The following is a 113,847-nucleotide window of genomic DNA, read 5'->3' as shown; positions in this document are numbered from 1 at the left end:
ACTCCATGCTTCCACTGCAGGGGACATGTGTTCCGTCCCTGGTCTGAGAACTAAGGTCCCACACATCGCAGGGTGTGGCCTAAACTTAATTTTGGCCGTATCTTTTAAAGCTAATATATGTATGCCCTCTGACCCAACAAGTCTACCACTGTTCCCAACAGGAAAGCATGAATACATCCACCAAAGACTGGAACAAGAATGTTCACAGTAACTGTATGTCAGTCAAAAACTCAGTCAAAAGGATCCAAATATCTATCAACAGAAAATGGATACATAACTCTCTGGTATAACTTTGCAGCAAGGAAAAGAACAAAGTACTAACAGAGAACAAAATAGGTGAAGTACACAGACACAATGTTGAACGTAATAAGCCGAACATAAAAGAGTGTACACAGCATGCTTCTACTGATATGATGCCCAGTTTCATGCAGAATTAATCTATGGCAGGGTCTTCCCTGGCAGTCCAATGGTTGGGGCTCCATGTTTGATCCCTGCTCGAAGAACAAGGATCCTGCATGCTATGAGGTGCCAAAATTAATCTATGATGAAAGATTAACGTGCATGCACAGTTGCTCAGTCATGTCCAACCCTTTGCGACCCCATGGACTGCAGTCCACCAAGCTCCTCTGTTCATGGAATTCTCCAAACAGGAATACTGGAGTGGATTGCCATTTCCTACTCCGGGGGACCTTCCCAACCCAGGGATTGAACCCATGTCTCCTGCCTTGGCAGGCAGATTCTTTTACCACTACACCACCTGGGAAGCCCCAGCTTAAGTAACATCATAGGTTAAACAAGTACACAAGGGAGAACTGAAAACTGGATAAAATAGGTTCTGGCATAACCACACAATGGATTCCTGACCAGCTATTTAAAAAGAACCGTAGTTGGTAAATCATTGCTATGGGAATTGCCCTTCCACCCTAAACAACTAGGGAACTGGACAAAATATATAAAACACTGGTTTTCAGACAGCATACAATAGGCAGTGGAGAGAGGGAGGAAACAAACAGGATGAGCCCCAGAGCTGCCCCAGAATTCTGTCTGTAAGTGATTTCCAGGCTGTAGGTCAGGGAGGGGAAACCCAAACAGAACACAGAGTTTTCATAGTCTGAGGAAACAGAGATGGGAGGTGACAGAGGTCAAGGTGGCTGGAGGGTGGTATGCTGGAGAACAGGGAACTATTTTAAGAAACTGCTCTTAAATTTTCACAGGGGTGCCCTCAGGTCTTTGTTTGAATATCCAGCTATAAGTGCATGTGGTGAAACTTCAGGAGGCCAGGCAAAGAATAAGGCTGGGAAAAGGACAATCCCTGAGAGCTCATCTATAGTGGGACTGCTTGGAGAACCTGCCAGCAAAGGTGGAGAGGGACTTCTCTGGTGGTCTGGTGGCTAAGTCTCCATGTTCCCAATGCAGGGGGCCCAGGTTTGATCCCTGGCCAGGGAACTAGATCCCACATACTGCAACTAAGACCCAGAGCAGTCAAATAAAAATAATTATTATTTTTTTTAAAGGTGCAGTTAGTTCATTGAGTCTGTGAGTCATCCAGTAGGGACCTCAGAAATTTTGTGCTTCATTGTAGAATGAAGTCTATTCTAACTGTTTTGGTCTTTTTTTTTTTGGCCACATAGCATGTGGGATCTTAGTTCCCTGACCAGGGATCAAACTCATCTCCCCTGCGGTGGAAGCGTGGAATCTAAATACTGGACCGCTGGGAAAATCCTGAGATTGATTTTACATCATATTTGAAGTAAAACAATAGTATATGGAGAATGGGAGGTACAAATAGAAATGTAACCTTGTAAGGGTCTTATAAAATGTGCGAAGTAGTATGTTTTAACCCCAGTCAGATCCATAGAAATAGGAAGTAGTTGGTGGGGGCCAGGGGCTAGAGAGTTAGTCTTAAATAGGGCAGAATTTCAGTTTGGGAAGATGAGAAACTTCTGGAGATGGATGGTGGGGGTGGTTGCCCAAGATTGTGAATGTACAACTGTCACTTAAAAATGGTTAAGATGGGGGCTTCCCTGGTGGTAGAGTGGATGGGAATCTGCCTGCCAATGCAGGGGACATAGGTTCGATCCCTGGTCCGGGAAGATTCCACATGCTGCAGAGCAACTAAGTCCGTGCACCACAATTATTGAGCCTGTTCTCTAGAGCCTGGGAGCTTCAACCACTGAGCCCATATGCCATAACTCCTGAGTTCAGTGTGCCCTAGAGCTCATGCTCTGCAAGACAGTAGCCCCTGCTCACCTCCGCTACAGGAAAGCCCACACAGTAACACAGGAACGAAGACACAGTCGAACCAAAATAAATCAACAAATACACTTTTTTAATGACAAAGTTGGTTTCCTTTACTGATTGGCTGGACTGAGTGGTATGTGTTCGACGATTGACTAAACAAACGTGGATATGTAACCAGGTGGGATGTAGAGCTGCCGTTTGTGTGTCACTCACTCAGTCATGTCTGACTCTTTGCATCGCCATGGACTGTAGCCTGCCAGGGCCCTCTATCCATAGAATTCTCCAGGCAAGAATACTGAAGTGGGTTGCCATTTTCTTCTCCAGGAGATCTTCCCGTCCAGGGATGGAACCCAGGTCTTCCTGCATTGCAGGCGATTTCCTTAGGAAGCCCATCAGTTCAGTTCAGTTCAGTTGCTCAGTCGTGTCTGACTCTTTGTGACTCCATGGACTACAGCAAGCCAGGCTTCCCTGTCCATCACCAATGCCTAGGAGTCCATAGGATCCAGCAATCGCACTTCTGGGCATATATCCAGACAAAACTCTAAATCAAAAAGATGCATGCACCCCAGTGTTCATAGCAGCACTGTTCACAATAACCAAGACATGGAAACAATCTAAGTGTTCATTAACAGAGGAATGGATAAAAATATGGTATATACAACATTCAATATAGACATATACATATTGTATATTCATATACAATATGGTATATATACAATGGAATATTAGTTAAAATAAAGAATGAAATAATGTCATTTGCAGCAACATGGATGGACCTAGAGATTATCACATTAAGCAAAGTAAGTCTCCATGGGGTTGCAAAGAGTCAGGCCTGACTGAGCAACTATCACTCACTCAAATTAAGAAAGAGAAAAACAGATACCATATGATATTACTTATATGTGGAATCTAAAACATGACACAAATGAACATACCTATGAAACAGACTCACAGACATAGAGAAGAGACTTGTGGTTGCCAAGGGGGAGGAGGAGCGGGGGAGGGAAGGATTGAGAGTTTGGGATAAGCAGATGCAAATATTATATATAGGATAAACATCAAGGTTCCAATGTACAGTGCAGGGAACTATATTTAATATCCTGTGATAAACCATAATGAAAAATAATGTGAAAAAGAGTTTATGTATAACTGAGTTAATTTGCTGTACAGCTGTGCAGCAAAAATTAATACAATAGTAATTAATACTATTAATATAATAGTAAACCAACTATACTTCAATTAAGGGAAAAAAAAAAAAGCAGCTCACATTTGAGTGGTTGTTTAACCCAGATAAACTCATTCTCACCTCACTGCCCGCCAGGAGGAAATGACCCCACTTTCCAGATGAGGAAACCGAGTCCTCTGAGCTGAGCCTGGCCCGAGCCAGTGGGTAGAGCCTGGATTCCCTTTGATGGTGCCATCCTCCTCCAGCAAGCCCTCCCTGATGGGCCCTGACTCCACAGGGCTGCGATCCTTTAGCTGCTGCAGAGCCCGGGACACAAGAGTTGCTTATAAAGGCGAGGTAACCATGCTTTGTGGGTGCTCTCACCCCCCGCAACCCTCTTTTCCAAGGCTGAGAGACAGAAAGCAACGTTCCCAGGGTCACTGTGGCAGGCCTGGCAATGATTCTATGTTGGTGGGGGTGGGGCCACCCCTCCACCAATGCCTGGCCCTGCTCTGAGGTAGGGGTGTGCTCCCCCCAGGGACCTCAGGCCAGCCCTCCTCCCCCTCCCACAGCAGGCCGAGGAGCTGATTGGCCCACAGCACAGCCTCCAGCCACCTGCTGCTGTCTGTCTGGGGCCACCCTACCCGCGCTCCATGCTGTCCACCAGGCCCAGCGTGGCGACTGTGGGTAAGAGGGGCACAAGGAGGCCTGGGAAGATGTGGGGGGGGGTTCCCCAGGATCTGGGAGGGCACCCCTGAGATCCACGGGGGTGTCCTCGACTCCTGCGGCTGCCCCCACACGCCCCTAGGGGCACTCCCCACCCATAGGTCTCCCCCACCGACTGCTCTGGCCCCAGGGAAGGGTCCCCTTTCTGCCCAGGGATGGGTCACCCTAACACTGGTGCCAGGGACACCGGGGATTCCAAAAAACAGGGCTGTGGGAGCCAACGGATGGGGTTTGGCTCCAGTTCTGCACAACCTCTGGTCCACAGCTCCACCTTCAGCCTGTTTCTTCATCTGCCCTATGGGGATGGCATAGAGGAGGCAGGGACCCCAGGGTTGGGGGTGGGAGGCCCGGAACCCCCTCCCCCTGCCTGTCATGGCCAGAGTCGGGCTGGTCCTGGCTGCTGGGACTTGAGCTCCAACACCCACGGGGTCTGGAAGGAGGCTAGGTGCCAGGAATGAGGGGTAAGGATGACCCAGAGGGAGACCCCAGGGGAACAAGGGCCTAGGAGGGGCTGGGCCCCTAGCTGGCCTGCCCTGCTGGCCTTGGGCACCGGATAAAAATAGTCCCTGGTCTCAGAGAACATGAGCTGACCCTGGGGCCAAGGGTTCCGGTTTAGGCTCTGTGCTCGCTTCTGTGTGACCATGGGCAGGACCCAGCCTGCTCTGGGCCCCAGCGGTCTCTGCTGTGTGCACAGGAATACTGGAGCCCGTAGAGGTTGGCCTATCCGGAGGGGTCCCAAGACAGACCTGGGGGGATGTCAAGGAGAGTGCCTGCTGGAGGGCTGTCGGGCCATGTCCTGTGCAAGTGTGAAGTTACCAGGGAAGGTGGCTCCAGGCAAACGGACAAGCCAGGGTGGTGGTGTGCGGAGGCAAGGAGCTCCCTGCTCCAAGAGGCAAGCCCAGGCCCATAGCAGGGGCTCAGGCTGCCTCTTCCCCGCTCCCCTTAGCCTGACTCTGGGCCTGCTGCTGCTCAGCCATCTCCATGGCAACCAGGGCCATGGAGGAGCTGGATGGAGGCCTGGGCAGCTGTCAAGTGGATGAGGACCTCTCTGTACTGGCTGACCCTTGTCCCGGCCGGCCTCAGGAGGACAGTGTGCGAGGTACCGGAGAAGGTGCCGGGGGAGGAAGCCCACACCCCCATCCTCCTTCTGAGTCAGGTGGCCCACCTTCAGAAACCAGGACTTGGACTTCCACACTGGACTGGCTTAAACCATGCTCCTTGTTTCCAACCTCTGTGCCCATTAGTGTCCTGGGGGATTGGGGGGGGGTTGTAAAGATCCCAGAAAACACAGATGCTGGGCCACACAGGTCAGGGTTTGGATCCTGGCTTGCCGGTGACCTGCTGTGTGCTTTTGTGCAAGGCTGTCTCTGAGTCTGTCTACTTTCTAACCTGTAAACTGGGGGATCTCCTGTCCCCAGCCCCTCACCCAGCAGAACCCAACAGAAAGTGGGATCTGGGGGTCCCCACGACTTTGACTCTCCCCTCTTTTTCCACCAACAGCAACATCCAGGTTGGCTGACTCCAGCAGCCGGTCCCATGTGAGTTAGCGGGGGTGGGGGTGGGGGTCCTCCCTCTGGGTTTCAGCCCAAGGTGCTCCTGGAGTAGGGAGGTGCTGGCTTAAAAGGGTGGGTTTCTGCAGCCCCTGGGAAGGTTCAGTCTCCCTTAGAAGGAACATCCAGGATGACACGTGTCCCCACAGGATTCTCAGGAGCGGGTGACTGAGGGCAGCCCCACAGGCAGTGTGGACACCAAGCCCAAGAAGATGGAAAAGGAGCCTGTGTCCAAAGTGACCTCAGGAGCAGGAAAGGAGAAGCTGAAAGCAGGAGCAAGTGGGTTTGCAGGAGGCAGGGGTGAGGTGGGGGGATGGGTATGGACCAGCATGGGAGGGGAGGGTGGGTCTTTGGATCTGGGAGGATAGCCAGCATGGGGCTCCCGGCTGAGCGGTTTCCCCGCTGAAACTGAAAGGGCTGTGAGTCTCCGCTAATTCATGATAACACCAGCTTAGTTGCCACTAAGCTTCAGCTAATTATCTTCTGGAAAATTCTCTGCATCCCAGTGAAGCTGCCAAGCCGGCAGGGCTTAGTTTCTCAGCCCAGGGCCGCACAGCCGGGCAGAGCAGAGCTGACTTTAGCCGCAGGTCTGCCCCTTGCTGCCCCAGAACCCAGACAGCATTTGCTCCTGCAGCCCCCCGGAGCCCCGCACGGAAGAAGGCACAGACCGCATCGCCCCCGCAGCCGCCGCCGCCGCCGGCCCTGAGCGACGAGCTGCCCTGGGGAGACTTGACGCTCAACAAGTGCCTGGTGCTCGCCTCGCTCGTGGCGCTGCTGGGCTCCGCCTTCCAGCTGTGCCGCGGTGAGCCTCACACTTGGCTACTCCTTCCCGGAAGCACGGACACCCGACAGGGCGGGTCTGTGCGCCCCGACCCTAGGCGGTGCGCAGGCCGCCTGGATCTTGTAAGGGGTTCCTGGCGGCCCCCTGCACTTCTTGCTGGGCAGCGGACCTTGTGCACCCCCATGGTCCCATAGGAGTCCCTCTATCCGGTACCGGTTCTGAGATCCCTCCATCCCCTTCTCCAACAGACCTTACAGGGAACTGCCTTCTCCTCCACCCTAGTAGGGACCTTGATGAACCTGCCTAACCACCCCATACCCTGGGCCTTGCATGCCCAGGAAGTGCCGTGTACACCCCCATTTTACAGTGTGTGGCTTTTCCTGTGTGCTTCAGTGCTCCCATGGCCCTCAGAGAAACTGGAGCATTCTGGCACACCCTGAATGAGGGAGGTTTGAAGAGAAGCAGCAGTGGAGACCCGGAACCCCTTCCCAGGGCTGGAAGGGACCCAGCCTAGCCTCAGTGTACCCCGGTGGAAAGGGCTGGGTCCCCTTGCCTGTCCCCAGGAGGGGGGCTCTAGGGGATGGATGGTGTGCTGTGGTTCTCACTCCCGACTCCTGCCCCAGGCTGACTCGCATCCCCTCCTGTCCCCTCCCAGAGGCTGTGGCTAGGGATGTAGAAGCCCCCGCGCCTGTCCCTGAGTCGTGGGCCTCGTCAAGCTTGTCACCCAAGGGGCCAGCGTCAACCCTGGTAAGCTCTTCCTCAGTGGGCTCCTCACTGGGGGAACGGGCTTAAGCCATGGAATTGTGGCTGATCCCACCACCCTGCGCTTGTCTGCATAACAGCCAAAGCCTGAGGCCTGGGCCCCCTCAGTGAGGCAGCCCGAGCCCCCCTCGAAGTTAGAGGAAAGGGTCCAGATTCCTAGGAGTGAAAAGGCTGCAGAGAAGGACGAATGGGAATCTGAAGAAGCTGCTAATGGGGAGCATGTGCCCCTCGCCGGCCGAGGGCCCAAGGAGAAGCTGAAGAAGGAGAAGCCTCGGAAGGAGAGGCCCGGGAAGGAGAAGCCACAGAAGGAGGAGAGGCCGAGAAAGGAGAAGCCACGGAAAGAGGAGAAGCCACGTGGTGCCAGGGAGCCCCAGGGGGCCCTACCGCGACGCTGGGAGGCCCGCGAAGGGGGCCATCGACCTTGGGGGCGAGACTCTGGAGCCCCAGAGGATAGGAAGAGGCAGGCCTGGGTCTCCCTGCGGCGCCCCGATGAGGAGGACCGGCCTCTGGGCCGCCAGAAGCGCCGTGCCGGCAAAGGCCGGGACTGAGTGAGACCGGGGTCGTGCGCGTGAGTTTCTGAATATCTGCTCTAGGTCCCTGCGGTTCCAGCTAAATAAACCAAGTGCTGCGGCCCCCTCATCGTCTGTTCCTTCTCACCAGGACCCCAGAACCTGCCCGGGGCCTGCGTGACGCGGATAAGGAGCTTTGGGTGGGGGGTGGAGGGAGGACGGAGGCGCAAGGCAACGGGTGAAGACGGCGAGGACTGCGGGAAGGAGGCCCCCGCCTGTCCCCAAACATGCACAGAAACCCCAATCGTGTGCCTTCCCGTGTTTATTGGGGCAATGACGGGGTCCAAATAAATACGGGCCGGGGCAGCACGAGGAGCACGGCGCGAGGTCACCGGCAGCCGCATTCGGTGGCCACCATGTTTGGGACGTGGTGGGCACTGATGCGCTCCTCGGACAGGCTGATGAGGAGCTTGCCGGTGTAGGCTGTGGGCACACAGCAGGGCGGGCGCGCCAGGGTGGCGCCGCGGGCCTGCATCTTTAGCAGCAGCACCACGTGGTTGCCGTAGCGCGGGTTGCGGTCCGACTGAGGCCAGCCGCAGGCCCCCTGGCAGTTGTTGGCCTGGTATGTCTCGGGGATGAGCACCGAGCGCTCGGCCCGCAGGTCTACGCTCAGCTCACGCAGAGCGCAGGGCCCGTCTGCAGCCGCGGCCCCGGCGCTGCGCTGCGCCCGTGCAGAGCCGCTCCGCTCCCGCCCGCGCCACTCAGCGCGCAGGCCCTGCAGCGCTTTGAGCAGCAGCAGCGCGCGCAGCGGGCCGCCGGGGCCGTCTGGGTTTCCCGGGCACAGTGCCAGCAGGCGCGCCAGCAGCGGTGGGGCGGCGGGAGGCAGCCCCGGGAGGGCACGCAGCTCGGCGGCCACCGCCTGAAGCTCGGCAGCCACCCGGCGCGCTAGTCCCGCGGCCCACAGAGGGGACTTGGGACCTTGCGGCGTTGCGGGGACCCCGGTGGTGGCTGCCGTCGGCGGCAGCAGCAGCAGCAGCGGCTCCTCACCGTCCAGCAGGCGCTCCAGGGCCGCGGGGTCCGACAGGTTGACCTGGCCCTGCGGGAAACCAGCCAGTGCGCCCGGGTCCAAGGCCAGCCGTGGTGGCGATGCTCGGGCCGGGGGTCCCCGCAGCGCGCGCACCAGGCGCGTGAGAGTCTCCAGGAAGGGATCAGCGCTGGGCGGTGCCTCCTCTGGCTCCGGGGAAGCCCTGGACAGCAGAGTCGGAGGTCGTGAGGGCGCAAGGCTGCGGTGCCCACACTCCCCGCATCCCCAGGTCTGAGCCTGCGCGCACCTGGGCTGCGGGAAGGGCACCAAGTCCAGCCGACCGTGCGCGGGCATCGGTGCCGAAGACCGGGCCGGTAGCAAGAGTAACAGGGCTGGGGTCTTTCGTGTGAAGCAGCGGGAGTCCGCACCGAACAGCAGCGCCTGCAGCTGGGCAGTGCTCAGGAGCGCACCTGAGAGGGGAGGCGCGTGCGCCGTGGGTTCAGTGGCCGGAGGTGGGGTGGGGTCTGTGGGTCGAGGGCAGCCACCCAGTCGGGTCCCTGTCCAGGCAAAGCCTACCATTTCCACGGCGCCGCAGGGTCAGGGCTAACCCAGGCCGGCGCCAGGCCCCCTCCGGGTGGTCCACGACCAAAGCCAGGAAGTCCGAGTCCGCGGTCAGGCAGAGGCTCTGCGGGCGGACACAGGAGTTCAGCCAGGTTGGGGGGCGGGGACGGATGCCAACCCTGCTCTGCCTGCTGCCCTTAACATCCCTTCAAGGTCCAGCCTGGGCACTTGTGGCCTTTCGTGAGACCAAGTTAAAAACAATACAAACCCAAACCCATAATCCCCCCCTTGCTCTGTGGGGGGTCCTGGGGGGCCTGAGAGAGCCACATTCCACTCCCTGGTACCTGGGTGCCAGGTAGCCCAGCCCCGGTGACAGTGACCTCCAGGCCAGGCCCTGGGTACACCACCAGCAGCGCCAGCTCTGGGGGGCTGGCTCCTCCAGGCGGAGGCTCCTGGAACCTCAGCAAGGGTGTTGGCTCCCACGTCACTGCGGCCGGGACAAGGGAAGAAGGGAGACACCTGAGCCACGGAAGCCCGAGCCCCTCCCCCAAGCCTGTCCCCTCCATAGGAGGGAGACCCCACCCCAACTGAAGCCTGGGGGAACCTGGTGAGAGAGGTTTGACGCTGGTTCCTGGCTTCCCTGGGGCAGGAGTGGCCTACAAGTGATGGATGGGGTGGGCGGTGGGGCTGCCACCTGTGTTTCCTGAGCCCTTGGGGGTTCTAGGCTGGAGAGCTCCTGGGGGACTTCTGGTAGTGGGTCTGAGGACAGTGGCCCCTTGGAACAGGAACCTCTTGCTACCCAGTATGGAAGGAGAGGCACTCCTCTGCTGGACCATCAGGCTGCACTGATCTGCCTCCCTCCTCCACCCCCCACCCTGTAGCTCCCAGGTAGGTGAACAAGGTGTTAGCCCCCACACCCGCCTCCCCCAGGCACTGCATGGGGAGAGGGGTGGCTGGGAGCTGGAGAACTTCTGGCCCCGAACAAGCAAAGATACAGTGACCCACCTCTGGCCATTAGCTTCCACTTCCTGAGACTGGGGAGGGGTCTGGGCTGGGGGCTCTGCAGTCCCCTGGTCTTGGGAGGAGGGCACTAGAGCCTGGCCTCCCACCCCAGCCCCAACACATACCTTCCTCCAGGTGCAGGACCACCAGCCACCGCCCCCCGGGCTCCCCCAGCCATGCCTGCAGCCGCTGCAGGTGGGGCAGCACAGGCTGCCCGTTGCCAGCGGGGCACACTGCGAAGGTGGTCAAGTCACTCAGGCCCCAGTGGGTGCGCCGCACAGCCTCCAGGAAGGCCTGCTCGTAGCTGCTCAGGACCCCCACCACCCGCAGGGGGGCCCTGCTCCCGTTGCCACTCCCATGCAGGGTCACCAGGCACAGGGGGTCCAGAGGGCTGCCTGGCAGCCAGAGACTGGAGAGTGGCCAGTCCCAGGCTTGCTGAAAGATGAGTGCCCCGCTGCCTGTGGCCTGCTCCCTGGGCAAGGCTGAGGTGCTGAAGACCTCTTCCCTGGGGGTCCCTGGCCTCAGCAGAGCCCCCATGGCTGACAGCACCAGGGCCAGAGAGAGAGATGGACCGGGCATCCTGGGAGCTTCCAGGGGCTGGGCTGCCCTACTTTATAAGAGGGAGCAGAGCTGTTTGTGGTGCAGGGCGGTCCCTATCTCCTCCTGGGACATGACCTTGAAGGCTGGTGCCTGCTGTGAGCCTGGGAGGCCTACGGCCTTCTCAAAGCCCCTTCTGTTCCAACGTGCCTGCCTATCTCCTGAGCAGCGATACAGTGTGTGTGGCCTGTGACCCATTTGTCAGACTGTCCTTGACAAATCTTCCCCCTCCCCAGAGCAGGAATGTGAGCAGGAGTGCATGGCCCAGACAGCCAGGCGATCAACAGCCTGGGGGTGTGGGAGGGCGAGGTGTGGAGACCCTGCCCCAGGAGGATTCGGGTGCCAGCCCCAAGGGGGATGACACTTCACACCGGGTAGGCGGGTCTGGCCCCCAGTGACCCCACGTGCTTGCTCACCCTACCTCTGAGGCCCACAGAGACCCCCAAGGAGAGTGAACAGCCTTCTTCACTCTGCTGTTTTCCCAGAGAACCATCCCACACTCTGCTGGCCCACAGGGTCTGTCCTCGCCCAAGGGTCTCCAGGGCACAGAGACACCAGGGGCTACCCACTGTGGTGCAGGTGGGACCCTGACACCCCCTTATGGTAGTGGAAAGCAGCCGCGTGTGTTCACCCACAGCAAGCAGGTGCTGACCGCCCACAGGTTGACACAGCAGTCCAGTTCAGGGTCAGCAGACTCTTTAATGGGGACACCTAGCCCAGTACAAAAAAACTCTACTCTGAGGGCAAAACCCAGGAAAACCAAACCAGACTTGCTAGGATAGGGGTGGCTTTTCAGTTGGTGGGGGGAGGGGGAGGAATGTTCCCAGGGCCTTCGGAGGGTAGTGGGGGCCTCAGCATCGGGGGCATGGGTGTTGGGGGATGCACCCCAGGATTTGAGGGGTGCACCCCAGGTGGCTGGGGATGGACCCCAGGAGCCGGAGGATGGACCCCAGGAGGAGGGGGGTGGACCCCAGGAGGCTGGGGGTGGATCCCAGGGGCTGGTGGGTGGACCCCGGGAGCTGGTGGGTGGACCCCTGGAGCCTGGGGGTGAACTGCAGGAGTTGGGTGCACCCCCGGAGCCTGGGGGTGAACTGCAGGAGCTGGTGGGTGCACCACTGGTGCCTGGGGGTGAACGCCAGCAGATGGGGGAGGATGGACCCCTGGGGCTGGAGGGTGGACTCCCGGAGCAGGAGGGTGGACTCCTGGGGCTGGAGGGTGGACCCCTGGAGCTGGGGGGTGGACCCCAGATGCTGGTGGGTGAACCACTGGTGCTGGGGGGTGGACCCCAGGAGCTGGGGGATGGACCCCAGGAGCAGGGGGATGCACCCCAGAGGCTGGTGGGTGGACCACTGGTGCTGGTGGGTGGACCCCAGGAGCTGGTGGGGGCAGCTGAGGAGGGCCTGGGGGTCCTGAGGGTGCAGGCCCGCTGGGCGGCATCGGTGGCAGGGGCAGGCCTCCTGGTGGGGGCGGGGGCAGCGACTCTGGTAGTGGCGGGCGAGGGGGCAGGCCATTCATCAGTGGGGGTGGGGGCCGTTTCACCCCAGGAGGCCCAGCGGGAAGGCTTGGTGGGGCTGGCGGCTTCTCCATCTTGAAGTGAAACTGGAGGAAAAACTGGACAGACAGGAAGAACTGAGCAGGGTCCTAGAGGCCTTGGGTTGGGAGAAGGATGGGGAACTGCGTGGACATGGAGTGACTCACTTGCTTGGTTTCCCGGTTCCAGTGAGTCCAGAACTTGCCTTCAGCCTTGTCTATTTCCCTGCTTGGCACCTGTGTGGGGTAGAGGGGCAGAGACAGGCCCTCAGGACCATGAGATGGCCTGGCCCAGGAGGCCCTTCTGTGAGGGAACAGGGTCTGATGTGGGGGTGACAGCTGACATTCTTGCTCCACTGCTTAGCAGCCCTGCCACCCAGGAAAGCTGCAATCTACCCTGTCTCGTCAACATTATCTGATGATAGGACGAGGTCACAGAGTCCCAGTACAGCCTGGTAACAGGGCCACCTCACTGCTGGGGCCACGCCAGGGTCTCTGATTCACGGTGGACACCCAACCCCTGCCCTCGCTCTGCATCATCTTCTGACAACCCTCAGGAGGCAAGGGCACAGAGGGGGCACCTGGTGTGGGCCGGGGCCAGCTGCTTGGATGGAGCAGACCCTGCAGGACCCTCCGGGGTCCCAGCGAACTACCTTGAAGGCGATGGTCTCATAGGGCTCAGCAGCCATGAGTAGGTACTGCCAGCGCCGGTCTGGGGGCTCGATCCTCTGCTCGTAGGCAGACATGAAGCGGTGTCGGGGCATGATGCCCTCGGCAATCTCGGGGTAGTCGATCTGCAGGGACATGGCCAGTGACAGCACTGCCTCTCAGGGGCCCCTCCCCTCAGGACAAAGGGTTCCCGGCCTGTGCTCACCTGGAAAAGGAGGCTCTGCTGGCCCATCTCTGTATCCCTCTGCTTGGTTACTGCAATACAGGAAGATGTCAGGTCCAGTAATGGGGTCCTAGGACTGGCCTAATGTCACCCATGAATGGGAGAGCTGGCTTGGCAGGTGGGGGGAAGTCACCCTGCTGGGCAACTAGCAGTTATCGGCCCAAGGGTGGGAGGGCTGTGCCCCAGGTGCCACCTGCCTGATATCACTTGGGTGAGGGCAGAGGCTGGGCTCCCCACTGCCCATCCCCGTTCACCAGACCTTCTGGGAGCAGGTGCCCATCACTTCCTAGCTCTGTGGCTTTGGGCTGCTCTCCACACAGCTCTGGGGCCCTTCATATGCCCCTCAGGCACTTAGTGTCTCCCTGCCACACTCAGGAAGAGGCCAGATGACCCAGACTGACCAAAAGGCCTGTGGTGGCCTCTCTGGGGGTAGTGCCATCCTCGCCCTGGCTCACCAAGCCCTACCACTTGAAGGCCCTCCACTCCAGGGCGTTCCCGAGCCATATCTTGTCTGAAACGCCAGCCATACACAGGGTATGCCCACTTCAGCAAGAACACCTGCAAGGAGGCCTGCCTTCCCCTCCTCCTTAGCAACCTGATCCTCTGCAGCTGCTGGCCCTTTCCCTTACTCTCTCTCCAGGTGAAAAAGCGCCAGCACTCAGTTCTAAGATCAGAGGAGAGGACTACACTAGGGCCTGCAGACCCCTCCCACCCACGCACCCACCTCTGCTAGGAGTATAAAGAGCAGAGAAGATACTATGGCCCCCGCCCTCAGGGCAGGAAGCCTCTAACGGAAGCTGAGGCCACTGGTGAAGCTGGGGGTCGGTGAGGGACTGCCCGCCAAGGCCATCGACAGTTACCTTTGTAGCCCGGGCGGCCGATCTTCACAAACTTCTTCACTTCTACCTTGACCTTCTCCGGTGCTGGCTGGGCGGGGGCCTCCTTGGCCTCCTTGGCCGCTCGCCGGGCCCTGCAGGCGGGACGGACACAGTGTTGAGGCCCCTCCTCACAGGCCATCAAGGCCACAGCCCCAGACGCCAGGAGCGCCCCATCCCCAGCCGACCTTGGAGATGTGAGGTGAGGGGGACAGCAGGCATGGGAAGGGGTGCCAGGTACTTACAAGTTGGTCTGATGTTTCTTCCCCTGGGTGTGCGCGAGGTAACTCCCCTGGAACACGAGAGGAACATGCATGAGGACACGGTGAGTGGGTGGGGCTCGTGTCCCCACCTGGGCCCGCCTCCACCCACAGGGCTCAGCGCTGACAGGGGCCTGATGGCTACTGAACACACGAGCTCTCATGGGTATGCACACAGGGGGACGAGACGCTCAAAAGCCAGAGATGATGAGAGTCTCGGGCGGGGGGACACAGCAGTCTTGTGGCTGCCAGGATGTGGGTAGGGCCAGTGGATACTGCTGCGGAGTGGTGGGGACACATGGAATAAACATGCCCTTTGATTCCACCTCAATGATGTCCCAAGACAAAGACACGTGTATCAGCAGTTTCCAACTGGAGGCTTTTATGACCCCCAGGGACCCTGTGTTCAGGATACTCCCCCACAGAGAAAGGGGAGCCCCAAAACCACAGGGAGATGCTCCCGTATGAGACTATTCAGCTCGGTGCAGCCGTCTGGAGCTGCAAACCAACCGGACAGAAAGTGTGTCCTCCACACACAGAAAAGGACAGGGAGGACCTGCTTATGGCAAAGGGCAGGAACCCAATGCAAGCAAGCATTAGACTGACACTTGCTTAAAGTCTCAAACTAGAAGCCACGCCTTCCAGACCTCCCGCCCTATGTGGACATCCTGGACATCCCCACATTTGCAGATGCATGTCTGTTATATCAGAGCCACTGATGTTACAGGAAACGGAGATGGAGGCAGGGACCCCACGGTGGCTGTCCCAGTGCTGTGCAGGGCGGAGACTGGGCATAGCAGGGCTCTAAAGCCAGTGCCTCCCTGAGGAAGACGCACCTCATTGTTGTGCAGCGTCAGGCACAGCTTGCACTCATAGGAGCCCAGGTGGTTCTTCATGAAGTAGGGGTCCTGCAGAAGAAACACATCCATCAGGCAGTGGGGGAGATGCTCAGGGATGGAGGACAAGCTGGAGCCCCAAGCCAGCACCACCACCCCGGGGATCCCACAGGGTCCACTGCACAGGGCTGGGGCTGGGGCTGACTGCCCGCCTCTGCAGCAAGCCCCAGAGAGGGGTCCCCTGGAAGCCCCCAGCCCCACACTGGCGGCGGCCTGGGGTCTAGGAAGAGGCAGAACTGAAGGTGCACTGCTGATCCTCCATCTCCCCAGCCGGGACACGGCTCCTTGTGCTGCAGCACAAGCTGGACGCGGGCAGAGGAGAGAAGCAGGCGGGCCAACCCCAGGCCTAGGGAGACCGCGGTCTGGAGGGCGCTGAGCTGCTGCTTCAGGGTGGGCAGGTGGGTGCACACCTTATTGATGTCAATGGTTTCTAGAGCCAGCTGTCGCAGACGTTCCCGGCGGTCCCGGTTGCTCTCGGAAGAGGAGGCCACACCCCCGCTCCCGGTCTTGCCCCCGGGGCGATGCTGGAAGTCCATGGTGAGACCCTGGGCACTCTGTCAGACCAGGGGAGAAACCTGCGGAAGCCAAGGGGCAGCTGGTGAGACTATGTGTAAGATCTCACCCTCCTGGCCTGGCCTCACCTCTCCCCACTCTCACCACCCTAGCCCTGGCTTCACCACCTGTCTTCCAATGGCTGAGGGCCCATGCTGGGCCAGGCACATGGGGATGAGGAAGGAGAAACAGGAGAAATGAGGCATCTCCAGGTGACAGTGGGGGTGGACCGGAAAGGAAGGTCTCTTTGAGGAGTGCAAAGGCCCAGGGACCCGAAACAGCAACAGAGAAGAGGAGGCTGAGTTCTCACTAATTAGTCCCATCTCCTCTAAGCAGCCTTCCCAAACTGCCCAGGCCCACATTGCTCAGTCCCTCCTCTGAATCCCTTTTCTGCTCGTCTACACTTCCTTCCCGCAACCTAAACTCTACTGCTCTGATTCAGCAGTACGTTTGCTGGAACAAAGAACACATCCATCTACCTGCCCGCCCCCAACCCCTACTGCCTAACACAAGAGACAGTCACAGCTCGTTTGCAGTGGAAGCAACTCTTCCAGGCCCTTGATTCTCCTCCATACCCATCAAGCTGTCCAACTGCCATTTCCTATTGTCTCCCATACTCCTCCAGGTTCAGTTCAGATTCAACCTCAGGTACCTTCCTCTCATCCTACATTCTCTTCACTGTCAATGCTGGCCCCAGGCCCCTGGTTTAAACCCACAGTATCTTGACTCTGTTAGGGTAAGCTCACAGGGCTGGGGCCCAGGAGTGTGAACCCCCAAGGATGCACCTGTCCAGCTCCCTGGGGTGCTGGACACGTCATCTCATACAGCAGAGGGGACTCTGCAGGTGGGATTAAGTTAGGTCCCTGAGATGGATACGACCCTGGATTCCCCAGGGGGGCCCAGTGTCATCATAGGGTCCTTATAAGAGGAAGGGGGAGGGTCAGAGGCAGACACAGGAGACGCTGCTCTGCTGGCTGTGAGCCAGGGATGCGGTGCCTCTAGAAGCTGGAAAGCACATGTCTTTCAGCAGGAGCTGGTGCTCCCCTGAAGCCTCCAGAGGGAATAAAACCCAGCGAGACTAGTGCTGAGTTTCTGACCACATAGATGCAGCGCAAACTCATGTCATGTAAGCCACTGGTGGTTTCCTGCACCAGCCAGCTGTGCCACTGACTTGCCCTACTACTTGATGAGTTTATGAAAACCTCACGTTGGATAACCAGCAGGGTTGACCTAGCTGGCTGCAGAATCACCACAAGGCCACCCAGAGCCGTCAACTGTAATGGCAAAATACTAACAGAGCCAAGAGTTCCAGTCAGTTTGGGGACAGCCAGTTCCTTCGTAAGCAGCCAGAAGAACATGCCATGGTGTCGTGAAAGCCTGCAAGGAGAATCTGACCAACTAAGGAAACCCAAACGCAGACAGATACTTAATCACTCACCAGCCTACCTGTCAGAGTCTCAGAGAGGCTGGGCTAAGGCCAGGTCTATCGGTCCCTGCCCGTTGAGCAGCAGACTCCATGCCGCACCGCCCCCCCCACAACCTGGCCTGTGTCCAGCAGGCAGGAGACCCAGCTAGAGTCCCCAGCCCAGAGGACAGGGGAGGTCAGGAGTTTTTTCTGGGGAGAGAGCACCAGAGACAGTATTCTCAGACACAAAAAGTTAGGGGCTCTGCATCCCCCAAACCCCAGCACTTTTCCAGGCCCCCTGAGCTCACTACAGAAGCACTGCTCTCCACGCAGAAAAGTGAAGTTGCTCAGTCGTGTCCGACTCTTTGTGACCCCTTGGACTGTAGCCTATCAGGCTCCTCTGTCCATGGGATTTTCCAGGCAAGAATGCTGGAGTGGATTGCCATCTCCTTCTCCAGGGGATCTTCCCGACCCAGGAATCGAATCTAGGTCTCCTGCATTGCAGGCAGATGCTTTACCATCTGAGCCACCAGGGAAGCTCCACGCAGAACTGATGTCTAAACAGACGTGAAGAAATGCATGTATTGGGGAAAAAGGAAACTCAGTGAAAAGCTCAACAGAAGATGATAACATTCTCTTGGACGATGGGCGATGTTCCCACAGCTTGAAACTAGAACAGGATGCCACAGGTTAGCATGGCCAGTTAAACACCAGACAAACCCTTTAAGCAAAGATGCGATGAGCCTAACAACACACTGAATGTGAGCGCCTGAAGATAAGAGTCAAAGCTATCATAAAGAAGAACAGAAAAATAAACAATAGCAAAATAACAAGATAACAGCAGGCAAAGCAAGAACCTAGAAATTTTGGACTGAGAACAAAACATGGCCACACCACTATATTTAATACAGATATAACCTATAGGAACCTACTGTATACAGAACACAGAAAACTCTGCTCAGTGCTCTATAATGACCTGTACAGGGAAACAAAGTGAAAAACAATGGGTCTGTATATACATATAACTGATTCACTTCGCTGTACACCTGAAGCACAACACTGTTAGTCAACTACAGTCCAAATACAAAACAAAAACTAGAAAAGAAAAACAAAAAACATGGAGAGTATTATCAAAGAAACAACCCCCCAAAATAAAAAACTCTCCAATAAATAGACCATGAAGTTTTATGGCACTAAAACTTAAAAAAAGTTTTTAGTAGATAGAAAAGTCAGCAACAAGAGGTCAGAAACCAGGATGAGATGAGAGCCTTCAGAACAGCAGGAACACGTAAGGCAGGGCAAGGCTTTTCCCAGTTCCCTTCAGGGGCTTTCAATCTAGAACTTTACACCCACACTTCTGACTGTGAGGATGGATAAAGCCACTTTCAGCAAACCGAGGGCTCAAACTGAACAAATGAGTCGACTTCTTCAAAACCTACCTGAAGAGCTCTGATGGAAAAAAAGAGGAAGACAGTGAGACTGAAAACAGAAACCAGCCCATGGGAGCCTGGACAGAAGGTTCTAGGACAGCTACTCAGCTGCCGGGTGGAGCTCCAGTCCTGAGTGGAACAGGAGGATGCCAGCGCTGAAAGGGAAGTTTGCAGGCAGGAAAGGAAAAAAAGACGTCCATTGTTTCAACCCGTAGGAAACTACAACTTGGAAAGACTTGTATGCTTGGAAAGACTGACGGTGAAAGAAGGGGGCGGCAGAGGATGGGATGGTTGGAGGGCATCACTGACTCAATGGACATAATTTAAGTGTAGTCGCTCAGCCGTGTTCGACTATTTGCGACCCCATGGACTGTAGCCCACCAGGCTCCTCTGTCCAGGCAAGAATACTGGAGTGGGTTGCCATTTCCTTCTCCAGGGGATCTTCCCGACCCAGGGATCGAACCTGGGTCTTCCGCATCACAGGCAAATGCTTTACCCTCTGAGCCACCAGGGAAGCCCCAATGGACATAAGCTTGAGCAAACTCTGGGAGATGGTGAAGGACAGCGAAGTCTGACGTGCTGCAGCCCATGGGGTCAGTCAGACGCGACTGAAAAACAAGGCGTGTGAAATGACGATGCTTCGAAAGAAAAATTAATAGCCAGAAAAGAAAATGAGACGAATAGGAAAAATGAAGAAATGAAAGAGCTCTGGGGGGAGGGTTAAGAGGAGAATAGTACCCCCAAAAAGTAGCACGGCTCAACACAGTACCTGCCTGAGCAGCGAACGCTATTTTCAGCCCTAGAAAATAAGATTGACGATCTAAAGCTCAGGATAACCACATCCATGGTATGAAGGATGAGGCTGCAGCGGGTGAGGGGGAGGCAGAAATGAGACCTCAGCAGTCACGGTAGGAAGCTGAGAGACCACTTCTTCACCTGACTCAGGCTATTTACAAGCTCGGGTCGGTCGTACTCAGCTGCCAAAGGGCAGAAGGGAGAAGGGGCCGGGCTCCCAGAGTGACAAGGGGAGAAGTCATTTAAACTCTGGGCTTCGCTCGCTAAACGAGCCTAGCTAACGGGTTCTTGGGCCTCGCACCAAGAGCTCCGCCTCTGGACCTTCCTCACTCCTCGGCGGGCCTGGAACCAGGAGCGCCGTCACCTCCACCTATTACAGGAACCAGATAAGCCCCGGACCACAAAGGCAGCAAACTAACGGACTCAGGGAATGCGCCCCGGGTCCGTTGCCACCCAACCCCACCCGACCCAACGGGCCTTTGCAGCCGGAGCTCCCTGCGGGAGGGCGGGGGTGATGGGCCGGCCCAGCGCCCGGCTCCCCTCCAAGGAGTCCTCTGGGGCCGCCGCCCTAGTCTCGCACCATTCCTAATCCTCACCCACGATTTCGTCAAATCCACGGGCTCCTCACACACTGCCTTGGTCTATTCAGGCGCCGCAGCCACCGCGACGACCTCGTCCTGCGCACGCGCGCCGATAGCTGAAAAAGCACTTCCGGGAACAGGATGGGCGGGGCCTCCTGCGTGCGCATGCCCGGCCCGCCCAATGGCGCGGGCGAGACGCTTATAGGCTGAAGGAAAGAGGGTAGAGGAGGCCAAACCGGAAGTCGAAGTGCGCATGCGCGCCGGATTATTTCGTTCTTTCGGTCAGCACGGCTCGCGCAGGGCCAGTGTTCGCGGGGAAGGTAGTTGCGACTCGCCTCCCACCCCTGGCGCCTGTTCGCTTGAGTAAGGGGCACCACCTGTCGTGGGGATGCTTTATTGTTCCCATCCCGGATTCACGTTATTACATGGTCATATATAACACCACCCATTTTGCCTATAGTCCCGTTCGCCCCAGGAAGTTTCCGCTCCGTCTTGACGACCTCCGAGACGCTTCCGCCACACGCCGGTGATTGACAGACTGAGCGGCCCGGGAGCGCGCAGGCGTAGTAGCTCCGGCTGCGCTTCCGGGACGGCGCCGTGGGACTCTTTTGGCGCCGGCATCGACGAGCGCTGGGACGGCGGCCGGGAAGGCGCGGCCGGCGTTCCGCGTTCTGGGTACCGGCGGCGCCATGCGCTATAACGACAAGGAGCTGCAGGCGCTGTCCCGGCAGCCGGCCGAGATGGCAGCCGAGTTGGGCATGCGGGGACCCAAGAAAGGCAGCGGTGAGCGGTCCGGAACGCCGGAGCGGGCGGGCGGGCGGCTGAGGGGGCGGGAATGGGCAGGTGCTGAACCCGCGCGATCCCGCCTTGTGCTCGCAGTGGTGAAGCGGCGGCTGGTGAAGCTGGTGGTCAACTTCCTTTTCTACTTCCGGACGGACGAGGCGGAGGTAGGGTGGTGGGGGGGACCGAAGTAGGGGTTAGGTTCGGAGTCGGGGACGGGGCGGGGTCGAGGTCCGGTTTCGGAGCGGGGCGGACTTGGGACTCGGGGGCGGGGCCCTCCCCCATGCGCCTATTTGCCCGCAGCCCATTGGAGCCCTGCTGCTGGAGCACTGCAGAGTCATCCACGAAGAGCCCAACAGCTTCTCCATCAGTGAGTGCGGCCTGGGACGAGACTGCTTGTCCCCGCCCCGGCGCGGCCCCACCTAAGTTCCTAGAGACTGAGTGCAGTGTCCGAGCAGCCTCAGGCGCTGGTTTTTCCCTTGGGGCCCAGTAACCGAGACGGAAGTGATTCGAACGGCCGCCGTTGTCTTGTTGGGGAGCATTTCTCTCCCGGCGTGCCTCGCTGCAACTGTTCCATTTCTCCTGTGAGCAGGGCTTGTGCTGGGGAACCGGGAGGGTTTTCTCCTCGGTGCTTTTGAGAGGGTGGGGTCTGCAGAGGGAAAGATAGAACTTCTACTAGTTTCCGCGGGAGGCCGCAAGAAAATGCCACAGACTGGGAGGCTTAAATAGGAAAAAATGTATTCCTCCCAGTTCTAGGGGGCGAGAAGTCTGACATCAGAATGTCAGCGCGGCTCCTTCCTTCTGAAGGAGAATCTGCCCAGCTTCTGGAGGGGTCGTTGGCAGAGCTTGTCTTGTAGAAACATCTCCCCATCTTTGCCTTCATTTTCTGGGATCTTCTCTCTTGTGTGGTTGGGTCTAGGTTCGGCTTTTCTTAACAGCAGTTCTATTGGATTAGAGGTTCACTCTCCTGCGGTGTGAGCTGAGCTTAACCAGTTAACTACCTAGGCCTGTAGTGACTCTTATGTCCAGGTAGAGTCCCTGTCCTGGGAAATATGTTTTAAGACGTGAACATATGTTTTTTTGGGGTACACGATTCAACCCACAGCCAGCTGTTAGTAAGGAATGGGCCCAGGCCCAGGCTGTGGGGTTGGGGGGCGGGAGGTGGGAGGGAGCAGGGACACATGGGGCTGCTCCCTTCCCAGGCTTCCTGGAGGACCCAGAGAGGAAGTACCACTTCGAGTGCTGCAGTGAGGAGCAGTGTCAGCAGTGGATGGCTGCTCTGCGTCAAGCCAGGTGGGGTGCCGACAGAACCTAGGGCCAGGCGGAGCCTAGGGCAGTGCGGGGCCCTGGGGGCTCACTCAGCTTTCCTCTCCAGTTATGAGTTCATGCGGAGGAGCCTCATTTTCTACAGGAATGAGATCCAGAAGATGACTGGCAAGGTGTGCATGGGGGTGGGGGCAGGGGGCGGGGGATGGGGGCCTCCTGGGCTCAGGCTTATGCCCCCCCACCCTTGTCGTCCACCCACACAGGACCCCCTGGAACAGTATGGCATATCAGAGGAGGCCAGGTTCCAGCTGAGCGGCCTGAAGGCATGAGGCCTGGTGGGGCTCCCCAGCTGTCCTGTTGCTGGACAAGGCCTCCCTGCCCTCTGGCCCCAGGTTTCTTGACCAACCCTGGATTTGCTGTGGGAAGTGTCTTGGTTTAAAGACTTAAAACGCCCCAGGGTGGGCAGGGGCTGCCTTGTTGCGAGAAACCACCCAGCAAGTGTCCTCTGAACACTGGGAACCACTGGACTGGTTTGGTACGTCGGTGCCACCTGCTGCTGCCAGGGGACCAGTGCCCCCTCCCAGGAGCTGTGCCCTGCCCTTGGGTGTGTTGACCCAGGGCCTGGCAGGCACAATTCTCCTGCGCTGGGCAGGCTGAATGTATAAAGTTAGGTGAAGCTGTGAAGGGTGTGGGGCTGTGCTGGGGCCGCTGTGAATTCTCCTGCTGAAGGGGCAGGCCCTGGCCGGACGCCTCTGGGGCAGAGCTGGAAGGCTTGCCTTTGGGGTGGCCAGTATATTCTGTTCAAATAAAGGTACCTCTTTTCCATACGGGCCAGTGGTGCTGTGACTGCAGAGAGGGAAATTTGTCCTCTGCCGTGCGCCTGTCCTGCATCTACACAGCCGTTCCTGAGGGAAGCGAGGCCCTCCCCAGGTTCAAGGTTGACGTGCCTGGGAGCAACAGAGTGGGGAGGCCTGGAACCCAGAGCCAGGAAGGGCGAGGGGGGGCTGGGACCCAGCCTACAGGGCTTCTGGCGCTCACAGGCCCCCGTCTGAGTGCCAACAGGACCTCAGGGTTTGTTGGTGGCCTTAAGATCGCTAAGTAGTCGGTTTAGGAAGGCTAAAAGGAAGCTGCCCTGGGTGGTCCTGACCTGGTCATAGTTGTCAGCCCTTGAGCAGGGGCTGGGCCTCTGAGACCGGGGTGGGGGAAGTCATCGTAACTTGTCTGTCGTGGCCACAGTGCCTGTCTTGAGGAGCAGGTGGAGCCTCTACTGGAAGCGACCGTCCTCTCTGCTTGGGGACGGTGAGCACTGCCCTGGGCCCTGTGCACTCCAGGATCTTGCCGTGTCATCATCGGGAAGAAACACTGCTGCCAGACTAGGTTCAAGTGAAAACAGGTATTTTATTACAGCGTCTAGAGATGGATATGCAGTGCAGTGGGGTCCCCTTGGGAAGCGAAGGGAGTTAGCACCCCAACTGAAACACAGGCTACCGAAACGACAAAGCAAAGCCCGTCTGCATTACAAACCAAGGTGCGACAGAGCGAGCGTGGATGGATGTGTGAGTGAGAACAAACAGTCCTACAGTGGACGGGCGGGATAAATAATGGGGGGATCTTAAATAGGTCACCATTTGATTTGTAGCTAAATGGAGGGCTGTGTCCCCTGACCAGAGGGTGTCTTCATTGTTAGGGTTTCCTGAGCAAAGCGACCGTAGCCATCGGACTTCTGGAGTGGAGTGGAGCACCGGGTCAACAGCAGCAGCGGGGCTCCTCCCCACGCCCAATACCCTGGTGCCCCCTCCTTCCTGTGGCAGCGGCACCCGGCCAAGGCGAGGGGCTGGGGCCGGATGGTGGGTGTGGAGAGGCCAAACTGGCCCCACTGTGGGGCAGGCCCTGTGCACGTGTCTGTCCCTGTAGCTTGGAGGGCAGACAAGGCACAGTGGGCCACAAGCCATGCAGTGTTTGTGTACAGTGTCATTTGTTCAGATGGGGCTCCTCAGGCAGCCCTGCAGCTTTCTGTTGGGGGTGGGGAGCCTCTTGAAGAGGGGTGGGGGCAGGGGGTAGGACAGCACCATCACACACCCACCAGGAGCACCGACCTGGGGTGGAGGGGACGGGGTAGGGCTGGTGGTCACAGGAGAAGGGCTCCATCTCCAGCTTCAACTGCTGCTCTGAGCAGTGTAGAGGTGGCCAGAGGTGGGACACTGTCCTGCTCTGACACTGTGGCCTCCACCTGCCAGAAAGGCTGGCTCCAGGCCCACCCCAGGAATGAGGTGGCGGGCTGGGGCTCGGCTACCATACTGATCCTCGGGGCAGCAGAGGGTCCCACTCTGCAGGGGTGGGTGGTGTTGGCCAGGCTGGGGAAGGCTCAGGTTAGATCCCTACATGGAGGCCCACCTCCTGCGCTCCTTGGTGGGTGCCACTTGGTGGGGGGTGGTGAGCACCTGAGGACAGGGCTCTGACTGCCCACACCTAGCCTTTGGCTGGGTGTCCACCTTGGGGTCTGGGCCCCCTGCCAGCACCTTTGGCCAACGTTGGCCCTTCCAGGGAGGCACACAGACAACACCGCTGCACCAAGGACCCAGCATAGTCACAGATGCTGTGCGGCCGACGGAGAGCCCCACCCACCACCTCGGAGCCTCAGGGACCAGCCCTCCTGCCCTGCCACCCCACCACATCCCTCCCAAGTGGAGGGATGTGGCTGCAGGGGGCGGGGGGAGAGTGTCACTCCAGCTGTGGGGTGGGGGGTGGGGGGTGGTGGGTGGTGGGTGGGTGGGCCCTGGGCCAGCACCTCTGTGCACTTGAATAAACAGCAAGGTTTCCCCTCACTTTTCTTTCTTCCTTTTTCTCTTTAGTTTACTGTGTATTCATCATACAGTCTAAAAATAAATGAAGTCAAGTCTATGAAATTTATAAATTTTCATCACATCTCTATAAAATACTGTCACCCGTCAGCGTGACTCCCCTGTAGACACACCAGGCACCCACGACTAACCACCCGCGTCCCCAGCCACCACTGGCGCTGACCCTCCCTGGGCAGCCGTGGTGCGGGCCCGGACGAGCAGAGACGTACAAAAGTATAAATGCACTTGTCACACGGCGGGTTCCAGACCCTCCTCGCGAGCACCACTCAAACAGGTCCCCTCCTCCTCGAGGCACCCTGCTGCAGCCTGGCCACACTGCCACCATTCCTATGCCAAAGGCGTGATGCGGACCCAGGGGCCGAGCGAGGCCGTTCACAGTGCGAGGCGGGCGGGCCTCCACTCGGAGCTGGGGCCTTTGGTATAGGAAGAGCGTTAGATAAACAGGGCAGGCACCGGGCCTGGCGTCGGCGTTGGTCAACCCCGAGAGTCAGCACCAAGAGCATGGAGGCCGGCCTGCGACGAGATAGCACCGGGCGGCTGGCGGTCCCTGCGGTGGCCAGTCCTCGGGCGGATGGACGTCTTTTACATAGATCCTTTCACATATAGTATCTACATCTCTCAATAGGTTGCCTTTACGGCTTCGGTGGAATAAAATAAGTCAAAGTTGTTTATACTTTTTAAAAAATGATAAATACTTTATCTAAAACTATGGACAGTACAGGCTGGAGCTGGGCCCCAGCGAGCCGTCTCCGCAGGTCTGCGCGGCGCTGATTCACAGTAGAGCCTGTTCTCCGGCCTCGTCCGTCCTCGCCGTCCCATGGGGGGCCCCGCGCCGCCGGCCCAGCCCACCCTTGCATAGTCTCGCGGTTGAGGTAGAAATCCTAGTTACCTGCGGACACGCGTGGGAAAAAAGGCAGCACAGCGTTAGCCCCTTGCCCACACGGCCCGGCGCTGCCCCAGGTCGGGAGCCAGAGCCACCGACGGACAGACGGACCGACAGACGACGCACATGGTGGCCGTAGGACCCCGAGCCACACCCTAGGCCCGTCCCCAGGTCCCCTGTCGGGCAGCGCTCCCAGAGGCCTGTGAGCAGCCTGGCGATAAGCCTACGCGCCCCTGGGAGAGACTGGCCCAGGCAGCAGGGGAGGCAGTGGCCACCATGGGCCTGACCTGGCCTCCATGTGGCTCATCTGCCCTCTCTAGCTCCTGATGGTCAGTGGCCGCTGCACGCTGAGCAGCCCCACCTGGGTTTTTCCAACCACCAAGGCACAGCCCCGGCCCCAGGCCTAAGTAAGGCTGTCTGCAGACCCTGACCAGGAGGCCGTCGGACTCCCGCGGCTGCCCATTCGTTTCCACTTAAACACACGACACGCAGCTGAAGACACAGGCAGATCCTGAGCCCAGCCCTGATGCCCCTTTTCTGCTCCAGACCTCACCCCAGGGATGTGGGTGCGGCACTGGGAGTGGCCGGGCCTCAGTCATACGACAGAACACTGCCCACCCACCAGGCCTTCCTTCCTGTGGCTGCTGCCACATTCACCCTGCCGCCCCTAGGCCCCCGCAGCAGGCCCTTTAGCTAAGGAGCCCACCAGATGACCATGGTCCGAAGGCCTGTAGTGCACTAGGGGCCTTAAATGCATTGAGTTTTCTTAAAACCCTATGAGGCGCATCCAAGCACCAGGCGACAGGCCCAAGAGCGCACAAAAGGCACTGCTGGGCTTCTCCATGGCTCCCACGAACCCACATGGGAGCTGCCCGGGTCCCCAGCGGCCGCACACCCAAGCCCAGGGTGGCAGCAAGCTCAAGCTGGGCTCAACAGGGAGGACACCAGCTCAGTCCTGCTCCTCCTGGCGCCCTCCCTGGGAGACCTAGGGTGCAGGTCCACAGGCAGTGGGACCAGCCACACCCTGGTTCCCTTGCTGCCCTGGATCTCTGCCTTCACGCCTCCTGGTCATGGGAGCACAGCCTTAGCCCCATGACCTTCCAGGAGCCCCGCTGGCCCACCTGTTCTCTGCAAAGGGAAGCACGGCCACCTAGTCGGGCTCTAGCCTTACCTTACAGAATACGAACTGCTAGCTAAGCAAGGTCTTTATCGCGGCTTAACCCCCGCAAGGCGCGCGGCATACGGAGGCGGCATGCCAAGGGAAACCCACACGGCGGGCGGCCCCGTGGAGCTGGCCTGTGGGTTCACGGGCGCGGCCTGGGCCAGGGCCAGCCCAGGCAGGGGCTGGTGGTGCACCGTCAAGGAGGGCCGGGACACCTTGTGCGGGAGGGAGGCGAGCTTGATGGACAGAGAGGCGTTAGCAGGCGGCAGAGAGGCGGCAGAGGAGGCGGGTAAGAAAGCTTGGTTAGCAGGGAGGGATGCGAGGTTCTGCAGAAGCACGGGCTCAGAGTTAGCTGGGAGCAGCGCAGGGGGAGGAGGCAAGGTGGCGTTAGGATGAGGGGGTGCGTGGAGGGTGGGCTGCCCCGGAGGGGGCCGGCCCAGGTGCGGAGGGGGTGGGGGTGGCCTCGGCTCCGCAGAGGACGGGGCCTGAAAGGAAGAGGCCGGGGTGCTGGCCACCGCCTGCAGCGGGGTTAAGCTCAGCGTGGCGCTGCGACATGCAGCCCCACTGCCGAAACTGGCTCCAAACGGATGGGCGGAGGCGAGAGGCACCGCGTGGTTAAAGACACCTGCAAACAGGAGAGAAAAACTCAGCTTCAACAGGCGGGCACCTCCAGCCAAGAGCAGCACGCGGAAAAGGAAGCGACGGCAGCTGCAGCTCCGCGTGCAGGCACAAGTGCAGCGAAGCGCAGGCAGCAGGAGCGCAGGCGGGCCCACCGCTGGCCCTGGACTCCCACCCTACCCCACCCCACCTCAGTGCCACGCGAGCCGGGAGCCTCTGGCTCCCCGTGCTCTGCTCCACCCTGCATGCACGCGGGCCGCGGGCACCACAGCCCCTCGCTCTGTCCCAGCGCCGGCCGCATCGGACCTTCCGGGTGAGCTCGCGGGAGGAAGGAGAGCCCGGTCATGGCACCAGTCCCTCTAAGAATCAGAGGGCGCAGTCAGACCAGAGAGCCCGGCACAGCCGACTCACGCCCGAGTGCTCTGCCCACACGACCGTCACGGCTGCGTTTCGTGAAAAGGAACGAGGTGGCGGGCGCAAAGTGGACCCAAAGGGACACGCGGGCACAGCCTCTCCCCCCTCAGGGGGCCCTGGAAGGGAACCTGCAAACAGCGGTGGTTAAACCCAACAGTCTGGGTGGGCGGCGGAGACAACGTGCGGCCCCCAGCTCGTCCCTCAGCGGGTCCTGTGGGACCAAGTGGCCAGGAGGGCACTGCCTACCTCCAACTGCGCCGCCGGCCACCCCAGAGGAGAAGCTGCCCATGGCGTGCGAGTTGGTCAATCTGGTGGCGGCGGTCGAGACGTGAACCAGGCCGGCGGCGGGCACGGAACTGAACAGGGACTGCAGCACAGATGGGCCCAGGTTGGCCTGTAGCGACATGGGGCCCAGTGCGAACTGTGGCCCGGGGGCGAAGGCGCCCAGGAAGGGGCGGTGGGTCTGCACGGACGGGGCTGCGCCACCTGCCGAGGATGCCGCTGGGGCAAGACCTGGGCCGCTGAGGAGGCCTGCAGGGGGCGCAGTGGCAGCGGCCATGAACAGGTTGTGGCCGTTCTTGACGTCAGGCTCGCGCTCGCGGCCCTTGCCTGCCTTGCTATGCGCTGTGGAGGCCTTGTCCGGGGGTCCGCATGTGGGAAGGCCCCCCTCGCCTTTTGGGCCCAGTCCGTCCAGCTGCCGCTTGTTCACGAAGGGGCCAGACTCTGCAGCGCCACCCTCTTTGCCCCGTGGGCCGGGGAAGCTCAGGGGGGCACCCAGGCCAGCTGCCTCGGGGGCCTTGTGGGAGAGAGAAGCACCATCACTGAAGCTGTGTAAACTGAGGTCAGCTGCTAGGCCCCCGCCCAGGGCGAAGCCGCTGGCAGGAAGGCTACTGGGGCTCAGCCCGCCCGCCCCTGGCAGGGTGCCCGGGAAGCTCTTCCTGGAGTGGGTGGCCAGCTTGGCATCGGCCGCACTGGGCTCCTCCAGGCCAGGCCGGAAAGCGAACAGAGAGTTGTGGCTCAGAGCAGAGGCAGCCTGCAGCGGGCTGTCGGCCGCCTTGGCCAGGCCCAGGTCGGAGATGGGTGAGAAGGTGGACTTCCACTTGCTGCTGTTGACCGGCTCGCTGGCCAGCGGCGCCTTCCTTCCTGCTAGGCTGCCACCTGCTGGGAGAGGCAGTGGCTGAGGCCTGGGGAAGACGCCGCGGATCCCAGACCACCGCCTACTCAGAGTGCCTCCACAGAGAAGGCCCTCTGGAGAGGAAGAGTGGCCTGGCAAGGGTGGGGCTGCCAGAGAAGCTGAGGGCGGCGGGCTACTCAGCGGGAGGAAAGCTGTGTTGACAGGGAGGACTACACACACCCGAGTGAACCAGGTAGCACCAAGGGCGTCCAGCGCATTGCAGGGAAAGGAGCGGGGGAGGTGTGTACTCAGCACAGCCCAGGACAATTCTGGAAGCCCCGTGGGGTCCTCAGGGGCCAGGCAGCAAGCCTAGCATGGGTGCCAAGGACTCAAACGTTGTGCAGGCTGAACTCACCATTTTCCAAGGTTTTTGGCGGAGACTTGCTTTCTAAGGAGATCGTTGCAATTTTTCTCTCAATTCTATCAGAAAAAGAAAAAGAGGATGAGTGTTTGCCATCCACGCACACCAGAGCGCTGTGTGTGTACACTGGATTGCCCAGGCGAGCCGTGAGCCAGGGATGTCTGACCTGCCGTCAGGGCCCCTGATAGCGGCTGTGGCAGGGGGACACGGATGAGGGTGGGCCCCGGCAGCGGAGGAGGAATGCCGCTTCCCAACACACAGACACATGCTGGAGCCCCAGGCAGGACTGGCCCCAAGTGGAATGGGCTCTTGAGCCACAGACTGTGTCGTCCACGGAGGGGGATGACATGGTGCTGAGCACGTCATGGCCCCCAGCAAGCTGCACCCAGTGACACAGCGGTGCGGCTTCACATGTCAGGATTCTCAGGGGCCGTCCCAAAGGACCATGACCTCCAGAGACACAGCTCCCAAAATAATCCAGAATTTTCACAACATAATGTTTGTATGTGGAAGAATGAACTCAGACAACACTGGAAACAGCCAACTAAAGAAATACCACAAACACATGGCACACGGGGCCTGTTCAGAACACAGCACTCCTGTGCTCCAATGGGCACCAGGGGCCTGTTCAGAACACAGCACTCCTGTGCCCCAATGGGCACCAGCAGCACAGAGACCACACACCGAGGACCGGAGGACACATCGCAGGCCCCTACCTGGCGAGGAGTCACACAAGAGAACAAACAAAGAGCTCTCATGACTTAGCAGCACAACCCGAATCACACACAGGCCGGGATGTGAACAGACACCTCTCCAAGGAAGAGACAATGTGGAGTGCCGCTGGCCCCTGGGGAGAAGAGGTCGGAACCAGGAGGACACCACCACACACCCATAGACACAGCTCTGCTGCATGGAACACAGACCCAGAAGATAACACACAAGGGCGAGGACGTGGAGAAACTGGCGCCCCGTGCATGGCTGGCAGGAGTGAGATGGGGCAGCCGCTGTGGGAAGTCGGAAGGATCCTCAAAAGTTAAGCACAGACTCACCACGTGATCCAGCAAATTCCACACCTAGGGCCTGTGTGTGCTAATCACTGTTGTGTCCAACTCTTTGTGACCCCATGGACTAGCCCACCAAGCTCCTCTGTCCATGGGATTCTCCAGGCAAGAATACTGGGGTGGGTTGCTATGCCCTCCCCCAGGGGAGCTTCCCAGTCCAGGGACTGAACCCACATCTCTTATGTCTCCTGCACTGGGACGTTCTTTACCACTAGCGCCACTAACCATAAACATGCTTTCAAATAAAAACACACATACGAACATCCAGACCAGCATGATTCACAGTAGCTAAAAACAAAGCAACCCAAGCACCCACGACGGGTAAATACAACGTGGTCCATCCACACAGTGGAATATGATGCAGCTTTTAAAAAGGAGGTTCTGACACCTGCTACAGCCTGGATGAGCCTTGAGGACATGATGCTCAGTAAGAGAAGCCAGACACAGAAAGACACACTCTGATTCCACTCACAGGAGGTCCTAGAAGAGTCAGATCCACAGAGACAGGAAGTAGATGGTGGGGCTAGGGACTGGGGGAGGGGATGGGGAGTCTTTCTGAGGTGATGAAATTGCCCTAAAATTGAGAGTGGTGATGTCTGCACAACCCCATAAATACATCAGAAACCCCTGGATCACACATTTTAAGCAGATGGTATATTATGTGAATTATACCTAACACAGCTGCTGTCAAAGAAAAAGAAGGGAAAGAAAGCCCTGTTCCCCATCAGGTGAGTGGACCGGAGCCTGCGCACCCGCTTCTGGCCCTCCCGCCTGCTGCCCTCCCTCCTCTCCGCTGACATGTGACACCTACACGTGGGCTGCAGGCTCGGGCTCGGCTTCACCCTGCACATAGGCAGCGAGGTGCTCTCAGAAGCTTTGGGCCCTCGTGGGCTGTTTCTCACACAGTTTAACAATCCCAGATGCGCCCTGAGGACACGGCTGCAGGTCAGCGTGAAGACCTGCAGTCAGGACCGCCCCCAACCCCCCGACTGCAGCCCACTCGCCTGGCACTGCCGGGCTCATCCTCAGAGCCTGGCTCCTCGTCCGAAGTCAGTGGGGAGTAGTGGGCACCATTGGTCTGGCTCAGGGGCTTCTCCTTCTTGAGCACGGGTGGTTGGTCGTTGTCCTGGTAGGGGACGGGTGAGCTCTTTAGAGAGCTCTCAGGGGACGAGATTGCTGTGATCTCCAGGGGCTGGTTGATGTTGCTGACCTGAGGGCCGGGCACACGCATGAGTGCCAGCAGGCCTGGCATGCGCCCTCATCAGCCACCCAGCCCCAGCACGCTGCTCCCGCCTCACCATGGAGTTGAGGTTCAGGGGGGACCCTGAAGACTGCGTGAAAAGCCCAGCGACAGATGGCAAGGCCCGGCGCTTGGGGGACACACTCGAGCTCAGGCTGGGGGTCCCCGCCGATGCCCGCTTCCTCCGGCCCCGCTTGCGGCCGTCTGGCCCATGGCCCTGGCCACCGTCCCCGCGGGCACCCGACGGCAGAGGGCTGTGTTTGCTGGAAGGTGACTGCTTGGCGCTGCTGGCGCCCGCCGAGATGGTGAAGACGATTCTCCTTTTGGCTTCGCTCTCAGGGTCTGAGAAGCTGGCCTCGCAGGGCAGGTCCCCTTTGCCAGAGTCGGGGAGTGGGCCCAGAGCGCCAAGCCGGGGGCTGGAGCAGAGCTGGGGGGCCGGCGAGGCCGAGCCACAGGTGCGTGGCTGCGTCAGCAGGGGTGGGTGCTGCGGGGTGGAGCTGCGGGACCCCACGGTGGCAAAGAGGCTTCCAGAGCTGGAGGACTCGTCCAGGGCTGGGGGCTCGGCTCCAGGGGCGAGGGGTGCCGGGCTGCCGGCCAGGGCCCCACTGATGGCCACCGAGCCGGTGTATGCAAAGCCTGTGGAGGACACGAGGTGGCGGCTCGGCTCTCTGCATGCTTGGCACCCCTGGGCCTTCACTGTGCCCTCCTCCCCACTTCTGGGCCTGCGACATCAGGGGCCTGGAGCTCATGAACATGCTGAGTGGACCCTGGGCACCGCCAGCAGAGATGCCCTACCCACACGAGAGCAGTGGCATTGAGAAGAGTGCTGGAGCTGCCTGCTTCACAGCAGCGACAGGGCCCAACTAGGCGGCAGGCCCCCAGGTGCACAGTTGGCCCCACACAGAAGCCCCATTGGATCTCCCAGAGGACGAGACCCCGCCAACAGAGCCAGCACGGTCCCGGGCCCAGCATGGCTGCCTGACACGAGCTGGGCGGGACCCCAGGGTGCATGCAGCTGAGGGCGGCCCTGATGCAGCTCACACCCCGGCTGGAGGGGCCGGGCCTGGTCTCTGGGAACCCTCACCTGTGGGAGCCAGGGCGAGGCTCTTGCTCCCAGCAGCGTTGCCCCCGGCACCATGGGTGTTAGCAGCCACCTGCTTCTCCAGCGTGGATGAGGACTCTCGGGCCGGTGGCCCAGGGCTGGGTGTGCTTCTCTGCAGAAAGAAGGCGCACACTGTCAGCCAAGCCAGGCACACATCCAGCTGGGGACACACCACAGGACGTCCCCAGGGCCCGAGGCAGCGAGCCCAAGAAGGGCAACGGCCACGCAGGTGAGCCTGGCAGTCAGCCACCAGAAGGCTCTCATAAGGCGAGGTGCAGATGTCTGAGCTCAGGTCTAAATGCCTGGGACAGCAGGGGGGCAGTATCATGACCTGATCTGGCAACCCCACTCCCAGGTGAAGCCAGATACAAACAGCTGTCCACACATGTCCATAGTAGTGTGCTTTAAAACAGCCCCACAGTGCATACAACCCAAACGACCATCCACAGAGGATACACACGTGTCCCTCCACACACTGGACCACCGCTCAGCCACAAAGAGGAGAGAAGCCCGGACACTCGCTACCATGTGGATGGACCCTCAGGACACGAAGCTCAGTGAGAGAGGCAGACACAGGACACACAGGGTGTGATTCCACTGATAGGAAACATCCAGAACAGGCTGAACCACAGACAGAGAGTAGGGTACTGATTGTTAGGGGCTGGGGAGGGTGTACAGGGGTGATGCCGATGGGGTTGGGCCTCCTCTTGGGGCACAGAATGTTCTAGAAGTAGAGCTGGCTGCAAGACTGGTGAACACACCAAAGATGCCTGCACTGAACACCTTAGATGGATGAGTTCTGTGTGAATGACACCTCCATAAACACAAAGCCCTGCCTGCTCTACACAAAGTGTCATTCCCAAGGGCATGTGTATGAGGGAGAACCCAAGCGTGGACTAGAAGGACAAGGGCAGCTTCTACAGAACTGGAAATCTACTCTCTCTCCACTCACAGTCACCACGCACACTCAGATCTAAGATTAAAATTGAAAACCTTACTGGGAATCGGTGCTCTCTTTCTCTCAGGTATTGCGGCACGCTGGAGATATAACTGGGAGCAACTGAACAGAAAGTGACTGGCCCTCAAGGAGAAAGGACAGGCCCGCGGCTCTGCCTGTGCGTGCACACAAGGCCTGGGGCAGCAGGCTGGGGCCAAGGGCCGCACTCACCGCCTTCTCGGCGCGGCTGGGCAGCACCACGCTGGCCAGGGGGATGCTGACGGGCAGCTTGCTGGGCTGCACGGTGCTCAGCGGGATGCTGACGGGCAGGCTGGTGATGGCCTCCCCACTGCTGGCGTAGGCACGCTCCTTCACACCCTGCCGACCAGGACAGTGGCCTCGGGCACTGCCCCGGGGACACCAGGGATTCCAACCAGCCCCCACCCCAACCCGTTCTCCCAACTGGCCAGACACGCCGGTCAGCAGCCTCCACCCACGACTGGCCCACCCTGCTGCTCAACCACCCTCTCCTCCCATCCCCAGGGACTGAGCTCTCTCCCAGCCTCACCTGAAGGCAAGGGTGCAGTTGGGTGGCCATGCTGCCCCCTCCTGCAGGACCTCCTTTGAGACACCCCTCCCCACCCAGTGCCACAGATGCTCTCAGAGAGCAGCCTCACCTTCTCGGGGCCCTTCTCTCCCATCTGTAAAGCCATGGGGGATGAAGGTCGGGGGTCTTGTGGGCTCAGCTTGATGCCATTAGTGATGCCAGGGCTCTGGTAAGGGAGCCCATTCTCCTTGGCATGCTCGGCTCTAGAAACAAGGCGTGTCCTCGGTCACTCTGGGGAACCCCGCCACGGCTACAGCTTTGTGTTCAGAGCTAACAGCCCTGGCCTAGCAAACCCCCGATTCTCTTCCAAACTGACGATCCCCAGCTCAGAAGACCCGCGGGGCCTGTACAGCAGTGACGCTGGCCTGTACTCACCGTGGGTGCAGCTCACTGGCAGCTGCCTTGCCACTGGCCGCGTGGTCCTGGCTCAGGTGGCGCCGCAGCACCAGCTTGGCAGGGGATAGCCTGGTGTAGTCAGGCAGGGCCAGGCTGGACAGCTTCTCTAGCCGTGGCCGGCCGCTGTGGCTAGGGGTGCAGGGCACGACCTCCTGGTCTAGCGGGGAGGCCAGGTACTGGGGGGTGTTCTGCTTGGGCGAGGGCCGACCCAGTGCGCTGCAGAGCTCATAGCCGGCTGCGTGGCCATTCATAGAGAGCTCGGGGCTCAAGCTGCTGAAGGGCGGCAGGGAGAAGCGGGCGCAGTCCAGCTCCAAGTGCAGCCGGCTAGGCTCAGCCTCTGGCTTCCCACGAAGCTGCAGAGCCAGTGCCTCATCAGGCGGCACGCAGGACTTGAGCTGCAGCAACTCCTGCTGCCGCTGGCTCTTCTCCAGCTCCACGATGCTGATCTGTGGGATGACCGGGGGGGTGTCAGGCCCGCCCAGCCCCAAGCCCAACACCCCGCCAGCCAGGACCGTCCAGGAGAGAGGAGGATGTGGCTGGTAAGCTGACAGGTGAATAAGCGTCAAGTGGGGTGCAGGTGCACAGAGGTGGTAAGAGGCCCAGGCTCCGTGGCTACCATGGCTACTGCCAGGGTAAGACATCAGGACAGAAGCTGTCCTGGGCGGGCTGGGGCTTGAGGAATCGCATGTTTGGCTTTTCCCCACAATAAACAGGCCGCTTCTTGATTCTCAATTACAGAGGAGGGTCAGAATCCAGAGCATCCTCCCACAGGCCCCACCACACACAGGCTTGGGCAATAAACATCATTTCTGTGACACACGGGCTGTGACCTTGCAGAAAGCTGCTCTGGGGAGATGTGTGCTCAGGACACATCCTCAAAAGGATCTCAGTGGACACCAGTTCATCGTGAGTGCTCTGTGGTCAGAGATCCCTCAAAAGAGTCCCAGGGTCTGGTGCTGGGAGCTGCAGTCGAGGGGAAGACATCTCTGCAGGTGGGCCAGGGAGTGGGGAAGGCAGCAATGGGGGAGGCTCCAATCCCCAGCCCAGCCTCACCTGCAGCTCCAGGCAGTGCCTCTGCTTCTCTGAGATCTGGCTCTTCAGGGCCTGCTTCTCCTTCAGCAGATTCTCCAGCGACAGCGTGGACCAGTCCAGCTTCAGCTCCTCGCATCGTGCCTTGAGCTGTGGGGAGGGTGTTGGGCTGTGAGTCCTGGCGGGCAGCCCCCACCCAGGTATGCACAGCTGGGGGAGGTTGGGAGGGGCTCCGGTGGACGGCTCCTACCCAGGGGTGCCTGCAGTGGGAGATGGGGAGGAGCCTCTGGGTGCACAGCTGGGGCACGGAGGAGCAGGAGTCTGCTGCCCAACCCCAAGCCCGCACCCTCGAAGCACAGAGCAGAGCTGCTTCTGGAGGTGGGGCTGAGAAGATGGGTCCCCAAGAAGGATACCCTGCAGGAGCAAGTGAGGGACATCCGGGAGAGGAGACAGGGCGCTCCCAGCAGGTGAGGCCCAGTACACGGGGGATGTGGGCTCAGGGTCCCTGGGCTGTAGGTGGGAGTAGGGCTGAGGGTGCCCTGGCAGTGAAGATCAGAGCCCGAGTCTGAGATGTGCCAGGTGCCCTAAGAGCATCCTGACGGTGGACAAGGGCAAGGAGGGGTCCCGCCCAGCCCTTAGAGCATCCTGACGGTGGACAGGGACAAGGAGGGGTCCTGCCCAGACCGGGCTGCTCACCAGCCTCAGGCTCTGGCTCCTCAGCTCCCAGTTGCCCTTCTCCAGCTGCTCCGTCTGCTCCCTCAACTGCTGGTTGTGAGCCGAGATCTCCTTCTGCGCTTGGATCAGGTCGTTGTAGGTCAGCGCCTTCACTCCCAGCTGAGGACACACCACGGCCCAGGTGGGCACTCACGGGGCCATGTGCAGACCTTCCCTCGTTTTCTTTGATGCGGACCACTTTTAAAGATTTTACTGAACTTGTTACAATATTCCTTCTATTTTATGTTTTTGGTTTTTTGGCCGCAAGGCATTCGAGATCTTAGTTCCCTGCTCAGGGATCAAAACCATGGCCCCTGCACTGGAGGGCAAAGTCTCAACCACTGAACCCTAGGCAGTCCCGGGAGCTGCCCTCTGACCGCCCCAGGCTCCAGGCCTCCTGTGAGGGAGACTTTCAGAGTCAGAAGCACTGGAAGGGCAACAGTTCACCTGGATATCAGCTGTCTGGGCTGGGGTCCCGCCCCCCTCACCTGCCTGCCCACCCGCCTGCCCATAGCTCAGCACTGGGGGTCATGTGCAAGGCCCCCCGGTAGCCAGGCAGGGACCAGTCTACCTCGTCCAGTTTCTGCTGGAAGAGCCTCTTGATCTCCTCCTTCTGAGCTTGGCAGTGGCCAAATAGCTGCTGCGCTGCGCCTAGCAACCGGGCATTCTTCTCCTGCAGGGCAAGGCCGATGAGCGCAAGGATCATGGCAGGGGCGAGGTGGGGGAAAACGCAAGCAGACTGGCCAGACCCCCATAAGGGCTTCACCCCAGAACGTGGTGCCATATAGCGATGGCTTGAGGTCCTGTTTATGAGGATCACGGAACCTTATGCTGCCCACCCTCCAGAGAGCCATGCCCACGCTGGGCCTGACTGAGGCTGCGGGGGACACGTCCAGGCTGAGGGCCCCCTAGATGCCTCTCAGCATGGGGGACACTGTCCCCAGATGAGGACGCCTCAGCCATCGCAGCAGGGCCCGGGCCAGCTGCAACCATGGGGCCATCGGGCCCTGAGGTGGGGGATGAGTGGCCCCCAGCCTCCCGGGAACTTGGCTGGCAGCACGGGGGCCGCACCTTCTCCTGGTCCAGGAGCTGCTGCAGGCTGGCCTTGTACTGAGGGGTCTTCGTGTATGCCAGGAACTGTAGGTACTGAATCCTGAAGGACTCTGCAAGGAGAGAACGGACTGGATGTCAACACAGGAAGCTTCCCGCCGAGGCTCAAGGCAGGGGTCGGGTTCATGAACACATGCAGGCCCCAAAGGGTTTTGGTGGGGCCGGAGCTCTGCCCCCACCTGGGGTCGCCCCCTCCTGGGGCCCCTCGAAGCTCCTGCCATCACCAGCCCATGTTTCCTTTCTCCCACACGTGTGGCTCTGGTTGGCTAATCTGCCAGTTTTCTTGGTAAACATACGCTACTGCTGTTGAGAAAACTAATAGCTCCCAAGGTTGTAAAGGGTTTCCTTCACCCAGCTTCTAGAGCTGAGTGATCTCAACGCAGCCCACCCTTGCCCACGAGTGTGAGCTCAAGTTGGCAGAACAGGGTCTGATCCCGCGGGATCTCAGCACCATGGACACGGAGGCCATCGTCTAGAGGGGTGGAGCTGCCTCCCTGGCCCACTCACTCAATGCCAGGAGCCCCCAGGGTGGCCCAGTGTTCCCTGGGGCAGAACCTTAGCCTCAGACCACCACACGGGCCCTGGTGATCCCAGAACCCAGGAGTCCCCTGGCAGGATGAGCCCGAGCCCTGGAGGTGGTGTGCTCGGCTGCACAGCATGGGGTTCCTGTCGGGATGTAGACCAGCTGCTGCTCACCCTCCCTGACCCATGGGCCCGGCTGGTGCTCACCTAGCAGCCTGTGCAGTGCGGGCGGGGTGGGTGCCAGCAGCAGCTGCTCGGGGGTAGGCCGCTGCACGCTGGGAGGTAGCTGGTAGAATGGGCTGTGAGGTGGCCTGTGCGCGTCTGCGGGGACACAGCAGTGGTCACAACTCCATAAATGGGGCCTGGAAGGCCACTACAGAGCCCCCAGTGCCCCAACAACAGGACTCAACACAATTCCCACAGCCCCAACCACCAGATGCTGAGCTGTACATGCTCGTGACCTGGCCACTCACTCTGAGCCAAGCCTCCTGCCAGGACCAGGAGTGTGGGAAGCCAAGGCCCTAGGACCTGCTCCCGGGCAGATGGCTGGGTCCTCATGGCTGGGTCAAGCTGACCACACTAATGGCCCAGGGGACCCCGGAGGTGGTTCCTCCCTCAGGTGGAACCTCCCTCAGGAAGGCTGAGCTTGGGCGTACCCACGCAGCACGCCCACGACAGTGGCACAGCAGCTTCTGCCCGAGGACCCCACGGCACTCACTCCCGGGATCCCACAGCACGGGGGCGGGGCTCACCCTGCGGCAAGGGGGAGGCCGCTCGTGACGCAGTCTGGGCGTGCAGCAGGTCCAGTGAGCTCTGGGTCTTCTTGGGCTTGCGCTCGGGGTTGGTGGCACTCATCTTCTTGGGGCGCCCACGCTTCCGACCCACCATCTTCCGGCCCTTCTTGTTCAGCTTCTTCTTCCGGGCCTTGGAGGGAGATGGCTTCTTGACAGTGGCCGTCCCGGCTTTCTCCTCCTCAGCACCAGAGTCCTGGTGGAAACCCACATGAAGGACTGGCCAGAGGTGTGGGCTCTGAGAGCAGCCTGGCTCCCTCCCCGACCAGAGTGGGGGCTCACCACGGGGGTGTCCGCCTGCACAGCTGCCTTGCTCTCGGGCACCTTGGTGGGCGTGGTTGTGTTGCTCTTGTTCTCCCGCTGCTGCCGGCGCCGAGCTGCCTCTTGTTCCTCCTGGTGGGCAGGCAGGGGGCATCTCCTGAAGTTCAGGCACTGAGGGGACCCCCCCTGCCTCCAGGGGCCCCACAGCTCAGGCTCCCAGGGGTGGTCAGCCAGGTTCTGCTCATCTGCACCCTTGATGATGGTGCAAGGAAAAACAACACCCACACCCCGTCTCTGCCAGGACCCCAGCGGCCTTCAGATCACAAGGAAAAGTTATTGAAGGCAGAGCCTGGGTGCAGAGTGAGGAGCTGCTGGACGGCCTGGCCTGGCCTCCCTGAGGTCCCCACAGCTGCTTCCCCACTTGGGGGTGCTCTGTCCATGAAGAGGACTGAGGGACACCCTGGGTCACCAGCAGGGAGTATAGTGCTGCCCATGAAGCCATTCTGTCTTGGATGGGGTGGTAGTCCCCACACTGTGACCTGAGGTCCTATCATGGTAGGAGGGGCCCGGGTTGGGGGCTCCTCCAGGCTCACAGGCTCGTCTGAGCCTCCAAAGAGAAAGATGCTGGGACACTGGGACACACATCCCACAAGGTTCAGGGACAAACTGACAGAGACCAAGGGGCAGCAAAACGTTTTAAAATGTTAACTATTTTCAACCTATTATCAACCTATTTTCCCCCAAATTGTTGAAACTGCTCAAGTCAAAGCTGTCACAGCCAGGGGCCCCTGGTGCCCAGGCCCGAATCCAGACCCTCAGACCGGTCCCTTGGGCCCTGGTCAGCAGCAACCAGGCTTGTAGGTCAAGGGCAAACAGACAAACTTACCCTGAGTTTTGGATTTTTTAGACTAGAAAAATAGTTTTCAAGCTAAAAATGGAAAAGAAAAAGTTTCATTAGCGGTGGAAAATCCTGCAAGATGAAAGCCATATTCCAGACCCACCAATCCCAGGCAGTGACGTGCCCAGGGAAAACACGCCGGACCCCGGTGGTCCGGGTGGGAGTACAACCTCTGCCCCCACCCCAGGTTAGCTGAGAGGCAGGGCAGGGGCGCTCGGGCACCACTCACTATGGTGCGGTCGATGGTGTGCAGGTAGTAGGAGACTGGCTTCCCCGTCCATGACACCGAGCCTTTTAGCGGCGACAGCTCCACGACGCGCATGATGGTGCCGATGTCTGTGCACAATGGGCCCATGGGTCAGGGGACGCCTGGGAGTCCCAACCACCAGCCTGGGAGGTGCCCATGGCCCTCCCTCCCCCAGGCCCTCAGCCGAGGATGAGGGTGGGGACAAGCCCGCAGCGTGGGCTCTGAAAGTCTCAGAGTCCAATGAGACAGCCAGGGTGGCTGCAAGGATGCCCAGGCCCTGTACATGCCCCCAAGGGGCGCTGTCACTCTCCCATGGGACCCGAGACTCTCACCCCTATAGCCCTGACCAGGGCTATGTCTGGGGACATCAGGGGCTGTCACATGGGGGATCCTGCATGGAGTGAGTGGAGCTGGGCCCAAGATGCCCCCAGGTCACCTCTGCTGGCGGGGATCCTGCTTTAAGTCGCTGCAGGTGCTGACAATCAGACATGTTAAGAATCTGGCAACACAAGCGTTCTTACCACTCAAGTTTCTACTGTTTATTCTGAAGTTCAGAGGCGCAAAGGGCTTCGAGGACACGATTCTGCCACCTGGAAAACAGAGAGGGATCAGCGCCGCCCTGAGGACACCAGCATGCGATGCAAACAAGAGCCTGATGACATCAGAGCAGAGGGGTGCAAAAGCGTCCACAAAAAGAGCCCCGGCACCCAGAAGCGAGGACACACTGTGAGTCAGTCATCTGCTCCCAGTGACAGCCAAACTAAGCGGCATCTGAGTGCCCTGGCCTGGAGCACTCACTGCCTTCCTGCAAAGGTGCTCACAGCCCCACGGCCCTGGGGCTCGGGGTGGGCCAGCTGGGGTCCTCCACACTGTCTGCACTATGCAGCTGAGCCAGACCAGAACCAGCCCTGAACCATACTAACAGACAAAGCCTGAGGGAGACCTGGGCCCTGACCCACACAGACAGAACTTGAGGAGAAGCGGGTCCTGATCCACACAAACAGAACCTGAGGAGAACCAGGTCCTGATCCACACAGACAGAACCTGAGGAGAACCGGGTCCTGATCCACACAGACAGGATCTGAGGAGAACCAGATCCTGATCCAGACAGACAGAACATGAGGAGAATGGGCCCTGATCCACACAGACAGGATCTGAGGAGAACCGGATCCTGATCCACACAGACAGAACATGAGGAGATTTGGGTCCTGATCCACACAGACAGAACATGAGGAGAACCGGGTCCTGATCCACACAGACAGAACCCGAGGAGAACCGGGTCCTGATCCACACAGACAGAACCCGAGGAGAACCGGATCCTGATCCACACAGACAGAACCCGAGGAGAACCAGGTCCTGATCCACACAGACAGGACCCGAGGAGAACCGGATCCTGATCCACACAGACAGGACCCGAGGAGAACCGGGTCCTGATCCACACAGACAGGATCTGAGGAGAACCAGATCCTGATCCAGACAGAACATGAGGAGATCCGGGTCCTGATCCACACAGACAGAACATGAGGAGAACCGGGTCCTGATCCACACAGACAGAACCCGAGGAGAACCGGGTCCTGATCCACACAGACAGAACCCGAGGAGAACCGGATCCTGATCCACACAGACAGAACCCGAGGAGAACCAGGTCCTGATCCACACAGACAGGACCCGAGGAGAACCGGATCCTGATCCACACAGACAGGACCCGAGGAGAACTGGGCTCTGATCCACACAGACAGAACCCAAGGAGAACCGGGTCCTGATCCACATAGAGAGAACCCAAGGAGAACCGGATCCTGATCTACACAGACAGGATCTGAGAAGAACTGGGTCCTGATCCACACAGACAGAACCCGAGGAGAACTGGGCCCTGATCCACACAGAACCCGAGGAGAACCGGGCCCTGATCCACACAGACAGAACTTGAGGAGAACCGGGCCCTGATCCACACAGACAGAACATGAGGAGAACTGGGTCCTGATCCACACAGACAGAACATGAGGAAAACCGGACGCTGATTCACACAGACAGGATCTGAGGAGAACAAGGCCCTGATCCAGAGAGACAGAACCCGAGGAGAATCAGGGGTTGACCCCACACAGCGATAATGGGAATGGTTCAAGTCAGAAATGGCTACACAGCAAAGTTTTTCCAGTGAAGTCCTGGCATGCGTGCAAATCACTGCAGAGGAAAGAATAAACCACAAGGACTAGAAGCCTATGCAGAGAGATCACTGTGACTGGTGATGTTACCTTCAGAGTACAAAAGCTTCCCCCTACCCTGTATGAAACGCTGTCTCTAAATGCATCAATGCAAGAAGGACTGAAACTGTCCAGTGTAAGAAATAAAGAACCAAGAATAAATGTCAAAGAGCAGCTTCCCTGATGGCTCAGTTTTTAAGAATCTGCCTGTCAACTCAGGCGACATGGGTTCAATCCCTGGTCCACGAGGAACCCAAGTGCCACGGAGCAACTAAGCCCATGTACCACAACTACTGAGCATGTGCTCTAGAGCCAGTGCTCTGCAACAAGAGAATCCAAAGCATTGAGAAGCCTGCACAGCACAACTAGAAATTAGCCCCCGCTGGCCACAATTAGAGAAAAGTCTGTGCAGCAGAAAAGACTCAACACGGACAAAATACATAAACTTACCAAAAAGAAGTGAAAGAAATATGTTACCAGGAAAGTGGAGTGGTCAGGATGAGCCCCTCAGCACATGCTCACATGCTCCTGACTGTCCAGGCACAAAGAGCACCCCAGCAGCAGCCTGGCCTCTGGCACCCCGTGGGGAGGCGGTGATGACAGGTCCCTGGCCAGCTGGGTGCACATTTAAGCAGCCACTGTGGCCAGAGTCTGGGGGCTCCCCCAGGCATCGTGGGGGCGTCTGAAGAGCAGGGCCGGGGAGTGGGAGGGAGTAAAGCCCACACGTTCCAGGATGCTTTAATTAGAAAGCCCAAGCAAGTTTTCAGGGCTAACAGGATATGCTGAGAGGACTTTTGTGGGCATGTCACTGCAGGGCCACAGATTCCAGGTGACAGGAGGGCCTGGTAGGCAGTCCCACTCCCACCAGGGGCCAGGAGCCAAGCATGTGTGACACCCGAGAACTCAGGACATGGGGTGCAGAGGGCAAGATTAAGCAGACCATGAGGAACCAGTGCACCCCAGGTGACATTCCATAAGACAACGATTCAGGATGCCCAGTGGGCAGTGTCCAAATGGAGGGGCTGTGCCCCGAGGCCCAAAGGCTACAAAGTGGGACCCCACAGCCAGATAGATGCCTGGGCCAGCTAGGAGGATGGCAAATCAAGCTCTTCTCTGGGTGGAGCCTGGGGCTGGGGGAAGGCACTCACTCCCATAAACCATCAGGAGCGACCCCTGCCGCACGCTCAGGCTTGTCCTCACCTGCACACGCATGCAAACACATGCAGCTGGCAGTGCTGAGGGCAGCTGGAAACTGCTTCTACGCTGGGTGATCTTTTCAACTCTCTGTCCGCTTGACATGTTTCATGATGAAACATGGAGGACCTACCCTGCTTCTCTCCCAGCCACGGACCTCAGGAAGACATGGGGGTCTCCCTGGAGCCTCGGGGACAGGGACGTAGGGGATGAGGGAGGCAGGGCAGGGTGCCCGCCCGTGTGAGGCGAGGCCTCCCTCCAGGACAGGGGACTCCTGCTGTCCTGGGTCACGACTGGAAAAGCTCTTCCATCCCCACTTCCTGAACATGCCAGACCTGCTCTCCTACCCTGAGCCAGAGCTCAACTCCCCAGGGACCCAGCGGTGGTGATGAGAATACAAATGAACATCAGTCCTCATGGGTGTGATGCTCCACAGGCACCAGGATGCCCTGGGCACCGTGAAGGGATGCCCCATGGACTGCTGCACCTGAGCATCGCAAGACCATGATGCAGCTGCATCCCTGCTCCCTGTACCTTCAGTGGTCTGGAGGCTTCTCAGTCCCCACTTGGGGACAGCCCTGCTCAGGTTTGCCATAGACTGGAGGAGGCACTTGGGACACAAGAAGATCCAACAACCTGGCGTTTCCGAAGGGTGGCAAGGGGAGAGGAAGAGGTTGGGGAAAGGAGGGAGGGGAGTCCAGTGAGGTTAGCAGAGTCAGAAGCAAGAACTCGGCCTCAGCACCTTCCTCTCGGCCTCCATGTGGACTGTCAAGATCCCCCATGAGCTTCTAACCAGACACCATCAACACTCCCTCCATAAAACCACCCATGTTGCCCCAAGTCTGCACACTTTCACACACACAGGGAGCACACACCCTTCCTAAAGACTACATGAACTCTGACTCAGAATCAGAATGGAAGCTCAGCTTTCAAGCTCTCATGATCTCTCCCTCCAGAGCTGTGCCCAGCAGCCCCACAGCGATTCTGAGACTCAGAACTAGAGAGGTGAGGTCCCCTCCTGGGCGCATCTGGTTTCACCCGGCCTTGGGACAGAGAGTAACAGAGAGGGGGGAAGTGGCGGGGGGCTCCAGCCAGGCCTCAAGGGTCCAGACACGAGAAAGGCCTGAGCCAAGTCAAAGGGCTGGTCTGGGCAGCCCCAGCACCCCCAGGCTGAACTTCCACTTGGTCAAGTTCCAATATGAGACACACAGTTAAGTGCCCAGGACATCCTTGAACTAAGAAGTTACGCACTGTCCACGGGAAACCCAGATGATGTGGACAGCCTGCAACTCCCCTGCTAACCAGGTCCCCACCTGTTTCCCAGGCAGCTGCAAGCTCTGGCCTAAGCAGTGGTGGGGTCTGCTCTGTTCACTGCACATGCTGAGCTGGGAGGCACCCTGCCAGCAACCTAGGTGACATCAAGAAGGACAGACAAACCCCTCCCTCCCGCCCCCGAGGCCTTCCCACTGGGGCTGGATCAGAGGATGCTAGTCAGGACCCCAGCATACGTGATGAAGGCCTCTGCTACATGGCCCAAGCAGGACGGACACGGGACAGACGTGGGACGGACGTAGGATGGATGCAGAACAGACGCGCAGAGCAGGAGAGGGATACATTACCTTCCTTCATGTTTGCAAACCGCTCCTTCAGCTGGTGATCCACCTCAGGACCAAAGGCAAAGTTATTCACAAATACAACACTGCAAAACAATGCTCCAGTTGAGTGCCGGGTTCTGCGTGCACACGCACAGAGCTGCAGCGCCTCCACCGCAGCGCTGTCCGCACCTCCTCCGCAGCGGGGGCACGGGCTCAGGACCCACGGGGTGTGACGGCTGCCCTGGGTGCCGCCAACACAGACCCTGCAGCCAGGTCCCATGACAAGCAGGCTGCTGGCTCCCTGGGGAAGGCCTGCACCGACACGGGCATCCCTGAGGCTGGTGCACGGGCAGTACAAGCTGGGCCACATGAGCACACAGGGGTGAGGCTGCCTGGGCAGGAAGGCAGCACAGACCCATTGAGCTACACTTGGAAGGGAGCCCACCACCTGAGGGCCCAGCACAAAGTTTTTCTGAGGCGGGGCCTGGCCCAGGCTTCCCGTTTTTCCCATGTTCTCTGGCGTCTGAGGGCCTGAGAAGCTCTGTCTGCAGATGACCACCAGGCAGTCGGGGGCTCCTGCCCCACCCAGGGTCCCCCATCCCTTGGCCATCCTCTGTCCCCCGGCTCCTGTCCACATGGGGGATCCCCCCCAACCTGGGTTTCCCTCCTCATTTGAATGTGATAGAGTAGCCAGCTGCCTGCCGGCCCCAAGCTGCTCCTCCTCAATCTCGGCAAAAGGACAGTCACAGGGCCTGACCAGGGCGACGACACACTGACTGCTGTGAGAGTGGCAGTGGGAGCCCTCAGCTGGTGGCTAAGCTCTCCCAGCCCCTACTTGGGAAAAAGCGCAGGGATGGTGAGGTTATGACGGGCAGAGCCTTGACAAGACCGGCTGGCTGCCAGGGTCTCAAGGGCACTGGCCAGGAGAGGGCATGAACCAGGACAGAGCCTGGGCCGCTCTGACTGGGGTCACCTGCAAGGAGACAAGGCAGCTCTGAGGCCTGTGGAAGTGGGGATGAGGCCCCTCAGCACAGAGGAGCAGGTTGTAGGGGGACACCCTGACTGGAAGCAGAGTGCCAAGGGCGCTGTCTGGAGAGCTGGCAGAGCCCGGGGCCTTGAGGTTCTCCAGGCCAGGTGGACAGTAGGCAGCCAAGGCTGGGGAGTAGGCCCCTCAGCCAGCTTTTCCTCGCCATGACCATGACTGTGGAGCCCAGATACAGCTGCAGGGCCCCACAGGAAAGGCCCCACAGCAGCTGCAACGGAGTCACCACACTCAGACTGAGGGGGACACCTCAAGCCTGCATGTTTTCTCGAGAAAAGGGGATAGTGTGCCCGCCTCAGGGAAGACGTCCTCACTGAGATCAAAGATGGGGTCAGACCTCTGTAAGCGAGAAGTTAATGACGGGGCTCAGGGCGCCCTGCAACAAGCACATGTGGAAGAAAGGGGGAGGCGAGTGCGCAAGGTCAGAGAGAACGAGTGTGACCCCTTCCCCTGGTCAGAGCCAAGAGCGCGTGGCACACTCGCCCCTTGGTCACTGAGGCCCGGGGAGCCACTAGGTGTGCGAGCACACGGCCCCATGGCCAGTGCCAGGAGGGTGCCGATCAGGCTCCAGCTCAAGGGACACAGAGGCGGGGCCCCCAGCAAGCTCAGGACAGGTGGCGGTGGCTGCTGCTGTCCAGCCCAGGGAGCCAGGGGGGCGGGGCCCTGTCTGCTGGTGTGACCCTCAGGGAGGGAAAGCCACATCGCCCCTGCCAGCCCAGCCCCTCGGCCCCACCCCCAGGCCCCGGCTGTACCTTGTGTTAGCAATCCGTTCTCTCCACTCCTCCGAGAGGAAGTCCCCCCTCTCCAGCTGAAAGGAGATAAGAGGGACAACCCATCACTTGGGGTCTCGCTGCCTCTGTGTCCCACCCCCGTCTGCCCCCCAAAAAGAGATGGAATGATCAGAGGCCCTGACTGGGAGGATTTGGAAAAGGCCAGGGTCACAGCCACAGGCTGACCATGCACGCGGACACAGCTGCTAGAGCACCGGAAAAGGTGCTGGAAAGTCCCAACGCCATGTCCACGCATGGCCAGCAGGGGGCACCTCAGGGCGACCGTGTGCCACAGAGCTGGACTGCAAGGGCTGTGACAGCATCAGGGCGCCCGGGTGCAGCCCAGCGCCCACCCACACTGCTGTGGGCGGTCTCCCCGTGCCGGGGGCATCCTGACGTTTCCAGTACTGCTCCCACTACTGTCTCCCTCAGAGGACTAATTTCATTTTGCCTCGAGGCCAAAGTGCATCTGAGACAACACAAGTCTCGTTAACCTCACTGTCCAGAACTGTAACATTTCAGAAACCAAGAAATCTGATTTTATGATTCTTCAAAAAATGTTATCATCCTACTCCCAGTGTCCACCCACAGGAACATCCGCACACCTCTGTCCACGGAGCACAGGTGTGGACAGTGCACGTGTTGCTTGATGGACAAGCAGATACACACATATCCCCCCACACCCAGAAGCATTCCTCAGAAGCCCTGGCACTCGCTACCATGTGGATGGACCCTGAGAATATGATGTTCAGTGAGAGGCAAACACAGAAGGACACACAGGATGTGATTTCACTGATGGGAAATGTCCAGAACAGGCAAGTTCAGAGGCAGAGCACCTCGGGGGAGCAGGTGGGGGTGACTGCTGACGGGCCCCCGTCTGCACTCCCACCAGTGCCCTCAGGTGACCGGGAGGCCCTCCAGGCAGCAATGGGGTAGCACCACCCAGCAGAGGTCCTTCCAACGGGCAGCGCCCAGGCAGAGCAGCTGCGGGTTCAGCACCCTCCCTGCACACAGAAACCACCCAGCGTGGGAGGGGCCGAGCCTTGCTGGGCAGAAGAGAAGCAGCCATCCTAAAGGGTCCGGGAGCTGGCGGAGGGCTGTCCATGTCCAGGGCATCCATCTCTGGGTCTCCCAAGTTTGCCAATGCTCCCTGCACACAGCCCAGTGGGGCTGGGCACTGATTCAAGTTCAAAATCCTTGTGATGCTGTGCAGGAGAAATCTCATGCTGCAGGCCTAGGGCTGTGTCCTGGGGAGGGTGCTCAGCGTTCCCACACAGTCCGTGCAAACACCTCACATCCTCTTGGAGTCTGGGGTCTTGGCCACGGTAGGTAGCAACACCGGCATGACTGGCACCCAGAAAGAACTCTGGGAATGGGGTCTGTGTGAGCCCCCGGGGGACCACACCTCCCTGGTGCCATTACGTCTCATCTGGGCACGGGGTCTGTATGAGCCCCCCAGGGACTGCACGTCACTGGTGCTGTCACGTCTTGTCTGAGGGAGCTCAGCCCTACTAAAAGCTCATGCCTGGTCCTGGGACTCATCCACTGCCTCCTTCCTCTATTTGCTCTGTCCTGTCTCTAACACACCAATAGGTGAGGACAGCCGACTGCTGTGTCCCGGGCTCCCTCAAGCCCAGCCTAATGCAGCTCCTCTCTGTGGGGCTCACCCACCCAAGGAAAACCACTGAAGCCACAGCACCACTGCTCCGCGGTGGCCTCACGATCAGGGCAAGAAAACAGCCATTGTCCCGCCCGCCTGGCCACCTGGCTACCTACCACCTTTTGGCACAGGCAGGCCATAATTGGTTGAAGACAGGGACTGACCGGGCCAGCTCTGTGTCGCTGGGGCCCACGTGCCCAAGTTAACAGTGACAGGAAGATAAGCACAGCCTTCCTGTCGCCCCCACTGAGGACTGTGACCGGCCCAGCTGGCCCAGACCTCCAGCTGCAGAGGAACGTGCGGGGAGGAGGGTCACGTATGGCCCCACCCCACACCGGCATGAGGGCTGCCCTGTGTGACCGCCCTTCCCCAACCAGGGAGACCCCCGGTGTGTCCCTGCTCCAGGTCGAGAACCAGACAGGGCGGGTGCAGGCCCCCTCACCACAGGCCTCCGCCTATGGCCACCACCCACACCACACGGCGCACATGCTCCCCCTGCAGAAAGCACTCCCTCCTGGGGGGCCCCGGGGAGGCCCCACCCAAAGCCACAGGGTGGGAGCCAGCGACAGTTGCCCCAGACTCAAGTCACCCTGCCACCTGCCCTGGAACAGCCACAGGCTCAGAAGCAGTGCCCGACTGCCAGCCAGTCCCTCGGAGCTGCTATGTGCTAGAGCCACTGGAGGAGGGCAGGGCTCGTGCTCTGGGCGGCCTGTCAGCAGCACCAGATCCCTGCCAACCTGACTGCACCAGCCCGAGGGCAGCCTTGCCCACTGGGGTCCACGCTGCCACCTGGCTGGGGGCACATCCTTCAGCGGCACTTCCTAGAACTACCTGCTTGTGCCAGGCCTGCCACCAGGCACCAATGGCATGCGGTCACTCAGACGTCCCCAGGCAAAGGGGCACCCTGACGTGCTGGGGACACAGGCAGAAGCCAGGCACAGAGAGGGCCCAGGGCTTCAACAGGAGGGGGGACCCAGGAGGAGGCTCCGGCGCCCGCAAGTAAACACACAGGCTAGGGTGTCTGTTGTCCCTCGTCTATCATCAAGTGATGGAGGCAGGACTCTGCCTGCCGACCAGGCACCTGCTCGAAGCCACACAGAACCTCGAGGAGGGCCTCCCCAGACCTAGCACGCAAGCTCCCGCCAAGTCCAGGCATTGGGCCGGAGTTGTCACCACGCCTTCCTGGAGTAGGGCTGCCTGGACACCAGAGGCACTGCCGGCTGCCGCTCCAGACACAGCAGCCAAAGCCACGACTTAAGAGTCCTCAGAGCCAAGTTCTGCTCGCAGCCACCTCGTGGGGCCTAAGAGCAGGGCCCTGATGAGTGCCTGGCCTTCAGGAGGCAGAGAACAAGGTTTCCACGCAGGGGCCCCGCCAGTGCACCAGCTGACATGCCACCAACTCCCAATCACCCTCCTCTCACATTGCACTGCCTCCCGACATTGCCAAGAGAGGGGGCAGGGAGCAGCGACCCACCAGGCAGGCAGCCCACCAGCTTCACCCTCGCCTTGGCCTCCAGCCGTGGGTGTTGTGCCAGCAGCTAGAACCACACTGTGAATCAAGCACCGCAGGCTGCTGTGGGTCCACGGGGCATTCTGGGGACTGAATCAACCAGGCTTTTACATCACATGTTTCAACCATTTGGCCCTCTCATCAGAAGCAAGAAGCACTTTATAATTTTAAAGACCTGCGTTTTAGGAGGTTGTGCTGCTGCTGCTAACTCACTTCAGTCGTGTCCGACTTTGTGCGGCCCCATAGACGGCAGCCCTCCAGGCTCCCCTGTCCCTGGGATTCTCCAGGCAAGAACGCTGGAGTGGGTTGCCATATCCTTCTCCAATGCATGAAAGTGAAAAGTGAAAGTGAAGTCGCTCAGTCATGTCCGACCCTTAGCGACCCCGTGGACTGCAGCCTTCCAGGCTCCTCCATCCATGGGATTTTCCAGGCAAGAGTATTGGAGTGGGGTGCCATTGCCTTCTCTGAGGAGGTTGTGAGGCCTTAGGAAAACGGCAAGCCATCCAGGAACTCTTATCAGCATACCAGTGGGACTGGGGACAGGACAGAAGTTTCTCGGAAACAGAAATGAACTGGACTAATTTCCCTCAGCCTGAGCAACAAACACTAGAAGACTGCAGGCGTGGGAGGACATGGGGGCCAGGGGTGACACCCCTCACCTTTCACCGAGGGGAAGAAACCTGTGAGAAATCCCACCAAGAGAAAGGGGAGGGGAGCTCGGCCCACACTGCAGATGGGCAAGTCCTGGCCCAGGGAAAGCAGGGCAGAAGCAGAGGGTGATGGCTAACCTCCCGACATGGGGTCAGCATCAACTGGACGCCAAAGTCAGACTCAGGAGAGGAGGAAACCAGTATCCCCTGGGCTGCAAATACCCACAACAAAAAGGAGCCATTCCCAAGGCCAGATGGGGTTGACCTCAGGCCTGGAAGGCTAGCTCAACCTTCAAATCTTCTATTCTATGGAGAAAAACGAAAACAATCAACAACCGCAACAACAGTCACCCAGAAGTAATACCAGCAACTACAGCAAGGCTGCAGATAAAGGCCTCATCATCCGTTAACAGACCGCGTACGAAGTCAACGGCTCACCTCCTAGGCCGGAGAATGAGGCTGGAGGCCTGAAGCTACCGGACTCTGGGCTGACTCCCACGATGCTATCATGGCAGGGCTGCTGAGAGCAGACCGGGGGTGGGGGTGGGGATGGGGGGGGTGCCAGCGTGGAACGGAGGAGAGCAGAGCACCCACTGAGTATGGCTGCTGATGACACAACAGAGATGGCTCAGCAGAGAGGGGCAGTCTCTGCAGCAGATGGCATGGGATGGCTGGACGTCCACTCAGAGAGAGATGAATCTAGACCAGACCTCACACCCCTTGAGAATCACCCCAAAAGAAACCACAGGCCTAGAGATGAACCACACAATCAAGGACCACCTATGAGATATCTTAAATCCAGGTGAGCTGAGACTGGACTTTCACATCAATACTGAGGGTGCCATCCCTGAAAGGAGAACCAGTCAGGTGGCTCTAGGGCCGAAACCCTGTCTCTCCTGCTGGCTCCCCACCCCCTGGAATCACAGGCACCATTCTATTCCCCGAGGCAACAAGGACAACCTCTGGAATCACACGCACCATTCTATTCCCTGAGGCAACAAGGAATGCTAGCTCTGGCCCCATAGCCCCCTGTCCCCCAGGACCCCCAAGAGCAAGACACAAGCAATGTCAGGAACCTTCAGAGGGACCAGGAAGACCACATCGCAGCCAGGTGGAGCTTGGGGCCCTGGGGGACCTGGGACGAGAAGTGAAGTGTGTGCTGAAGAGCCGGTTTGGGACCTTCCCCCTGAAATGCCCCGGCCACAGTCCTGAAGATGGAGGCTGCATGGCAGCCCTATGTCCACAGGCCACTGAAACCTGCAGTGGCTGTCAAAGCCCTGGGCACAGAGACGCGCTGGAGCTGAGAACATGGAGTTGGACACCCGGGCAAGAGGAGCAGAGAGAGGCCAGAACATCAGGATCCAGGAGCGAGACCCAGAGAACCTCGGCAGTGAAGGCCGAGCTGACAGATGCAGGGAGAGGGGCACAGGGGCAGTGGCACCAGGCCAGCTCGTCGGTGGGGCCTCACTGCTGTGGGCAGGGGGCAAGCACGAGAAAGATGCCCTTGGCCAGCCCACACCCCACCGCCCCCACACGTGGTCCTGAAAGAGCCAGTGCTCCCGAGGCACCGCTGGGTGCCCGAGGAAGAGAAGTGGGGCAGAGTGCGGGGCCGGAGGAGTCGACTGCCTACAAGGCCCACAGAAAGGAGGCGGCAGGTGGCCAGGAGGCAGTGAAAGTGGTGGGGAGGGGGCTCCGGGCAGGGAAAGGAGGGGCGGCGGGTCAGGGGAGGCGGCGCAGAGGGCGGGGCTGCACCCTTAGCCGGGGAGGGGGCATGGAGCGATGGCACTCACTGTGTATTCTGCATGCTTTTTTCCATACCATTTCATCCACTTCCTGAACTCTCGGTCCATGGTCTGCAAAGAGCCAAACCAGACAGCCCGTCAGGGACCCGGTGGCCAGGAGGGCGCCCCTGTCCTCCCCATGCCCGCCCCGCTCCAGGATTCTCGGCAAAGGAGCCTGACCGCAGGGAACCATAGTGGGCAGACGTGCAAACCACAAACTCTAAACGGTTTCCCATGGCGACACCACCACTGAGACGCGCACTCCTCAGACCTTGCTGCCTCCCCTACCCCAACCCCCGGCAGATACTGGCACAAGGGTGATGCCAGCTGAGCCCCAGCGCCAGGGGAACCAGGGGACACGGCCGCAAGTCTTTCAGGGACACATGAAGCAAGGACCCCCTCCCCGACCTTCCCTCAACCCCAGCACAGACTGCCCCCTATCCTGCAGGTCGCTGCACACCAAGGCTGGAAACAAAAGTGACACAGATGTGGCTGCGTCCAGGGCCCAGGGCCACTCACCTCCGCGTACTTGGCTGGGATGTCAGCTTTCTCTACACCGTAGTGATGTTTGCAGTTGGTGGCCGCGGCAACCTGCAGCACAACCTGGCCCACTCCTTCAGGGGGAGAGACAGGGGGGTCAGACGCACAGCAGGACACACCCAGCCGCTGGGGCCATGACAACAAGATCATTAGGCGGAGGCCATGGCCTCTTGGCGAAAGTCCCCGAGTGTCCTTTGGGGTCACAGAATGTGTTCAAATGCCCCAGGCCATGGGCTGAGCACCGCCGCTACCCCCAACCCAGCCGTGCTCCATTTCATCACAAAGAAGATGCTCTATGGCCACCCAACTGGGACCTGCCATGGTCCACGGCCCCACAGGGCATTCACTGTGCACACGCAGACACGCCTTTTTGAGGCACAGTGACCCCTGGGAGGAAGCCCCCCCCAACCAATGAACCATGTTCCACCGTCCACCTGAGTCAGGAGCGGCCCAGAGTGGTGGCGGGAGACCCCACACGGCACACGCCCGCAGGACACGGCAGGATTTATGGACACTCAGCTCACAGACAAAGGAGGCTTCTGAAACTGTTCCTGCTTGAACTCAGGCCACATGCACTTTAAATAAAGTGTCAGGAGCCCCAAGTTTTCCCATTTTGAACAGAACAGAGTCCAATGATGGAAACAAGCCTCTATTTGGAAACATAGGGTAAACAGGGAGAGAACATGGGGTCCCTCCCGGGGGACAGGAGAAGCTAGGGGACCTGGGGTCTGAGGAGGCCAGCAGTTTTCAGAAATCATAAGCCTTCTGACACACGGTCTTTTCTAGAAATAACCTTCAACCGTGTGTACGCTTATTAGAATATGAATTGTACACTTCAGAGTTTAAGCCAATGACAATGCCACCAGAGAAGCCACCTTTGTCCATCTGCAGGGCCCTTCTCAAGTGTGGAGGCCACGCCATATGGGACGGGACCTTGGGGTCTGTGAGTAGGTTACTGGGAGCAGTGGCGACCCCAGAGTGCTGTGCTTGGGGTTCCTGACAGAGCAGCCCAACCACAGGCCAGGGAGCCCCTTGGGCAGCCTGTCACCTGCACAGTCCCACCAGGACAATGTGGCCCATGGCTTCTTCATTCAGGCAACATGGCACACCCACGGGCGCCCGCCAGGCCCCAGCCCCTGGAACCTCTCCTCATGAGGAGGCCATCCTGCAAGCACAAGGAGCAGGGAAAGGGGCAGGGGGGAAGAGCCCCCACCTACCACTGCCCAGGTCCACGAACAGGTCATCTTCGGTCATCTTGATCTCATCGATCATCTGGGCGACCAGGTCGAAGGAGGTCTCCCCATACACCTCTGGGGAGAAGGGCTCGTAGTTGTTGAGCTTCTCAGGGTCGGTCACTGAGTGGTTGTAGACCTGCTGCAGGATGTGCCGCAGGAGCCCCGTGGATGGCCGTGTGTTCAGCTTCATGGGCTGTGTGGTGCCCTTCCACTGCGAAAGGGCACACACACAGTTTGCAGGGCCACACCACCCAGCCCGCTGCCCCACCCCAGTGGGGACACGAGTGCGCAGGAGCGTGTGTGAGCCTGAGTGTGTGTGCCAGTGGTGTGAACCTACGTGCATGTGTGTAGATGGAGTGTGTGCATGTACAGATGTGTGGGGGTGTGCATGCATGCACGTGCAGCTGGGACCTGGGCAGAGCAAGCTCCCTGGCACTGCTCTCCCCACAAGCTGGTCTGTCCTGGAGCCCAGAGCACCCATGGAGGAGAAGCCCCAGGAAGGTTCCCTGTCGCTGGCTGGCTCAGCACGGCTCCCAGGGCATCCACAAGGGCTGGGATCGCCTGGCAGGCAACGTGGCCAGCTCAGTCCCAGCCATCTGCATCAACACAGTTCCAGCCCCGGGCCATAGGGTCCACACCCTGGGACACTGCAGACCCCACACCATGACTTGATGGGCAAGGAGGGGGCCTGAACCACAGCTCGGGGGGCCAAGATGATGAGACAGGTCCGAGGTGAGGGTGAAGGCCACCTACCAGCTGGTGGATGCTGTCGATGGCCCGGTTGTACTTGTCACAGAGCCTCTGCATACTCTCAAAGCTAAAACAAGCAAGGGAAGGCACTGGTCACCGCTGGGCTCAGAACAAGCCACCAGGCCTCAGGGGAGGGGGCAGAGGCCATGGGGAGGGAGCCTCAGTTCACTGTGCCCTGAGGGCTCGGGTGAGGAATGAGCATCACAGCTGTTCACAGAACAAGGCAGGCAGACCAAGACTGGCCTCACCCCTACCTGTAGATGCAGGAAGTCCCGCTGCCCCAGGGCTGGGGGACAGCTGGGTGCCAAGGGCCACTGCAGGCAGGGAGGGCTCCCGGCTCTGCTAGTTGGGTGGGAGGGGACGATAATCAACACCCCAACCCTGCAGACAGAGGTCAACACCCGCCTTCCTGCTGGTGTGGCTTCCATTTACCTAACAGTGTGAACTGCTGACACTCGCCCAGATACAAGCGTCCGCGTCAGAGATCCAGCGAGGGAGTCGTCAACTCGGCTTCTCCCCACATCAGGGGGTAGTGTTCAATGGAAACCCCCAACCCGGGTTCTCCCAGAGGGTATCTGGGGCATCCATGTTTGTCAGTACCCGCACTGAGCGGCTCAATGCTCACCGCACGAGGGGTCTACCCCGGCATCTGTGCTGCACGGAGGAGGGGGCGGTCACTTGGGGTGTGTCTCCTAACGCCACCCACATGCTGGGCAGCAAGATAGCTGCTCCCCAGTGAGCACCAAGAGCCCAGGGACCCCTGAGATGTATGCAGAGACATGGAGGGGGGGCACCCACCCACAGCCTCTTTCAACCTGCATCAAGACCCCTCGACCCTGGACCCTGGATGGACCCCAAGAGCTTAAGTGCACTTCCTTTTCTAACAGAAGCAAAGGGATCTAAACGGACCTGTAACCACATGGCACGTCAATCTGAGAATAGCAGCAGAAGCTGAAAAGCCAGAGACCTCGATAACGGGAAACAGCAGACGTGGGCGAGGCCAGTGAAACCCCACACAGACAGCGAGGGGACACACAGCTCTAATATGCCGGAAGCAGGCTGACACGATGAGGTGGGAAACCCATTCTGGAGGAGCTAACTGTATGCTCAGGGAGGAGTCCAGCCCAATGCCAGCCCAAAAGGGACCCTGGGAACACAGGCCAGTAGTGGGCAGCCAGGGCAAGTGCCAACACTCTGATCTGGCTGTCCTCAGGGAGAAAACACGCACTAGTTCCCAGATTCCTTCCTCGTGCTCCAGTTTCCATGTCCCCATCAGAGCCCCTGACTACACCCTGGCATACCTTCTCCTGGGAGAATGCACACACATGGAGGCTCAGAGGAACCTGGCACCTGGGCCCCGCTGTGCCAGCCCTGCCCTCACAGACCCCTGCTCTGGGCAGGACTCTGAGGTCACTTGGGTTGCAGGGGGTGGCAAGTCACCACCAGACTGCGCCTGCCCTCTCCCAACCCGGAATCCTTTCAGTCTGCTTAGGAAGTTCGATACTCCCCCTCTCTGCGCAAGCACCTTGGAGCAGAAGCACCTCTCAACACTCCACTGCTTGAGCCAGGCACTCGGCCCTTGACCACCAGGAAATGTGAACCGTGTGGATCTCAAGACCGACGTTCAAGGTTAGCGTCCACAGGCACCTGCACCCTGGAGTCAGGGCCGACGCATGCACCCAGCCACCTGAACCCGTAACGGCCACCTGTGCCAATTATCGGACCGGGAGGAGGTGGGCAGTGAGGGGAAGGGACTAGGGCTGACTGAGTCCGGCAAGTCCTCCAGACACAGGAGTGAGACCACTCAGCCTGCGCGGGGGCCTGCAGGCGCCTTGGGGCCACCTTCTCTGTCAAGAGCAGTCACCTAGGCCCACAGTCTGTGAGCGATCAAAGCGAGCCTGCCAAGAGCTGAAAGAGGCAGGAGAGTCTCTCAAAGAAAAACAAAAAGGAATTCCAGGCAGGCATTCCAGACCCGGCCTCGCCCTTCCCCACCCACAGGACTTTTCTAGGAGATCCAGGATGTGCCTGAGGAAACTGCAGGGAGCAGCCAAAACCATATGAGACCTGGCTGGAGCTGGGGGCCGAGGCTTGAGATGCTAGGCCAGCGACAGCAGTCGCTGCCGTGGAGAGAGCAACTCCAGCTTTACACACGTCGATCCCACTTTCCAATTATGTCCTCACTCCGACAGCCTCTGCCAATATTTGATAAACATTTCCTACCAAAATAACTCCGTGCTGGCTATGGCCAAGTCTAAAAGGAAACTTCCCATCAGCCTGCAGTGTCGAGGAAGGTCTAAATTTAGCCTGTGTCCACACACATGGAGCCCGTCCCCGGTGGAGACGCAGCCCCGGCACAACTCCGCTTACCTTTTGGTATCGTAGTCAATTAAAACGTAATTCTCCATAGCAAGCTTGAGATCCGGGATTTCTTCACAGACCCATCTGAAACGCAAAGGAAACTAGTATTAGTGCTCTATCTTGTACTCTCAATGCTGTTCTTAAACACTGTTGACTCTGCAAATACAAAAACAAAACATTCTGGCTACTCAACTCAAAATGTGAAAGATTGAAGGGGGGCGTGACTTCAAAACAAACAATGTAAAGACATGGTCTTAGGAGGATGCTGTCCTTACGAATTACACAAGTTTCATGTTGCTTCGCGTTTAAACAACGCTGGCCATTGGGAGCTCAATGGATTTAACGTGTTACAGGGTCTAGGACACCAATCAGCTTAAATCAGAGAGTCTGAAAAGCAATGCATCCACCAGAAATAAAAGGGAACGATTATTTGAAGAATGAACTAATCCCAAGACAAATAACAGGGTTTCTTCAACCGCCGGACTTCTCTAGTGGCCCAGCGGCTAGGACTCGGTGCCTTAACTGTTGAGGGCCAGGATCCAATGCCTGGACAGGGACTGAGATCACCCCCACAAAAAATGAAAACAAAAAATATTGCAGTGGGGGAAAAAGAGATGGAGGGGGAATCTGCTGATCCCAAGGTGGAACCCTGACTGGATCCTGATACAATCTGGAGAAAAATTGTGAAAGAAGAGTCATCATGACAGAGCTTACAGGGAATAAAAGGAAAATAAGGGATACCGCGAAAAGTGGCATGTCAATGAACTCAACAATTTAGGAGAAGTGAACAAATTCCTTAAAAGATGCAAATTACCAAAACCGACACAAGAAGCCAAACACCTGAAGAGCGCGACACCTAGCACAGAAAGCGATGTGACTTTCTCCCAGAAAGAGACTCCCAGCCCACAGAGCTGCGCCGGCGAGTTCTGCCAACCACTGCGGAAGTGGTGATGCGGACCCTCTCCAGCTTGGGGAGGCCAACGCTGCCATACGACCAAAACCAGAGGACAAAGCCTTGTAAAGATGCAGCTGTTAACCTGGCATCCCTCAAAAACGCAAACACAAAACTCCTCTAGAAATGTTAGCAAGCCGAAGTCAGCAACACATCTTATTCCAATGGAGTTTATCCCAGGAATGGAAGATTGTTTAACACTCTATAACTAGTCACTGTAATTCACATCACTGAGAGAATAAAGGAGAAAAAAAAAATCATACAATTGTCTCAACACATGCAGAAGACACAGGTGATGAAATCAGTTTCCATTCACAATAAAAACTTTCATCAAACAGGACTGGAAAGAGCCACCCTCCACCTGATGGAGGGGCGGGGAGGGCTGGAGGAGCTGCTGTCCCTTCGCTGCTGTGGGCTCTGCCAGGGGGGCCCAAGGAGGCCAAGGGTTGGAAAGCAGGGAGGGGCAGTTCTCTCACTGTGCGTGCCCACCCGCCCCAGGGACCCTCTGACACACACACTGGCCCTAGCCACTGGGCGGCCAGCGCTCCCACATGAGGGGTCTGGCTCCCCTCTTTGCGAGACCCACCCACAGTCCCCAAGGCTGGCTGGGCAGTGCCAGCTCCCTCAGACCCAAGGGAACCCAAGTCACTGTCCCCATGTCATCAGTCTCTCTCCACGGGCCTTCGGAGCAGAGACCACTACCTCTGGCGAGCACTTCTCCAGCACATCTGCTTTTCTTGGGAGGGCATCCACACCCCAACGGCAGGGAAGGACTGGGGCCTCCAGCCTTCTACCACAGGGCCCGGACAGCGTTCACACGGCAGGAAAAAACAACCAACAGCACAAAGGCCAGGAAGGAAAAAGCAAAACCATCCTCCTCATGGAGGGATGCCACACAATTCAGTGCATGGGCCAACCTGAAGAGTTTATGGAGAAGCTACCAGAACTCGTGTGGGTTCAGCAAGGTCACAGGATACAGGTCAACTGTACTTACACATGCCAGCAACAAAGAATTTAGAACAAGAGAAGTTTTACATGTTACTCAAAATAACATTCAAACATAAATACCTAGGAATGATCTTGACTTCTACACCGAAAACAACAAAACATTGCTGACAAAATTAAAGGCAACATAAATAAATAAACAAAAAATGCTCGTGAAATATAAGACTAAATATTGTTAAACCTCCTCCTCAAACTAAACTGCAAAGTGATTCTTCTAAAAAAGTTCAGTTAGGCTTTTTTGGAGAAACGGACAAACCAATTTTCAAACTGACATACAAGGGCAGAGAATCTAGAAGAGCCAAGATAGTTTTTAAAAATAACAGCAATGGGACTTCCCTGGTGGTCCAGTGGCTAAGAATGTGCTCCCAATGCTGGGGAGGCCGGGGTTTGGGCCCTGGTTGGGGAACTAGATCCCACATACCAAAACTTAAGATCCTGCACGTCACCATGAAGATCGAAGATCCCTTATGTTGCAAGAAGAGATAAGAAAGCCCTCCTCAGTGATCAATGCAAAGAAATAGAGGAAAACAACAGAGTGGGAAAGACTAGAGATCTCTTCAAGAAAATTAGAGATGCCAAGGGACCATTTCATGCAAAGATTGGCTCGATAAAGGACAGAAATGGTATGAACCTAACAGAAGCAGAAGATATTAAGAGGTGGCAAGAATACACAGAAGAACTGTACAAAAAAGATCTTCATGACCCAGATAATCACGATGGTGTGATCACTGACCTAGAGCCAGACATCCTGGAATGTGAAGTCAAGTGGGCCTTAGAAAGCATCACTACGAACAAAGTTAGTGGAGGTGATGGAATTCCAGTTGAGCTATTTCAAATCCTGAAAGATGATGTTGTGAAAGTGCTGCACTCAATATGCCAGCAAATTTGGAAAACTCAGCAGTGGCCACAGGACTGGAAAAGGTCAGTTTTTATTCCAATCCCAAAGAAAGGCAATGCCAAAGAATGCTCAAGTTCAGTTCAGTTCGGTTCAGTTGCTCAGTCGTGTCCGACTCTTTGCGACCCCATGCTCAAACTACCCCACAATTGCACTCATCTCATACGCTAGTAAAGTAATGCTCAAAATTCTCCAAGCCAGGCTTCAGCAATATGTGAACTGTGAACTTACTGATGTTCAAGCTGGTTTTAGAAAAGGCAGAGGAACCAGACACCAAATTGCCAACATCCGCTGGATCATGGAAAAAGCAAGAGAGTTCCAGAAAAGCATCTATTTCTGCTTTATTGACTATGCCAAAGCCTTTGACTGTGTGGATCACAATAAACTGTGGAAAATTCTGAAAGAGATGGGAATACCAGACCACCTGACCTGCCTCTTGAGAAATCCGTATGCAGGTCAGGAAGCAACAGTTAGAACTGGACATGGAACAAGAGACTGGTTCCAAATAGGAAAAGGAGTACCTCAAGGCTGTATATTGTCACCCTGCTTATTTAACTTATATGCAGAGTACATCATGAGAAATGCTGGGCTGGAAGAAGCATAAGCTGGAATCAAGATTGCCGGGAGAAATCTCAATAACCTCAGATATGCAGATGACACCACCCTTATGGCAGAAAGTAAAGAGGAACTAAAAAGCCTCTTGATGAAGGTGAAAGAGGAGAGTGAAAAAGTTGGCTTAAAACTCAACATTCAGAAAACGAAGATCATGGCATCCGGTCCCATCACTTCATGGGAAATAGATGGGGAAACAGAGGAAACAGTGTCAGACTTTATTTTTTTGGGCTCCAAAATCACTGCAGATGGTGACTGCAGCCATGAAATTAAAAGACACTTACTCCTTGGAAGAAAAGTTATGACCAACCTAGATAGCATATTCAAAAGCAGAGACATTACTTTGCCAATGAAGGTCGGTTTAGTCAAGGCTATGGTTTTTCCAGTGGTCATGTATGATGTGAGAGTTGAACTGTGAAGAAAGCTGAGCGCTGAAGAATTGATACAGTTCAAATTGATTTTGAACTGTGATGTTGGAGAAGACTCTTGAGAGTCCCTTGGACTGCAAGGAGATCCAACCAGTCCATTCTGAAGGAGATCAGCCTTGGGATTTCTTTGGAAGGAATGATGCTAAAGCTGAAACTCCAGTACTTTGGCCACCTCATGCGAAGAGTTGACTCATTGGAAAAGACTCTGATGCTGGGAGGGATTGGGGGCAGGAGGAAAAGGAGACAACAGAGGATGAGATGGCTGGATGGCGTCACTGACTCGACAGACGTGAGTCTGAGTGAACTCCGGGAGTTGGTGATGGACAGGGAGGCCTGGCGTGCTGCGATTCATGGGGTCGCAAAGAGTCGGACACAACTAAGTGACTGAACTGAACTGAACTGAAGCCTCAGCACAGCCAAATAAATAATATACATATTTTTTTTAGAAAAGCACTGTTGCAAAATTCACACCGCCTTGATTTGAGATGTACTGTGAATCTACAGTAACCAAGAGTGTGACGGTGGGATTTCCCTGGTGGTCCAGTGGTTAAGACTTCACCTAGTGCAGGGGACGAAGAGTCCGATCCCTGATCAGGGAACTAAGATCCCACATGTCGCAGGGTAACTAAGTCCACGTGCTGCAACAACAGAGCCCATGCACAGCCAACAGCAAAAAAGAATGAGGATGGTATTGGCAGAGAGGTGAACAGACAGATCAACCATACAGGACATGGAATCCAGAAATAAACTAAATTTTAACAAATGATTTTTGACCAAAGCACCAAGGCAAGGAATATTTCAATAAATAAGGCTGGAAGGATAGAATGTTGATCGGGAAAAAAGAATCTTGACCCCCATAAACACAAACCCACATTAGACACAAAGACTAATTCACAACTGATCTTAAAACCTGGATGTAAAACCTAAAACCCCAGACCTTCCCCCCCCAAAACGGGAGACTAACTGCCTGACTCTGCAGGTAAAGATTCCTGGCTATGACCCAAACAACTAACCATCAAGAAATGAGTTGATAAGTTAAAAACTTCATCAAGATGCCATTAAAGTCGCGGTCAGCCATGCCTATCTCACTGGACACTCGCAGACGCAATATGCTAAGAATCCCTATAACTCAGTAAGAAGACAAACAACTTTATCTCTAAAAAGCAGCACAAACTCCTCTCCAGGGGAGGAGACCAGAGCTCTCTGGGAAAGCGGCTGACTTGGGCTGGGACATAGCAAACTCAAGATGGCTGTGGAGCATCTTGGGGCTCCAGATAGTGAGGCTGTGCTGAGAGCAGGCAGGGTCAAGTCAAGGGGCTGGGGCACAAATCCAGAGAGCCCCCCAGGCCAGCACAGGAACGACTGAGGAGCAAAGCAGGTGCAGCAGAAGTGGGCTAGGACCCACAGGATGAAAGCAGTGCCTACAGGGGAACAGCCCTTCCTCCCAGAAAAGCTCCAGTGACTAACAGGGTAGGGGAGGAAAGCAAAACAGAACAGCCCTTCGAATGCCCTGGTAACTAGTTCTCCACAGTGAGATTTACTTCTGGATCCTATCAGTTGCAAAAGTCCAAGAAGAAACAGGATCTCTGCACAGTCTCCAAGAATTTCCCCCACGATTTTTATTAATTAAAAACGGGAATCCCTGGTGGCTCGGTGGTAAAGAGTTCACCTGCCACTGCAGGAGACACAGGTTCGATCCCTGATCCAGAAAGCTCCCACATGTCACTGAGCAACTGAGCCCATCCGTCACAACTACTGAGCCTGTGCCTACAGACTAGGAGCCACAGCCACTGAAGCCCAAGAGTCCTACAGCCCATGCGCCGCAACAAGAGAAGTCACCGCAATGAGGAGCTTGTCACTGCAACTGGAGAGGAGCCCCCCATTCTCCACAACTAGAGGAAAAAAGCCCTCACAGCAATGAAGACCCAGCAGACCCCAAAATTCACAAATAACTTTCAAAAAAATGGGGAAAACGGTAACTTTACATGAAAGAAACCTGGAAGACAGCACCTCACCGTGGCAAGGCATGCAGACGCTGCAAGCCTCTTGCTGGGCTCAGAGCTCTTACCACGAACTCTTTTCTGCACCCATTCCATGCTATCTGGAAGCAGACCACACATGACATTTTCATCCATAAGTATTTCAGTATTAAACTGTAGAAGTTATGGCCTTTTTCTTTTTTTTTTAATCTAACTGATGCAACTGCTCCACCTAGGGAAAACGCCACCAGGAATAGGAGAGCATGTTCTCAAACTTGTACTGGGCATCTGTGAGGAACTACAGCTAACATCACCTCCATAGTGGAAGACTAAATCTAATATCCCTGCCCCAGAGATGAGGGAAAAGATAAGAATGCAACCTCCCCCCACTTTATCACAAAACAGCCTCAAAGGTCCCAGCCAATTTAATAATGCCAAGAAAAAGAAATAACAGGTGATACAATTATTTTTATTTCCACAGCAAGTCCCAGGAAATCTACAAAACTACTACTAAGATTGATGAATTTGGAGAAGGAAATGGCAGCCCACTCCAGTATTCTTGCCTGGAAAATCCCATGGATCGCGGAGCCTGGTAGGCTACTGTCCATGGGGTCGCAAAGAGTCGGACACGACTGAGCGACTTCACTTCAAGTGTTCTTAGTAGTTATCTAGCCTAAGTTACGCACTGCACAGTATTATTTTCTACCTTTCACTTGTTGTGTATCCAGATCTTGAAGTGCAGCTACAATTCAAGGAGTCAGAAATATTTGGCCACATTTTTTCATGGGCAAGGGATTTCTACTTACAAAGTAGGATAAAACCTCCAAACATTAAAAGGAACAACATTATTCATGGCACAAGAACTAATCTATATGTCAAGTCCTCAATAAAGAATCCTTATCCTGTAAAAAAAAAAAAATTTGATGAATTGAGCACAAGATTCATGGTTAACGTACAAAAATCAATTGTATTTTACCCACAAGTAGCAGACAAAAAGAACATGAAAGTTAACACACAATCCCACTTAACAGTAGTGACAAAAGCATGAATGAGCTAGGAATAAATCAAATCTAACAAATGGTTGTCCAAGACCTCCATGCTGCAATGCCAGAGCGCTGCCAAGAGAAGAGCTGAAACGCCTGAGCAAGTAGAGACACATACCATGTTCATGGACTGGAAAACTCAAGTGTGATGGCAAATCTCTCAAAATGCCCTACAGATTCAATACAATTCCTAAATAAATTGTGCAAAGATCAACAGGATGATTTGAAAATTTACATGGAAATGCAAAGGCGGTGGAATAACCAAAGCAACATTTCAAAAGAAGAATTAAAATGGAGGACTTCCTGTGATTCCAAAGCTCACCATAAAGCTGTGGTACTGCCTAAAGGACAGAGCCATGTGTCAGTGGCACTGAAAGAGATTCTAGAAACAAATCACCTCATACACTGTCAACTGATCTTTCACAAAGGTGATAAGGAAATTCCAGAGAGAGAGGACAGTTTCATCAACAAATGCTGCTGGAACTATGAGAAGTCCACATGCAAAGCAATAAGCCTCAACCCATGCTCTGCACTTCATGTAAAAGTTTACTCAAAGTGGATAAAAAGATGTAAATGTAAAACTTAAACCATAAAACTTCCAGAAACCACAGCAGAAAATCTTTGTGACCTCAAGTTAGGCACACATATCTCAGAATGCAAAAAACGGCAAACTATTAAAAAAAAAAGTTGATAAATTAGACTTCTATCAAAATTTAAGATATTTGCTCTTTAAAAGACACTCTTATGAATGTGAAGAGACAAGCCACAGACTGAAAGAAAATATTCACAAAACACATACCTAATAAAGGATAAGCCAGAATGACAAAGAATGCTCAAAATTCAATAATTAAAAAAGTTTTTTTAAAAGCAGGCAAAAAATGATGAACATCATTAATTATTAAGAAAATTCTCATTAAAACCACAATGATACCACCACAGGACTCAAACTGGACCAGCAGAAACAACCCTGTTAACATGCCCTGCCAACGTGGGAGCCACAGGGCGGTCCTGCGTGGCTGCCTGCAGCTTGGAGGGGTCGGCCTTCCTTCAAGCACAGTCCAGCAGCCTCATTCCCAAGTATTTACCCAGGATGAAGGAAGACACGTCCACACAAAGACCTCCGTGGAGTGTTTACAACAGCTTTATTTACAATTGCCAAAAATCAGAAACCACCCAAACGTATCTGTCATCTGGTGAAAGGATGCACCAATGGTGCACTCCTCAGGAATAAGAAAGAAAAACTTTGACACATTTTTAAAAAATGTAAAATTCTAGAAAATGCAAAGTAATCCACAGCAACAGAAAGCAGGCCGGGCTGCACGGGGGCAGGAGTGGAGGGAGGGGGCCGACAGGGGGCCCAGGCAAACAGGGGTGACTCCTCCTCACACAGGTACAAGGGGACACCCACACATCCACACTGGCCACCATGCTCGCTCCAAACAGGTGGTCTCCCTCCTGTACTTCAGTCACACCTTGACTGTCCCAGTGAACACACAGAAGAAGAGGAAAGTGGATGGCCTTCCCACCTCGTTTCCCCACCCATGGCACTGGTACAGGTGAAACAAACGCTAGGCTGGGTGACGGGCCCGTGGGCTCGTCATACACACTGTCCATCTCTGAGCATGTCAGAAATCCTCCAGGATGAAAAGGTAAGAAAAGAAACAAACAGGTGACTGCCATCTTTACCAATGAGAAAAAGCCATCTGTGGAGACAAGAGGGAAGGACTGAAGTAGCCTGTAGACTTGAGGATGGGGAGCGGGCCCCGCCAGACCCAGAGAGAACCCGGGCCCAGGAGGCTCCAGAGAACCTGTTCCGGCTGGCCAGCTGCACCTCGTCCTACCGCCCTGCACCACAGGGACACTCCCTCCCTGCAGGAAGCAGCAGGCAACCAGGCCAACCCGCCCCCAGAACTCACTTGGCCCAAGGGAGCAGGGAGGGGACCCAGGCTGGCCAACTAGGAGCCCCTCGCCTAACCACATGGCCTCACTTCCTAACTGACTGACACGTGTGGGTGCTTAGTCGCTGTCATGTCCGACCCTCTTGTGATCCCATGAACTATATAGCCCACCAGGCTCCTCTGTCCATGGGATATTTTTCCAGGCAAGAAACTGGAGTGGGGTGCCATTTCCTCCTCCAGGATATTTTCCTGACCCAGGGATTGAACCCACGTTTCCCTCGTCTCCTGCACTGGCAGGTAAATTCTTTTACATTGAGCCACCTGGGAAGCCCCTCCTAACTGTCAGCCTTCTTTAAAAATAAACTAAACTAAGCCGATCGTAGCACTACTCTACCAACCAACTGGTTTGTGGATTACACCATTAAAAAAGTAGATTCCACATTCTCAGCACCACCCCAGTCAGGCCCACCCTGTGAGATGCACACGAGACTTCACTCAGTCTCCCAGACACTCCGGCACAGAGGCCCGGCTCGGCCCCGAGAATGAAGCAGAGGAGCTCAGGAGGCTGAGCCGCTCGGCTGCCGGGGCAGGATGAGGCCTCCTTCACAGGGCACTGCCAGCCTGGCCACAGCAGATTTGAGAGGATATAACGGCACGAGGGAGGTGCCAGAGCCAGGAGAGTGGTCTCAGAACGCCGAGCCTTGGTCACTCCGGAGGCCATCGCAAACCCTCAGGTCCAGTGTGAGGAGGACACCCACCAGAAATACCGCAGGGGCCTTCCTCCTGGAGCCTCGCAGGCCAGCCTGCCAGGCACCTGCCCTCCACAAGGGGTGGGCTCACGTGGAGAGGAGTGGCCCGAACCCAACCCCCCATGACAGGAGAGGAAAGTAGGTGATGAGGGGAAGGGGAGGGGGCCTGTGAGGAACTGCCACTGGGGGTTCCACCCCTGCCCACAGGAAGCTCACAAAGCACCAGCCCCTGTGCTGGGTCACACTCAGGCAACTGACCCCTGACCCCAGTCACAGTTTCCCCGGGTTCTCCATGGTAATGACGCTGAGGTGGACCAGGATAGAGGAACAGGGAGGCTGACATGTGGGGGTTGAAAGCAAGGGCCAGGAGCCTGGAGTAAGAGTCAGAGTGCACAGCTAGGCGCTGGGGGCCCACCTGAGGCCCCACCCCCAGGCCCCACCCCAGCAGGTGCCACACTCACCTGATGGTCTCGATGATTTCATGAGCAGCATCGTGGTGTTTGTCCTGAAAGACAATGGGATAGGGTTTAGAGCCGTCCCTCCAGCCTCGGTGACGGAGGCAACCAGAGGAGGCAGGCGCTCTAGCCCCCAGGCCTTCCCACCTCGTTTCCCCACCCATGGCACTGGGGTCCCTGACACAAAGGGTACGCCGGCCTTGGGGGCACCCAGCAGGCAGCAGAGAAGGGAAGGGGCTGGGCCGGAGTCTAACTTCCAACCCGCCTTCCACAAGGCTCTCCTGGGCACTCTTGTAGCCGGGCAGCCGCAGGCCTGGCTCTGAGTCCCTGACCCTCTGCAGGCCTCGGCTTCTGTCTGTAAAATGGGAAACGAGGGTCCTGTCACTACCGGGAGTGGGTGAGCAGCTATCATCCTGCCCAGTCACAGCAGTGCCCTCCCAGCTGCTCTTCCCAGCGGGCACATCACAGGTCGCTCTGGCCTCTCCCTGCAGTCTTGATGACCAGCGAACTGGAGACCTCACAGAAACCAAGGCAGGACTTCCAGTGGTTAAGACTCCATGCTCCCAATGCAAGGGGCGTGGGTTCAATCCCTGATCAGAGAACCAAGATCCTACATGCTGTGCAGTATGGCCAAAAAATACAAGTGAGGGTGTGTGCATGGACGTCTGTAACTCGAGGCCACACTTTCACTCCAACCTCAGTGAAGAGGGCTGCGAAGAGCACAGGCTGAAACCAGAAGTGAGGTAAGAGACCCAGAGCCACCAGCCCTGCTTGGGACAGCAACCGCCCTTCTCAGCCCAGACCACCGTTTCCTGGCTTCATGATGGACAAAGCCACGAGGGCAGGTCTCAGGGCAGGGCCCCACCCAACTCAACGCTCTAGAGCCACTTTCACGGCCCTAGCCTCATCGGTGTTTAACAGCAGCTCTACTGAGATATAACTCACACAGAACAGACCCCGCTTCCGAGTGTGCAATGCGGTGGAGTCACTACACTCAGGGTTGTGCAACCAGCATCTGTCTAGTTCCAGAACATTCCATCACCCCATCAGCAGACAGGCCTCCCCCTAGCCCCTGAAAACACTAATCCACTCTGTGTCTCTATGCACTTGCCTGTTCTGGACGTTTGTAAATAGTTAATTGCAATATGTGACCTTTTGTCCAAAGTCTTAGTTTTTAAGGCAAAGGACAAAATCAACCTTCTATCATGAATATCCTCCAACTTAGCAAGAATGAAGCAGTAAACGTTCACTGAACTCTTCACTTAGACAAGGCGGGTGGGAAGTGGAGTGTGTGCACTCCAACACTGGACAGCCCCACAGACCAGCGGCTCCTGGCATGGGGTGCCCGAGCCCCGGCATCACCGCCGCTGACCCAACACCTTGGGAGGAACCACAGGTGGGAGCGGCAGGCCCCAGCACCTCATGGCAAATGTCAGAACGGTGGGGGCAGCTGGTAGCTCCCCAAAAGGTGAAAAAGGCCCCACCTGACACAGCAATTCCTCTCTGGGTATCTGCCCAAAAGAAGTGAGCACGTACAACCACAGCCCCAAACTGGAAATCACCCACACAACCACCAACAGGTGAATGAATAAACAAACGTGTCCCTCCATTCACGGGAGCATCACTCAGCCTCAAAAAGAAGCCCTGACACACTGCCACGTGGACGGACCCTGAGAACACAACGCTCAGTGAGAGAAGCAGACACAGAGGGACACACAGGGTGTGATTCCACTGATGGGAAACGTGCAGAACAGGCCAATCCAGAGACACAGGGAGTGGGTTCCTGGCTGTCAGAGGCTGGGGCAGGAGGATGGGGGAATATTGATGGAGATGGGGACTCTCCCTGGGGTGATGGAAGGTTCTAAAATTAGTAGCAGTGATGACTGCACCCAGTGCACAAACCAGGGAACAGCATGCTCAGGGCAGATGAGTTGCATGGTGCGGGAACTACACCTCAATAATGCCATTAACAGGGAATTCCTTGGCGGTGTCTACACTCTCACTGCTGAGGGCCCGGGTTCAATCCCTGATTGGGGAGCTAAGATCCCCCAAGTCACATGAGGTGGCAAAAACAAACTAGTAACAACAAAATGCCTGGGAGTAGATGTGATATACTGTTAAAAGCACCCCCAAGCTCAGCAGGAAAATCTTGAGTCTCTGGGATGCTCACAGGTCAACAACATCCAGGAAGTCAAGTCCCCACAGCCCTGGCATGCATCCCCGGGCCCCTACAGCACAGACGGCAGAGACGCCGCCACGCTGTCCTGAAGGGTCCACTCAGAGACAAGCTCATACGGACAGTGCACAGGGCCGTGGGGCAGCCATGGAATGGAGGGGATGGTCTGGGCCTCTGCACCAATGCTGAGACGCTTACTCTGAGGGGAACTCGCCCCGTGGACTGGGGAGTCTCAGGCAGCATGCGGGGGAGCCACAATTCTGGCCCCATCAGCATCTGGATGAAGCGTCTACAGCAGCCTCCTGTGGGCACCTGACCAGATTCCCTGGCTTGCCAGCCCTCAGTTCCTGCCCTCAGACACCATGAGCGGTCACCAGTGTATGTTGTTCAAGTCGCTAAATTTCAGGCTGTTTTGTTACACACCACAGATAACCGATACACGGCCTGAGTTTAGGCTGATATGCAGGAAGCACAGCCTGCAAGAACAAGTCTGAGAGCCAGAGGAAGATGCAGTAGTAACCAGAAACATTTGATTCCAGTCATCACCGTGAGACTACAAAACAAGGAGTACCGTGAAAGGCCCCATGAATGCCCGTGTTCAAGAGCCCACGCCATGTGGCCGGACTGTGCCCAGCTGTGGACCACGCTCCATCTCTGGGCCCCCAGGCAGCCAGGACAAGTCCAGGACCCCTCCTCCTGCAGGGCCTGCAGGGGCCCCTGGGAAGACACGGGGCCTGGAGCATGGTCTCATCTGAGATGAGGTGTACTCAAGCTGTCCCAAGCTCTAACATCAGAAAGAGAGGAGGGAATGGTTGACAACATGCCTCCTCAGACTTTGCGATGCCGCTGCAGGGCCTGTCCAGCTTCCCGCAGCTGCCCTGACCACCTGAATGACTCGGAAGCTCTCACAACCTCTCCGCTCTGGCCGCTTCTCACGCTCCACAGGTCTTCAGATCAGAGTAGCGCCAGTGGGGGTCCACATGGAGGGGCTGTCAGGGAGGGACTCTGGGGTGATGGGGGATGAAGATGACCAAACGCTCAGCACCAGAACTCTCCTCGCCTGAGGCCAAGGCCAAGGCTGTGATGGGAAAGGAGGGCAAGGGTCAGGAAGGACAGGAGGCCCTTCCAGGGGCCCAGTCAGCAGAAGGACTCACCCAGGATCCCTGAGCAACCAGTGGCTGCATGGTTGCCAGCCTGAGGTCTGGAAAGTCCAGGCAAGCCTCACCTTGAGCACTGCAGCTCTGAGTGCTCCAGCACTGTCCCACCCCAGCAGGGGTCACTGTCAATGCCCCACCAGGGTACCTGGTGCCAGCCACCCCAGGACCAAGGCCAAAGGAGTGCCTCTCCAGGGGCCTCAAGACCCACGACACACAGGAGCATCACTTGGCCCTGCAAAAGGGAAAAGCGCTGACACTCGCTACCACGTGGACGGACCCTGAGAACACGACGCTCAGTGAGAGGCAGACACAGGAGGACACACAGGGTGTGACTCCACTGACGGGAAATGTGCAGAGCAGGCTGATCCGCAGACACAGAGAGTGGGTTCCTGGTTGTCCCGGGCTGGGGAGGGGGGATGCAGGTCCTTTGAGGGGGATGAAATGTTCTGGAATTAGATATGATGGTTGCACAGCTCTGTGAATACAGTAACACAATACAGTAAAACCCGTTAAATTGTACACCTGCAGTAGGTGAGCTGTGTGGTACGAATGTTATCTGGACAAAATAAAAGTAAAAAAGTATTAGTTGCTCAGTTGTGTCTGACTTTTTGCAACCCCATGGACTGTAGCCCGTCAGGGTCCTCTGTCCTTGGGATTCTCTAGGCAAAAATACTGGAGTGGGTTACCATTTCCTCCTCCAGGGGATCTTCCCAACCATACATAAAGGAGATTTCATTAATGTGCATTAGAGGATACCCCAGGTTAACCTGTAACTGTCTCCTGAGCCTTCAAATTCTATACCAGTTCTACACCTCCGGTTGGCCAATTGTTTGTTTCTTTATCTAGGTTTTAAGGTGAATGACCTGGGGCTATTTGTTTCCATCAACCTGACTGTGAATCTAAAGGCGCAGTTGAAATGTCTATTTTTCTTGCCATCCTCAGAAGAAACTGCTGCAAATCTACTCTATGATTCTCATTCTGTTCAGCTTACAATACAGATAGCTTATTATCTTTTGCAACCTATGTCTTTAATAAAGCAGTGCTGAAAAATTAAATAAAAAGTTCAGTTGCCATATAAGCTATGAAAATGATTTGCTGGTGGTGAGTTTTAAGCTTGATTCTAAATAAATTTACTAAGAAGGGCACTTCAAATTTTGCTCTTTAAGAAGGTATCTTGAAATTATAGGCTCACTCTCCTTAAAATTTCAAAAAGCATAGAGCTTAGGACAAAGCTGTTATTAAAAAACTCAAAAACCACAAGACCCGGCAAGGCCCCTCCTCCCATGTCCTGCCTCTTCACCTGGCTGCACCCAGACCAGGTGTGGGCCCAGCCCCGGCCAGGTGGGAGCCTGGCTCAGTCCCAGGGCGAGCCCAGAGCAGACCACGGGGAGCCACTCACAGACGAGGGAAAACATAATCCACTGTGAACAGGTCCAGCACCGCCATGCAACAGGGAAATCCTTCTGAGGAGTCCCATCCCAAGCCCCTCGACCCTTGCTGTCCCTGAGGAGCAAAGCAGCAGCAGTTCCAAAGGTGGTATTCCTCTCCCAGGGGCCACCCATCCCCCTGCATAACACTAATGCACCTTCCATGCCTCAGCCACGGACCCAACAACTGACTCAGGGGATTCAAACTGAAGCCCATCAGAGACGGTTTTTCCATCCAAGGTCACACACGATGATGCTGGAGCCTCGGACCTCCCCACCCAGCTCACGGGGCCATGCCTTGGCTGGAAGAGGGCCCTGTCCAACACAGGGGTGCCAAGGAACACCGCCCCTGGGCTAATCACCCCTGGGCTAGGCACTGAGACAGTGACGATGGGTGGAGAAAGAGTCAGGGAAGAAAAGAGAAATGCTGGTGGGGAGGGGAGGTCAGGCAGGTGGGCAGCGAGGGAGGCTGCAGAGGACACGGACAGACTTAGGCTTCTCTGAACATTTTCAGCAGGAGACCTGGCGGTGGGAAGGGCAGGACAGCTTGAAGAGACAGCGAAGGAGCCAAAGAGGCTCCCAGGCACAGCCCTGAGCAAGAGAACGGGATAGACTGTTATCCCCCGGTGGAGAGACAGGTGCGCAAACTGGGGAGAGCATCAGGACTGAGACGAGGAAGAGAGAAAGAGGGCCAAGAGGGGTCTCTCGGGAGACGAGAACGGAACCCAGGACCCAGGCACCCACAGACACGGCCGGTCACACCCTGCAGGGACCCCAGAACACTGCATCCTGATGAACCAAGGCCAATGAAACAATTACATCATTGTGCAGCTTCGAAAGATGTCATCATCAGGAGAAACTGAGAGGAGAGAACATGGGGTGCCTCTGTCTCGTTTCTTACAACTGTACAAGAATCTATGATTATCTCAAAACAAAAAGTTTAAGAAAAAAGGACAGGGCTCCCAGAGGAAGACTGGGGCAGGTGGCCCACAGCTCCGCCACCTCCTCCCTAGTGAACACCCCAGGTTCCAGCGCCGCTGGCTCCTTCCACCAGGAACAGAATACTCAGCCTGCCTACTCCAGGACACCTGGATGTCAGGGACCAGGGTACAGAAGCTGAGAGCCACATGCGGGGTACCAGGCTTTTCCGATGATGCCCTCCTCTCTAAAGTGGTCACCTCGCCCACAGAGAGCCGTCAGAGGGTTAACCTGACTTCCACCTGAGCTCGGATTAGTCAGCACTCACTCACGCACACAGAGGTCAGAGCAGAAAATATTTTCTGAGTCATAGGGAGGGATGGCTCAGCCAGCCACCCACCTCAGCTACTACTCACAGCCGAGTCTGGGGCATGACGGCTCAGAATTCATCAGAGACTCATGTGCTGGAGGAGGCAGGCAGGGACAGTCACACCGAGGCTGCTCCACACCCACGGCCTCTGTGAGTCAGCAAGGGGAAGGACTACTGCCCGCCCTCGCAACCTCCGGCCCGGCCACCAGGCACCTGCTCCCTCCTGAGCTGAGACCCAGTTTTCTACCAAGAGAAGGGCCATCCTGCTTTAGCAACGCTGCCATAAGCTGCAAGTGGACATCTGGGAACTCTGTGACAGAAGGAACAAAACTCGCCCTGCACCACGCCCTCTTATTTGTCAACTGCACAAGAACCCATTTCGGAGGCTGGACATTTCCGCGTGTGGAAGATTGTGGCTGTTTGCACTTCCTCCTGGGGGTGCCCCTCTTCGGAGAAGCCACTCACCCTCCTCTCTCAGCCCCACCCTCCAGGACCTCATCCCCAGGGCACACCTCCATTGCACCTCTGTGTTTATAGACTGCCCACCAACCCTCATTCATAAGTTTCCTGAAAGCAAGAACACTGTGTACTGTGCTCCGCTCCCCCTGGAACACTGGAGATACCCAGAAGGTGCTGGGATGAATGAATGAATCAATGAACAAGCAAGCTCAGTTATTTCGAATGTGTGGTCACATGAGTAATCTGACCTTTGGAAAGGCTATGCTCCTGGAAGTGACCCATTTTCTTAATGTACTCATCATCGAGTCATCACAAAATATGTACTCTTATAATAAAGTTCTGCCCCCTCACTTCCTGTGAGAAAGCAAAATCTCCCAGTGGGGACACGGGAGGGGAGCAGACGTCACTGCACTGCTTTAGGAAGGTTGCAGCTTGCTGACCATGGCACACCCCCCTCCCCCCACTGCCTGGTCTTGGGACTGCCACCCCAGGAATGGCTGCTGACCTCAGATGGAGCGCCCAGCCAGGCAGGCAGCACACCCTGAACCCTGCCAAGTGAGGTCCTGCCAGCAAGCGAAAGACGCTCTCTAGTTCAGACCCGTCCACCACAGGAAAGCCAGCTCTCCCTGAGACCTGGACACACACGATGTCTTACTGACAAAGGTTACAGACCTCTGTATATTGTCACCCTGCTTATTTAACTTATATGCAGAGTACATCATGAGAAACGCTGGGCTGGATGGAGCACAAGCTGGAATCAAGATTGCTGGAAGAAATCTCAATAACCTCAGATATGCAGATGACACCACCCTTATGGCAGAAAGTGAAGAAGACTTTGATGAAAGAAAGTGAAGAGCCTCTTGATGAAAGTAAAAGAGGAGAGTGAAAAAGTTGGCTTAAAGCTTAACATTCAGAAAACTAAGATCATGGCATCTGGTCCCATTACTTCATGGCAAGTAGATGGAGAAACAGTGGCAGATTTTATTTTTTGGGGCTCCAAAATCACTGCAGATGGTGACCGCAGCCATGAAATTAAAAGATGCTTACTCTTTGGAAGCAAAGTTATGACCAACCTAGACAGCATATTAAAAAGCAGAGACATTACTTTGCCAACAAAAGTCCGTCTAGTCAAGGCTATGGTTTTTCCAGTAGTCATGTATGGATGTGAGAGTTGGACTTTATTATAAAGAGAGCTGAGTGCTGAAAAATTGATGCTTTTGAATTGTGGTGTTGGAAAAGACTCTAGAGAGTCCCTTGAATGACAAGGAGATCCAACCAGTCCATCCTAAAGGAAATCAGTCCTGAATATTTGTTGGAAGGACTGATGTTGAAGCTGAAACTCCAATACTTTGGCCACCTGATGCGAAGAGCTGACTCATCTGAAATGACCCTGATGCTGGGAAAGATTAAGGGCAGGAGGAAATGGGGACGACAGAGGATGAGATGGTTGGATGGCATCACCAACTCAATGGACATGAGTTTGAGTAAATTCCGGGAGTTGGTGACGGACAGGGAAGCCTGGCGTGCTGCATTCCATTGGGTCGCAAAGAGTCGGACATGACTAAGAGACTGAACTGAACTGAACAGACTTCTGAAAATAAGATGGTGATGGCAACAATGGGACCATCTCCAGATGAACCTTCATCTTAGTTTCAGATGCTTCGGTGCTGGGTCACAGTGGATTTCTAGATTCTCCTGATACTCAAAATACCAATTTTGGAAAAATACCAATTTCCAAGATGCAAGAATGCTCTTAAAACAGACATTCAGCACAGACCTCAGTCTGACTCCCAGAGTGTTCTCCCAAGTGAGGTGAAAATCCAAGTTCACCTGCCCTGGGCTGTTTAGCAGCTCTATTCCTGATCACTGCATAGCAAGGAAAAGGAGTGACTTCTCACACTCTCAAAAACGGGCATGAATCTCACATACATTTTGCTGAGCCAAAGTAACCCAAATCAAAAAGCTACACATTGTTGACTCCATTTACTTTACTTCCAGAAAATCTAAAACCTTAGGGACTGAGATGAGACTGGTGGCCAGGAAGCGAGAGGCGAGTTGATGCCAAAGGGCAGCAGATGGTTTGATGGGATTGTTCTGCTGCCTGACTGCAATGATCTGTCAAATACTCTACAACTGTGAGCTACAAGTGAACCACTTCATGTCTACTGAGGATAAACAAATTACATTTTGAAAAATGTACCGGCCAACGTACTCGTACAAGACGAGTGCAGTAACCGGGGCAGAGAGGGAGGCAGGTGGATCAACTGGAGTTTTGAAGGTTCTCCCCACTTTCAGTTTCCGTCCCCTGGGTCGTCTCCCCGCCCTGACCACTGCTAAGGCCGCACGCCAGGGCGACACAGAGCTACCCAACCGGAAAAGCCAGAGCCCGGGCTCAGCCGCGCCTCCGGGCGCAGGAAGCGCAAAAATAGAAAGCGCCGGTGCGCTCGGCGGGCTGGAAAGCCTCCGACCTCGGAGAACCGCGGAGCACCAGAGCCAGGAGCCAACGTCGGCTCCCGGGCGGTCCCAGCGTCCCGACCCCGCCCCTGGCCGCGACAGTTTCCAAAAACTGACACACACTGAGCCCGCGCGAGGGGCGGGGCGCGCGGGCTTCCCCACCGGGTCCCGTGGAGGCCGGTCCCCCCGCAAGCCAAGCGCGCGAAAGGGCGCCCCAAAAGCGCCCGCCCACCGCGCCCGCTGTGCTTTCCCTCCCGAAGGCGCGCTGCCCAGCCCGAGCGCGGTCGCTGGGACACGGACACGCGCACCCACGCCGCCACCGGGGACAGGAGCCGGGGCGCCCACCCCGCGCCCTGCATATCTGGAATCACCCGGACGCCTGTGTAAATTTCCGTTCAGCTTGTCATTTCCAAAGGCCACACAAGATCAGGGAACAGGACGCCTCCTTACCAAGGGTCCGGCCAGCCCACCCACTCAAATTAGGAACAGGACACCTCCTTACCAAGGGTCCGGCCAGCCCACCCACTCAAAATAGGGAACATGACGCGTCCTTGCCAAGGGTCCGGCCAGCCCACCCACTCAAGATCCGGGAACAGGACGCTTCCTTTCCAAACCTCTAGCCAGTCCTGCCACTCAAAATTAGACAAATGCCTAATTTACAAAATTAACAACTGGAAAGAAGAAGGAGGAAAGAGTGTCCTCAAAAATAAAAAAGCTGAGCACGATGACAGCGCCAATAATAAACTACCAGCAAAGACAAACCCTACACGTCAAATCATAAAGTACGGAAAGGCAAGCCCGCCGGCCGTCCAGGCCCCGGGAACGGGGGTCCCCAGCCCCGCAGGACCAACGGCAGCCCGGCTCGGGCGCCCCTCGGAGGCGCAGGGTCTCCGTGGCCCAGCCTGCGCCCTCAGCCGGCCCCGGTTCCCCGCTGCCCACCCTGCGCGCGGGGCTTGGAAACGGCCGCCGGGAATCCGGCGGGGCGGGAATGGGGGGTCCCAGTGAAGGCTGGGGGCTCGAGTCGCTCCGTTTCTCGGTGGGCCCCCCACCAAACGCAGCGGGGAGTAGGGGGCGGGGGTCTGGGGAGAGGGGTTGGGGGAAGAGCGGGGCGGCACTCACGTAGACCGGCAGCGGCCACGGGTAGACGGCGGGCTCGGCCCCCACGGGCGACTTGAGCCTCAGCTCCAGCTTCTCCCCCATGTCGGCGCGCGCGGCCGCCGCACCATGCTAGTCGGGCGGTTGGGGGAGGGGCGGGGCCCCGCCGGCGGGGGCGGGGCGGACGGCCGGAGGAGGGCGGGCGGGAGGCTGAGGGGAGGGGGCCTGGCCTGGGCCTCAGCCGCCGCCACCGCGCTCCCGTCCAGCCCCCGGCTCCCTCTTTGTGGTCACAGGCCCGGGGCCTCCAGCGCCGCCGCCATCTTGGGCCGGCGTGAGACGAGCACAATGAGCCGGGGGCCGGGCTGAACCACTCGCGGCTCGCGCGCGGGGGGGCCTGGCGCGAGGAGGCGGTGCGCTGCCGCTGCCCCGCCCGCCGCGCCTCGCGCGCCCCCCCTCGCCGGCCCGCCCCGTGGGCTCTCCCGCTCCCACGCACGCACGCACGCACGCACGCACGTCCTCGGCTGCCCTCGGCTGCCCCCACCAGCCCCAAGCGGGAACCCGGGGAGACCCCGCAAGGCCTGGGATGGAGGGTTCGAAACCCGCTCTTGGCGGACTGGAACACCCTCCCTTCCCCCATAATAAAAGTATAATTTCTCAGTAAAGGTGACCGGTAGATTCCCGGCTTCGGTCACAAGAATGCCATATATTTAGCCTATTGTTGTTGTTCAGTCGATAAGTTGTATCCAATTTTTGTGACCCCCTGGACTGCAGCATGCCAGGTTCCTGTATACTCCAATATCCCCCCAAATTTGCTCAAATTTATGTCAGTGAATTGAGTCAGTGCTGATATCTAACTGTCTCATCCTCTGCTACCCCCTTCTCCTTTTGCCCGCAATCTTTCCCAGCGTCAGGGTCTTTTCCAGTGAGTGTGCTTTTCCTGTCAGGTAGCCAAAGTATTAGAGCTTCACCTTCAGCATCAGTCCTTCCAATGAATATTCAGGGTTGATTTCCTTTAGGATTGACTGGTTTGATGTCTTTGCAGTCTGGAGGGACTCTCAAGAGTCTTCAGCACCATAGTTCAAAAGCATCAATTCTTTGGTGCTTGACCTTCTTTATGGTCCAAATCTCACATCCATACATGACTACTGGAAAAAACATAGCTTTGACTATATGGACCTTTGTTGGCAAAATGATGTCTTTGTTTCTTAATATGCTGTCTAGGTTTGTCATAGTTTCCTTCCAAGGAGCAAGGATCTTTTAATTTCGTGGCTGCAGTCACCATCCGCAGTGATTTTGTGTGTGTGTGTGTGTGTGTGTGCTCAGTCATGTCCAACTCTTTGCGACTCCATGAACAGAGCCCACCAGACTCCTCTGTCCATGGGATTTCCCAGCAAGAATACTGGAGTGGGTTTCATTTCCTCCTCCAGGGGATCTTCTCAGTTCTGTGATCAAACAGCATCTCCTGTGTCTCCTGCCCTGGCAGGTGGATTCCTTACCACTGAGCCACCTGGGAAGCCTTCCGTGATTTTGCAGCCCGAGAAAATGAAATTTGTCACTGCTTCCATTTTTTCCCCATTTATTTGCCATTAAGTGATGGGGCTGGATACTGTGATCTTAGTTTTCTGAATGTTGAGTTTCAAGTCAACTTTTTAATTCTCCTCTTTCACCCTCACTAAGAGGCTCTTTAGTTCCTCATTTTCTGCCATTTGAGTGGTATCATCTGCATATCTGAGGTTGTTGATATTTCTCCCAGCAATCTTGATTCCATCTTGTGATTCATCCAGCCCGGCATTTCACATGATATACTCTGTATAGACCAGAGGAGGGCCTGGCAACCCACTCCAGTGTTCTTGCCTGGAGAATCCCCATGGACAGAGGAGCCTGGTGGGCTATAGTCCATGGGGCGACAAAGAGTTGAACACAGCTGAAGGTACTTCGCATGTATGCACACTGCATAGAAGTTAAATAAGCAAGGTGACAATATACAGCCTTGTCATACTGTATATATATATACAGTATATATGTACAGGTGTGTATATATGTTATATACTTGTATATGTATATGTTGTATAGGTATTGTATGTATATATGTGTATATACTATGTATATGGCTTCCACCTGGCAGGCTGCAGTCCATTGGGTCACAGAGTCAGGCACGATTGAGCAACCATGCATACATACTGGTGGCTCGGTAGTGAAAAAAAAATCTGCCTGCTATTAGGAGACAAGGGTTCAATCCCTGGGTGGGAAAAATTCCCTAGAGAAAGAAATTTCTCAGTTCTTTCCTGGGAAATCCCATGGATGGAAGAGCCTGGCAGGCTACAGTCCTTGGGGTTGCAAAAGAGTTGGACATGACTTAGCAACTAAACAACGTTCGTGCATATACATATATATATATATATGTAGTATATATATGCTGCTGCTAAGTCACTTCAGTCGTGTCCGACTCTGTGCGACCCCATAGACGGCAGCCCACCAGGCTCCCCCATCCCTGGGATTCTCCAGGCAAGAACACTGGAGTGGATTGCCATTTCCTTCTCCAATGCATGAAAGTGAAAAGTGAAAGGGAAGTCACTCAGTCGTGTCTGACTCTTCGCAAGCCCATGGACTGAAGGCTACCAGGCTCCTCCATCCATGGGATTTTCCAGGCGAGAGTACTGGAGTGGGGTGCCATAGTACATATATACACACCTATATATCTTTGTATGTGTGGATGCGTACACATGGAGAGGAGAAGGGGATGACAGAAGATGAGATGTTGGATGGCATCACTGACTCAACGGACATGAGTTTGAGCAAACTCAGGGAGATAGTGAAGGACAGTGAATCCTGGCATGCTGCAGTTCATAGAGTTGCAAAGAGTCAGACATGACTTAGTGACTGAACAACAACAAATTGTATATATTATATGTATATATGTGTGTTTATATACTGCATATATACAAACTATATTTTATATGTATGTATTTATGTGCATTACATTGTATATATTGTAGATATATAAGTGTGTATACATACTGCATATGTGTACACACCTGTATATTTTTGTATGCATGTATATATGTATGTAGGGGCTTCCCTGGTAGCTCAGATGGTAAAAAATCTGCCTCCAATGCAGGAGACCTGAGTTCAATCCCTGGCTCGGAAAGATCCTCTGGAGAAGGGAATGGCTACCCATTCAAGTATTCTTGCCCGGAGAATCCCATAGCCAGAGGAGCCTGGCAGGCTGCACTCCATGGAGTCACAAAGAGTTGGACACAACTGAGCGACTTAACACAATATACGTATGTTATGTGCGTGTATATACACACCCGATGGATTCTGTTTGTCTGGAGAACCCTCACTGACACAGACCCTTATGACAGTTGAGCACCTCCTCTGTGCCAGCCAGGAAGCCGAATGCTTGTGCTTTCAGTGTGTGCCTTTAGTGTTACAAGTCCCAGGTGAGGTGTCTTGGGGTCAAAGAAGTTCACAGGGTTCTGGCAGAGGGGCTGGCTGGAGCCCACATGGAGTTCTGACTGTCCTAACAGCAGTAGAGCCCCACAGTCCTGCACCCCTGGGTGCTGCTCACAAAGACGTGGAGGGAGAGACAGGATCTGCAGGAAGGTCTAAGGAAGGTCCCTCTGGAGCCCCAGATGGAAGCTGGATCCCCAAGGGTGTTCTTGGTCAGGACTCTGGGTGGGTGGGGTTCCACAGAGTCACTCATTTGAAAAAGTACCCATTCTGCCCTTGTCTGTATGTCTATCCTCCAAAATCTTGTAAAAATGGATGCCCTGGTTGCTGGGAACACACCCGCCAAAGTTGTGTTTTTGTGTTGTAAGGGGACCCAGCAGGAGGACTCAGAAACAGATGAGCCCCCACTCACAGGGCTGGAGAACTTGAGCTAAGGATGGCCAGCAAGGTCTTGGAGAGAAGGGTCCCTGCTCTGGGCACCCTCTTCCCAGCCCAAGATGTCCAGAGCCACCACCTTACCCACACCACAGAGGAGAGCCAGTCACTGTGGCTCCCAGGCTCCCTGCACTAGGAGCTATTTTAAGCTTGCATCCCACAGGACATAGCTAGAGAAAGCTGCTGTCTGCAGAAAATCTGTGTCTCCCCGCTCCCTTGCCTCTCAGCTTCTTCCCCTTCCCCCTTAGCTGTCACCAACCGCATTTCTGCAGAGACCCCTAGGATCCTCTGAGACCCTGATACAGGCATCAGCCACAGGATAGCCCACAGACAGCTGAAAACCCTAGCCCCTCCCTGTGCCCACCCCCACCATCTGACAGATGTCAAAGCAAGCCCTAGTCAGGTATAACTTTGGGCCCAGGGATATTGGCATATGCTGTCAGCATGCCACTTTCTTCCTTAGACTCCTCCCTCCCTCCTGTGTTACTGTCACTTCCTCCAGAACCTTCTCAGACTCTCCTACACGAGGCTGGGCTCAGGGTGTACCCTCACCTACCCTTTGTTGCTGTTCAGTCTCTAAGTCATATCTGACTCTTTGCGACCCCATGGACTGCAGCTTGCCAGGCTTCCCTTTCCTTCACTATCTCCCTGAGTTTGCTCAAACTCATGTCCATTGAGTCAGTGATGCCATCCAATCATCTTGTTGCAGGAAGGGGGACCCCTTCCAGGGCCTGAAACTGGGTTCTTGTCTAACACTCAGAAATGAATTGTCCGAGGAGACACATGTGCTGACAAAGCAAGAGATTTTATTGGGAAAGGGCACCCGGGTGGAGAGCAGTAGGGTAAGGGAACCCAGGAGAACTGCTCGCAGTCTCGGGTTTTATGGTGATGGGATTAGTTTCCGGGTGGTCTTTGGCCAATCATTCTAATTTAGAGTCTTTCCTGGTGGCGCACGCATAGCTCAGCCAAGATGGATGCTAGCGAGAGGGATTCTGGGAAGTGGACGGACATGCGGTGTCTCCTTTCGAACTTTCCTGAACTCTTCCGGTTGGTGGTGGCTTATTAGTTCTGTATTCCTTATCAGGATCTCCTGTCATAAAACAACTCATGCAAATGGTTACTATGGTGCCTGGCCAGGGTGGGCCGTTTCAATCAGTGTGCTTCCCCTAACAACTCCCCACTGAGAGATTTCATACTCAAGATACTTCTTGGGAATTGGGGCAGAGGTCTCTTTCTTCTGTAAAATCTTCCTGCTGTGCATGGGCGGAGGCCTGCCTAGAGCAGAAGTCTCTCTCTACCTGATCTAAGTTGGAGTGTTCCACATCTGAAACCAGCTTCTACCCTTGTAGGAACAGCAATTTATTTGAAACTGTTGGCCCCTCTCAGAGATGAAATAGACAAGGGCCAAACAGGAGACCTAACAGGATGGTCATCCCTGGTCCTGGAAACAGAAGGCAACATTTGGGGTGAGGGTTGCAGGGTTTGTGACCCTTTTTGATTTGTTGGTGGTGGGGCAACAGAGCTGTGCTCCAGGAATCTTGAGTTCTGTCTGAAGATACCATCCTCCACGTAGGTGGGGGCTCAAAGACATTGTTATGCATATTTCTTTGAGTAGGAACCAGGACTCCGTCTGGAGGCTGTACCAACCTTTGATTATTTCTCCTGTTTCTGTATCCCCTCCCTTCCCTGCTTAGCAATTGTTTGAATCCACCCTTTGGAACTCAGTGAAGGTCAAGGAGGCTAAATGAAGCCTATATCCTACAGGCAAGAAATGGAGAATGCAGAACTGATCTCTACTCCAGAGCCCCACAGAGTTCTACTCAGTTTTAATTTAGGGAACTAAGCAACTATGACTGTGATAACTTCCTGTCAAAATGGAGCATAGACTGCCTCAGCTTGGAGAAGAGACACTGAGTTGGAAGTATTCCTGAGTTCCAAGTTCTAGGTCTGAGTCTTGTATGATTAAAATCTCAATCCCTTGGTCTGCCATTTTGGTGTAACAGACCCAATTAGAAGTAGTTGGAAGAGTGATAACTGGAATTTAGTAGACAAAAAAAATCTCATTTCTTTTTAGAAGAATAGGCCTGAAACCCAGTCTGGACCTGGCACTTCAGGGAGCCTTGTAGCCAGGTAGCCAGTTGCCTAGTTTTATAAAAAGTAAGGTTACTAGCTTCCAGCAGACATTGTTTTGAGAATGGTGGCATCCAAGCCTGACACGACTCAGAAAACTCAAGTGTTTAGCAACACAAGGTCTAATCTGAAAGTACACCCATAGCATCGCCTAGTTATTTCCCAGGATATCTGAACCATAGCTACTCTATTTTGACTTTTAATTGTAAACTTTTCCTTATTCGCCAAAGCAGATTTCACCGTTAATGACGTCAGTGTTTCTCTAGATATGAGAAGATGCAAGAATTGGGACTCATAAAATCTTCTCCTGAAAAGATCTATCTGAAGGCCTGTTCTGCCAGTTTTTCCCAGAGCACAGAGTGCCTCACTCCTGACTTTTACCCTGAACTCCTTTCAGGGGTGTTGAAAGTCAGCAGTTCAGCGGCCATGATTTAATCTTTGTAGATGTAGATGGCAAGTGTCAGTCTTCAGTTGGCAGAGCCCCTTTTTGCTCATAAACTTGACCATAATTTTGAGGGGGGCATTTCATGACCATTTTATCCCATGGTGCTGAGAATGTCCATTCTCAGGTTTGGCAAAGATTTTGTTGACAAGCCACTCAGTGTGCTGTTACTGGACTAGGCCATAAAACAGTATCCAAAATTCTCTGGACCACCTGTCTTACTAGCCTCTTGGTCCAGGAAAATATTCCCTCTTGTTGCTTCTTCCCATATCTAGAGTTACATTGTTACCATCATTGATCTCATATAGGACTATATATTATTCTATTAGAGGCCTCAGACACACATTTGACAGTGTAAGAAACAGCAATTTTGTAAAACAGTGAAATACAAATAACATAGCCAGCAGTATTAGTAAAGTCACAAGTAAGACTTAAGTTAAGAGCTTCCATTAGATATAGCCCAGTCATCTCAGATGTATCTCAGGTCATCTGACTTAGTCAGCTCTGTAGAATCTTTATCTTCCAGGGAAATTATATATTGGCACCACCATCTATAAGGCACATAGCCCAGTTTTCTAGTGTTACTAGACTGATTATCCTTAGTATGGTTTAATTGTTTCCAACACAGAGGAGACTTTAAACCTAAATTACCATAGCCTGGTGTTATCTATATAAATCCATCCCATAATTCTGGGAGATTTTTCCTCCTTTGCTGAAACTTTTCTTGTTGCTCTGACTGAGCTTGAGTAATAGAAAAAAGTGCAAATTTATGGCCAGAGTCAGAGCAGGCATTATTAATTGGCCCGGTGAGGGGATCCCATCTAGTAATATCACAGTGACCTGAATATGCCTATAATTTTTTTTTTAAGTAAATTTTCTCAGGGCCAACCAGTTAGAGTCTTGTAGTAGAGAAATTTACCAAGGTAACCCAGAACTAGACACAGGTAATTGGCCACAAACCCAACAATTGAATTGATTTCTAAAACTAGCATAGAATCAGGCATATGATAGAAAAGCATTTGATTTATATGCAAAGGTCAAGATGTCAAGAAAACATAAATGTTCATATGAATCAGGTCCAGCATCTTGGGGAAGCTGTCTACCTCTGATGTCGTCATCTTCTCATCCAGGTGTAGTGTAGTTTCTCCTGATAAAAAAGTCCTTCCATCCAGGTTGGAGACAGTCCCTTAAATTATGTCCTTTTCTAGTCCTGCTTGCAGGTCATGAGGCATCTGATCTTCATTCAAAGATAGATTACTGAGATGAGCTTCAGAAACAAACTTAGGGTGTTCTTTAAGAATTCAATTAAATTTTACATTAATATCACATAACAGCCAAAGACCTATCTAAGAGATGAGTCTTACTAGATGCAGACCTCCATTAACAAACTGGGATTTAACATTTTTTGAAATATCTTTTTCTCCCTGAAGTTACCCTCATTTTTATCATATAATCAAATTAAAGCTAGTTTGTTTGCAAAATAGGTCTGTTCTCACTAACTTTGGTCTGATGATTTATATAACCATGATTGATTATAGACTTTTTATTTTGCTGAAACATTTATAGAGTCTCAGACTGAACTTTAAAAAAAAAACAGGGCTGGGAAACACACCAAAGGCTTATCACAGATTTTGCCTAATAAATCTAGGTGAATTCTTCCATTTTTAAGGTCTCAAAAATTTCTTGAGATTTTTGAACCCATGAGATAACCTTCCTAACTCATTTGATAAACTTACTGGAAACCTAAGAATTTCCAACTTTTGGAGGAGTCAGATAGAGAGAAAATATAATTGTTTTGTTTATAACGTTTAATTTTACCAAAGTATTGTCATAATTAGTTTGAGAGGAAGGTTTTCCCTACTCCCTGAAAACATAAGATTCAAACCCATAATTTTTCAGATAGAAACCATAAAAGTTATAAGCATATTCGCTGGTTCATTCAGTCCTTCTGTTAACTTTTGTGAAGTCATCAGGTTTTCAATTAGAACACCAGGACATATCAGAATGTTAAGAACTCCATATAATTTCTAGGATATCTGTATTAGTACTTTTACCATACATTATAACATGAGTGGACTTATTACTCATTTGATAATCTTTTTCATGTAATTTAACCAACCAAATAAACACAGTTTAATATCTTTCTTTGGGATGTTTCAGGGGCCCTCTGAAGCACCCCAAAGTTAGCTAGAGGTCAAAGGAGCTTTGAAAGAATTTGATTAAGTTTTATCAAAAAGATCAATTAAAAACATTTAGAACATTTGGTCAGATTTAGTCAATGTTGATGGGTGTATCATTTAGCTTGTTGATATGTCACAATGGGCGTAAATACCAAGGCTCAAGGTCTAGTGAAAGTCAGCTCCGCCATCTTGGACCTAATTGGCTCTAACCAGTTTTCTTATGGCTGTGTCATTCCTAACAAAATCAATTTATCTAACTAATCGTAATCCAATTTTAGAAAATCCTGATCATGCATAATTCTTTTTAGTATTTTTCATACCGTTTTTTTTTTTTTAACTGAAAACACACTTCTTACTTTCCTTTCGCAACCAAGAACTAACTTTTATATTAACATTTTATAGATTGGTGAGCATAAATACCAGTGATAATTTCTAAAACCCTTGCTTTCTTAGAACATTTTAGGATGGCACCAAACATTATTCATTTATAGTCCCAAATCTCTTTAGTTTCTCTGTAAAAGGAAATTAGTGTTTAGTAGTAAATGTTTCAAAATCTTATTTTATTTGGAAATGACCTAACTATTCAATAGACTTCCAACACTTAGCACACTTAGCACAACCTTAGAAATTTAAGTTACGCGAATCTGGAGAGACTATTTTAGACAGATATTTCTAAAGAATAATTATTCTTAATAGAGTTTATATAAAAGCTCCTATCTCATTTACTTTTTTAGAAGTTTCTTCACTCGAGGTAATTTCCTTGTTGACAAACTTGTAACAGATATAATATTTAACTTATATTAAACCTAGGTACAATGAAAATATTCTACTTAATGTTAATTACTCTAAGACATGTCTATATTAGATAGGTCAACAAACATTAATATCAGGTATTTAATACTGAATATTTCCCAGTTCACATGAACCTGAAAATTATTGTTTAATTTAAAATTATTTGATTTGTAAGCGCTTACCTTTTTTTAAGCCAAATAAATAGAGCTCATTTACAAATTAACCTCAAAAATGTTACCCAGAGACAAAGACATACCAAGAAATATTTAGACAGACACAGTGTGAGATCTAGCTTCATTTTCTAAGTTTAGTCATGAATTAGATATTACAATATAAAATTTACTAGTTTATAAAAAAACAGTTGAAATAAATAAAATTTTAAAGTCTTTTTCCCCTTTTCCCTCAGTCTCAGGAGGTAGAGATGGTCTAGATAAGTGTTCCTGAGAGCCCTGGTCTCAAGGCACAGGGAAAGAAAATCAAGTTCTAACAAAATGGCAGCAGGTCTAAACCACATGGTGGCCAGACAAAGCAAAATGGCCATCAAAAATCGCAACACAGAGCACAGTTAAAACACACATATAAACCTGGCAGTCCTCATCAGACACTCCCTTAAATACAAGAATACAGTCTCTCAGAAAACCTCCTTTAGAGACACAGAACTTCAGATCCAAGTACTAACAGCTTCAAAGTTTTAAAGGGAGGAAAGGAAGCCAGGTTGAAAGGAGAAGGGGGAGGAGGCGGGAGAAGGGGGCCAAAGGAGTGGCCTTACAAACGTCTCCTGCCACCTGCAGATACCCAGGCATTATGGGACTTTACTCTGGGCCTCCAGAGAAGAGAGGACTGGAACTTGGCCCTACCAGAAATCAGACCAGACCAGAACCAGAATTCGAGTTCTCTGCCAAGAGAAGGTGATCAGTCTCCAATCCTCAGCTCAGGCTGAGGGCCCTTCGACCAGATTCCTGCATCCAGGACCGGGGACTAGAAAAATGGGGAAGGATAAGAAGGGTTAAGAAGAGGAAAGAGAGAGGGAAGGGGAGAGAGGTCAATAAAGTCTCTTGCTCCTTACCCAGTCGGGGCACTCTGGCCAGTTGTCCGCGTCAGGAGGAGACCAGGGACAAAAGGGTCCCAGTTGCAGCCACTGGGTCTGGTCCATTGCCAGGCAAGCTGGCCCCTGAGTACCCCAAGTGGTCAGGATGTCAGTCTCAGTGAAGAAGAGTCCCACCAGAGTCGCCATTTGTTGGAGGAAGGGGGACTCCTTCCAGGGCCCGAAACTGGGCTCTTGTCTAACACTTGGAAATGAATTGTCTGAGGAGACACATATGCTGACAAAGCAAGAGATTTTATTGGGAAAAGACACCCAGGTGGAGAGCAGTAGGGTAAGGGAACCCAGGAGAACTGCTTTGCAGGCTCACAATGTCCAATGTCATGTTTTATGGTGATGGGATTAGTTTCCGGATGGTCTTTGGCCAATCATTCTAATTCAGAGTCTTTCCTGGTGGCACATGCATCGCTCAGCCAAGATGGATGCTAGTGAGAGGGATTCTGGGAAGTGGATGGACACGCGGTGTCTCTTTTTGACCTTTCCCGGACTCTTTGGTTGGTGGTGGCTTATCGGGATCTCCTGTCATAAAACAACTCATGCAAATGGTTACTATGGTGCCTGGCCAGGGTGGGTGGTTTCAGTGTGCTTCCCCTAACAATCTCATGCTGTGTCATCCCCTTCTCCTCTTGCCCTAAACTTTTCCCAGCATCAGGGACTTTTCCAAAGAATCAGCTCTGCATCAGGTGCCCAGAGTATTAGAGCTTCAGCTTCAGCATCAGTCCTTCCAAATATTGCAGCTGGAATTGTTATCATGGTTTGGTTGGGTAGGCAATCCCCCACCCGCAGTTTGCCCCGGACCACCCAAGTTTTAGTGCTGGAATTCTGGGAAAACCCTCAGTCCCAGGGACTCTGGAGGGGGCTAATCAGCCTATTGAGGACAGACCTCTTACTTGATCCCCCAACCCCCGAGAGCCAGAAAGGGAACCCTCCTCTTCCTATATGGTAATCTTCATTTATTCATCCATTCATCCTTGTTTTCAACTCCTTTATTTGGCAATTATTTACCAAGTACCTAATGAAACAGGAATCCAAGTTCTTGTTCATGGAGGTGAAGAATGAGTTTCACAGACATGGAAACACTCAAGGTAGCAAGTGAATCAGTTCAGTTCAGTTCAGTCGCTCAGTTGTATATAGGATTCATTAAAGAGAAAGAAAGTTCAAAGACCTCAGCATAAACACTGAGAGGTGGTAAAGAGTCCCCCAGAAGAGGAAGATTATAGCAGTTTTATATGTTTACCAGTATTAATTGTACATTTTTAATTGACTCCTGTTCTTAAAATACATCACTTCTAACCAATCAGTTGAAAGGTCACATTGTTTAATTTAACATCTTTATGGTTCCTCTTGATCCTTGGATTAAGTCACCACCCTTTTTCATGCCCCCTGGCCATTTTACAATGGACCAGTGTATGGGATTAAGATTAATGATCACCAGTTGTTTTTCCCTCAGGCACATGGGACAGACATTAATTACTGCCCTTTTCTGGATCTGAGTGATGATAATTTATCAGACCAAGGACACATTTCAGGAATTTGGGACGAAGGGTATAGCTTTAGGCAAATGGAGTGAGGAGTTCCCAGCAGCCGGGAGGAGCTACCCCAAGCCTGAGGTCAGGGGCAGCGGGCTAGAGGAGCAACCCCACGTCCAAGGAGCGGTGGCTGCACGGGCGCAGGAGCGCCAAGAGGAGCTACTCCACGTTCAAGGTCAGGAGGGGCAGCTGTGAGGAGATACCCCACGTCCAAGGTAAGAGAAACCCAAATAAGATGGTAGGTATTGTGAGAGGCATCAGAGGGCAGACACACTGAAACCATAATCACAGAAAACTAGTCAATCTAATCACATGGACCACAGCCTTGTCTAACTCAATGAAACTAAGCCATGCAGTGTGGGGCCACCCAAGATGGGCGGGTCATGGTGGAGAGATCTAACAGAATGTGGTCCACTGGAGAAAGGAATGGCAAACCACTTCAGTATTCTTGCCTTGAGAACCCCATGAACAGTATGAAAAGGCAAAATGATAGGATACTGAAAGAGGAACTCCCCAGGTCATTAGGTGCCCAATATGCTACTGGAGATCACTGGAGAAGTAACTCCACAAAGATGAAGGGATGGAGCCAAACCAAAAACAATACCCAGTTGTGGATGTGACTGGTGATAGAAGCAAGGTCCAATGCTGTAAAGAGCAATATTGCATAGGAACCTGGAATGTTAGGTCCATGCTGCTGCTGCTGCTGCTGCTAAGTCGCTTCAGTCGTGTCCGACTCTGTGTAACCCCATAGACAGCAGCGCACCACGCTCCCCCATCCCTGGGATTCTCCAGGCAAGAATAGTGGAGTGGGTTGCCATTTCCTTCTCCAATGCATGAACCATTAATCAAGGCAAATTGGAAGTGGAGATGGCAAGAGTGAACATCGACATTCTAGGAATCAGCAAACTAAAATGGACTGGAATGGGTGAATTTAACTCAGATGACCATTATATCTACTTCTGTGGGCAGGAATCCCTTAGAAGAAATGGAGTAGCCATCATGGTCAACAAGAGTCTGAAATGCAGTACTTGGATGCAATCTCAAAAACGACAGAATGATCTCTGTTCGTTTCCAAGGCAAACCATTCAATATTACAGTAATCCAAGTCTATGCCCCAACCAGTAACGCTGAAGAAGCTGAAGTTGAATGGTTCTATGAAGACCTACAAGACCTTTTAGAACTAACACCCAAAAAAGATGTTCTTTTCATTCTTGGGGACTGGAATGCAAAAGTAGGAAGTCAAGAAACACCTGGAGTAATAGGCAAATTTGGCCTTGGAATACGGAATGAAGCAGGGCAAAGGCTAATAGAGTTTTGCCAAGAGAACGCACTTGTCATAGCAAACACCCTCTTCCAACCACACAAGAGAAGACTCTACACATGGACATCACCAGATGGTCAACACCGAAATCAGATTGATTATATTCTTTGCAGCCAAAGATGGAGAAGCTCTATACAGTCAGCAAAAACAAGACCAGGAGCTGACTGTGGCTCAGATCATGAACTCCTTATTACCAAATTCAGACTTAAAGAAAGTAGGGAAAACCACTAGACCATTCAGGTATGACCTAAATCAAATCCTTTATGATTATACAGTGGAAGTGAGAAATAGATTTAAGGGACTAGATCTGATAGATAGAGTGCCTGATGAACTATGGACGGAGGTTTGTGACATTGTACAGGAGACAGGGATCAAGACCATCCCAATGGAAAAGAAATGCAAAAAAGCAAAATGGCTGTCTGGGGAGGCCTTACAAATAGCTGTGAAAAGAAGAGAAGTGAAAAGCAAAGGAGAAAAGGAAAGATATAAACATCTGAATGCAGATTTCCAAAGAATAGCAAGGAGAGATAATAAAGCCTTCCTCAGCGATCAATGCAAAGAAATAGAGGAAAACAACAGAATGGGAAAGACTAGAGATCTCTTCAAGAAAATTAGAGATACCAAGGGAACATTTCATGCAAAGATGGGCTCAATAAAGGACAGAAATGGTATGGACCTAACAGATGCAGAAGATATTAAGAAGAGGTGGCAAGAATACACAGAAGAACTGTACAAAAAAGATCTTCACGACCCAGATAATCACGATGGTGTGATCACTGACCTAGAGCCAGACATCCTGGAATGTGAAGTCAAGTGGGCCTTAGAAAGCATCACTAGGAACAAAGCTAGTGGATGTGATAGAATTCCAGTTGAGCTATTTCAAATCCTGAAAGATGATGCTGTGAAAGTGCTGCACTCAATATGCCAGCAAATTTGGAAAACTCAGCAGTGCCACAGGACTGGAAAAGGTCAGTTTTCATTCTAATCCCAAAGAAAGGCAATGCCAAAGAATGCTCAAACTACCACACAATTGCACTCATCTCACACGCTAGTAAAGTAATGCTCAAAATTCTCCAAGCCATGCCTCAGCAATATGTGAACTGTGAACTTACTGATGTTCAAGCTGGTTTTAGAAAAGGCAGAGGAACCAGAGATCAAATTGCCAACATGTGCTGGATCATGGAAAAAGCAAGAGAGTTCCAGAAAAACATCTATTTCTGCTTTATTGACTACGCCAAAGCCTTTGACTGTGTGGATCACAATAAGCTGTGGAAAATTCTGAAAGAGATGGGAATACCAGACCACCTGACCTGCCTCTTGAGAAATCTGTATGCAGGTCAGGAAGCAACAGTTAGAACTGGACATGGAACAACAGACTGGTTCCAAATAGGAAAAGGAGTACCTCAAGGCTGTATATTGTCACCCTGCTTATTATATGCAGAGTATATCATGAGAAACACTGGGCTGGAAGAAGCACAAGCTGGAATCAAGATTGCTGGGAGAAATATCAATAACCTCAGATATGCAGATGACACCACCCTTATGACAGAAAGTGAAGAGGAACCAAAAAGCCTCTTGATGAAAGTGAGAGGAGAGTGAGAAAGTTGTCTTAAAGCTCAACATTCAGAAAACGAAGATCATGGCATCCGGTCCCATCACTTCATGGCAAATAGATGGGGAAACAGTGGAAACAGTGTCAGACTTTATTTTGGGGGGCTCCAAAGTCACTGCAGATGGTGACCGCAGCCATGAAATTAAAAGATGCTACTCCTTGGAAGGAAAGTTATGACCAACCTAGATAGCATATTGAAAAGCAGAGACATTAGTTTGCCAACAAAGGTCCATCTGGTCAAGGCTATGGTTTTCCCAGTGGTCATGTATGGATGTGAGAGTTGGACTGTGAAGAAAGCTGAGCACCGAAGAATTGATGCTTTTGAACTGTGGTGTTGGAGAAGACTCTTGAGAGAGTCCCTTGGATTGCAAGGAAATCCAACCAGTCCATTCTAAAGGAGATAAGTCCTGGGTGTTGTTTGGAAGGACTGATGTTGAAGCTGAAACTCCAGTACTTTGGCCACCTCATGCGAAGAGTTGATTCATTGGAAAAGATTCTGATGCTGGGAGGGATTGGGGGCAGGAGGAGAAGGGGACGACAGAGGATGAGATGGCTGGATGGCATCACCGACTCAATGGACATTAGTTTGAGTGAACTCCAGGATTTTGTGATGGACAGGGATGCCTGGCGTCCTGCAATTCATGGGGTCACAAACAGTCAGACAAGACTGAGTGACTGAACTGAACTGAACTGAATGGAGTGAGATGTTTACTGAAAACAAGACCTAGGTCTCAGAGTCCTACACTTACTGCGTAGCAATTTCTACCTCACTAATACACAGCAGAGTGTTGCTGGGAATGTAACAGGACCCCCATTCTCAAACAGCTCACGTTCTAGGGGCTTCTCTGCTGGCGCAGTGGATAGGAATCTGCCCGCCAATGCAGGTAACGTGGGTTCAATCCTTGGACAGGAAGATCCCACACACCATGGAAAAACTAAGCCCATACGCCACAAATACTGAAGCCCGCACTTCCCAGAGCCCGTGCTTGGCAACAAGAGAAGCCGCTGCAATGAGAAACCCTCACACCACAATGAAGAGTAGCCCCAGCTCGCCACAACCTAAGACTGCCTGTGTGCAGCAGCACAGATCCAGTGTAGCCAATAAATAAATAAGTGAAAAAAATTTTTAATTAGTTACAAAAAAAAATTCACATTTTGAAACATGAGGGGAGGGCGATAGGGCACAACCTTTCCCAAGGACGCAATATAAACTGATTAGAATCAAATGGGTCCAAGATGGCAGATAAGTCAACTTGGATTAGACCTTGATCTTCATTACACATTGTAACACCTCAGCAAGCCAAATGACACTCCCAGAGGTGCCATGAGTTTGATGGTCAACCGTCAAAGACCAAAATGTGGGCTGTGGCCCAATTCCTAGAAATCTTCCCCTCTTCCCTCAAATTGTTCAAATAATCCTCCCACTCATTAATCTGTGAAAGCACCCATCCCATAAAAGCTAACCACGGTGCCTTGCGAGGCCGCACTTGCCCTCTGGAACAGCCCACACTCTGTGGAGTGTGTTTCTCTCTGAATAAATCCACTTCTTACCTATCACTTTTTCTCTCACTGAATTCTTTCTGCGATGAGACATAAAGAACCTGAGCTTCATTAGGTCCTCAAACTTTGTGTGTGATCTCGGTTGGAAGACTGTGGGTTTTGGCTGGGTTTGAGTCCCAGCCAGGTGAGTTTGAGTTCCATATTGGGCTTTGGCTGGGCTCAAGCCCTGGCACATGGGTTAAAATCCTGTTACATGGATTCAAGTCCCAATCTCAGGTAGACAGTTTCAGTTCTAGTTCAGCTCAGTTCAGTCGCTCAGTCGTGTCTGACTCTTTGCGACCCCACGAACCGCAGCACGCCAGGCCTCCCTGTCCATCACCAACTCCTGGAGTCCATCCAAACCCACGTCCATTGAGTCGGTGATGCCATCCAACCATCTCATCCTCTGTCGTCCCCTTCTCCTCCTGCCCTCAATCTTACCCAGCATCAGGGTCTTTTCAAATGAGTCAGCTCTTTGCATCAGGTGGCCAAAGTACTGAAGTTTCAGCTTCAACATCAGTCCTTCCAATGAACACCCAGGACTGATCTCCTTTATGATGGACTGGTTGGATCTCCTTTTAGTTGTAGAGAGGGAAGCAAAAGTCATCTTTGAAGGTGTGGTTTTTCATATGGGACTAATGTCTCAGAGACCACTGAAGGGTAGGGGAAGGTGGGAAGGGAAGAGAAAGGGCAGTTCTAAATGCAGGCACTGATGGGACAGGGGCAGGCTTTGCCCCAGCCAGGCTGGCAGCTTCAACACACCTGTTCTCACCCAGGGCCATCCTGTCCCCACCCCACCCAGTTCTTTGATGATGTCTGGGAAAAATCTGTGGTTGTCACAACTAGAGTGGGGAGGGGCTCCTGGAATCAAATAGGTGGGGGCCAGGGATGATGTTCAACCCCCACAGTGCCCAGGGCTCCCCCCACAGAGGATTATCTGCCCTGAATGTTGAAGTATCATGGGGGAGACCCTGCACTAATATTATTCTGACCTGCTGATGCCCCCAGATTCCTGCTCAGACAGGGACTCTATCCAGGTCACCTCTGTGTACTGAGGTGACCTCGCTTAGGGTGGGCAGGAGATCCAAGATGAGCACTGGGGATGAAACCACAAGTCTGTGTGCCCACTCCCCATGCTACACCCCAGGGGTGATGGCATCAGTCACTTCCTTGTGCAGTTAGCTTTTCCCTGAGTCACTCTCTCTTGTCAAGGTCTCTTTTGCAGGTTGGATATCCCGGAGGTGATATTGAGAGCAAGGACTGGAGTGAAGCTTGCTGATGTAAGAGGTACAGAGAACAGAGAGGGCTATCATATGATCCAGCAACCCCATTCCTGGGCATATATGAAGACAAAACTTTAATTCAAAAAGAATACTAATAGTCATAGTAACACTATTCACAATAGGCAAGACTTGGAAGCAACCTAAATGTCCATTGACAGGTATGGATAAAGAACATGTGGTATGGCTATACAATGGAATATTACTCAGTCATCAAAAAGAATGAAATAATGCCATTTGCTGCAACATGGATGGAACCAGATATGGTCATACTAAAAGTAAGTTAGAAAGAGAAAGATACAATATGATACCACTTACATAGGGAATCTAAAATATGACGCAAATGAACTTACCTACAAAACAGAACCAGACTCACAGATGTAGGGAGCGGACTTGTTGCCCAGGGGGAGAGGGTTGGGGAAGGGAAGGGCTGGGAGTTTGGGATTAGCAGATGCAAACTATTGTATTGGCGCTAGTGGTAAAGAATCCACCTGCCAACGCAGGAGACATAGGTTTGATCCCTGGGTCGGGAAGATACTCTGGAGAAGGAAATGGCAATCCACTCTAATATTCTTGCCTGGAAAATTCCATGGGCAGAGGAGCCTAGCAGGCTACAGTCCACATGTGTATGTGCTAAATCACTTTAAGCGTGTCCAACTCTTCGCGACACTATGAAACAAAGACAGCCAGGCTCCTCTGTCCCTGGGATCAGAATACTGACCGGAGTGGGTTGCCATGCCCTTCACCAGGGGATCTTCCCAATCCAGTGATCAAACCCATGTCTCTTATGTCTCCTGCATTGACAGGCAGGTTCTTACCACTAGCGCCACCTGGGAGGCCCTACAGGCCATGGGGTTACAAAAGAATCAGATGTGACTGAGCACACACAGATGAATCTTCCTAGAATATATAAGGTGGATAAACAATAGAGTCTTACTGTATAGCACAGGGAACTATATTCAATATCCTGTGACAAACCATGATGGAAAAGAAAAAGATCGCTTTATTGATAGATTCAGTTCCTAAGTGACTGAGCCCTTCCTCCCCCATGGTTCTCACTGCTGCCCAAGGCTGCTGACTTTCTCACCACAACCGTGGTCTTCAGGTCCAGGGCAAGCCACCTGCAGACCACCCATACCTTCCCAGGGCTGGCAGCTCTCATAAGCTACTGATGGCAAGACACACCCAGAAAGCAAAAACGTGACCATGAAAATATACTCAGGCATGTTCAAATTGAGGAAGTAACATTCTTATCTCTGTTTAGTACTCACTTGATTTTAGAATAGCTTAGATTGACAAAAGTGTTGAAAAGATCTGTACAGAAGGTACGGCATGGCCCTGGACCCCTATTTCCAGCACATTACATTAGTATGATATGCTTGTCCCAACTGAAGAATCAAGATAGATACATTCAGTTCAGTTCAGTTCAGTTCAGTCGCTCTGTTGTGTCCGACTCTTTGTGACCCCATGAATCACAGCACGCCAGGCCTCCCTGTCCATCACCAACTCCCGGAGTTCACTCAGACTCACGTCCATCAAGTCAGTGATGCCATCCAGCCATCTCATCCTATGACGTCCCCTTCTCCTCCTGCCCCCAATCTCTCCCACCATCAGAGTCCTTTCCAATGAGTCAACTCTTCGCATAAGGTGCCCAAAGTACTGGACTTTCAGCTTTAGCATCATTCCTTCCAAAGAAATCCCAGGGCTGATCTCCTTCAGAATGGACTGGTTGGATCTCCTTGCAGTCCAAGGGACTCTCAAGAGTCTTCTCCAACACCACGGTTCAAAAGCATCAATTCTTCGGCGCTCAGCTTTCTTCACAGTCCAACTCTCACATCCGTACATGACCACTGGAAAAACCATAGCCTTAACTAGACGGACCTTTGTTGGCAAAGTAATGTCTCTCATTAACTTAAGTCCAGAAGTGACTTAGCAGCAGCAGCAGCAGCAGACTTTGCTAGAATTTCCCTAGTTTTCCCTGTAAGTCCTTTTTCTCTCCCAGTCTCCTCTGGGATGTGACAGTCTCTCAGACTTTCCTGAATTTTGATACCTTGAAAGCTTTAAGGAAGACTGATCAGGTATTCTGTTCCTTGGTTGGTTTGTTTAGAAATAAATTTATTAAACTGGTCACTTGGTAATCTGTGTCCTTTTTGTGTGTATTTGTTGTTGTTTTAGTCACTAAGTCATGTCCAGTGTTTTTGTAACCCCATGGACTGTAGCCCTCCAGGCTCCTCTGTCCAGGGGATTTACCAGGCAGGAATACTGGAGTGGTTTGCCATTCCCTTCTCCAGGGGATCTTCCCAACCCAAGGATTGAACCCTTGTCTCCTGCATGCCAGGCAGATTCTTTACCACTGAGTCACCAGCCACCACCACATTTATGTATATTTTAACACAATTAGAAGAAAAGCAGCAATAGCAAACACAATCATAATACCAGCTTTGCAGTCAATCTATTAATAGAAGCCTCCAAGCGTGCTCTTGCTGCATTCCTGACACTTGCTTGGTCCTGGAGTCAGCGAACTCATTCTTGGCAAGACTGGGAGCACGGACACATCTGTCTCTGCAGGGGAGGATGAGGACAAGTCTGTGTGCCAAGTCGAAGGTCATCCAGCAGATGTAACTTTAGACAGATGTCCTCGTGGAGATGAATGGACACAACAGAGTAGAAGAAAAAGTCCAGATGCTGAGGAGTATGTAGAAGATCATATTTGTACACACACACACACACACACACACACACGTACATACAATGTACTTGTGTATAATGGTCTCTTTCTGACTTACAGGAAGCACACCACACACTATCCCTGGAAAGTAAGAGCAGATTGCTGTCCCCAAATATTTGAGTCTATCCCAACAAGAGGATCATGCATACCTCATGCTGTGCCATGAGTGTTTTCTGGGTCTCCCACTAGAGTTCTCAACACATACACCCCTTCTTGACTGACCTTGGTCTTGACCATGAACACCAGTTATCCATTGCTACATACAAACCACCTCAAAACTTAGTGGCTTAGGGACTTCTCTGTTGATCCAGTGGCTGAGACTGTCATTCCAACGCAGGGAGCCCGGGGTTCGATCCCTGGTCGGGGAACTAGATCCTGAATGCCACAACTAAGACTCAGTGCAGCCAACTAAATAAATATATTAAAAAGCAAAAACTTGGTGGCTTAGAACAACCACCCCTTAATACGTTATTTTTTCTGTCAACCAGCAATTTGGACTGGACTCAGCTAGACAGTTCCTCTGACGGTCTTTACCATCGGGGTCTGACAAGACCCAGAAATGCAATATTTTTTTCTTGGCAAAGACTGGCACACTGAGGATGACTTCTTGTCACCAGGTGCTCTGGGAAATCTCAGTGAATTCACCAAATTTCCCCGCAAAGGGAAATGACGGCACTGCCAGCTCTTCAAGGCCTACTTTACAGTCTCCGGGTGTGTTAGGGGAGACTTTGATGGAAACCACCTGTCCTGGCCAGGCATCATAATAACCACTTGCATGAGTTATCTTAAAATAGGAGGTCTTAATACTTATAAATTCTTTTTAAAAAAATTTTATTGAAGTATAGTTGATTTACAAAGTGTTAATTTCTGCTGTACAGCAAAGTGACACAGTTATATATGTATTCTTTTTATTTTATATTGGAGTATAGCCAATTAACAATGTTGTGGTAGTTTCGGGTGAACAGCAAAAGGACTCAGCCATGCGTATACATGTTTCCATTCTCCCTGCAAACTCCTCTCCCATCAAGGCTGCCTCATAACATTGAGCAGAGTTCCTGGTGCTGTACAGTAGGACCTTGTTGGTTATCCATTCTAAATATAGTAGTGTGTACCTGTCTATCCCAAACTCTCTAATTATTTCTTCCCCCCATTTTTCCCCCTGCTACCGTAAGTTCATCATAAGTTCATTCTCTAAGTCCATGAGTCTGTTTCTCATATATATATATATATATGCTATATATGCTTTTTCATGTTCTTTTCCATTATGGTTTATCACAGGATATTGAATATGGTTCCCTGTGATATACAGTAGGACCTTGTTGTTCACTTGGTTCCTTTTTATCCTAACATATGCACATGTTCTGGGGACTAAGATGAGGGCATCTTTGAGGAGGAGGACCTTTAACCTGCACACATACTTTATGCATGTGTGCATGCTCAGTCGTGTTCGAATCTTTGCGACCCCATGGACTATAGCCCGCCAGGCTCCTTTATCCATGGGATTTTCCAGGCAAGAATACTGGAGTGGGTTGCCATTTCCTACTCCACCATACTTTATAAACATCTCATCTTGCAGATGAGAAAACAAAAACAGAAGCTTGATGGTTCTGTTAGGGGAAACACACTGACTGAAACTGCCCACCCTGGCCACGCACCATAGTAAACATTTGCATGAGTTATTTTATGACAGGAGGTCCTGGTAAGGAATACAGAACTAATAAGCCACCAAAACCCAGAAGAGTTTGGGAAAGGTCAAAAGGAGATGCCACAGGTCTGATTATCTCCCAGAATCCTTCTCGCTGGCATCCATCATGGCTGAGCAATGCATGTGCCACCTGGAAGGACCCTGAGTCAGAATGATTGGCCAAAGACAACCCAGAAACCAATCCTATCACCATAAAACCCGAGACTGCAAGCCACATGGCAGAGCAATTCTCCTGGGTTCCCTCACCCTGCTGCTTTCCACCCAGGCACTACTTCCCAATAAAATCTCTTGTTTGTCAGCACGTGTTGTCTCCTTGGATGATTCATTTCCACGTGTTAGACAAGAGCCCACTCTCGGGCCCTGGAAGGGGTTCCCCTTTATGTAATAGATCCATTGACTTGCTTGAGTCACAAGGAGCTGGTCCGTGGTTGGCCTGGTCTGTCTAACTCCATGCCAGTCACCAGGGCTGTGATGAGCAGGGTCCCAAGTGCCTGTGAGCAGGAGGAAGGCAATGGAGGGCTGAATGCAGAGTTTAGAAAAGCAGAAACCCCATCTCTCACTAAGTAAAAGGTGCAGCCCTTTCAGGGCACTCTACACCCACCACAAAGTCCCTGGGGTCTGAGATTGCACCTCCTCTGCCCCCTGGTCTACACTGCTACGTTCTCCCCATTTCAGCAGAATATGGATTCTAGGCTCCCTCTGGGTAACTCAGAGCTCTCCGTGGTACTGAAACACCCCCGTTTCCTGTATCCCCCCCAGCTTATCTCTCTTGGCCAGGGGTTTGGGTTTCTGAGGTTCTAGCTCCTAGTATGTCTTGCTAACTATACCCAGGTCTCCCTATTTCCAACTTCTTACTTGGTCTCAAGCTGGGGGTCATCCTTGAGTTCTAGGGCAGCCCAAGAGCTTAGGTTGTTCCTGGAACTTCTCAATATTTTCACATCCAGAGACTCCCGACGGATGTGCAATAGGGGAGGCCTGTGATTAAAGGAAACACTCCCTTTTACTAACACATCTCTTAGGAATTATCTTCCCTAGTGGCTCAGATGGTAAAGACTTTGCCTGCAATGCAGGAGACCTGGGTTTGATCCCTGGGTGGGTAAGATCCCCTGGAGAAAGGAATGGCTACCTACTCCAGTATTCTTGCCTGGAGAATTCCACGGACAGTGGAGCCTGGTGGGTTACAGTCTGTGGGGTCACAAAGAGTTGGACATGACTGAAAGACTAACACAAAGTTTTCAAGTGTCCAGGTATGGGACTTCCCTTGTGGTCAAGACTGTGCTTCCCCAGTGGGGGGCATGGGTTCAATCCATGGTTGAGGAACTAAGATCCTGCATGCTGTATGGTACAGCCAAAAAATAATTTTTAAAAAAATGTGTCCAGATTTGGGCCTCAAATTATACCAGTTGGTTTGAGCATGCCGATTAAAAACAAGGGAAAAATACAAAAAAGCAAATTCTCTTCTGCTATTTTGACCTTATGGCACCTTCCAGAAACCATCTGGTCAACCATATAGGACTCCTGGCATTTCTAGATGTGCTTTTTTAAAAAATGTGGTAAAATATGCACGATACTGGATTCTTGGGGCTGGTGCACTGGGATGACCCAGAGGGATGGTATGGGGAGGGAGGAGGGAGGAGGGTTCAGAATGGGGAACACATGTATACCTGTGGCAGATTCATTTTGATATATGGCAAAACCAATACAATATTGTAAAGTTAAATTAAATAAAATTTAAAAAATACACATAATATAAAATTTATCATTTTAACCATTTAAAGTGATTCAGTCATACTCAATACATTCACAGTGTTGTGAAAACATCTTCACCATCTCATTCCAGAACTTTCTCAATTTCCCAAACTGCAACTCGTTCCTCATGAACCATTCACTCTCGCAGCCCCTGGTACACATTATTCTAGGTTTTACTCTCTGTCTCTGTGGATTTTCCAATTCTGTGTCTTTTTTCTGTCTCAGGTTCCCACCCAGGTTACCACATGACAGTTAGTTGTCCCATTCATTCTCTTAAGAACCTCTTGGCTAACACAGTTTCTCAGAAATTCTTGTTTTTGATGACTCTGACAGTTTTACAGAATGCTTGTTGGAAATTTTCTGGAATATCCCTCAATGGTGGCTTATCTGGTGTTTTTCTTATGAATAGACCAGGGTGATGAGTTTTTAGGAAGGAGGACACCGTAGAGACAAAGGGCCCTTCTCAGCATATGGTATCAGTTATCCATGCCATTATACGACTTGTCACAGTGGATGCTGGTGTTGATCACCTGGCTGAGGTGTGTTTATCAGGTTTCTCCAACATAAATCTACTCTTCCCCACACTTTTCCCTGGTTTTCCCTGGTGGCTCAGACAGTAGAGAATCCGCCTGCAATGCAGGAGACCTTGGTTCTGTCCCTGGGTCAGGGAGATTCCCTGGAGAAGGGAATGGTAACCCACTCCAGTATTCTTGCCCGGAGAATGGCATGGACAGAAGAGCCTGATGTCCTACAGTCCATGGGGTCACAAAGACTCAGCCATGACTTAGCCACTGAACAACAACAAATCACATGAGAATACAGGGCGGGACCACATTGTTCTCTAAAATTATAGACTCTTGTCACTATTTTGAGTCCCACTGGTGACAATGCAACATCTTACTCCTTCTTGCAGGGTATGAACCCCTTGTAGGTCACTTTGACCAGAGAAGCAGCCTGGATTTCCAGCCCAGATGTAGAGCTTCAAGTAAAAGATGTCTAGACACAACATTCCATTCGGTAGTTTCCAAGGAAACAGGACCTTGTATCCTCATCCCAACTTGAGCTTAACCTCTTTGTTTTTATTTTTGACAGCTCAACATGTAGGATCTTAGTTCCCCAACCAGGGATCGAACCTGGGCCCCCTGAAGTGGAAGCGTGGACTCAACGCTTCCACCAGGGAAGTTCTATTGTCATTATTAAAGTCAATATAATTAACACCTTTGCCCTTCCTTCTTTTTTTTTTTTTTTTTCTGTCAACGCTGTCTTTTCTTCTCCCCGTGAGATGAGGCCAACAGGGAATACAACAACCCCAGGTTAGGACTAGTGAAACCAAAGCTCAGGATCTCATCGCTGAGCTCCCAGTGGAGCCTCGGCTGTGCACAGGCCCCTCGAGGCCCCTTAATCACCTCCCTGGCAGCCCAACTCACACCGCAGCCATGACAGGAGTTGCCCGCTGTCCGTGTCCTCTCAGCAGACCTGCCTGGTGCCCATGGTTACGGGTACCATGGATGATGCAAGATGATGAGTTCTTTGCTGGGATCCCCTCCACAGCCACCAGGGGCTCCCGGCAGCCTAACTGGTGTCTCTGGGGCTTGGAGGTGTCTAATCACTCACCAGACACGAACCAGACACAACCTTAGGGACTCCAACCTTCAAAGGCAGGAGCAGAGATTTTCCTGATGGTCCAGTGACTTAGACTTCAAGCTCCCAATGCAGGGAACTAGATGCTCCCAAACTCTAGTCAGGGAACTAGATTCCACATGATGCAATTAAGACTTGGTGCAGCCAAATATATATATAAAACTTATTTTGTATTGGGGTGTCACTGATTAACAATGTTATGATAGTTTCAACTGAACAGAGAAGGGACTGAGCCATACATATACATGTATCCATTTTCCCCCAAACTCCCCTCCCATCCAGGCTACCACATAGCATTGAGCAGAGTTGCATGTGGTATATATACACTAGGTTCTTGATGGTTATCCATTTTACTTTTTATTTAAAAAATTGTTTTATTTATTTTTGGCTGTGCTGGATCTTCACTGCTGCGTGGGCTTTTCTCTAGTTTCAGAGAATGAGAGCTACTCTTTGTTGTAGTATGTGGGCTTCTCATTGTGGTGACTTCTCTCATTGTGGAATGTGGGCTCATGGCCGGGTGGCTCAATAGTTATGGCGCACGGGCTTAGCTGCTCTGTGGCACGTGGGATCTTCCCAGACCAAGAATCGAAGCTGCACCTCCTACACTGGCAGGCGGATTCTTTACGCCTGAGCCACCATCTAAGTCCTGGTTATCCATTTTAAATATAGCAGTGTGAACATTAACAGCAGAAGCAGAGGTGTTTCTGGCTGTGAGCCAGATGGCTGGTGCTCTGCCATTGATCTTCTGAGTGATCAGGGCAAACCACCTCCATGCCACGTAGACACCATGACTATAGCCTTATGTGTGTGTATTAACTGAACAAACATTGCTGACAAAACCAAGTGTTGGCAAGGATAGATAATACCAGGGCTCTCTTCCACCGCTCATGTGATTGTAAATCCTTACAATGCTTTGGAAAGTTGTTTAGCATCAATGACTAAATCTATCAATCACTTATCCCGTGACCCACTGATTCCGTTCCCACATGCATAGCCAAGAGAAATGAGAATACTTGTCCCTCAAAACACAGGCACAAGAATTTTTTTGGCTGCGCCTTGTGGTTTGTGGGATCTCAGTTTCCCAACCAGAGATTGAACCCTGGCCCTTGGCAGTGAAAGCGCAGAGTCCTAACCACTAGGTCACCAGGGAATTCCGAAGAATGTACATCATTTAGATAAATGTCACATCATCAGAATGAAAGTCTTTGGTGCTTCCAAGAACGCCATTGAGAACATGAAAAGACAACCCACAAAGCAGGAGAAACTGTTTACATGGAGACAGCTGAAAAGGGGCTTTATCTAGAAGACTAAAGAACTCTTACAATTCAAACTTTTAAAAAGAAAAAAAAAACTCAATAGGGGCTTCCCTGGTGGCTCAGTAGTAAAGAATTCTCCTGCCAAGGCAAGGGACACGGGTTTGATTCCTGGTCAGGGAAGATCCCACATGTCCAGGAGCAACTAAGCCCATGCGCCACAACTACTGAGCCTGTGCTCTAGAGCCTGGGAGCTGCAACTACTGAAGCCCGTGCTCCCTAGAGCGCATGCTCCGCAACAAGAGAAGCCACTGCAACGAGAAGCCCAAGCACCACAACGAGAGAGTAGCCCCCGCTCACCCCGACTAGAGAAAGTCAGTGAGAGAAGCAGACACAGGAGGACACACAAGGAGTGATCCCACTGATGCAAAACGTCCAGAGCAGGCAGATCCACAGACAGAGGGTGGGTCCAGATTGTCGGGGGCTGGGCAGGTGGGGGGTGACTATAAAGGTCACAGGCTTTGTTTTCTGGTGATTAAACTATTCTACCATTGGATGGAGTGACAGTTGTATAACTTGTGAATGTGCTAAAATTCAATGAGTTATTTATTTTTGGCTGCTCTGGGTGGCACACAGTTCCTAAGTTCCCCAACCAGGATTGAGCCTGTGTACCCTGCAAGGGAAACAGAGAGTCTTAACCAATAGACCACCAAGGAAGTCCAAAGTTAAACATTTAAAAGGGTAAGTTTCATGGTATATAAATGATATTTGTGAAATAATAGGAAAAAATACATACTAGTGACTCAGTGGTAAAGAATCCACCTGCAATGCAGGAGCCTCAGGAGACGTGGGTTTGCTCCCTGGGTGGTGAAGTTTCCCTGGAGAAGGAAATGGCAACCCATTCCAGTATTCTGGCCTGGGAAATTCCACAGACAGAGGCGCTTGATGGGCTACAGACCCTGGGGTCACAAAGAGTCGGACACGACTGAACACACACACACACACACACACACACATACACACACACACAGTCTTTGCCCCCCAGTTTCTGGTGAGAGTTCCTAAGTCCCTTTTAATTTCCTGGTTGGCTGGAGAGTCTTTTTTTCTAGTGAGATGACTTTGGGTGGGCTTCTGGCTAGAAGTGGTCACCAGAAAAACCACATCATGATTAGAAACTTGAAACTTTCAGCTTCACCACCGTCCTCCAGGTAGGGGAGAAGGGTGGAGATAGAATTAATAATGGATTGTGCCTATGTGATGATGAAGCCTCCATAAAAATCTCTAAACTACAGGGCTCAGGGAGAATTTTTTAAATTTGTTTTCGGAGGATCTTAGTTCCCCAACCATGTATTGAATCTGTGCCCTCTGCAGTGGAAGCGCAGAGTCTTAACCACTGGACCTCCAAGGAAGTGCAGAAGATTCTTGGCTGGTGAACACGTGGAGGGGCTTGGAGAGAGAGCATGAGAGTTCTGTGTCCCTTCCCACATACCTCGCCCTAGGCATCTCTTCATCTGGAGGTTCATCTGCATCCTTTATCACATCCCTTGATAAAAGCAGTCCCCACCCTTTTTGGCTCAAAGGACCAATTTCCTGGAAGACAGTTTCTCCATGGACCCCAGGAAGAAGGGATGTTCCAAGATGATTCAAATGCATGCCATTTATTGTGCATTTTATCTTTATCCTTATTACATCAGCTCCACCTCAGATCATTAAGTATTAGAACCCAAAGGTTAGGGACCTCTTTTTTATAATAAATCAGTAACATTTAAGGAAGCTGTCTCCCTGAGTTCTGTGAGCTGCTCTAACAAATGAATCGCACCTGAGGAGAGGGTCCTGGCAAACTCCTTCTCCAGCCAGTTGGTTGGAAGCGCAGGAGACAACCTGGTCTCCTGTCTGGCATCTGAGTTGGAGACAAGCCTGGGACCTGGGACCCTTTGTTGCAAAGCTTGCACCTGGACCCACCTCTCCTCCAGCTACAAAATACAAAGAAACTATATGGGACTAAAAATAACTGTGTGAAGGCACAGTTGGGGCAAATTCTGGACCCAAAGATACAAAGACAAAAAACCCAACTGCCGTTTCTGAAGAGCTGGGTGCAAAAGCAGGGTACTGCACTCAACACTATAGAGGGGTGGGCAAACCACCTAAGCCCCACCTCCAGCCCGACCCTTGCATACACCTCACCCCGGATAAGGAACAAGCTTGCCACCTCCATTGGGGAGCCTGTTACTTGTTTTCACTCATTCCTGCAGCCAGCAAGGGAACTGCCGCAATAAAGCCTTTCAAATTTTTTTCATTTATCTATTTATTCTTGGTTGCACTGGGTCTTTGTTACTTCTTGGCATTTTCTCCAGTTGCAAGAAGTAGGGGCTACTCTCTAGTTTCAGTTTGTGGTCTTCTCCTTGCAGTGATTTCTCTTGCTGCAGAGCACAGACTCTAGGGCTAGGGGGCTTCAGTTGTTGTGCACAGGCTTAGTTGCTCTGCGGCATGCAGAATCTTTCCAGACCAGGGATCAAACTGATGTCCTCTGCGATGGCAGGCAGATTCTTAACCACTGGACCACTAGAGAAGTCCCCTAGTAAAGTCTTGCCTGAATTTCTTGTCTGGCCTCTATCCATTTCTATTGATTTCTATTGAAAGGACTGATGCTGAAGCTGAAGCTCCAATACTTTGGCCACCTGATGCCAAGAGTCGACTCTTTAGAAAAGACTCTGATGCTGGGGAAGATTTAAGGCAGGAAGAGAATGGGATGATAGAGAAGAGATGGTTGGATGGCATCACTGACTCAGTGGACATGAGTTTGAGCAAGCTCCGGGAGATGGTGAAGGACAGGGAAGCCAGGCATGCTGCAGTCTATGGGGTCACAAAGAGTCAGACATGACTGAGCTACTGAACACATTGATTGATTCAGGAGGCCAAGAACCCTGGTGGGTATGGGGGTAGGGACTGTTTTGTGGGACTGAGCCCTTAACCTGTGGGGTTTGATGCCATCTCCAGATAGAGAGTGTCAGAACTGAGTGCAATGGTAGACCTCTGAGCTGATCTCTCATGGAGAACTGCTTGTTGTGGGAAAAAACCCCACACATCTGGTGTCAGTAGTGTGAAAGTAAAGGAGAAACAGCACAAGAAGTGACTTTTTCTTAAACATATCTCGGTGCGTGCTAAGTCACTTCAGTTGTGTCCAACTCTTTGCGACCCCATGGACTATAGATCACCAGGCTCCTCTGTCCATGGGATTTCGCAGGCAAGAATACTGGAGTAGGTTGCCATTTCCTTTTCCAGAGGATCTTCCTGATCCAGGGATCAAACCTGCCTCTTCTGTGTCTCCTGCATTGGCAGGCGGACTCTTTACCATTGAGACACCAGGGTAGCCAATCGGGTCCTCACCAGACACTGAATCTGTCAACACCCTGATCTTGGACTTCCGGCCTCCAGGACTATGAGAAATAAATGTTGCTGAGATATTCTGTGACAGCAGCTCGAATGCACTGAGTGTACAATGGCCTGCCCCTCTGTATCTCTTCTGAACTCTGCACTCAGTGATGTCATGATGTTAGCTTTAAATCAGTGAGAGTATTAACACCACAGAAATCGCCAAAAGAGAGGACTTACGTGGTGGTTAAGTGCTTAAGACCTGCAATGCAGGGGGTGCAGTTTTGATCCCTGGTTGGGGGAGCTAAGATCCCACATGCCTTGAAGCCAAAAAAACGAAAGCATAAAGCAGGAACAATATTGTAACACATTCAATAAAGACTCTGAAAAATCTATATCAAAAAAATCTTAAAAAAAATAAAAAAGAAATTGGCAAAGGAGACAAATGGATGCCACCACCCCACCCCCACCCAGGAGCCAGTGGTTAAACATTTGCCAGCATGCCTTGCATGGAACATAGTTGTACTAATTCAAACTTTGAAATCAAGATGAGATGAACCCAAGTTAGACCTACTGAAGCCCAGCTGACCATGGACAGTTAAGATCTAAGCCATTGAGCTTTGGTGTAGCTTGTTACATGACGTTACCAGAACACTTGCTGACTGTAGATACACTGAGCATCCACTATATTGGATGGAGAGAGTGTTGGAGCAGTGAAGCCACATGCAGATGAGAGAGGCTGTTGAAGGATTGGTTGGGTCCAAAGGTAGCTAGAAGCATGGGCAAACATGAGACCTGGGTTAGAATCTGGCAAGTTAATACCTGGGAGGGTTTGGTTAGCTGACCTCAATTCTCTGAGCCTCTGGCTATCAACAGCAGATAGATTCCTCAGAAAACTAAAAATAGAGCTACCGGAGAATCCCGCAATCTCACTCCTGAGCATACACTCAGAGAAACTTTAATTCAAAAAGACATAACACACCACGATGTTCATAGCAGCACTATTCACAACAGCCAAGACATGGAAATCACCTAAGTGTCCATCAACAGATGAATGGATAAAGAATATTAGTATGTATATATGATGGAATATTACTCAGCCGTAAAAAAGAATGAAATGATGCCATTTGCAGCAACATGGATGCAACTACAGATAATGATACTAATAAGTGAAGTAAGTCAGAAAGAGAAAGACAAATACCGTATGATACCACTTTTATGTGGAGTCTAAAATACAGCAGAAATGAACTTGTCTACAAAACAGAATCAGACTCACAGACAGAGAACAGACTTGTGCTTGCCAAGGGGAGGGAGGGAGAGGGATAGACTGGAAGTCCGGGGTTAGTAAATTCAAACTCTTATATTTAGAACAGATAAACAACAAAGCCCATCTGTATACCACAGGGAACTATGTCCAATCTCCTGAGATAAACCATAATGGAAAAGAATATTTTTAAAAGGAATGTATATATGTATATAACTGTCACTTTGCCAGGTAGCAGAGATTGGCACAACACTGTAAATCAACTATGCTTCAATACAAAATAAATTTAGACAAGAGCAAATGGAGATGACCCCACCCATTGTCGAGAGGATGGAAACAGAAGAACACATAAGCCATAGGCACTCAATAAATTCTCCCACAAGGTGACGCCTGATATGTTCCCCGATGACCTGGCCAAGCTCATCTTCCGTCAGTGCCTCCCTTGTTCACTTTGCTCCAACCACACCCACCTCCTCTCTGTTCCTCCATGATACAAACATCGTAAGTTCATTCTAACCCTACGTTTGGTTCTGACCTCTGCCTGGACCAGTCCTCCCCAAACTTCTCTTTGCTTTCCACCTCTACTCATTGCCACAATAGGCACTCAGTAATATTATTGAATGCATGAATAAATGGGTGGGTGATGGGAGGATGGATGGGTGGTTGTATGGATGATGAATGGATGAGCAGATGGTAGGAGATAGATGGGTGAATGGACAGATAGATGGATGGATGGATGGGGTGGATGAATAGATGGATGGATGGATGGGTGGGGTGTGTAGGTAGATGAATGGATGGATGGATGGGTGGGTGGGTGGGTGGTTGGATGGATGGAGGTGGATGGATGGATGGATGGATGGGTGGATGAATGGATGGGTCATTTGTGGATAAGGGAACTGATTCAGTGCTGGAACTGAGACATCATAGACACCCAAACCTCTGGCCAGATCCCCATACTCAGGGCTTCAGATCAAGATCGTGTCAGGGAAGAGCCATCTCATCTTTGAGTCTGACTAGCACTGCCCTCTGCTGGCTGACTTTGAGTTTGCAAGCAACCCGCCACCTCCCTGTAATGTAAAAACATAGGCTGTTTGTTGTTGCTCAGTGGCTAAGTCAGGACTCTCTGTCCCCATGGGCTGCAGCACGCCAGACTTCCCTGTCCATCACCATCTCCCAAAGCTTGCTCAAACTTACGACCATTGAGTTGATAATACCATCCAACCATCTTGTCCTCTGTCATGTCCTTCTTTTCCTGCCCTCAATCTTTCCCAGCATCAGGGTCTTTTCTAACAAGTCTGTTCTTCACATCAGGTGGCCAAAGTGTTGGAGCTTCAGCTTCAGCATCAGTCCTTCCAATGAATATTCAAGGTTGATTTCCTTTAGGATTGACTGGTTTGATCTCCTTGCAATTCAAGGGACTCTCAAGAGTCTTCTCCAACACCACAATTCAAAAGCATCAGTTCTTTGATGCTCAGCCTTCTTTATGGTCCAGCTCTCACATCCGTACACGACTACTGGAAAAACCATAGCTTTGACCACACGGACCTTTGTTGGCAAAGTGATGACACTGTCTAGGTTTGTTATAGCTTTTCTTTCAAGGAGCAATTGGCTTTTCATTTCATGGCTACAGTCACCGCCTGAAGTGATTTTGGAGCCCAAGAAAATAGTCTATCACTGTTTCCATTGTTTCCCCATCTTTTATCATGAAGTGATGGGTCTGGATGCCAGGATCCTCATTTTTTTAATGTTGAGTTTTAAGCTAGCTTTTTCACTCTCTTTCACCTTCATCAAGAGGCTCTTTAGTTCCTCTTCACTTTCTACCATAAGGGTGGTGTCATCTGCATATCTGAGGTTATTGATATCTCTTTCAGCAATCTTGATTTCAGTTTGTGCTTCATCCAGCTCAGAATTTTGCATGATGTACTCTGCATATAAGTTAAATAAGCAGGGTGACAATATACAGCCTTGACCTACTCCTTTCCCAAGTTGGAAGCAGTCCATTGTTCCATGTCCAGTTCTTACTATTGCTTCTTGACCTGCATACAGGTTTCTCAGGAGGCAGGTAAGGTGGACTGGTATTCCCATGTGTTTAAGAATTTTCCCCAGTTGGTTGTGATTCAACAGTCAAAGGCTTTAGCATAGTCAATGAAGCAGAAGTAGATGTTTTTCTGTAATTCTCTTGCTTTTTCTATGATTCAATGGATGTTGGCAATGTAACCTCTGGTTCCTCTGCCTTTTCTAAATCCAGCTTGAGCATAAAAAATAGGCTGTAGTCAAAATTATTCTTTAATCTTTACCATCTTAACAAACATTTATGAAGCACCTCTTAACACAGCAAACAAAAAGACAAAGATCTCTAGATCATAGAACTTGAGATCAGGATGGGAGAGATGGTCGATACTGATTATAAACACAGTGATGAGGTAAGAAAACTTCAGTGTTAGAAGATGATAAACTTTGTGGAGAAAAATTCAGCAGGAAAAGGAGCAGATATCATGGGGACTTCATTAAAAAAAAACAACAACAACAGCTTTATTGAGGTATAACTGACAGATACACATTGAAATGCACAGCTTTAAATTCCAGAATCTGATAAGTTTTGATGTAAATATACCCTGTGAAGGGCTTCCTTGGTGGCTCAGCAATAAAGAATCCAACTGCCAATGCAGGAGACGTGGGTTCAATCCCTGGGTTGGGAAGATCCCCTGGAAAAGGAAATGGCAGCCCACTCCAGTTTTCTTGCCTGGGAAGTTCCATGGACAGAGGAGACAGGCCAGCTAGAGTCCATGCGGGGGGCAGTCACAGACAGTCAGACGTAATTTAGCATCTAAACAACAAAAACATGCTCTGTGAAAGTACGAGCACAATCAGTGACTATTCCTATTACTCTCAAAAGTTCCCTCGAGCCCTTCTGTGACCTCTCCTTCCCTCTCTCCCTGCCTCTGGGCCCCAGACAACCCCTGACCTACCTTCTGTTATTACAGGTCAGCCTGCATTTTCTATGGCAGAGTTTTTCCACCTTGGTGTTTTTGACATTGGGGCTGAAAAGGTGAAAACCAACTTAAGAAACTGGATTTTGGGGACTTCCCTGGCGGTCCAGTGGCTAAGACTCCGTGCTCCCAACGCAGGGGCCCAGGTTCGATTCCTGGTCAGGGAACTAGATCCTGTGTGCCGCAACCGAGAGTTCATATGTCACAACGATGATCAAAGATCCTGCCTGCTGCAACTAAGACCTGGTGCAGCCAAATCAATGAATTTTTAAGATAGTGAAAAAAAAAAAAAAGTCACAGGCTTATTGCAGAAGCACTAAGGAAACTTGGAATACTCTCCCTGAGCTACATATTTTGAAATTTGTGAAAGGACATGATGTCTATAATGGTAGGTCTGTGGTTCTCAGCTGTGGGTGGGGATTCTGCCCCAAGGGGCCACCAGGCCACAACTGTGAGTGTCACCACTGGGGTGGGGGCTCCTGGCATTGAGAGGATGGGGCCAGGAATGCTGCTGAGCCTCTCACAGTGTTCAGGACGAACCCCTATAGAGAATGACTCAGTCCCCATGTCAGCAGTGCTAGGGGAGAGACCTTGTTTAATTTAAACTGTCAAAACGCATGAGACAATATAAACAGCCTTGTTGGTTTGTCCACATAATGTACTTTTAGCACACATGGGCCATCATAGGAGTTACCCATGGAAACAGCTCTTGGGACTTCCCTGGCCCAGTGGCTAAGACTCCATGTTCCCAATGCAGGGGACCTGGGTTCAATCTCTGGTCGGGGAACTAGATCCCACATGCCACAACTAAGAGTTCACATGCTGCAACTAAAGATCCAGAGTGCCGCAACTAAGACCAATCAAATAAATAAACAAAAACGGCTAAGACCAGTTGTAGTATGGGGGCTTCCCTGGCGGCTCAGCAGTAAAGAAGCCGCTTACAGTGCAGGAGCTGTTGTTCAGTCGCTCAGTTGCATCTGACTCTTTGCGACCCCATGGACTGCAGCACGCCAGGCTTCCCTTTCCTGCACCATCTCCTGGAGTTTGGTCAAACTCATGTCCATTGAGTCAGTGATGTCATCCAACCATCTCATCCTCTGTTGCCCCCTTCTCCTCTCAATCTTTCCCAGTATCAGAGTCTTTTCCAGGGAGTCATCTCTTCACATCAGGCGGGCAAAGTACTGAAACTTCAGCTTCAACATCAGTTCTTTTGATGAATATTCAGGGTTGATTTCCTTCAGGATTGACTGGATTGATCTCCCTGCAGTCCAAGGGACTCTCAAGAGTCTTCTCCGGCATCACAGTTTGAAAGCACCAGCCTTCTGTGCTCAGCCTTCTTTATGGTCTGAAGGGAATGGCAACCGACTCCAGTATTCTTGCCTGGAGAATTCCATGAACAGAGGA

General features: G+C 53.4%; 5 protein-coding genes across 15 annotated transcripts; 2 read left to right on the top strand and 3 right to left on the bottom strand.

The window, feature by feature from the left end:
* Window positions 1-3,969: 3,969 nt before the first annotated feature.
* On the top strand, window positions 3,970-7,858 carry JSRP1 (junctional sarcoplasmic reticulum protein 1). Of its 2 annotated transcripts, XM_005888347.2 has the most exons (7): window positions 3,970-4,093; window positions 5,079-5,231; window positions 5,633-5,670; window positions 5,832-5,961; window positions 6,317-6,484; window positions 7,119-7,210; window positions 7,306-7,858. In XM_005888347.2, exons 2-7 carry the CDS (start codon window positions 5,114-5,116, stop codon window positions 7,771-7,773), a joined length of 1,014 nt encoding a protein of 337 aa, XP_005888409.1. In that variant the 5' UTR covers window positions 3,970-4,093; window positions 5,079-5,113; the 3' UTR covers window positions 7,774-7,858. The 2 variants fall into 2 exon arrangements, with proteins under 2 accessions (XP_005888409.1, XP_070230097.1); XM_070373996.1 differs by lacking the exon at window positions 5,079-5,231 and having other exon boundaries at window positions 3,990-4,093.
* A 180-nt stretch (window positions 7,859-8,038) lies between these two features.
* AMH (anti-Mullerian hormone) lies at window positions 8,039-11,459 on the bottom strand. Its single transcript, XM_070373993.1, has 5 exons — window positions 10,447-11,459; window positions 9,664-9,806; window positions 9,335-9,443; window positions 9,066-9,228; window positions 8,039-8,981 (listed from the first exon to the last, which is right to left on the bottom strand). Exons 1-5 carry the CDS (start codon window positions 10,898-10,900, stop codon window positions 8,123-8,125), a joined length of 1,728 nt encoding a protein of 575 aa, XP_070230094.1. The 5' UTR covers window positions 10,901-11,459; the 3' UTR covers window positions 8,039-8,122.
* Window positions 11,460-11,597: 138 nt separating this feature from the next.
* SF3A2 (splicing factor 3a subunit 2) lies at window positions 11,598-20,296 on the bottom strand. 2 transcript variants are annotated; one of them, XM_005888346.3, is made up of 9 exons: window positions 20,150-20,296; window positions 15,782-15,946; window positions 15,312-15,383; window positions 14,461-14,507; window positions 14,201-14,310; window positions 13,323-13,372; window positions 13,102-13,242; window positions 12,617-12,685; window positions 11,598-12,529 (listed from the first exon to the last, which is right to left on the bottom strand). In XM_005888346.3, exons 2-9 carry the CDS (start codon window positions 15,905-15,907, stop codon window positions 11,711-11,713), a joined length of 1,434 nt encoding a protein of 477 aa, XP_005888408.1. In that variant the 5' UTR covers window positions 15,908-15,946; window positions 20,150-20,296; the 3' UTR covers window positions 11,598-11,710. The 2 variants fall into 2 exon arrangements, with proteins under 2 accessions (XP_005888408.1, XP_070230096.1); XM_070373995.1 differs by having other exon boundaries at window positions 20,134-20,245.
* An 85-nt stretch (window positions 20,297-20,381) lies between these two features.
* PLEKHJ1 (pleckstrin homology domain containing J1) lies at window positions 20,382-23,008 on the top strand. Its single transcript, XM_070373997.1, has 7 exons — window positions 20,382-20,497; window positions 20,595-20,917; window positions 21,014-21,081; window positions 21,218-21,284; window positions 22,117-22,207; window positions 22,290-22,353; window positions 22,444-23,008. Exons 2-7 carry the CDS (start codon window positions 20,824-20,826, stop codon window positions 22,507-22,509), a joined length of 450 nt encoding a protein of 149 aa, XP_070230098.1. The 5' UTR covers window positions 20,382-20,497; window positions 20,595-20,823; the 3' UTR covers window positions 22,510-23,008.
* Window positions 23,009-23,558: 550 nt separating this feature from the next.
* Window positions 23,559-78,259, bottom strand: DOT1L (DOT1 like histone lysine methyltransferase). Of its 9 annotated transcripts, none has more exons than XM_070373984.1 (29): window positions 77,951-78,258; window positions 67,877-67,920; window positions 57,864-57,938; window positions 55,500-55,563; window positions 54,729-54,957; window positions 53,491-53,585; window positions 52,981-53,043; window positions 47,353-47,408; window positions 45,583-45,662; window positions 41,090-41,158; window positions 40,551-40,657; window positions 40,310-40,351; window positions 39,445-39,555; window positions 39,124-39,358; window positions 38,579-38,692; window positions 37,811-37,902; window positions 37,311-37,412; window positions 36,722-36,859; window positions 36,050-36,175; window positions 34,976-35,442; window positions 34,671-34,803; window positions 34,225-34,371; window positions 33,039-33,168; window positions 32,013-32,590; window positions 31,719-31,924; window positions 29,648-29,712; window positions 28,365-29,279; window positions 27,096-27,711; window positions 23,559-25,930 (listed from the first exon to the last, which is right to left on the bottom strand). In XM_070373984.1, the coding sequence occupies exons 1-28, from the start codon at window positions 78,029-78,031 to the stop codon at window positions 27,131-27,133; spliced, it is 5,145 nt and encodes a 1,714-aa protein (XP_070230085.1). In that variant the 5' UTR covers window positions 78,032-78,258; the 3' UTR covers window positions 23,559-25,930; window positions 27,096-27,130. The 9 variants fall into 9 exon arrangements, 8 of the variants coding, with proteins under 8 accessions (XP_070230085.1, XP_070230087.1, XP_070230089.1 ...); XM_070373986.1 differs by having other exon boundaries at window positions 28,365-29,276; window positions 77,951-78,257; XM_070373990.1 differs by lacking the exon at window positions 23,559-25,930 and adding an exon at window positions 28,116-28,246 and having other exon boundaries at window positions 27,484-27,711; window positions 77,951-78,256.
* Between the last annotated feature and the right edge of the window lie 35,588 nt (window positions 78,260-113,847).

The sequence above is a fragment of the Bos mutus genome, chromosome 7 (assembly GCF_027580195.1).
Source record: "Bos mutus isolate GX-2022 chromosome 7, NWIPB_WYAK_1.1, whole genome shotgun sequence".
NCBI lineage: Eukaryota > Metazoa > Chordata > Mammalia > Artiodactyla > Bovidae > Bos > Bos mutus.
This window is presented reverse-complemented; position numbering and strand designations above follow the sequence as displayed.

What these genes read in the sequence shown, in the direction of transcription:
- PLEKHJ1 (XM_070373997.1), top strand. Translation starts at nt 20,824, where the DNA reads ATGCGCTATAACGACAAGGAGCTGCAGGCGCTGTCCCGGCAGCCGGCC. An exon ending in GCTGCTCTGCGTCAAGCCAG is followed by an intron (nt 22,208 to 22,289) that starts GTGGGGTGCCGA and finishes TTTCCTCTCCAG; the next exon opens with TTATGAGTTCATGCGGAGGA. An exon ending in TCCAGAAGATGACTGGCAAG is followed by an intron (nt 22,354 to 22,443) that starts GTGTGCATGGGG and finishes CCACCCACACAG; the next exon opens with GACCCCCTGGAACAGTATGG.
- SF3A2 (XM_005888346.3), bottom strand. Translation starts at nt 15,907, where the DNA reads ATGGACTTCCAGCATCGCCCCGGGGGCAAGACCGGGAGCGGGGGTGTG. An exon ending in AAACCATTGACATCAATAAG is followed by an intron (nt 15,384 to 15,781) that starts GTGTGCACCCAC and finishes TTTCTTCTGCAG; the next exon opens with GACCCCTACTTCATGAAGAA. An exon ending in AGCAGAGCCTCCTTTTCCAG is followed by an intron (nt 13,243 to 13,322) that starts GTGAGCACAGGC and finishes ATGTCCCTGCAG; the next exon opens with ATCGACTACCCCGAGATTGC.
- AMH (XM_070373993.1), bottom strand. Translation starts at nt 10,900, where the DNA reads ATGCCCGGTCCATCTCTCTCTCTGGCCCTGGTGCTGTCAGCCATGGGG. An exon ending in GGTCCTGCACCTGGAGGAAG is followed by an intron (nt 9,807 to 10,446) that starts GTATGTGTTGGG and finishes TCCCGGCCGCAG; the next exon opens with TGACGTGGGAGCCAACACCC. An exon ending in GTGCCCTTCCCGCAGCCCAG is followed by an intron (nt 8,982 to 9,065) that starts GTGCGCGCAGGC and finishes TCTGCTGTCCAG; the next exon opens with GGCTTCCCCGGAGCCAGAGG.
- JSRP1 (XM_005888347.2), top strand. Translation starts at nt 5,114, where the DNA reads ATGGCAACCAGGGCCATGGAGGAGCTGGATGGAGGCCTGGGCAGCTGT. An exon ending in TCAGGAGGACAGTGTGCGAG is followed by an intron (nt 5,232 to 5,632) that starts GTACCGGAGAAG and finishes TTCCACCAACAG; the next exon opens with CAACATCCAGGTTGGCTGAC. An exon ending in GAAGCTGAAAGCAGGAGCAA is followed by an intron (nt 5,962 to 6,316) that starts GTGGGTTTGCAG and finishes TTGCTCCTGCAG; the next exon opens with CCCCCCGGAGCCCCGCACGG.
- DOT1L (XM_070373984.1), bottom strand. Translation starts at nt 78,031, where the DNA reads ATGGGGGAGAAGCTGGAGCTGAGGCTCAAGTCGCCCGTGGGGGCCGAG. An exon ending in TCCAGCAGAAACTGGACGAG is followed by an intron (nt 36,860 to 37,310) that starts GTAGACTGGTCC and finishes GTGTGTCCTCAG; the next exon opens with CTGGGAGTGAAGGCGCTGAC. An exon ending in GAGAGAAGGGCCCCGAGAAG is followed by an intron (nt 34,372 to 34,670) that starts GTGAGGCTGCTC and finishes CCTGGTCGGCAG; the next exon opens with GGTGTGAAGGAGCGTGCCTA.